This window comes from Podarcis muralis, chromosome 5 (genome assembly GCF_964188315.1).
Source record: "Podarcis muralis chromosome 5, rPodMur119.hap1.1, whole genome shotgun sequence".
NCBI classification, from domain to species: domain Eukaryota; kingdom Metazoa; phylum Chordata; class Lepidosauria; order Squamata; family Lacertidae; genus Podarcis; species Podarcis muralis.
In genome coordinates, this window is record NC_135659.1 from 86,539,956 (window position 1) to 86,684,134 (window position 144,179).

Here is a 144,179-nt window from a genome sequence, read left to right on the forward strand (position 1 = left end):
CAGCCTTTACCAAAGGTGTCATGGGCTTTGAAGATGCTTGAACTCAGGACACAAGGGAGAAATGTGCTAAGAGGAAGGCACACTTGACAAACCCTCACCATGATCAACTCCCACCCGGAAACCTATGTCTGCAGTCTGCACTGTGGAAGGATGTGTGGATCCAGAATTGGCCTCCACAGTCACCTACGGACTCCCTGAAGTGTGCATGCACACGAAAGCTTATACCAAGAACAAACTTAGTTGGTTTCTAAGGTGCTACTGGACAACACACACACACACACACACACACACACACACACACATCGACTGTGTCAGACCAACATGGCTATCTAAAAAAAAAGCAAAGGTAAAGGACCCCTGACACTTAAGTCCAGTTGCAAATGACTCTGGGGTTGCGGCGATCATCTTACTTTACTGGCCAAGGGAGCCAACGTTTGTCAGCAGACAGTTTTTCCGTGTCATGTGGACAGCATGACAATAATAATAATAATAATAATAATAATAATAATAATAATAATAATAATAATTTATTATTTATACCCCGCCCATCTGGCTGGGCCTCCCCAGCCACTCTGGACGGCTTCCATAGAAACCAAAAATACAGACTAAGTCAGTTCTGGCGAAACCAGAGCAGCACATGGAAATGCCGTTTACCTTCCTGCCAGAGCGGTATCTACCTGTACTTTGACATGCTTTCAAATTGCTAGGTTGGCAGGAGCTGGGACTGAGCAATGGGAGCTCACCCCGTCGTGGGGATTCGAATTGCCAACCTTCCAATTGGCAAGCCCTAGGCTCAGTGGCTAAGACCACAGCACCACCCATGTTAAAACCGTGTTCATGGAAGCTACTCGGCTACGAGCGATCGCCAAAGAAGAAGAAAGAAGTTACTGAAAAGTTGTCATCAGAGAAGCAATAAAACACAGACAAATGTTTTGTTGAAAGCGTCCTCCTTTATTGTTGTGGTTACTTCAACCACTGAATTTGTTAGCCTTTCCAAGAACACCTATGCTTGTGTATCAGTGGAGAACCTCAGGCTCAGAACCCTTTCAGCGCTCTCTCTCTCTCTCTCTCTCTCTCTCTCTCTCTCTCCAGTCCTTGGCATTCCCCAAAGGTCACACCTCTTTCCTCTAGGCCACACACCACACCAACTCTGTATCCTCTTCAAGTGGATGAGAGGAAGTCAAAAGAGGACAAGGAGACTGCAGAGAAGCTGGGTGAATGCTTTCCATGTGTCTTCGCAGCAGAAGATGAAGGGTAGATCCCTGTGCCTGAACTAACTTTTCCAGGAAAGGAGCCTGAGGAACTCAAGCAAATAGCAGTGATGAGAGACAAAGTTCTAGGCCTAAACAGACAAGATTAAAAACTGACAAATTGCCTGGTCCAGGTGGCATCCACCCAAGAGTTCTCAAAGAAATGGGAAAATGCTGATCTTCTCTAACTTATCCCTCAGATCAGTCTCAACAACTGAGAAGTGGAAAGCAACTGATGTAACACCATTTTAAAAGTGGGGGATCCAGGGGGAGGGATCCTAGAAATTACACACCAGAATTTCAGGCTGCTTAGCTTAATGTGTATCGCAAGAAAACGGGGGGTTGGAGGAGTGGCTGGAGAGACATGCATATGTGGAAAGCTCTGACTTTTGCATGGCTGTGTAGCCTGATGTCTAAAAGGAAAGCGTTAGAGGTCCCAACCACTTTTCTATCTGGCCCTGCCCACTACTATCATGTGACCCCACCCCCAAGGTTTCCCCCATGACAAAATGTAGCCCTGGGCTGAAAAAAGGTTCCTCTCACCCTTGCGCTAGAGGAAAATAAATATTTCCTAAATAATGCAAATACATATTGTCAGGGTACACAGATCTGTGTTTTGCAGCTCATCCATTCTGATCTGTCCTTTCACCTCACTTCATTGCTAAGTTATCCTGACGGTTATCAAGAATTCAAGAAAAGACATTTCTCATCACAGTTCTCTCCTGTATAAGGTCCTGAGAGTATTACTGTGGGATGTACAACAACATCTGACATTTGTCGCTGTCATTGTCACTGTGTCTGCAGGCCAGGAAAAAAATGTCACCTGTTAAGATTGTGTGTGTCATGATGCTCTGAAAGGCACCAGAGCAAGACTGGGGGGAAAGCCGATAATTGTATGCCAAAGATACGTAAATCTTTTGTCTCCAGGTTTGCAGATTTTTAGAAAATATATAGTATTTCTCTGTTTAAGCTAAATATTTAATTTTACAGGTTAGGTTTTCTTTGGTCTGTTTCGTTTTCATTTTCGTTGTAGTGTATGTGATTTATTTATTTATTTGGAATAAAATATTTTTATTCTAAACAAGGAAATTCAAATATATTTATTAAGCGCCAGGTTCACACATAATGCTAAACCCTGGTTAATGTAAGGCAAGGTTTCTAAACCAACAACAAAGCATGGCTTATAGGGGTAGTTTTTTTGTAGTTAACAAACCATGGTTAAGCAGCTGAGCTGGGTCAGGACCATCAAATCAACCGTAGTTTAATAAACCACAGCTTACTCAGCCATGGCTTAGCATTATGTGCAAACCTGCCAGTGTACATAGCTTGCTTTTCAGTCAAAACATTTGACATGGGATATGAACTGAAGATTTAAAATGCAGGTAAAATAATATCTCAATAAAATTAGCACACACCACATGGGCCTGCCTTTAAAGATGGTTTGAAGCTTCAACTGCTCCAAAATGAAGTCTGAAGTGTGCAGGGAATCTCCACCTCACACAGTTTCACTCCAGCTCATGGAAAAAGATGGAAACAATAGTGAGGAGTGCAAAGCTGGCACACTCATCCCCATAATACCATTTAATGTCTTGAGTTCAAACATGATGACAATACCAGAATAATATGGGTCCTACTTTAGAGTCCTCGAGTAGAATGACTGTTAAAGGATAGTCTTTTAATGGAAGGTGCCTTCTGTCTGAAGAGTTCTTTGGTCCAAGCCCAGTTTAAAGAACCCTAAGAAGGGAGAACGGGACATGGGTGGTGCTGTGGGTTAAACCACAGAGCCTAGGACTTGCCGATCAGAAGGTTGGTGGTTTGAGTCCCTGCGACAGGGTGAGCTCCCGTTGCTCAGTCCCAGCTCCTGCCAACCTAGCAGTTCAAAAGCACATCAAAGTGCAAGTAGATAAATAGGTACCGCTCCGGCGGGAAGGAAAACGGCATTTCTATGCGCTGCTCTGGTTCGCTGGAAGCAGCTTCGTCATGCTGGCCACATGACCCGGAAGCTGTACGCCGGCTCCCTCGGCCAGGAAAGTGAGATGAGCGCCACAACCCCAGAGTCTGCCACGACTAGACCTAATGGTCAGGGGTCCCTTTACCTTTTACCTTAAGAAGGGAGAACAGGTAAGAACTTGAAATGGTCCATCAACATTTAGCACCTGAGCTCATTTGGACACAGACTTCTCTGCTATGGTGAGATGCATTTCCATTTAAATTATAATAACTATTTCTACATTTGCCTCTATTGCTGTTTTTTGCATCTGTCTGTCTCTTGAGAGACAATGGAGTGAAGTCAAACCGCTGCATTAGTAGCACCAAAGGGACTTGCCCAGAGCGCAAGCCTGGGCAGTGTGTATGGAGGTCCTGGGCTGCCCAGGCAACAAGGCCCCCTTTCTCAGGCTCACTGATGTGGCCCAAAGGAAAGTAGAGCAATACAGTGGTGCCTCGCAAGACGAAAAGAATCCATTCCACGATTCTCTTCGTCTAGCGGTTTTTTCGTCTTGCGAAGCAACCCCATTGGCGGCCAAGCGGATTAGCGCTATTAGCGATTTAGCGCTATTAGCGGCTTAGCGGGCTTAGCGGCTAAGGTGTTAAAAGCCTATTAACGGCTTAGCGGCTTTGAAAAAGGGGGGGAAGCGGGGGGGGGAATGGCAAGCCCATAGGGAAATTCGTCTTGCGAAGCGCCTCCGCGACGGAAAACCCTTTCGTCTTGCGGGTTTTTCGTCTTGCGAGGCATTCGTCTTGCGGGGCACCACTGTATGTTTGGCACCAGCTTGGCTGCAGAAGTTGCTGGAAGGAGGAATACAAGATGCCATCTAACCGTCTTAGGGGCTCCACTCTGGATTTGTGTAGGGTTTACTCCTTAGCCTTTTCTTCTCCTGAAGATATCCCACAAAGCAGCAGATGTTTAGGGTTACCTTCCCAGGTCGACAAGCCCCACCTGCCCCTCACTTCCCTCTACAACCTGGGCAAAAACTGCCTTCTTGACTATTGGTCTCACCCACTCGATCCGCTGGAGCCTGTCTTGAGAGCCAACGTGGTGTAGTGGTTAAGAGCGGTAGACTCATAATCTGGGGAACCGGGTTCGCGTCTCCGTTCCTCCACATGCAGCAGCTGGGTGACCTTGGGCTAATCACACTTCTCTGATGTCTCTCAGCTTCACTCACCTCACAGAGTGTTTGTTGTGGGGGAGGAAGGGAAAGGAGAATGTTAGCCACTTTGAGACTCCTTAAAGGGAGTGAAAGGCTGGATATCAAATCCAAACTACTCTTCTTCTTCTTCTTTTTTGCACACAGCACTAGTCCCACACTCACCAAGGGTCTGAGACCCATCGGCTACCCTCACCTGGTTTAGTCAGCCAATCAACACCATTTCCCGGGGTGTGGCTGTTGTCGCATGATGATAGTTTCTAGGAGCCACAGGTGAGACCTGGGTGCAGGGTGGGGAACAAAGGTGGACAAGGAGCATGACGTGTCCCCCACCAGAGGTACTACCCTCCACTAATACCCCATACACACCCGTTCTTCCTGGAAGGTAAGGGGAAACCAAAAGACTCTTGCAGAGGTCAGAATGTGCTTCTGTTTTGCTGCCTGTAGGCAAGCTACTGTTATCTCCACTGCTCACCCCTGCTGCTGTTTGGCTAGCATCTCTCTCTCTTAGGAGACAATGGAGGAATGCACCTTTGGGTTGAGGTTGCAGTGGCTGTAGAGACCAGCGCGGGAGAGACTGCTTTTGTTGCATCTGGGGCAGATGAAGGTGTCTAGTTGTCTTGCTGCAGGTGCACCATGGCGTTTCTTCTCTCTGCGCTCCTCCCAGCGCTCATTTCTCCTCTGGTCTATGGATGCGTGACCTGACTGCCTGTCTCCAGGCACTGCAGTCATCTGCAAGGGATTCCCAGGTGGCAGGGCTGATGTTGCCAGCCTCCATGTCATGTTTGCAGACATCTTTGTAATGCAGAGTTGGTCTGTCAATAGGCCTGGTGCCAGAAGCCAGCTCCCCATAGAGCACAGTCTTTGAGGATCCTGCTATCTTCCATTCTGTGGACAATATGGTAATAAATAATTTTGGCCTACCAGTTTGGGGCAATGCAAGGTTTGCCACGATAAACCTGAGAAATACTGCATAGATCCCAAGTGTATAGTATATATGACAACAATGTGCAAAAGTTACTCTAAGAAGCTGTAGCACTTCAGAGCCATGAGAAATCCTACCAAATCCTGTGGGTTAACTAATTTGCATTCACTGACATGAAATTATAATTAACTCAGGTAACACACACACACACACACACACACACACACACACCAACTCAAACCCTAAAACAAACAAAAAGAAAACATGGGGATAAGTAGTGCTTAGACTGCTTGGCTTAATAATGTAGATTGCCCTGTCTAATAATGGTTGCATTTACATAAGCCCCAAGGAGGCTTTGAAGTGAATGGAGGGGAGGGGATGAGCTGACACTTTTGCTGAGATCACTATTGTTTGACTGGAGACAGTTTTCTGCAAGACTGGTTTAACAAGGTAACAGTCCATTGACTCCCAGAGATGCCAGCCTCCAACAAAAGAAGGGGAAGGGAGCTTTGCTCTGAGAGCCGAAATTCCAGCCCCACCTCCCCGTTTCTAGATGGGGATGCCTTGCGCCCACACTTCTGGGTCTAGAGCTGCATTCAGAACCAAATAGTTTTGTCTACGCAAGAGGAAAACCCCTTTAAAAACCACAAGAAATTGAGAATTGCAGAAGCAGATCCTGCTAATATCTGCACTCCTATTTTAAATGTTTGCCTTTTACTTGCAGTTTTGTCCAAAATATATATGTATATATCCACCCAATGAGAACTGTTGGTAAGACTATGCTTGTATATTTAAGTATTTTTATACCATCTGGTTTTGACACATAAAGCCTTAATGCTTCAGGATGACAATAGCTCAAGGACCCTTTCTCTCCATATGAACCTACCTGGACCCTGAGATCAGTTCCTGTGCCTCCTCTATAAGGGTGGCAACATAAGAACAGGCCATTTCAACACATGGTGTATGTGGGTACTTATGACTGGTTATTTTTTTGTCAAAGTGTATGTGATTTCAACTAAAATGAAAAAGACTTAAAATCCAGAATGCATTTGTTTTTGTTTTTTAACATATTTTTTATTAAAGATTTCTTGGTTTACAAAAGTATGTGCAATGTCTCTTTTTTCAAGTTACATTTTCTACAGATCAGTTTCATTTGTTATGGGACATTAGTGTTACATTAGGAAGAAAAGGAGGAAAGAGGTGGAGGGGGGCATGGTGAATGGGGGTGGGGTCAGGTTGCAATGCTTCTATTCTTCTTAATATATCTGTGGGGTTTTGTGTCAGGGATTATTTATGCTATTCACTTGTGTTCCTTTGGTGGTGAGAGAGGTTGGGGTTGGCCTAGGGTGTGGTTGTTTGTTTGGGATTGGCTGTTGTGGACTTTGTTTTCATGTGTGAGTGGGGTGGGTGGGTGTTTTTGAATCAGGTTAGCCATATTGATTCATATGCTGTTGGTGGATTCTTGTCGTTGTCTTGTTGAGCTGTGTATAGCCCTGTGTCAGTTTCAGTTTATTGGTTAGTTTTTCTAATAAAGCTGTTTCCCATACTGTTTGGTACCATTGATCCATCCTTACTCCTGGCAGGTCTCTCCAGTGTCTGGCTATGATCCAGAGTGCATTTGTATAATATCTGGAGTCCTCCTGTTCAATCAGGCACAAATAAGTGCAATTCTAGTGCGTTTTCTAGAGCTAAAACATATCATGAGCGAATGCATTCTTGTGCAAATGGTATCACGGGTGGCGCTGTGGGTAAAAGCCTCAGCGCCTAGGGCTTGCCGATCGAAAGGTCGGCGGTTCAAATCCCCGCGGAGTGCGCTCCCGTTGCTCGGTCCCAGCGCCTGCCAACCTAGCAGTTCGAAAGCACCCCCAGGTGCAAATAGATAAATAGGGACCGCTCCGGCGGGAAGGTAAACGGCGTTCCGTGTGCTGCACTGGCTCGCCAGATGCAGCTTTGTCACGCTGGCCACGTGACCCGGAAGTGTCTGTCGACAGCGCTGGCCCCTGGCCTCTTAAGTGAGATGGGCGCACAACCCCAGAGTCTGTCAAGACTGGCCCGTACGGGCAGGGGTACCTTTACCTTTTTTAAATTTACACTTGAAAGCCAAGATTTGAATTTTAAAATATATCATCAATAGAAACACACCTCTTTTCAATGGCCATGATATAGAATTGCACATTTGCAGTAAAAATTATTTGATAGCTTTATCTAAATAGAAGTCGGCTTCCCAACCAACACTTCCTTTAATGTTGGACTCCTCCTAAATTTATGCTGTGCTGTTCTCCACCTTCACCCTGTGATGAGGAACTACTTTTTCTTGCATATAGCAGGATCAGGCCAATGACCTACCTAGTCCAGAATCCTGTTCTCACAGTGGCCAACCGAATGCTGGAAGGGAACCCACAAACAGGAACCCAAGCACAAGAGCTCTCTCCCCTCCTGAGGTTTCCAGCAGCTGGTATTCTGAAGCATTGCAGACTCTGATGCCTGGGGAACAGAAAGCCCCATATTTTAAAAATAAGCTATACCTACTTCTACACATCCATTAAAGGTGCAGGGTCTCTGTTCTCTTTCGCACCTGCTCCCACTTCAACAAGAAGAGTGGAGAACTCTTTTAATGGAACATCAAGAGCTCACTCTAACTTCATCACATCTGAGGTTAGTAGGTTGGACTCAACTCTGGAAAGACCACCTCACAAAATTGAGGATAAATAAATTGGAATAATTTCTACCTTTTCCACACTGGGCAGCTAGCTAGATGTTAAGCCACCGGATCCCATTATAACTTCTTGTTTTGCTACACCACTGTGAGGAGCTGCTCCCTCATGAAACACCAAAACAGAGACTATCTCTTTGCCTTTGGGAAGCGTAGGAAGAATACACTATGCACTAACAACCTCTAACATTTTGCAGTGACCCTGGAGGTTGGGGCATCGGCCTCAGTCTAGAGAATGTCAGATATGTTGACTTTAGCCCCATATTGCCCTACACTCACTTAACCTCCAAGTAAGCCCCACTGAACACAATGGGACTTCCAAGTACTGTACATACATATAGCATATGCACTTTTAAATATGACTAATGTGCTTCGGATTGGGGCAACAGACTTAGGACTCATTCTTTTCATTGTGGATCCATGATGATTTTTGTTCATGATGCTATTGTGGGGTCACATGCAATGCCGCTTTCAAGACCACTTGCCCCCGCAAATTTTTTTAGGGAAGTCACGCTGCTTCCTTTCTCATCGGTGTTCCGTAACTTCCAGCTGAAATCCTGTAACTTTTGATAGCATAAACATTCTGATTTATTTTTTACCTGCTTCTGTTCCAGACGGCATTACACGGTTGCAAAGCGAAGCATTGCAGATCAAAATACAGTTGAATAAATCCATCACTACTGCACTATCATTGTGCAAAGATCATGTGGCAGAATACAACTGCACCTGTGAACACCTGCCTGAAAGCAGCCTCTGTATGCAGGCCTAAATGGCCAGGTGTATGCCCCATGTTCCTCAGTTTGATGAAGTGTCTATTACAGGCATCCCCAAACTCCAGCTGTTTTGGGACTACAACTCCCATCATCCCTAGCTAACAGGACCAGTGGTCAGGGATGATGGGAGTTGTAGTCCCAAAACAGCTGGAGGGCCGAGTTTGGAGATGCCTGGTCTATTATCTTCTGATGGAGGACTCTAGAAGAGGTGGGTTTAGGGGAGCAGAACCACCCTTGGTGTATTGGGCATGGAAAAGGGACGTGGGTGGCACTGTGATCTAAACCACTGAGCCTCTTGGGCTTGCTGATTGGAAGGTCGGCGGTTCAAATCCCCGTGACGCTGGTGTGAGCTCCTGTTCCTCTGTTTCAGCTCCTGCCAACCTAGCAGTTCTAAAGCACATCAGTGCAAGTAGATAAATAGGTACCGCTGCAGCATTTCCGTGCGCTCTGGTTTCCGTCACGGTGTCGGTTGCTCCAGAAGCAGTTTGGTCATGCTGGCCACATGACTCGGAAAGCTGTCTGTGGACAATCGCTGGTTCCCTCGGCCTGAAAGCGAGATGAGTGCCGCATCCCCATAGTCGCCTTTCACAGGACTTAACCGTCCAGGGGTCCTTTAGCTTTTACCTTTACTGGGCATGGAGCCTCAGGGGCACCACAATGATGATGCAGAATGGAAGGCGAGAGATGTGGGGACACTGAACTTTGGTGTCACACAGGGTACCTCTGAAATTTGAGATCCCACTGTCTGCCACTGACTCTAGTTTATGAGAGCTTATGCTGTAAGCTCATGTTGATTTGAGTTCCCCACCCCCCAACATGTAAATAGACTAACTAAGATGGCTCAGTTACAAAATGGGGCAGGGTCTCTTGTCATGCAAACCACACCTGCTGAATTTAAAGATGCATAAAGCTTGTTGTCTTTGGCATCTGGGCTGGCTGGAGAGGGGGAAAAACAGCCACTCCAAAATTCTTCAGTTTTTTGTTTTTGTTTTTAAAAAAGACCTCAGAGGGGGGTGGGAATCGAAATTGAGTAAAAAAATATAAAATGTGGGTACCTTATGAGGAACCTTCAGGAACTCTCACAGATAAATGAGACTGAAAAACAATTGTGTTTGCATTTAGCAAAAACCAACCGCAGAAAACTTGCCTTGTGGATTCATAATTCCCCTCAGGGATTCAAAGGAGTAGGAGACTGACTTGTCTATGGGCGGGGGGGGGGGGCAGGACTTACAGACCACAAGAGGAGGAGAGAGGAATGGGAGCCACTGGGGCCTGTTTCTTGACTCACCTCCTGTATTCCTAAAACGTAGCCCTGAAACAGATTTGATAGAATTGGTAGAGTCATGTGTTTGTTTGCAAACACAATTATGTTACCACCTGTCAGGAAAAATGTAGTGAGAAGCAGGCTTGGAGGGGTTCCCCCCCCCCCTTTCTCTCTTCTTAAATAGCTAGCACTTGATATTTTATGATGCTGACAGCACATCACTGGTACCTTATTAGTGTGATTATATATGACAGTGAGAATTAAGTCTACCATTTTGATTGATGTAAATTTTGCCAGCAGTGCAAAAAATCCCATCCTCCCACTCCCCCTTCGTGCTATTTTTGATCCTCCTGCCATCATCTTTGGTGCCTGGGAGATGGCAGGGAAGACGGGGAGAGTTCCCAGGGTTGGCCTCAGTGGGAGGTCCAGGGTGGCTGCTTTTTAAGAAGCTCCCCTTCTCCTCTTTGTCTGCCACATAAGAATATAGCACATTTTTCTAGTGGTTCAAACCACTAGAGAACAGTACACCAAGAACAGTGCTTTAGCTCTGAGCCACAGCCTTTCCCTCAAGCTGGGGTCTCTCTGTAGCTCAGTGTTGGGTGGTGGTGGTAGGTGCTGTCTGCCAGGACTGGTAGGGTAGAAGTCTGGGAGCTCATCAGTAGGTGGCGCCAGAGCCAATGAGAGGCGCAGCCAACGAGTTGAACCCCCCCATCCTCCTCCCTGCTGAGAGGCAACACTGACTCTAAAGAGGAGAGTTGATGAATAGTGCCACCCCCTGGACTGGTTGTCAGTAAAAAGCCAGGCAGGGTAGGCTGGATAGGGCAGGCTGAGGTCAATGGGGCAGTGCCTCATCTGCCTAAATGGACCAGCCTATGCTGATGTGAGACAGCCACAGCTGGAAGTCAACATGGCGGACAAAAAAAACCCCCAGTCCACCAAAAAGCTTGCTTGCTTATTTCCTTTATCTTCCAACATTCTTCCAACAAGGTCAAGGTGGCTTACGTGGTTTCTCTCCTCGTCATTTTATCCTCACAACAACCCTGTAAAGTAAGCCAAATGGAGAGGCTGAGGTTGGCCCAAGGTCATCTAGTGAACTCCACGGCTGAGTGGAGTTTGGGACCCTGTTCTTCTAGATCCTAATCAGGGTTTCCCAAACTGAGCCCAGCTGTTTTTGGACTCCCATCATCCCTAGCTAACAGGACCAGTAGTGGTCAAGGATGATGGGATTTGTAGTGCAAAAACAGCTGGAGCCCCAAGTTTGGGAAACACTCCAACCACGATACCGAGTTTCCTAGAATGTTCTTTTCAGTCTTGGGTATTTAGAGCCATCGAAGGTAGTGGAACTAATGCTGCAATCCTAACCCCACTTGCCTGGGAGTAAACTCCACTCAATTAAATAAGGCTCACTCTGCAGTAGACATGGTTAGCATTGTACAGATAAGTCAAGCTGAAATCCACATATTTTGGTTCAACAAATGGAGAATGGATTTGTTTGCATAGGCCTGAGTGTTATGATCTATGCTTAATCTGCCCTGGGGGGTCCTTTCTGAGTATTCTAAGTTTCTGGAGGCCAGGACTTCATTCCTGCTCATTCACCAATTAATGGTAACAGAGCTATGGGGGTACTTATTTAAGAATCATCAGTCTGAAAGGAACTTTGAGGATCCTCTCTTCCCGTCTCATCCCCTGGGGCACAATCCACCTCACCTCAATGGATATTTGGCCAGACATTACAACTTCTTCCATAGTCTGACAGTTCTTTGATTTTTCGGCTGTGATGAAAGCGGATGGGCATCCCTATAAATGACTGGGCAGAGAAATGTGTGAAACTGTGCTAAGATTTGTGATGAATTCACACCTGTTCAAAGATAGTGGGGTTTTTAAATAGAATCACTTCACTGTTTTTGGTCCTTGTGGAGAAGAATCCTTATTTGGCAGTGGGACTTAGTCTCCATAGAGACTTGGGTTTATTTCTGCATCTGTGTGGTATTATTCAGATTGTCAAGATGGCCAATTGGTTTGGGGTTGGGGGCTAGGGAACTGGGCCACTGTGTATTTAGAACCTACATGAATATAAATTTAACCTTTGTACACTGAACTACCTTTTTTCCAACAAGCCTTTAAACTAGAGTTCTTTCTCAGTCTGAGCTCTGCTGATTCAGGTACTCAAAACAAAACCCCTAGGACATAATTCTTCAATTCTGAGCATATCATCTTTTGCATAAATCTTTTGGATAAATCTCTGAATTCTAGTGAAAGTTAAAGTAGATCCCACCAGCCTGGAATCTGTCCACTCCTGTATATTCCGTAAAGCACACACAAGTAGCAATTCCGAAATTGTGATCTGTGCATCGCCAGTGGTCCACAATGTTCTTTCAGATGTTTTTGTAGGACCACAACTGTGGGACAGGTGCATTAGCTGGGATTAGCTCCAGACTGCAGTGGTGAGAGCTTATCTACTCAACACAAAAGGTGACAAAGATTTCAGTGGTAAGGTGCACACCTGGGAATAGCCACACTTCCCATTTCCCTCCAATCCACTTGGGCAGTACAGCTGCATCAGAGTGCAGAAGCAGCCAATACATTGCAGCAAGAATGTGAAGAACAGGGAAACCGACATTGTGGTTTGAACTTCAGCAGTAGAAAGGATAAATAACTAATTGGAGTGATTTGTGCCTCTGAAAGGGGAAAAGTAAAATAAATACATTTTAAGCTCTTGGATTTATCTATACTTGATCATTTTTTGTTATGTCAATATGTCAGTATTTTCTTATAAAGTTTGATTTTATTGATATTTCCTTACGATTGTTTTATATTATTTCTTGCAATTGCCTTAGAGGTTTTTCTGATTAAGTGGTGTATAAATCTTGTTAAATAAAACAAGGCACCATTCAACCACAGTGGCGCACTCCGAAGTCCTACTGATGTCACTGTGAGAACTAAGTCTGTACATGAGTTGCATTGAAACCCACACCTCAGTTAAACTTGGATATTAAGGTAAAGGTACCCCTGCCCATACGGGCCAGTCTTGACAGACTCTAGGGTTGTGCGCCCATCTCACTCAAGAGGACGGGGGCCAGCGCTGTCCGGAGACACTTCCGGGTCACGTGGCCAGCGTGACATCGCTGCTCTGGCGAGCCAGAGCCGCACACGGAAACGCTGTTTACCTTCCCGCTAGTAAGCGGTCCCTATTTATCTACTTGCACCCGGGAGTGCTTTCGAACTGCTAGGTTGGCAGGCGCTGGGACCGAACAACGGGAGCGCACCCCGCCGCGGGGATTCGAACCGCCGACCTTTCGATCGGCAAGCCCTAGGCCCTGAGGCTTTTACCCACAGCGCCACCCGCGTCCCTAAACTTGGATATTACCAGGCTTCAAAAGCGCTCATTTTTTGGCAAATTATTCCCCTTGTTTTAAATAAATAAATAAATTGAAAGCTGAACTAATTTCTGTAAGTTTGTCCTGCAAACTGCTACTCATTTCCCCACTTTACTTGCAGTGGGGCATTCCCCCAGGTAAGCAGGTACAGAATTTCAGCCTTATTTATTTGAGAATATACAGTATTTCTAAGCCTGCCTTTCCTGAAATGTAGTCCAAGGTGCCTAACAATAATGGAAAATTAAAACACATTGTGTAATATAATTTGAAAAAAGGGGGGAAAACAACACCAACAACTTTCCGCTTGAAATTATGTGTTGTGTATATGCGAATGGTGATTGTCAGAGAGAGGGGATCTGGTTTGAATTGGGCTCCTCTCCTCCCCCACCCCCGCGTCCTTTTTTGGCTAGAGACATACCCTGATGAAAACTGAAGTACTGTAAACAAAATGAAGTATTTACATTGTATTTGAACATAAGCTTCCCCCCCTTTTTTTTAAAAAAAAAAAAGATTCATGACAAAGCTGCAGCTTGGATGGAAATTGTTTAGTTACATCATGGCAGATTTAAAACGTTCGGACTGTGAGGCAGGGAGTGTCTGAATTTAGAAAAAGATCTCTCCCCCCCTCCCCTTTTCTTCTTTTATTTTTAGAAAAGGGAAAATGCTGTTGCATTAGCTAAGGACATAAACTTTCTAGAACCCAGAGGAGGGGATGTGAAACTACGGAGCCGGATTCAAGCAAGATTAAGCAAGGATATGAATGGCATTTGGAGGGGGGGAAATTCCTGTATTTTGCCTGGGTCGTACACTTTAATTTCTGCAATCAGGAAATGACAGGAATAACAGATCGGATTCTCCTTTCCTTGGGATAAAACTCTACTCGCTGGAGCAAGCTGAGAGACGGACTGGAGGGTAGGGCATGCATAGGATCGGCCTTTAAAGCCACAATCCTAGCTAGGCATTGAGGAGGGAGCCCGTCTTGAAGAACTCAAATATGCTTACTAGGCTCAGCGTTGCAGAAATCAAGAACACATTTCAGCATCCATTCCCTCCCCCCTGATCCCTCAGACAGGGAAATTACCTACTTCTGTCCTATCACGTTTCAGAAAATTAAACATCTAAACAAAGTAATAATTAATAACCGTGGGTTTATATTGCTTTGAGGGCGATGATAAGTAAACGACGTGGCGCAAGGCGATATCGAGAGGCGGGAGCATCCAAATCCGGCACAAGAAAGATTTAAATCAAACTCGACACAGTTTTCAAGGTGCTAGTCCGTATGTTTATGTAAGGTTTTCTAATGCTGCGCGTGCTTCGCCTCTTATCTTTTCACAACACCCAGGTAAAGTAGGTCAGGGTTATTCCTCTCACACTGCAAACTGGTAAGGGAAGAGCCAGTTCTCCTTTGCATGTTTTCTGAGAAGGCAAACCTAGAGAGTAGCAGGAAGCAACAACCCCATTAAACAAAACAAGTTTCTAGCTTCTGTATCTAGTTTCTGCCTGGTTATCTACTTCTCTGACGTCCTCCAAACTAGACTGCAGATTCAGTTATCTCTGCCCGATCGCAGAGATGAGAAAGCAAGATTTCTTTCTTTCTTTCTTTTTTCTTTCTTCCCAAATGCCATTCATTTCAAAGGGGCTTGGAGTTGCTTAACTTTGACTGGATCATGCCTCATAGTTTCACACACACACACACACGCACACACCCCTTCTAAAAAGTTTGGCTCCTCTGTTAATGAAATAATACTGTAAGAAAGCTGTTTCTAAACCCACAGAACTCACACAAGTCCAAACGGTTTAAATTTGCTTTGCGACTGCACCAGGCGATTTTCATGCGAGCTGTTGAGGTGGGGCGGGGGCTGAGAGCTAGCGTCCCGATGGCAGAAGGTGCTACTGAACCTGGACACTGCTAATCCGGAGTATAGCCTCTATGCACATATATCTGGGAATAAGTCCCACTGAGCTCAATGAATGAACGTTGCTTCTGCACAGACCTGCCTAGGGCTCTGCTCTCAGACTCGCCCACCCCAATCCTACGCATGTTTACTCAGAAATAAATCCCCTTGTGTTCAATGGGCGTTAAATGGGTGCAGGATCAATGCACCTGCCATATATCCTCCCAGCTAAAGAAAAGGCCCACACATTTAATAATAATAATAATAATAATAATAATAATAATAATAATAATAATGGTAACAATAACAATTGTTACCACGAAATTAAAAGACGCCTGCTTCTTGGGAGAAGGGCAATGACAGGCCTAGACAGCATCTTGAGAAGTAGAGACGTCACCTTGCCAACAAAGGTCCGTATAGTTAAAGCCATGGTTTTCCCAGTAGTGATGTATGGAAGTGAGAGCTGGACCATAAAGAAGGCTGATCGCTGAAGAATTAATGCTTTTGATTGAATTATGGTGCTGGAGAACTCTTGAGAGTCCCATGGACTGCAAGAAGATCAAACGCATCCATTCTTAAGGAAATCAGCCCTGAGTGCTCACTGGAAGGACAGATCCTGAAGCTGAGGCTCCAGTACTTTGGCCACCTCATGAGAAGAAAAGACTCCCTGGAGAAGACACTGATGTGCTGGGAAATATGGAGGGCACAAGGAGAAGGGGGCGACAGAGGACGAGATGGTTGGATAGTGTTTTCGAGGTTACCAGCATGAGTTTGACCAAACTGCGGGAGGTAGTGGAGTGTTTTCGAGGTTACCAGCATGAGTTTGACCAAACTGCGGGAGGTAGTGGAGGACAGAAGTGCCTGGTGTGCTCTGGTCCATGGGGTCACGAAGAGTCGGACACGACTAAACGACTAAACAACAACAAACAATAACAATAATAAAAACCCTGGGGAATGACTTGGTTTGCAATGCCGTTGAAAGAGGGCTTTAGACAGACTGAAGGCTGCAGAAGATAGAACTCCTTTTCCTCTGCAGTTGCTAAAAGCACAGGCGCCCCCTCCTCACTTGCCCCCCAACTACTATCTTCAACTCCTTCCTTAAAACCCAGCTTTTCCACGAAACCTTTGACACAGGCTCCTAGTTTCTAAGCTCTAGCTCAGCCTAGGTGCAGGTGAAGCAACTTGTCATCGCTTACCTCTTTATAGTGAATCAGGGAAGGGGACTGCAACTGCAGTAGCAAGCGCATGAAGTGATAAAAAGGCTTTCAAGTTTTCTGGTGTTTATGCCAGATTAGCATAGAGCACAGAAATAACATTGACTTACTGTGCAACCCTAACTGTAGCTGTTCAGAAGTAAGCCTTATTGGGCTCAGTGGGGGCTTACTCCCAAGTAAGGCTTAGGACTGCAGCCTTACAGTGTTGCACTGTCAAGTGTCTTCAGGATAATTGAGATGACGTACTTGTGTTGCTAGAAGACTGCAAAAAATTAGTGCTAAGTGCTAAATATCAACATAAGTATAATCATTGCTGGGGAGAGGGGTGTAAATGAGAAGACGAATCTGGGTATATGCTAAAGCAAGTTATGTCCATATAACCATGCCTGTCTGATCGTATTTCAAGGAGGCTGGGCTTGTTTCTAGCCACAGCCATCCCTGAATGATTATGTGGAGGTAAACACCAAATTTAGCACCCGAAGTTAGACTCCAGTTCAGGCTTTTTAAAGAATAATCCTATGGAAGTAGGCCCCACTGTGCTCAGAGTGAATAGCTGGGGCCCTGAATGGGTTTTCATCAAGGTGAGTCCCACTGAACTCTATTGGACTTGGTCATTTATTCAATTGAAAACTCTTAATATTATTATTTATATTGATATAGCCTAGGGTTTCCCAAACTTGGGTCTCCAGCGGTTTTTGGACTACAACTCCCATCACCCAAGACCATTGGTCCTGTCAGCAAGGGATGATGGGAGTTGTAGTCCAAAAACCGCTGGAGACCCAAGTTTGGGAGGCCCTGAATAGACCCACTCATTTGTAAAGATCTGTAAAGATGGCGAAATAAGAGGATACTGCATTGGGCTTGACCTGGAGAAGTATAAAACTATTTAGCCCCATTGGTATCAGGGGTTAGCAAACATATATATTCTTTCCTAGGTGCAAGACTATTCTCACTATTCCCTAAATCCAATAACTTCATTTTGGGTGGCCATGAGTTGGTTATGATTGCACTGTGCCTGGTCCCACTGAACTGAATGGGGCTTACTTCAGAGTAGACATACACGGGATAATTCAGGGAAGCTTGAAGCAACCATGCAGAGGATCCGGCACACCTCTTTCCCGCTGCAATGGACTTTAAAGCGCGTACACTGGGCTGGGTCGTGTCCCAAGTTAGCTGGTGTTTTAAGTTCTCTTCAAGTTCTCACTAAGCTTTAATAAACTAACTAATCAATGAGACTTAGGGTTGGTTCTTAGTCTATAAAGGATAGACCAGCCTCCAGATCTAAAATCAACATCAACAGTCAAGGCTACGTTACAGAGTTTTAATGAAAAATACTGGCTAGAATGTGGAAGCGCTGCGTTTTCTCCATTGATGTCCACCTCCTTCCTTTAGCTGCTCTTTGTTTTAAAAGGACCTTCTTTAAGGTCATCCAAGACCACCTAAGTAAGTAGCCACGCGGCAAACAACTGGAACAATTGCAAGGGGTCATTGCAATTAAAAGCAAAAGTGCAACGACAGGCAGAAATCCAACAGGTGAAGCCCAGGGCTAGGGCAAGTTTTACCTGCCGAACTTCTGTCGGCTATGCTGCCTGCAACACCCAGCGGGTTAAAGTGAAGGAGAAGAAGGGGAGAAAGACGCTTCTAACTGAACATTCTGTTCAAATATGGTGAAAACGTCGCAGGTCACAAATTGATCTGGGCTGGAGACGCAACGGGTGGCAGAAATTTAGCAGGTGGGCTTACCCCACCACTTTGCCGCATGTCCGAGCCCTACCTCCAGAACTTCTGCCTGTTAGACATCAGCCCGGATTACACAGGAGCCAACTCCTAGGGGCCGAGGTCCCAATAAAACACTTGAGCCCCCCCCCCCCAAAGTTGAGGCGAATTCCCATTCAAATAGTGTGTGCGCCGAATTATGTAGGGTGGGGCTTACCTGTCCCCCATGTTTTATTCAAGTTGGCACCCCTGGCTAAACTTGACAACACTGCGGATGCCTTATTATTTTCTTCTTGCCCCCCCCCCACCTGCGTTTTTAAATTCAAAGAGGGGAGACAGGGCAGCCCAGGTAGATATCCATCAACTCGCCACGAGGCTGCCAGATGATTACCCAGGAGTTGAAACCAGAAGGAATCAGAGCTAGCAGGAAAAACGAGGAATGCTCCTGCTTAAAGGGAGGGGGGGCGAGAGAGGGATTGAGAGCGCAAGAGAGAGAGAGAGAGAGAGAGAGAGTAGACGAGCAGGTATCTGCGCAGGCGCCTAGTTCAGCCTCGCCGTGCGCCCAGGTGAAGCGCTTTGGCTGGGACTCCAGTTGAAGAGGCAGCTGCGTGGGGTTTCAGTCCCCCCGCCCCCTCCTGCCGTCGGTTCCTGCTCAAAGCCCCACCGGGTGGCTCATGTCTCTGCTAGGGAGGATCGACTGGCAAGTAAGTCGCCTTCTTTGCTTTTTTTCCTCCCCCCAGGATCTTTGCAAGTTATGGAGGCGGTGCGGGGTTTGGCTGGTGGCTCAGAATGTAGGAGTCGGTCGGGGATGATCAATGGTCTTGTTCGGTTCCTGGAGCTCTGAGCCTTTCACAGGTTAGAAGTTCCTCGGAGGCTCCACAGAAGAGCTCGGGCTGTGTAGGGGAAGGGAAAGGGGTTTGAGGAATTTCTTTCCCAAGGCGGAGAACCTCGTGGCTTTCCGAGGAACTTCTCGCGCACGTGGGAGAAAGTTTGGTCCATTTCGCTTTGAACAGCCTGGTGTTTAACAATGCGCCCACATATATATTCTTAGCATCGCACCCCATTGAGAAAAAGCAGGGAGAGGACTAGCTTTCACGGAAAGCTGCAATCCTTGCACACCATTACCCGGGAGCAAGTCCTATGGTACTCAGGCATCGCCCGATCCGGTACGCGCGCGACTCGGAGTGTTGTTTTAACTGACTCGGAATAAACGCGCATAAAAAAGCCGTCGCTTGAGTTCATCGGGACTTACTCCCAAGTAAGCCTGCCCAGGGTTGCAGCCTTAAGCCCCTTTGCATTCCTGCCTGCAAGCCCCCTTCTTTAAGGGCAGGGGGCGCCACGTTCTCTGCGGTGCCCCCAACGCGCTTAGCTACGCTGCAGAATGACAGCTCAGATCGGCCCGAAGCCAAAAGTCTCCGGTTCCAGAGAATTGTGGATGGGCCGGAGCGGCTGAGCTATTTTAAGAGTAACACGTTGATTGTGACACAAGCTTTACTGGTCCATAATACATTTGTTAGTTTTTAAAGGTGCCACAAGACTTTTTCTTCTGGTTTGGCTGCAAGAAACTGCAAGGCCGCAGCCCTAAACCTCAGTTACTTGGGAGTAAGCCCCGTTGAATTCAATAGGGCTTACTTCAGAGTAGACACGGCTAGGATTGCCCTGTAACAAGGCCACCCCGCTAGAGCTGGGGAGGAATGCGTGTACACATACTTTATCTTGGACAAGCGCAACTTCTGAAAAGACTTGTAGACCACTTCATTTGACTGGTCCAGGAAAGCTTATGCTATAAAGTGGCTAGTCTTTCAGGTGACCCCAAGACTCTTCTTAAGAAACCACCGAAGTTAAAAACCATGCCCGTCTCGGAAAGCCTCTGCAGAGACAGCAAAAGGAAGGTTTGTCTGGAATTGGGAAGGTTTTTCTGGAATTCGATGTATCATTCGATTTCCAGTGTCTGAACCCATTCGATCTTTTCCCAGAAGGAAATCCGTTCCTCCAGTCTAGCTATTTCGAGGCTTGTTCTACGAAATGATTTCAGTGCTTCCTGCGATCGATAGAGAATTAACATTCGGAGCGAGTAGGGAGGGGGTGCGCCACTCCCCCCTCCCCCAGCCCTCGGCCCTGCTCCTGCGTTTTTCGCGCCAGCCTGAAGCCCCGTATTTCAGTGTCTGAAATTTGTCCTGAGGCAGGTGGGGAGAAGCGACTCCTGTTGCAATGCTGGGCACTAGAGCAATTCCTCTGGTGTAACTTGAGTGTAAGTCTAACCATGCCTACTCGGAAGTAAGCCCCACTGACGTCAATGGGGCTTACTCCCAGGTAGGTGGGGGTTAGGGTTGTAGCCTTAATTCTGAATGAATACGGGGGCGAGAAGGCTGTATGTATTACGAGCTCTGCACATCAGGAGCCGGGCTCGTTCAGAAACCCTAAAGATGGGCATTTAGTGATAACTGGAGCAAGGAGACTAGGTAAGCTTTTGAACCAAACAAATATCTTCGTCAGGGAGGTAACCATTAAGAGATTCCTTTGCCCGCAGTATTTTTGGTTGGGAATCCCCACTTCTTTCTATAGGGCAGGAAAATAGCAGTGGCGTTTGGAACGCCTCTTTTAAGCACATGGTCAGTCACCTGTTGCAACTGAGTAGCATCTCCCTTGAATTAGGAGCCTCCCAGTTACTATTGACATTAATTCACACACACACCCAAAATATCGGTTTCACCCTCAAATCCATCGTGGGTTTTCAAAAAGCGCCTGTCCTCCTTCCGCCCAAGAATTATCCTCTAATTTATCAACACGTCCATGTTGAATCCTTTAGTTCAATAGGCATAACATTTCCAAGCATATCACTTAGAAAGGGGAGAACATTAACCCATTCCTCCCTGTACTTGAGAATTATTCCCCATGAGCGTCTCTATCTGGCCAACTCATTGTGCGACTGTATGCAATTAAGCCTACAACCCCAGGCTTGCTTACCATTGCAGCCAGATCCATTGACCTCAATGGGGATTACTTATGAGTAGACATGTATAGAGATATGCATTGCACATGGGCCTACATTTGCATGTCAAAAGCACAAATCCCTTAGTGTAAAAAGATACATCTTCATATTAATTATACTTCAGCATAATTACAGCAACATTATTATTATTTTTAAAAAAATCACTGTGACAGATGCTTTTAAAATATGCTAGAATTTTTGCACTGTCAGAGGCTTTTAACTGGTGTAAATATGTTCCATGGGACTTCAGTGTGCTTAAAATTGCAGGCTTTATCTTGAATACGTATCCAACATCCACTTTGTTTCTAAGAATCTCTCTGCCCCCCATCCATTATTTGCATAGTGCTTTAGTTTCTTTGTGTATCATAATTAATGGGATTAGCTGCGACGGAGCTATAAATATATTGAGGATGCCCCGGTCCCATAGCAAGCAGATGATGTCTCTGATTCAGGCAACTCCTATATGTATTTACCAACTCTTTAGAGCTGAAACGTTAACGTTTAACTCTTGAATTTGGGAATGAATGGGAGAAAGAACGCCAGCATTAATTCAATCACTCGTCGCTGATACATTTAGAACAAGTTGGATAATTTAATTTGGGGTGATGGTGGGGTTTTGCTGGAAAAGAGCCAAGCGAGCAGTGAAAGGAAAGAGGTGCTTTGGGTGGGGTCGAGATCTTCAAACCTACCGGAGAAGGTATAGAAAAGGCAGCCGGTGGTCCAAAGTTTTAAAAACAGTGGGAGTTGTTGTGTAAACGTAAAACTGGTTCTCAATTCTTTTCCGCGGATATTCCGTCTCTCTCCCTCTCCCCCCACCCTCTCCAGTGTGTAGGCAGGGTCTGCAAATTCAGGTGGTTGAGTTTTGCGGGACATGTTTTAAATTCTGACCAAAAGATCCCATTTCCTTAGGTTCTCATCTTGAAAAGTTTACTTGATTTATTTTTAAAAATGAACTTGCTTTTGCCTGTACCACACCCATATGAAGGTTCTATTGAAAGAAGTGTGGATTATTTCTGAATGGATGTACTTAAGAGCAGCCCTAAGATTACTTACCTGGTAAGAAGACCCTCTGAATTCAATGGGACTTTCTTCCAAGAAGAGAAGCGTAGGCTTGCACTCCTAAAATGGAATTACATGCACACTGATTTGGGAGAAATTGGGCACAGTGGAGTTTACTTCTGAATGTAGGATTGAGATGATTTATAATTTGATTTACAATTAATAATGATAGTTGAATTTCCTGAAGCCACTTTATAACTTCACAGGTAGATCTAGAGGCATTTGTTTTAACACATTTCTGCTTCACCTTCATGTCAATTTAAAAACAGCATATCGGACTCTGAGCCTAACTGCATTTACAAGGAAGCAAGCCCCATTGATTTTAATTTGAAACGAATTAGCTACTGAATGGTATCTTTGCTTTTTCTACAAATGCATCCTGTCTCTTCTGGCAAAAACAGACAATAGTCACCGTTCTATTCACACGCAAGCCCACAAAAGTTTGCGCCTTAATATAATTTACTTTCAATGGCTATCTTACTGCTTAGTAAGCATACAGAGATTCCCAGTCTTCTTTGGCGATTTCATTTGAAACGAGTGGGACTCAATTCAAGTTGGGAGTTTTCAAAAGGTGAGGCATTCTCCTTCAACCTTTCAAAGGAAACCAGCAGCACAATCCTAAGCACCACTGTTCAGAAGTAAGTCCTATTGACTTCAGTGGGACTTGACCGGCAGGTAAGTGGGGTTAGGATTGCAGCCTGGCTGCAGTCCTATGAACACTTGTCTGGGGATAAACCTCATGGAGCTCAGTGGGGCCAGACATGCATAGGATAGCACTGCAAGAATGCCTCCTGCGCATGCTTACTCTGAAGTAAATGCCACTTTGTGCACTGGGACTTACTCCCTAGTAAACGTGCTTGGGAGCTGCAACATAATTCTGGTTTTTGTTTTAAAATAGGGTCGAACTATAACCCCGCTCAGTTTTGAAACGTCAGCAAGGATTGATACTCGATCAAAGGTGCTCTGAACTTTGAAGCACCCCTTAAAAAGAAGGGCCAACTGGCACCCCTAATTTGGTTCTACTTAAATGGCAACCTTTAGGAGTCCCCCCTTCTCACACTTAGACTGTTTTGCAGGAGATCAAAATAAATGTATCTTAAGGGGATGGTGGTGATGATGGCGTGTCACTTCTGAGGGGGTTTTAAGACTACCTGTGTCTTTCTTGCTGAGATGCCTAGCCTTAATGACGCCAACTGCCTGAGAGACGTAGGAGCAGAGTGAGCTTCACCTTTTTACGGTTAAACGAGGATTATTTTGCCCTTGCTGGGCCCCTGTCACTGCTAGGATTCAGCACCTGCCTGCCAGATTGACAGATAAGAGGGCTGGGGAGAATCATGCTGTGATTAGCTCTTCTCTCCGCCTCCCCCCCCCTCCACCCCGACCTCCTTTTCCTTACCTGGTCAGGGACATCGCTCTGGGAATCTTCACCTGGTCAGTTTCAAAGCTGGAAGGGCAGGGGGAGCTATGAGCCAGATCGCAGGCTCACTTGGAACAGCGTGCCTTTCGACTGGACCACTTCCGCGTACCGTTTGAGGGATTCCCAAGAGGGTGGGAGAAGAATAAGGCACAGCTGAACAATATAAATCGATCAGTTTATTCTAAAGGGGAAGTTTTCAATAAAAGGTCCAAGGAGTGTTATTTAGTGTGGCACCTTAAGCACTCCCCCCCCCCCGGCCAGGTCAGAGAAATCCAGGACGATTCCAGTACATGGCTCTTAAATACTTGGAAAGAGCTTTTTAAATTCCCTCTCTCCACGCTAAGTCCACAAAGCTGAAGGAGTGTGTGTGTGGAATGAATGAGGATAACTGCTTAGGTCAGAATGCTGCAATCCTATGCATGTCTGCCAGGTCTGCTCAGAATTAAATCTTACTGAATTCAGTCGCCTTACCCGCAGGTAACGGGGGCGAGTGGGTTACCCGCCTCCCTTTCCAGTCAATAAGGCTGAGTTGTAGAAACAGGAGTGCGACTGAACAGAGGAGAAAACTGATCGCCTTTTTAAAACGCCACCATCCCTTGTTTTAAAAAAGTGTGTTTCATCCTCCAGACGCCAAGTTAAACACTTTAAATACTTATAAAAAAAAAATAATCCGAAAGGATGTGCGATCGTTATGCACACTTCCTTGTGAGCAAGCCCCGTTGGACTAAAGTGGGGCCCATTTCTGAGCAAACATGCGCTGTAAATCGCTTAGATGCCCCATTAACTTCGTGGACCACGCCATAAAAAGCTTATAAAATCCCAGAGAGGGAAATCCAAATCGGAGGTCAATGCTTGAGTTTCCGGTGTATGGAACTTGATTGAAATGGAGTTAAGTGTAAATGTAGCTGGATCGTAGCTATTTCAGCTGGTGCCTAAGTGAGTTCCCTGATTTCTGTAGCATTTGACTTCCAAGGAAGCACGTTATGGTTAGAATTGCATGAGGGGCACAGTCCTGACCAGTTGACAACCTGTTCATACCTTGTTTGGAACGAAAGTGGATGAATGGAGAAAGGAAGCTAACACGTGCCCCCTGAACACATTTTATGGAAACCTCCATTGAGATAAAGGAGGTTTTCCTTCAGCGCAATGGAGACTGGGATCAGCCTATTATTTGAGAGAAAGCCCATGAATATTAACTTCATATTCTGTAAAACACCGGGAACGTCAGTCAGTGCAGAAAAGGTGGCGTACGATTTTATTTGTAGTTTTAAAAGTAACGAAGCAGTTAAAAACAGCCGTCTAGTGGCGCCTTTAAAAAGTTGCATACGTATTGTGGCATAAGCTTTCGTGGATTTAGATTTGTGTTTCCAGTATCTTTGCAGTGTAGTTTGCCTTTCGCTATATGGCTCGGCTGCCATCCTAACTCCGTTTGCCTGAGAGAAATCCCCATTTACACCTGAGCAGACATGGCTAGGACTGCGCTGCAGACCCGCGCGCTTCCAGACTCTAGTGAGGAATACAAATTCAGGAAAATAAATAACACCTTTGATGGAAAGCTTATTTGTCTCTAAAAAGGCGCGCTCAACCCTTTTGCTTTAGCAAATCCCTTAAAAAGAAAGATGTGCATGCAGAACGAGAGAGGTGTTTTAGGGTTTGTTAAGGGAGGCTAAGATCCAAGAGGATTGTATACTCAGCCATAATAAATGTGTTCGGATATAGATGCCACAGGATCCTGTTTTTATACTCTACTGCAGAGATCGCAAGTAACTTTCAAAGTTCTGCTTAGGGAGTCTATTCCATTCATGTCATCGCTCTTAAGAGTGTGATTGGATTTTATCTGCGCAGATTGTAGGCACAATGGTGAGTCTGGCATTATCGGAAGTTACTGCGAGCCATTTATGCAATTTTTGGTTTAAAAAAACTGTTAATCTTGTCAGTATCTTTCCCTTTTTGTAACTGTCCCCATCTCAGGAATTCCGCGGTGCGTTAGCGGAAGGGCGTTAAGCACAAAGGATCCTTTTGTTCGTTCGCAAGCTTAAATTGTTAATATTTATTATTATGCTAAGTCGAGGTTTCTCCATCTAATCAACCCACGCTGCAAACACAGGAGGCTGCCGTTAAGGCCACTTGCCGGAGATTAGTTCTACCGTAGGGCGAGCTTTCTGCATCCGCCCAGGCTTGCACAAAAATCAGTTGGGGGAAGAAAACCCCGCGCTTCGAGTCAACGAAAAACAAAAGGGAGTGTGGTGGCACCTTGAAGGACTAGCAGATCTGTTGTGGAAGTGGGCTCTAGCTAGAGGAAGCGTGCGCGGTGCGCCACAAGGTACTGTTCTGCGTTTGCTACAGCAGGGCTGCCGAATACAATTTTTGCAAACCGGTTTACCACCATTGCTAGGATTCTATTTCTTTACAAACAAAGGCCTTCCCCGGGATTTTGTGCGCCTTACTCTTGTGTAAACGTGCATAAGATTTGCAGCCTTCTGAGCCAGAAACGCTGCCCTTTTCTTTCCTAGTCAATGAGTTTAGGATCAAGGCAATAGTCCCGTTTGATGTCCGCGGGCTGATAACCCAGACCGTGGGCATATTTGTAAGAAAGACCCAGGAATCGTGAACAGTTGCTCCTGTCTCAATTGGGCCAGGTCCCAAATAATGATAGTCGTTTCTTGCCCAGGGAGGAAAAAAAAAAAATCTCATGTCATAATAAATCTGTCTTTAACGTACCGCAAAAATCCCTTGTTGTGTTTGTGGCAACAGCCTAAGGCTGCAAGCCTTTGAGTATTTATCTAGGCGCGAGCCCCGCTGAACAGTGCCACTTACTTCCGAGTAGGCACTCATGGGATTATATTGTAACAAGCGCGCACGATCCTAGGGGCCCAGCAAAATTGGTTACGGCGACCTAGCTTTGCATAGGATCAGGCTGCAATACGGCTCTTAACTTCGGCGGTAAAATGTGAGTCACTCGCAAACTATAAAAAGTAAAGGCAGCCGTCTCTGGGTGGCGGTGGTGGTTGAAATTCAAAAGGGGGTAATGCCTTTTATCAAACCAACCAAAATATCGTCAAGTGGCGATCCAAGCTTTCCTGGTTCCCCAGGGACACCTTATCAGACGTAAGATGTTCTTGAGCAAAACAGCGGCAGCTAAATTGTGGTGAGAAGCTGGCCTGGTGGAAGGGTATTGCCCTAGTTTATAGGTTTCGAGATTGAAACACGAAGCGCATCAAAACTAGACTTAAAAGTAGCGCGCTGTGCGCAAGGCCTTTTAAAAAAGGAGCGGATGGCTTCGCAGGAGCAGGCGAACGACCCACATCAATTCCCTTTGTGGTTTCTCATCTAGCCGTGTATTCTGGGAACTATTAACACCTATGTTAGCTTCTCTTCTGTGACCCAGAGCAAACTCCCCCTTCTCCCCTGGGGAGGCGGGGGCTATTGCTGGCTCGGTTTTCTTGTTCTCCGCTCGCTTGCTCCCTCTCTCCTTTTAATGCTTCCCAGCTTCCAACTCTTTCCATCCGGTGGTTGGCTTGCTGTGCTGCCAGCATCCTCTTCTGGCCAAAGAAGGGTTAACTTTTTTTCTTGGCCTTTTTTTTTTTTTTTTTTTTTTAAAAACCCATATTTTGGAGACCCTTCCGCGTCTCGGCTCCAGCTCCAAACGTGCATGGCAGCTTGCAGCGCTCCCCGTCGCTTGCGTGCGCGCGCCCTGGGTAGACATTTGGCCCTTTCCCCGCCCCGTTGCTAGCCATGCGTGTGCGCCTTTGGGCAGCCTGGCGCTTTCCCAGGCGCGCGTGTGTGCGCCTTGGAGACGCTCCAAAGGCGAGAGCGCAAGGGGGGCGCGGCTTGCGGCTCCTTCGCCATTGGCTAGCTTGGCGCCGCCTGTCAGGGGAAGCCCCCGCGTCCCGGGCCGTCCCTGGGGAGGAGCTATGCTAATGAGATTGCCATTAAGGGGAGCCGGGTAAAAGAGGCTCAGTCACTTACTTCCCGGGAAGTGAAGTTCTCTCCCCTACTCTGCCTATATGCCTGCCCATTAAAACAGCCCTTTGAAGGTGGCGGGGAAGAGCTGCTCTTCCCCCCCGCAGTTGCTGGATTAACGACTTTTGGGCTGGGACGCCCTTTTGTTTTATTTTTTGCCCTCTCTGGTTTATATTTTAATTTTTGGGGGATACTGGACGCCATGTTGTGGAAACTAGCAGACAATGTCAAGTACGAAGAGGACTGTGAGGTGAGAGCTTAGGGCTGTGCATGGGGCTAGTCCTCAGTGGTTTGGCTGGGGTTTTCTTTTCTTGGACGGGAAACAAAAGGGGCAGGCGGTAGGCGCATCCGCCGGTGGAATGGGGGTACTAGGATTGGGGCCTTTAAAGATGTGAGGATGGAAACAAGGGATTTAGAGAGAGTTTATTTCGAACAGAAAGAGGTCGCTTAGGCACTCTGGCCAGGCAGCAAATAATTAAATCGGTGGGGCTTGATTTCCTCATAAAGGAAAATAAGGCGCTAGTCCTATTGAGGCACAAGTTGTAGAATTAATTGATCGAACTACAGTTTAATGTCTTGGATGCCTTTATTGCATTCTGACTTTAAATTCAAAGAAAACCCTCTTGTGCGGGGCAGGGGGTGCAACAAAACATTATAGAATGGGTCGCTCTAAAACTTAAAATTGGTGCTTGGATCCAGTTAAGGTGAGATGCAAGTTTGCATGGAGTGAGTCAGCTTCGCTGCGGGAGCCGACTGAAGTGTTTGTGCCCTAATGAACCCCAAGCATTTTTACGTGGAAGTAATTTGCGCAATAGGATGGCAGTTTTTGGCTGCTTTCTGCTCTCTGGACCGTTTCGAACTCGCAAGTTAATGGTCCCGGACCTTGAATTGTGTGTTAAAATAGCAAGAACCTCCGAACAATCATTTCTCTCTCTTTTGTATATGCATATAAGAAAAAAGATGTTGCAACCAAGGTCATCAAAGCTGGCGAAGAGCGGAGAAGCTGCCTGGGGGGGGGGGAGGACGTGATTGGCACCTCCCCTCTCCGCTTTGGAGGATGTGTGTACTGTCCTAGTCGTAGTCTTTCTCGGTAGTAACTTTCAATAGGATTATGCCTAGGATCTTCCTAAAAATCACCCAATATTTTTTCGTTTGTGTGTTTTTTTAAAACCCCAATTCCCGCTTACTCTAGAGTAGTCCTACTGAAGCTAGCGAGATTTCCCCGAGAGAAACGGTTCCTTCAAGTACAGTAGCTGGAGAACTCGAGTGAGTCCCTGAGGGACATTTTTCTTGTGCGTTGCACCCCCAGCAATAAAAACGCACAGTATGGTCGAGGTCCAGAGCGTGGAAAGCCGCGTTTGCGCAGCGTCTGGAATTCGTTCCAAGAGCGCGGAAAGTGGAGACGGTATCCTAAGCGGCTGCGGTTCGGTGAGCCCTTAAAGCCTGGCAGTCGCGCTGCGCTCAGGCTGAAATGGCATTTTAGATAATTCTAAAACTGAGTAGTGGGCGACCCCCCTTCCAAAACCTTCATTTTCCGACGATGGTGGTCCTATCCTCTATGTGAGTCCCCTGGAAGTCGTGGGGCTTTCTTCTGAGTAGACACCTCTGTGTGTACCCCTGTTTGAGCAGAAAGAAGTACCTGGTTTCCCCAAAACTTCAGGACAGGGTAGATCTGCCCTCCCAGAAAACACTGAGCAGTGATTTCCCCCTTTTGTGCTCCGACGGCGCGGCGTTCAGGAAGGAGCGGAAACGCTTAATCCCCTCCAAGCTGCTCCTGCTCGCCGTTTTGTTTTTTTTCCTCCCCGAGGTGAAAATCAGCGCAAACTTCCGCACGCTTTTTCGGCCGAGGTGCGTGCGTGCGCGCCCCGTCGGAAGTCCGCCCACGGTCGGGGGAGGGGGGGCGAAGGAGGGAAGAGCGAGCGAGCGAGCGCCGGAGATCTTCCCTCGGCGAGGCAAGCGCTCCAGCCTGTCGGACGGGTTCTGCCCAGCGCGGAAGGGAGGCCGCTCGCTCCTTCTTTTGCCATGCGGGGAGGCAGCGAGGTAGGCAGGAGGAGAGAGACAGAGGCCCCGGGAGGGGATGGCAGGAAGTCGGCGGTCTTGGCATCGAAGTGGTGCCCGTGCCCTCTGGGAAAAGCTGCTTGGCCCGGTTCCTTTTCCTCCGGGGGCGGCGCAGAGAGAGAGAAAAAGAGATGGATGCCCAGGCAGCCGAGTTATACTTCGAGGACGGCTGCCCGGAGGGTTTGTTGGGAACTCTGGCAGGGCTCCTTCCCCTTTAAATCTGTGCGCGGCGGGCAGAAGTTCAACTGGAGAAGCTTTGCACATTGCGCTTATCCACCCTGCAAAAAGAACCCTTAAAAATGTGAAGGGCTGGTGCCTAAAGTCACTTTTCGGTGGTTAAATTACTCCGCCCCACTTTCTAGCCAAGGGCCTTGTCCCAATTGCAAGGGGGATGCGTAAGGGGGTTGGACTAGATGACCCTTGCGGGTCCTTCCAACTCTGCAACTCTATGGCTGGAAACTGGTGTGTTCTGATCCTCTCAAAGCTTTGTGAGGAGCTCGGGTTGCAGTTAATCCGGATTAATTAATCCAGAATAAGGAGAGAGCCTTTTCTTTTTTAAAAAGCCCTTTCGGGATTGCCCCCTCTTACTTTCCACGTAGGGCTGCGATAGATTAGGAGAGACTAGTCTCCTTCCCCCACCCGCTTTTCATGTAGACATTTCGTGTAAACCCATTTAGGATCGGAGCGCGAACTGTATTGCACTGGGAATTCAGGCCTTCGCTCCCAGCGATGATGCAGAAGGTTACAGGGAAAAGTGCGATCCACAAGGCGCTCATGTAGGTGGAATTTGTTTGGGTGTTTTAAGGGACTCCCAGTAGCCTGCTCCTCTTTAACACGTTTGCTGGGAAAACGTCTGCCCCACAGCAATCGACGAGGCTGCTTGGCTTTCCCCAGCAAAGTGTGCACAGAACCTTTGCAGCAAGAGCCCAAACAGCTTTACTCGGGAGTAAGTCCCGTGTGCAGCGAGGCCTGCTGATCGGTGCACAGTGGGAGGGTGGATTTGGAATCAAGGAGGCCACGGTTTTGAGATTAAGCTGGGGGAGTTTAAAGGCCACGTTAGGACTTTTTATCCCCAGGCCAGATACTGCTAAATCCGCATCCCAATCCGAAATGGGCTTTTCTCGGGGAGGCGGAGAATCATCCCGTGGGCTTCCACAGTTGCGGGAGGGAGATCCCAGGGATTTGAACTGGTCCCCTGACCTTCCCGTGGAACTGCGCCTCTTTTAAAATGCACTTTCCGCTTCGGAGCGAGTCCCAGATAGGGACAAGGGGCAGTGCGAGCCTCTGGCATGCTTGCTTGGAAGTAAATCCCTCTCGCCCTACTCTGCGTGCAGTGGTAAAGAGTGCAAAGGAGCGCAGCCGGAGTTGCAATCCTATACACACTGAACCTGGGGCTCAGTCCCGTGGATTTAAGCGGGATTGACTTCTGAGTGGACATGGCCAGGATTTGCCCTACTATTGGTACAGTATAAGAAAATGGCAGGGTCGCCTGGATAGATATCTGGAAGATGAGGTGTGCAACTTTCTCTTCCTCTTCAGATGAGGTCTGCTTTCGCTTCCTTCCTGAAGGCTTCGGTGAAACCCAGCATCTAAAAGTCACCCCAAGTGCGCTTTGGCTTAACAATATCTATGAAATCCTGAGCGCGCGTTCTAGATAGCAAGTCCTTGCCAAGCGTTGCTTTTCGCGTCTGTTATGGGTGCCTGCGATAGGTGAGAGAGGAAAAAGCAAAGATAACTCTGAGCGGGTACAGATTATTTCTCGGCAGTCTGACCTATTCATTTCCCTGGGATCAGGTTTTGTTGAACGCCCAGAGAAATGTGCATAGGGACATGAAAATAATAAAAACAAAACAAATATAAAATAAACGATGGCACCGTCAGGTTATCCTTCAATCTCTCCTCCCCCCCCCCCCCAGTCATTCTATTTCTGATGCCTTTGAAGGTGGCAGCGTCTCCCTCCTTCCTCTGGTCCATTGGTCACACCGCAGCGTCTCTGGCTCCTTTCAGAAGCCGCTGCCGCCCCCGCTTCCCTTCCCGCAGGGTCCCGGTCGGGATCTCCATTCTCTTCTGATTAACCCGCCCCTGTTAGTTTAACGAGCGTGGAGGGAGAAGCGGCTTTTAAAAACCCCAGGCTTATCAGTGTGGTTTAGACATGCTTTAAATTGCTTGGTGTTTTTGTTGAAAAGTTTTAATTTCATTCATTTATTGATTAATGCTGCGTTGAGGTCGAGAATTATTATTTTTTTTTTTGCTAAATGATTCAGGGGTTTCAAGATTACATGTTTGCTTTTTAAAGAAATCAGTACTGGAAAGGTAGCTGTTTTGTTTTCGGCAGATTTTAATACTCTGCTCTCTCCCTCCTTAACAGGCGCCCTGGGCAGTGAGTTATATTAACTTTTCAATGGCCACGGGAGGGGGGTATTTTTTAAATTAACTCTGTGATGGGCATAGGAGTGTTGTAAGACATTTCCCAAGACGGTGGATTTGTACTTTAAGACAACGTGAAGGCAAGCATTTGTTTATTTTTAAGGAGGGGAACACTAATACAGTCAACATAAAACTTGTAAATCACCAAATTTCAATTCTGGGCTTTTTAGGTAGTAAGGAGAGTACATCTTTCTTTATAACAAACGGGGGAAATTTCCTTCTTTCCACAGTATTGAACAAAATGATTACCCCCCACCCAATCTAAGCAAATTAAATAAAAAGCAAACTCAAAATTTACAGTACTAAACAAATTTTCTCTGGAAGTAAGATCCATTGACATAAATGGGTTTTTCGTTCAAGGACATGCACTTTGATGTAAGTATATGCAAAAAGCCTCCCAGCTCTATGGCAGGAAGCCCAAAGTGCAGTCCTGTGTACACTTTGGGAGTCCATGTGCTCTGTGGCACTTACTTCTGAGTAAACAAGTTGGAGCGGACGTCAAGGATTTCAGGGTGACTTGCCTTTACTCTTCAACCTCCCCTTCTTTCCCCTATCTCTCCATCGATTTGAAACTGAACTTAAATTAAATTAGTGTGTTGACTTAAAAAGTATTTGTATTTATGAATGAGGCAGGAGATTCCTAAAAACCAAACTGTTCCCAAACGCATTTGCTGAAAATAAGATCATTTGAACTTTCGGTGGGTGAGTGAGGCTGCAGTCCTCAGATAAAATTTAATTTGGTCCATCAGGTGCTAGTATATACCCCCCCCACCTCATTCAGGGTTAGGCTGCAGTCTTTAAAAAAAGGGGGGGGGGCAGAGAGGATATTTTAGACTCATCCGGAGAGTTTCATTGTAACTTCGTTACTTCAAATGGGTCATTTGGAGGACTATGACTAAAAATCTTTGTGTGCCAAGTAAATAATAATAAATTGAAGCCTGCAAGGCTTTTGAAGCACAACCCTATGCATGTCTACTCAGGAGTAAGATCCATTGATGCCAGGTAAGTGTAACATTGCAGCCTAACTTGCAATGCTACCTTGCTCTGAAAGACAGAATGTAACACTAAGACTTGTCGATTTACAGTGGACCTTGCTTCCTGAATGTGCTGTTGGCTCCTTGAATGGGGCTACCAGTGACCTCTCCCTCTCCAAATATCCTCCTTTCAGGCTGGTACCTCTTTTATAGAAATCAACTTCCTCCTCTTTGCTCCCCCCACCCAGTCCAGACCCTATGATGCCTTGGACTGACACATCATCTTTCTTTCTACAGGACCGTCACGACAGCAGCAGCAATGGGAACCCCAGACTGCCCCACCTCTCGGCCGTCAGCCAGCACTTGTACAGTCCTGCACCCCCCCTTTCCCACTCGGGGGCCTCCGATTTCCAGCCCCCTTACTTCCCACCCCCGTACCAGCCTCTGCCTTACTCCCAGTCCAGTGATCCTTACTCTCACCTGGGCGATCCTTTCTCCATCAACCCGCTCCACCAGCCGCCGCCGCCTCCCCCCAGCCAGCAGCAAACCAGTTGGCCCAGCCGCCAGACCAGCCAAGACCACTCCAGTTTGTCCCACCACGCTCGGTCTGGTTTGGTGCCCCATCTCCCGGCTCTGGAAAGCGGCTCTGCTGGGGTGAGAAGGGAAACCTACAGGCGATCTGAGCTGCTCCTGCCTCACGGCCACGGCCTCGATGCTTCCAGCTTGGCAGAGAACCTAGGACTCCATGAAATGGCCCACCAGATGGAAGAGGTGCAGGTAAAGATTGGCGAAAGTGATAAATGGTGTCCCTGCAGTCCTGGATGCCCTGTAGCCTAGAAGAAAAGCTTTGGTTGCCTCACCAAAGGGAGTCTTCTTTAAAGGAAGGGACTGTAGCTGAGTAGTCGAGCATCCACAGGTTCAGTCCCCAGGACCACCAAATTAGGGTTGGGAGAAAATATTGTCAGAAACCCCAGAGAGTTGCTACCCATCATTGTAGACAATATACTGAGCTAGATGGACCAATGTCCTGACTCTGTTGAGGCAGCTTCCTAAGTTCCATGAGGCCCAACAGAAAAGCAAACACCTGGAATGTGAGCATCAGTCAAACGTGGCAAACTTAAGGGCTGATCCTTCTTTATGCTTTTCATTTATACCTGACTTTCCTTGAAAGAGCTCAAGGCAGCATACATGCCCCTCCCTCAGTTTGACCTCACAACAACCCTGTGGGGGTAGGTTAGGCTGAGAGATAGTGACTGGCCCAACATCACTCCATGAGAATTGTAGCTGAACAGGGATCTGAACCTTTCCAGGTCAGGGTTGGGGGAACCTGTGGCCCTCCAGATTTTGCTGAGCTCCTAACTTCCCTGACCATTGACCATGCTGGCTGGAGTCCAGTCATCTCTGGAGGGTCACCACACCACAATGAGGCAAATGGCAGTCTTGCATGGAAGAGCCATGGAGGAGAATCATGTGCCCTGTCTCTTGTTCCATAAATGGTCGGCATACATAGAGTGCTTCAGTGATGAGGATGTACTTGTTGGTTTTAGTTTTAGTCCCCTAATTGAGGAATTGAGAACTTGTTCATTGACTTGAACTCCCACCAGCCCCTGCCAATATGGCCTGTGGTCAGGGTTGATGGGAGTTGTAGTCCAACAGCGTCTAGAGGACCACAGCCACTCCTGACCCTAGTTCAAAGCACTTCACATCTATTTCAATAATTTGCCTTTTGAGTTAGGTCAGAATTATCTCTGCATTGCTGAGGAGTGGCTGGCTTAGTGAGTTCACTGTGAGGAGAGATTTGGAGAGTCCCTCCTTCATTCTCTTACAGAACAGCCCTATGCCTGCCTGCTCGGAAGTAAGATCCATTGGGTTCAATGGGACTTCCTCCCAGCTAAGCACACACAGGACTGCATCCTTGGTCGTTATACAAAACCGTTGCAAGGGAACCCACTTCTGCATTATTGACCAGGTGTTCCTAAAGCTCAGAGAGAGGGGTCACTGCAGTGTCTTACAGATTAAAACCAGTCACTTAAAAGTTCCATTCCTTGAACTGTGTTCCAAAATCTGCAGAATATCACCACTATGAATAGACCATACAGAACAGGCTCTTTGGGGGGTGGGAAACACTGTAGACTGGAGCCCACCATTTTGCTCAGCAAGAAGCTAGGCCCGTTTACTAATTTGTAGAATAAACCCTAGACAGATCCACTCCATGCATTTAAAGGACATTCAATGCACATTTTAAGCCCATGTCTTCCCCTGAAGAGTCCTGGGAGCTGTGGTTTGTTGAGGGTGCTAGGAATGTGTAGTGGTGTGAGGGGCAAACTACACTTCCCAAGATTCTTTGGGGGAAGTCATGTGTTTTAAATGTATGTCAGGTGTCCTTTAATAATTTAACGGTATGGCGTGGCTCGCCTTCCTCTTTGTCCAACATCTTTTTCCTCCGGACTGAAGAGAAGGTAATCGGTCCACAAAACTTTATAATGGTCCCCATTTCGGAAGCCAAATTAGGGCAGCAGAACTGCAGTTTCATGTCTTGTGCACACTGCAATCCTTAAAAGCCTTGGGTGAAATTTATCTCTTACTAGTCGTGCTGAAGTCCTGGTGAAATCGGTGTGCAGTTAAGTGCATGGAGCAACAGTCCTAAATGTGCGCAGATACCCTCTGAGAAATAAGATAACTTAATGGGACTGAATTCTGAGTTAGCATCAAAAATGGGCTGCACACACTAACTTGCATGAAAATAAAGCGCCACTGATTTCAGTAGGGCTGGCGCTTCTGTATGCATTCTTAAGAGAAGACTGTATACCTGATTGTTGGTGTCTGGTCACTACGTGGGCATCCTATTGGAATAAAAGGCTCTTGCAATTAATATGTTTAAGGTTTAGCCTTAAAGTTAATCCGTAGGTTCATAGCCATTTGGAGGAAAATAGCATTGTGTATGTGCATTTCGTGTAGTTGGGGGGGGGAGAGAGAAGGTGGGGTGTATTTTCTTTATTCCACAATTGTGTTCTAAAAATTTCACATTCTCTCTCCAGCATGTGGAAGATCAGCATTTATTAATGCATGACCAGACAGTCATTAGAAAAGGTCAGTAAATCTGCATTCTCCTGTTGGTTTTTCCTCTTGTCTTCTTTTTAAAAAGATAAGAATTTCTAACTGATAAAGGCTAGTTTCATAGCGGTAGATTGTTTTGGAAAAAAGATTTTTCTTTCGTGTGGCTTTTTTTCTTTTTTAAAAAATGAAGTTTCTGTAAACGAAAAATAGAGCTCCCCTACTCCTTTCCAGTTCTCTGCATGAGCTAGCATGTGTGCCGGAGGCTGTATTCCATATACTCCAACCCATTTACTCCAAAGTAAGTAGGTTGTGGGTTTGACTGGAGTGTGCATTTGTTTACATACAGATGCTTTTAAAGGCTGTTAAAAAAAATCCAGGATGTGGAATTTGGGACTAATAAAATGGGTTATTAAATTTTCTTGTGGAAACTTTAAAAACTAGTCTGAGCTGTAATTTCCCCAGGAACAGCAAATAACTGTACTTGCTATACCAGGAAAAAATATATCCTGATGCAACATTCACATGGGTGAACTGTTGCTTTTTAAGCCTCAATATTCTATTGTATGGGAAACCGATTGCTTCCCTTCTTGAGATTATTACCAAGTTATGGTTTTGCACAGTGCAGATTACAGTATGATTATGTCAAGATTATGTTAAGGCAAAAATCTAAGGCTATTGCAGATACTTTTGAATATTTGGTTCCTTTTTCATATGGTCTTTGGAAGTGAAGCAGGAATGTTTGGCAAGGCAGGTGAATTAATGAAGAATTGTCAAAAGCTGATTCAGTGGTGGGAAGAAATGTTCTATTGATCTAATCCGGGGAAGAGTAGATGTGGATTCCAAGTATTACAATACAGGCTGGAGAAAAGGCTAAGAGCTTTTGCTTGTTGTCAAATTAACCAGGGAATGCCACTGTTTTGAAGCAAAGGTCTTTATTCTTTCCTGCATCTAGGAGTTTGCCCATGTTGCTTTCCTTTCCTTATTAGAAAGGGAAGACTTGTCACTACTTACATTAATGACCTGGGTGGAGGGGAGATCACTGTTGAAAGATACAGGCAAATACACAGATAGGTACAGGCAGGAATGGAGGGAGAAAAGCGAAATTGCCTTCAGGCTTTCTAAGCAGGGAGGAATGGGTTAACCTTGCTGCCCTATTGCTTCTAAATGCATGGGCTTTAGGATTTATCCACAGTGAAAAGTTTTCATTGGTGGCATTTTTTTTGGGGGGGGGGACTGATGTGGGGGATACCAAGGTAGATGAACTCCTTGAATCTTGTTCTCTGTCCCTTCCTGCCCCCCTACTTTGTTTAAAAATAATAATCAAAGGAGAGTTTTTCCTGAAAAACCTCAGGGTGACTTAGAAAGGAAAAATGTGACTGAGAAAAAGCAGAAATGTTTTTTTGCTGCAAACGGTGCCGATCTGAGAATTAGCTCACGGCAGAAGTATTTTTTATTTTTTGCTGTCAGTTTCATGGCGCTTGAGAATCTTCCTCTTTTGATAAATAAAAGTATTGGGCCTGATTGTTAAACCATTTCCTGGTCCGTACATTAAAGGGGGGGGAGGGACATCAGCCTTTGATTTGGCAAAACATGACTGTTTCTCAGGCACACGTAAGATAAGTTCTACAGACTTGCTTCATTTTCTACAATTCCTGCAATGCAACCGTGCATTTATGGCGGCTGCTTGCAAATCCCACCTCCCCATGCAAAAAAAGCAGGGAATGCATGACTAAAAAAGAGGATATAGATTTGCATGAAATATGCAAATGTAGATATGAAAAATTATTACTGTAAGTTAAATAAATGCAATGATCTCATGTTAGTGGGAAATACGGTGACCTTTATGCTTGCTCAGTCTGCTATCCAGGTGAGGGGCAGATTCAAGGTTGATGTTCTCCCACCTTACGGTTCTTTGTTGTTAAAGACGGAACAGCTGTTCAGACAGAGGATTTCTCGCTGTCAAGTAGGGCTATGCAGCCACTCAATGCCATTTCAGGTTTCAGAAAAAGGAGACTTCCTTTAGTTAAATGAAGCTTGCATTTTATAGCAACAATAAAACCGAGCATTTCTGCCAGAGAAAAATAGGCTGCATTGCTGCAAACTGGAAAAGCAGTTAAGCATGCATATGTATGTATTACTCTTTTATCATTAAATAATATTAGTAGGAGTGCATCAAATGTGGATGGTCTTCTACATTTTTTCACTTTCTTTCTGTATAGTTTGCAGTTAAAAGTTTCATGAGAACCCCATTGGGAAATGCATCTTAATGGGTTAACAAAATACAGTGGATTTATGACGTCTAATAGATCTATTAAATGTTAAGTGATTTAGACTTCCCTAAAGGAAAACCCAAAAGTGGGGAAGAAAACACACCATCCTCTTTCCCCCCCTGTATATCTTGGTTCCCCTAGGTCCTATTTCATTAACGAAAAACAATGCATTAGGTCTCCCTTGCCAGAAGGATGGACTTATCGGCGTCGTGATCAACCCCAACGAAGTATTCTGCTCTGTTCCTGGGCGGCTTTCTCTTCTCAGCTCGACGTCTAAATACAAAGTGACAGTAGCAGAGGTTCAGAGAAGGCTCTCTCCTCCAGAATGTCTCAACGCTTCGTTGCTGGGAGGGGTTCTTCGAAGGTAGGAGGCTGTGATTTCCACCCCCCTCTTCTCTCCCCCCCCCCCGCCCCGTCAAAACTATTCCAGTGACTAGAGCTTCTCATACCATCTCTTAAGCCAAACGGCATGTAAATACCATTTTTGTGTCTCAACAATTTTGCGCAGGGAGAGAGAGTGAAACCCAAACGCTGCATCCTAATGCGGTTTATTTCCAAGCTCTGTGTTCACGCTCTTCTTTCTCTTTAGCACCCCTTGCATTTCCAGAAATGAAAAGTGCTATAACAAGTCTAGAAACAAGTTCTCTTTTTCCTGTTAATATGACACGTTGCTTCTCAGTCTACAAAAAGAGAATCTTGCACCCATTATTTTCAGGTTTTCTTACTCACTCGGCTGCCTGTGTATCACAGTGTTTAAATGGCGTTCACATAAATTAATAATCGGCCGATTCCTCTCCCACCTTTCAACCCAAGGGTACAATTTTCCAGTTTGCTGTTAAGGATGCCAACTGGCCAAACTTCTCACACACATAGATACATGCCCACACCCATGTGTCTTTAATAGCAAGTCAGAGGTGCAACACCCGGCGGGTGAAGCTTTCGGAAGCAAAGTGAGCCATGCTCCCTGCTAATGTCTGTGCACAGAGCTGCTGTTAAAGGCACAGCTGCAGAGACAGATCAATAAGTTGGCAACCCCAGGGGGAACTTTGTTGGAAAGATGTCCAGGGCTCCTGCTCTGCGGAACAAGCAAGGGGGTCTCCAATGCAGTTGGGGTTGGCTTACTGCAGGCATAGGCAAACTCTGCCCTCCAGATGTTTTGAGACTACAATTCCCATCATCCCTGGCCATCCCTGGGATAATGGGAGTTGTAGTCCCAAAACATCTGGAGGGCAGAGTTTGCCTATGCCTGGCTAACTGCATTTTGAACTAACACATATTGTTATCTAAAGACTGGACCCTCCCTCGCCCAAGATCATGAAGTCTAGGGCTAAAAACGACCTCTAACTGCACCCATGGAGAATTCTAACTTGGATAGAGAGAGGAGAGATCTTCTGAGCAAGGTTCTTGGATAGGTTAAAGCACACACACAGAGTGTTTTAAGAGCATCTGTTGTGGTTACTTTCTAAGAAGAACCAGAGCTATTGGCGTCCTTGAGGAATAATCAAAAGCATGTGGTTTGAAACACCAAAGGGGTGTGCTGGTGAATCCAGCTCAGACCCACCCTCCCCAATATTCCTCCTTCTCAAATGGTACTCCTGATTTCGAAGGCCTGGGCTGGGATTGCAATCTTGGTTAATATATCTATGCTTGTGCCGCAACAAATGCTCAACTTGATGCTCCATGCTTGTAAAATGTTCAATTTTCATTACGCCTGCCATAAGCGTAATGATCTTTGATAGTGTGAATGCAAAGGCAAAGCGTATTCTCTCTCCCCCCCACACACCGCTTCCTTTCTTTTTGATCTCGCTTTCTGATGTTTATGTGATGGAGCATTAAAAAGTAGGTCAAAGCTTGTTTTTCCATTCTGACCCCCCCGCCCTCGATTCCTCTCCCCCCCCCACCCCCGCGCAACACAAAAGAACTGCACTGAATGTCAGTAATTTGGCATTTCTCAATTGCTTTGAAATGTGGCCTCTTTCGGGGGTGTGCAGCTAAGTAAAACACTGTCCACCTCTTTCCCCCCGCTATTTGCAGAGCCAAATCTAAAAATGGTGGCCGATCTCTAAGGGAGAAGCTGGACAAAATTGGCCTCAACCTTCCAGCTGGCAGAAGGAAAGCTGCAAATGTGACTTTGTTGACATCGTTGGTGGAAGGTCAGTCTTAATTCTTTATTTTTTAAAAAGAGCCTTTCTGGGTAAAGGACAAACGAGGTGACTTGGATGAGCATGTCCTCTAAAGCAGTGTTGTTCCATTTTCAGACTTTAGCCCAAATATGCATATGCTTCAGCCTTTGCCAACATGGTTCTCTCCAGTTGTTTCTGGACTGCAGTCCCTGGCTGGGGCTGATAGGAGTTGTGGTCCAAAATGATTTGGAGGACGAAGGGCAGACCCACACCATGCATTTAAAGCACATCCAGCACACCTTTAAAAACTCCTGACTTCCCCCAAAGAATCCTGGGAAGGGTGAATTTCCCCATTTGCAGAGCCAAAATCCCCGGGAAAGGGACCCTGACCATTAGGTCCAGTCGTGGCCAACTCTGGGGTTGCGGCGCTCATCTCGCTTTATCGGCCGAGGGAGCCGGTGTACAGATTCCGGGTCATGTGGCCAGCATGACTAAGCCGCTTCTGGCGAACCAGAGCAGCGCACGGAAACGCCGTTTACCTTCCCGCCGGAGCAGTACCTATTTATCTACTTGCACTTTGACATGCTTTCGAACTCCTAGGTTGGCAGGAGCAGGGACCGAGCAACGGGAGCTCACCCTGTCGTGGAGATTCGAACCGCTGACCTTCTGATCAGCAAGTCCTAGGCTCTGTGGTTTAACCCACAGTGCCACCCGCGTTCCTAAAACTCTTAACTAATTACAGTTCCCAGGAGTGTGCTCCATAAGTATGCGCTGGATGTACTTTAGATATATGGTTTGGATCTGGTTCTACCCTAAGAGTGTTTAACTTGAATTATTTGTTTTTTGCTTACCACTACCGCATGGTGTGTCAGTGTTGCTGTTGAGACTTGCGCCCCCCCCCCCATCCCCGTTGAAGCCCAGTGCTCCAAAATCATTAGGAGGGAGAAAGAGAGAGAGATATAAATGTGGGGGTGCAGTTTCACAAGCATTAAATTGGGGGTGGGGCCATTGATGTAATGCTGGATGTAGGCTGTGTGTGTTCATCTGAGCCTGCGCAGACTCTAAACTGGAAACAGAGCTGCTGTAACTCCATCCTTGTGACTCATCTGTGTGTGAACAAGCAGCTGATCTGTGCTTGAGTAATCGACAATCCCAAGTTTTTATTCATAGAAATTTTTATGACAGCAGTTCTCAAAAGATCTGGATAGCCAGTGTGTGCATAGTCTCCTTCGTTCCTGTCTCTTCTCCCCCACCCCCAGATTATGTCTCGATCCATACTTTTACCGTTGGCCAAATAAATTTATTTCCTGGATGGGAAGGCAGAGTGTGCTCCATCGTTGCTGCGGATGTGGTGTAAGCAGGAGAGCAAATTGGGTAGCCTCTCCAGTGGAATCCTAGGAACCTCTCATCATTTAACTAATTCATTTCCAGAGGCACATTAGTGTGTGTCTCGCCCCACTGCATAACTTCTGATTAAGGAGTTTGATACAAAGCTTTAAGGGGACCAGATCTAGTTGAAATTAATCCATAAATTAAGAAAGTGTCTAAAAAGAGTTTTAAGAATCCGGAATGAGAATGTTCGTTCTGATAGCTAGCTTAGGAATGTGCCCGAGACAGCAGTGGTTCAGTGGTGGAGAGTTCCCAGTAGAATCCAGTGTTTTGAAAGAGCAATAGCTCACCCATAATAAAAGCTCCATCAGCCTCCAATAACCTTCAGATCAGAGAGAACTGTTTCCAAAAGGATTATTATTATTTTTTTACTTGGCGGTGGAGTTTAAGGCGAGAGTGTAGCAGACAGAAAGCACATGCAGTGGTTTACTAACTGAGAGCAATGCTTTATTAAAGCCATGGTTTCTTTGGGATAAAGAATCTTTGGGATTGCAGCCATGGGTTCTTTTTAGGTTTTCTACAAAGAGAATGTGTGTTTAAAGCAAAAGATTTAATGAAGGAGGAAGGGAGAACTTGTTGGTACTACAATTCCCACCATCCATGACTGCTAGCCATTCTGTTTCGGGCTGGTTTGAGTCTCAACAACATCTGCAGGGCCACAGATTCCAAATTTTGGATTAGATGGATTTGCAGTTCCATGTCTTTAAGCACATGGTGTACACCCATTTGAAATAATTAACTGAAATAACTCGGGGGGGGGGGCTGAGCTAGTTCACATGTGCATGGATGTTTAACTCTGATGAATGGAAAATGAATGTATGAACGGTGTCCATTGAAAACAAGCATGTCTGAGATGATGCACCACCTGTCTGTAGCAGCTAATCTATGATGGTTCACTCAACACTTGCAAGAGATCACTTGGTGCACATTCATCACTTTTATTGCAACATAGGCGAACCATCCTGTATTTTCTGACCAAATGTGTTCCATCACCGGAATGCCGGGTCGATTGAATTCAAATGGGTGAAATATGCTTTGCATCCCACATCTTTTGTTTAACTGGATTGTCCGGGTGGAATCCGGATCCATTAAAATGAATAGTTGCTTTGCTAGTTGTTTTGATGGGAGTTGTCCTCAAGTTTTGGATGAGTGTCCTTTTGGTTCAAGCTGCACCAACCGTATGGGAGGGGATGCGCCAAACTTGTAAGCCAACCGTGGTAGCTTCTGTCGCTGTGCGGCTTTACAAATATCTAAGCACCCCGGAATTTTGTGTTCATCCAAGCTACTTAATTGTGAAGTAATATTTTGCAATCTCTTTTGACATCTTCCAAAAACAGTCTGGGAACAGAGGCCAATTACAGGATGAGAAGGTAGAATTTGGCTAATTATTGGGGTGGGGGTGGGGCGGGGACGTAGGATGATGCAAGAAACTCTGCCTCAATCCTAAACAAAATCCCTAGAGCTCCAGTCCGAAGAGGATGTTTCTGTATAGACAAATGTCCAAAAAGAGTTTCTTGCTGAAACTTGTTTTTCAAGAGAGCTTTGTTTGATCAATAGAGTAGCTCAATAAGTCTCCATCCTTTTTGGAGTCTGGACCCACCATTAGCCTAACATGTATGCCGTGGGAAAACCAGGCCATCTTTTTTTATTCCCCAGAAGAGCATGGCAGCCGTTTGGGGCACCTTGGTCTCTTGCACGATTTCAGGAAAAGATCCCCCCCCCAAAAAAGTGGTTTTTTGGGGGGAGGGGTCCATGATCTTGCAAGGCGCTATGTGTTTTTGGCGCTGTACCCAAAGAAAATGCTTTTTCCTAGCCTGTGATATCGCGTGTTTCACATGACTTGTGCAAGATTTTGGGGATGGTCCCGGATTTGGGCCACGTTGTGTTGGAGGGTATGGTATGTGAGGACTCACACCGCCGTAAAGGTAAAGGTAAAGGTACCCCTGCCCGTACGGGCCAGTCTTGACAGACTCTGGGGTTGTGCGCCCATCTCACTCAAGAGGCCGAGGGCCAGCGCTGTCCGGAGACACTTCCGGGTCACGTGGCCAGCGTGACAAAGCTGCATCTGGCGAGCCAGTGCAGCACACGGAACGCCGTTTACCTTCCCGCCAGTAAGCGGTCCCTATTTATCTACTTGCACCCGGGGGTGCTTTCGAACTGCTAGGTTGGCAGGCGCTGGGACCGAGCAACGGGAGCGCACCCCGCCGCGGGGATTCGAACCGCCGACCTTGCGATCGGTAAGCCCTAGGCGCTGAGGCTTTTACCCACAGCGCCACCCGCATCCCATCACACCGCCTTAGTTCCACATATTTATAGGGTGACAATGCTACTGCTGAAACCCTCATTAGGTCAGCCCACAACCCAGTTAGCATAGCTTTTGTCAACCTGGTTCATTCCAGATGTTTGGGACAGAAGCTCCCATCAGGGATCAGAGACTGGGTGAAACTGATGGGAACTGTAGTCCAAATGGTAGATTGCTTCAAGATGGTGTGGACCTTCTCTTCTTCCCAGCTGAAAATCACTTTCTCTTCTGCATCGTGTGTTTTTGTGTGTGGAGGGGAATAAGTTGGTGCGCTCACAAAGAGGCAGGCCCTGTCCACTCTTGGGCCTGGCTGTGCCAGCCTGCAGCTCCCGATGTATTACTCATTTCACCCCAGAGATTCTAGTCCTTGATGGTGAAAAAGTTTTCCCACCCCTAGACTAGCTGATCCACACCCTAGAACAAACCAAAAGGCTAGCTAGAACAAGGGGGTGAGGTTTGTGGGTGAGGTTTGTGAGGCCTTGGCCTAATTTTCCTTGGGCAGCAAGGAGAAATGGAGGACACCGCACCCATATTGTGGACTCTGGTCACTGGTTGGTCCCCTGTCTGCACGCAGCCCCTGACAGGCCACCCTCAAGGGTTATCCTGTGACAGAATTCTGCCAGTCACTGGTTTAGACTAAGAACAAATAAACCCCTATTGGAGCCTTTGGATATCAAGGCAGAATTGCTGAGGTTTCTTCTAGACAGATTTTGAAGTGGCACTTAACGTAAATTATGAGCCTGCTGGAAAATTAACTTGGACTTTATGGTCTTAATAATAATAATAATAATAATTTTTATTTATTTATATCCCACCCTCCCCAGCCGAAGCCGGGCTCAGGGCGGCTAACAACAATCAAAAGTAGGGCATATCATGAAAACAGTGTATTATGGAAAATTTGTGCTGCAAACTGCTTTTGTTTTTTTGGAGGGGAGGTATTAAACCAATATTAGATATTAACTTAATATCTAATGTAACTCACCCTGGGACCTTGGGGTGAAGGGTGAGTAATTAATAAAATGAATAAGAAGAGAATGATAATCACAGCTTTATTTTTGTGGTTCTTTTCTCATCTTTTCCAGGCGAAGCTGTACATCTTGCCCGGGATTTTGGCTACGTCTGTGAAACTGAGTTTCCTTCCAAAGCTGTGGCTGAATACTTAACTCGGCCGCATCTGGGGCGTAATGAGATGGCTAACAGGAAGAACATGCTGCTGGCTGCAAAGTAGGTATTCTCTTTTTGAACATGAGCATCCTGGTTGACCAATTTGTATTTTAGCATTTGTATCGTAACCCTTAGTTCTACGTAAAGGAAGGCTGTGATCTGCATGTTAAAAGATTTAGGGCAGGCATAGGCAAAAATCTGGCCCTCAAGATGTTTGGGACTACAATTCCCGTCATCCCTAGCTAATAGGACCAGTGGTCAGGGATGATGGGAATTGTAGTCCCAAACATCTGGAGGGCTGGAGTTTGCCTATGCCTGATTTAGGGGATGGTGGCAGTTGTTGAGGCTTGCTTTAAGGCAAGGCTTCCTGATTGCTGGATGGGTCATGCTGGCTGGAGCTGATGGGAGCTGAACAATTACCTGAAAGTTTCCTTGTCCACAGCCTATAGGCTCCTACAAGGGCTGGTTCCAAGTTCAAGGGCCCTCTGCCTAGTGTCCTCAGATGGGTCCCCTCCCACATCAGTGCATTTTTTTAAAATTAAAGCAAGCTTAGGTTCCTGAAGATGTTGAATATATATGTTTGCCTGATACTGTCTTAAGCAATGCTACAGAATATCGGGGTGATTTTCATAGTAATAGAGCAAATTGTCGGAATTCTTACGCTTTTTGACATGCAAAGTTTCTTGGGGGTGGGGGCTGTTCACTTCCTGGCAGCTCCAGGGAGGGTAGAAAAAGACTCATTGCAAAATGCTTTCATTTGATCTCCGTTGACCCTCTGTGGTGCTCCAGATGTTCTTGGACTCCAGCTCCCATCAGTCTCGGCCAGCATGGCCAGTGGCTACTGATGATGGGAGTTGTAGTCAAACAGCAGGTTCCTCATCCCTGTTAGTAGGCAATTTTATTCATAGAGACTGAGCTCTGACTCCATATCAGCCTGTTTCCTGTGCTCCTTCCGAAGTTCAGCAAAGTTGGGTTCAAACTCACCAAAGTGAATGCTTTAGTTCAAATTAGAGTGGTGGAGTTAATTGCATGCTTCATCTCTCCTCCCTCCCCAACTGAAAGTCATGCACAGAATCCAAAGGTGCTTCTGTGTTTGGTTTTTGCTGATCACCCACCCTCTCTAGTCCAAAAACAAGCTGCTCCTCAAGGCTTGGGAAGACCTTTTCAGGACAGCATGGGCTGTGGCTTGGTCAGTGGTGGTAGGAGGGCTTCGGTGGAGAATGATGGAAAATTGGTGGGACCTGCCTTGCGCAAATGGGTGTGTTTCGCATCCATGCAAAAACACCATTCAGCTCAAGACAATAGTTCTTTAAAAGACTTCCATTTTGGGGGTGACACTCGCAGATTGAAGGGTACTAAAAGAAAATGTTTGAGGTGAATTTCGTCTGATGTCTAAATCTACCAAATATTTTTATTTTGAGTATTCTTAAACCAATCTTTCACTTTTTGTTTTCCCCACATTTGTTTTGTCCTAAGTTTTTTTTTTGTGTGTGTGTTTTTAATGGAATAGTGGACTTCTCTAGGAGGCTGTAGCTATTTTGTGTTTAAAAAAATGTTGGATGGACCTCAGGATTGCATAGCTAGTTCCTGATACAATAGAGTTTTATGGTGATTTGTGCCAAAATCTGGTTTGGGTACCATGGTGTCTGCTTAGAGCATTTTGAGGTTTGGAGTGCAGCCCGATTTTTACTGAATCCAGTGGTGAAATTCTCTTTGAATGGAGAAAGGATTTTAAGAAGAAATCTGAAGGCTCCAGAATGCACCACACGTAGGCTATTGTTTCAGGATGACAGCTTTCCAAAGTAGAGCATTACGTATGTTTCTGCATTTGGGGCTGGATGAAAACGCTTTTTATTTTTAAATGGTGCTTAAAATGTCAATAGGAGGAAATAAGGACCTTTTAGTTTTAATATGTCTTGGCGAATGCAAGATCAAAAGGCACCACGTGCCTTTTGGAGCACAGATTCATCGAATCCTAGTAATACAGTGATCCCTGTGGGGGTTTTAAGATGTGAAACATCCAAAAGCATTTTAGGTGCATCCAGCAACACATTCTACTTACAGCCTGCAAACTTGGTGAATGGTTTGGAATTTGTAGGTATTTAAACTTCAACCATATTTCTCCAGTGAGAGATAGCTAGCTAAATTCACTGTCTCTGTTCTGTTGCCTTCCATACCTTCTGCAAAGCCAAAGCCGTGGAAATTGTCATGCAACTGTACCTTAAAAGCAGTTTAAATAAAACAGGTCTAGGCAGAAGATCACATAGAAGGGAAGGTTTTCCTTCCAGTACTCAGGGCCTGGTACACTAGTACCACCCTCCAGAATTGAGCCTGGTGGCTATGTGGGTGCTTGTGCCAAGTTATAAGGATTGGCGTAATACAATCTTTTCTTGCTGCCCAAGTAATACCCTGGCAGCAGCATTCTGCACTAGGCACCCTGTGGACTGTATTCAAGGGCAGCCACACACAGTGCATTGCAGTAGCCCAGCTAAGAGGTTGGTTCACTGATGCCTGACTGTCCCAGCCCAGGAAGTGTTTGTCACGGAACATAGCAGCTTCTTATCTACCAAGTCAGACCATTAGTTTATTGTTGTTTGGGAGAACAGTTTTCCCCAGACCTTTCTGGAGAAGCCGAGGGTTTTACCTTTTTAAATGCACTCTGCCCCTGAGCTGAGGCCCTTTCCTAAGCCACCTGTGCTTTCAGAGAAATTTTAAAATTTTAATTTATTAAGTTTGTATACTACCCTTCATCTGCAGGGCAGTTCACAGGTAGCTTAGGAGTTTACTCCTCTAATCCAAGCAGCTGCTCCTTTGGGGAGTGTTGCCTTATCCAGGACAAGGCATCTCACTAATTTCTGTACCCATGAGCCACTTACCCACAGCAGCTCCATCTAATCATGATTCAGCTTCAGTTTGTTGGCTTGCATCCAGCCCATCACTGCCTACAGGCACTGGTCCAGGACTTGCACATCTTCTTCTGATTCAGATGGCATGGAGCGATAGAGTTGGGTGTCACCTGTAGGCCATTGCACTCCAAATCCCCAGAGGCCATCTCCTAGTGATTCCATATGCATGCTGACTAACATGGGAAACAAGACGGATCCCTGTGGATCTCAAACCCCTTGCCCAAGAAAGGGTGTGTGTGTGTGTGTGAAGGCAGCAGTTGCATAGAAACTTGGTGTCTTGTTGAGGAAGATAGTCCTTCAGTACGATGGGCACCTTCTTCCTAAATGAGGCATTAACTACTCTCTGGACCAGTCAGACCGTCCCTGCCACATCGTTAAAGCCATGGTGGGCACAAGGGTCGAGAGAGCACACCCACATCCCTGGGCCTCAATAACTGAAGCTCATATTGCAAACTCTGGGCAGATGGTGCTCTAAAGGCCCTCACAGGACCCGCATCAACTGTGGGGTCAGATTTGCAGCGGGGATGAGCGACTCAAAGGCCCCCAAGGGCCTTGATGAAACTTTCACGGTGCACTTAAGAGTGTTTTAGCCATAAACAGTCTCAAATTGATAACACGGTGCAAAATAAGCATTTTTTAAAAACACACAAAGTAGTCTTATAGGAGGCAAAGAGGTTTGCCCTCCCTCTTAAAATTCTGAGAGCCAGTGTAAGAAATCGTAACCTTCTCTAGGAATAATAAAATGAATACTGGCTTCCCCACTGCCCTCTTGAGGTGGTCTTGAAGGTGCCAATGGCAAGTGTATTGGTGATGTCAGAAACACCTGTTCCCTAGGCCCCTCCTCCAAAAGGCTCCGCCCACACTTGCACTCTACTGGGGTTGTTTGCTTCCTTCCTTGGTGGTGCTCTTACTGCGCCGAAGGGGTGGCTGGTGGGAAAAATCAGCCTCCCTTCGCTCCTGCCGTCTCTTTTACCACCTCCTTTGCCCGACCAGCTTCTGAGCTTTGCTACACGGAAGAACAGTCTGATTCGGTACAAGATAACTGCTTTTGTTTAGCCTACCTTGGAGGGTTCCTCTGAGGATAACAAACACACTGATCTGAGCTGTACAAACAGCTGACTTGTGTGACACAGGAAATGGCAGCTGTGTTCTTCATTTTTCAGTTAGCTCAGTGTTCCTCACTCGTGGGGGCGGGGGTCTCCAGCTGTTGTTGGACTACAACTCCCATCATCTCCAGCTAGCAGAGATGATGGGAATTGTAGTCCACCAACAGCTTTGAGACCCAAGTTTGAGAAACAGAAAGGTAGCTTAAAATATATTTCTGTGTTTTAGTATACATGGGGAAGTGATTAGGCACACCCACCTACACACCTGCCCACTGTAATATCACTCTCTTTCTGATTCGGCAAGCCTTTTTAACTGTGGCGGCCGATGGTTTTGTTGAAAGTTAATTCCATGTGTTGTCTCTTGCAGGCAGATCTGCAAAGAATTCACTGAACTCCTCACTCAGGACCGCACCCCTCTTGGCAATGCGAGGCCGAGCCCCATCTTAGACCCTGGCATCCAGGGCTGCTTGACTCACTTCAGCCTAATCACCCACGGCTTCGGGAGCGCTGCGATCTGTGCTGCCATGACGTCCGTCCAGAACTACCTGAACGAAGCGCTCAAAATAGCAGACAAAACGTACATGAACGCCGGTGACCAGAGCCCTGCGGAAACCAATAAAAGCATTGAGAAAATGGACAAGCACCGGAAGTGAGTGAGAAAGAGGAAGAAGCCAGACTTTTGTATACCGTTTCTCGCACACAGACTTTAAGATCGTCTTGCCTAGAGGGCATGTAGATAATCTTGTTACAACTTGCTTCGGGGCGTGTTTTTCGTTTTTTAAGCATCCTTTTCAGGCTCCTCCGTGAGATACATGTGTCTCTCTTTCTCTCCTTTCTTTAAAGCTGCTGTTATCCATTCATTGTGGGACCAGGGAACCGAAGATAAACATGAGTACAAGCTTTTAATTTCATTTTTTAAAAGAAAAAAAAAACTTTTAAACAGTACAAAGTGGTGCTATTTTTTTTTCTTGTATGGAAGTCTGTTTAGTGCTGTTTCTCAAAACTTTGAATAAGATGCTCTTTTTCATTGTGTACATCCTGATAGCAGCGTTCAGATGGAACACTAAACCGTGGTTTTTTAATGTTACCTGAAGCCCTGGAATTGAGAACCTCCCTCTTTGCAGTTGCAAGGATGAAATAGGAAGCGTTTGCTTCCTGCCTGACACCAAGTATAGTTTATCCGTATGTTAAAAAAGGACAAACCATCATTAGTGTAAATTAATCTGCCCCAGTTGATGCTCTCTAACTGTGGACTGCAGCTTCCATCAGCCCATGGTAAGGGATTATGGGAGTTGTAATCCAAAATGTCTGAAAGGCATCAAGATTGGGTGCAAGCTATGGTTTGATAATAACAATCCAGGACTATGAACCCCATGCCGACCCAGGTTGCTTCAATAAATCACATGTTTACACACAAATCATTGTTTATCATTCTGAGATGTCACAATAAACTAAGGTTAGTGTTAAACAGAAGGCAAATGCTTCCAGTTTCCTTCTCATGGCTGTGCCAGAGAATAAGAAGAGAAGAATGGGTTATAAGCAGGATTTCCCGGGTTCTGGAAATCTTTGGAAACCAGCAACAACATAGCTCAGTATTAACCCCAGGGGATCTGAAGCCTTGACAAGGCACCCAGGACTGTAGATGTAATGGGATTTTTTTATCCAAAGGGAAGTTGAACTTGGTATAAAGTGAAACAAATTGTCTGATGGTTATTTGAACACCTTGCATCACCTTGCAACCTCTTGGGGGCTTTTTGAGAGTGATTCAGACTTCTAGGCACAAATCCTGGAAGTTATTCTAATGCAGACTAAGCTTCTGCTGGACTCAAATGAACACAGAGCAGCAAGCACTAAAGTGGGGAAGCGGAACCTTCAGCTGCTCAGATCTTGCTGGACTACAGTTCCCATCATCCTCAGCTGGCATGGCTGGGGATGATGGGACTTGGAGTCCAACAGTGCCTGGGAGACCACAGGCTTCCCATCCCTGCAGTAAAGCATACTGTAGCAGTTCTTCTTACACAAGGAAAAACTAGTTCAAGCTAAAAAGAATGCAAAATAAACTTGCTTCTGTTTTTTAAATGCCAGGATACTGCAGCTTTATATATGTCATCAGGTCTTGTGTTTTTAAAATAGGAAAAAAACTTGAAAGAATAGGCACATTTTTTTTAATTTTTTTGCCTATATAGGCCAAAAAGTTATATATATATATGAATATATATAAATATATATAAATATATCCAGGGAGGTTTTTATGTGTATAAGGGAAAACAGTGTGTTGGAATGTATATATTTATTTATGTGTAATTTAATGGGTCTTGTAAATAATGGTGAACATTTTAATACTTTTTTTTATAAATGGGCTTCAAAATTTAAAATCCCCCCCTTTCCTCCCCAAAAAAGGTAATGGGTAAGCTCAAATACACTGCTACACAGGTCTGTTTATGCTGGGTATTTAAAAGTGACTTTTTACAAAAAAAATAAAAATGAAAATCCTGAATTCTTGCCACTGTAGAATTTTGTATCCGATCTGAGGTGTGTATTGACAAAGCAATAACTTTGTGTACTTGGTATCCATTCAAAAGGAGTGTGTGTGTGTGTGTGTGAGAGAGAGAGAGAGAGAGAGGGGGGGGGGAGGGAGGGAAGAAGAATGGAAGTCATAAAAAAAACTATATCCCACTTCACTTGTAAATGTCTTCCTGTTACCCAAAAGGCATTGTATAGGATAATCCATATAATAAAAATATTCTGGATAGAAAGTATTGAATGGTGTTTAACTGGAAGTGGGTTGGGGGGGGGGGAAGAGGAAGAGTTTTTTTGCGTCTTATGGGGGATGGGCAGCAGAATACTGAAAATGGACATTGTAATTGAATACACAGTTCTTTATAGTGCATCGAACTAATGGAACAGACATGTGAAGCTGAGTGCCAGCGCAGCTAATGGTTTCAATTATATCAGGAACCATCTCTCTATTGCCATGACTGCTCTCTTCCCCTACCTCCGTCCTCACGGATAACGATGTGCCAAGGCAAAGAAGGAGCCTGAAAGCTTCCTTTAAAAAATAATAAAATAAAATAAAATGCTCTGTCTAATCACTTAAGCATATAAATTCAGAGCTGGCCCAAGGCACTCTGCTGCTTGAGGCAGAGGAGAAGGTGGTACCTCCCTCCCATGGTCAGAAGGTGACTGAGGGCCAACTTCAACACTGGCTACAGGATAGCAAACCCCCCCTGCACCATATGAGGGGTGGGGCCTGCTGGCTAGTTTAGGGGGTACAGGGCATTCCTGGCTTCTGCCCTCCAACAAAGGGGGGCAGCCAGGGAGATGGTGCTGCTGCCACTCCTCAGCTTCTGCTGCCTGAAGCACTTGTCTCCCTCTGTCCAATGGTTGGGCTGGCCCTGTGTGCATTGAATCTGAGGGTTCCAAAGGCGCAGGCCTATGGTGCATGTTTTGTTTCTATGCCCATCCCAGCAATTTCTAATGTGGCAATTCCTGAAATGGGAGAGCGTAACCACAGTTCCATGCATTGAAAGCCTCAAGGTTGGATTACAGCAATGCGCTTGTGGGGTCAAACTACCACCAACTGATCTATAAGGCCCTGCACTGCTTGGGATCTGGTTACCTGACAGACTGCCTTATTTCTTACATCCCCAGTAAGGCACTGGGTCTCGTTTAAGTTTCCCACTCTACAGCAACTCAAGAGCAGGGGCTTCACAGTGGCTGCCCCTGCTCCATGGAATAATATTTCTGATGAGATATGTCAGATGCCCACGATCCATACTTTATAGGTCTCTGCCATGGGCACCCACTTCGTCTTTCCTTAAAAACCCATCTTTGGTTCTTTGCGCTCCTTTTAGCTGCTTCTATTATATTTTGTACATCACCTTGGGACCCTGGAAGGATTGGTCCAAGGGCAAAGGGAGCCACTTCTATCAGCTGTTTGAAAAGCTCAGCAACTTTCAAGGCGTCCTGGTTTTTACTTTTTGAAATAGGGCAACCCTAGACATGGGGAAGTGCTTGCATCAGTCCAGGTGAGAGGTGGGGTAGCTTTGGGTTGAGATGTTCGGATCAGTCTCTCTTTGTCTGCGTTGTATCTCGGTGATTAGAGAGGTGGGTTTTGGGAATGATGTGTCTGGGCCAAGGACGGGGAGAGGAGGGCTGCAATCGCAGTAAAGATGGGGAAGGGGAAGATACAGAGGTAGCTGAATGTCTGCAAGGGAGGAAAAAGGCCTAGTTACATCAATTCTGTTCCCGCAGCAAACCAAGCACCAGATTGCCTTCAGTTCCTCTGGAGGATTAACTGTCCCTCCTCTCCCCCTCCCCCTTCTAGCTAGCTGTTAACCTGGCAAAAAGTCATTTCCTTGGCACTGAAAGTGCTCAGATCATTGAATTGTTCCTGCTGCGAGGACGCATCGAGGACGCATCAGGAAGTGTCTTCTGTTTTCTGTCGCAACTCTCTCTGAGTTACTGCTCTGGCCTGACCAGCTTCCATTAAGGAGGCACAGCAGGAACACTATCTCTCACAAAAATACAGAGATCTGGCTCCTGCTAGGTGGATACGTCTTCCTGTCACACATCCTACTGGGGGGGGGGGGGGAGGGCTGAGGAGAAAGAGTTTGGAGTACAGAGGTTTGGTTCTGTCTAGTTTTCAGTGCTGGTTCCGCAGATCAGGCCAAAAGGAAGCTTTTCACTTCCCCTTAAAATGGAACCCAAATTGTAATTTTCCAAAGCCTTGTGAGTTGGTTCAACTCTTTTAGCACCTGATGAGTGCAGTGCAAATTGGTGACCTGATTTGTGGGGGATTGCAGGAGGAGCCTTCTAACGCAACTGGGTTGTTTGCTTGACGTGTCGTAGCTGAAACCAAACCAGTTTGCCCTCCTGGATCCAAGGTGCTGATTTTAAGCTCGTAAAAATCTTCAGCCTGCGCTACCTCCTCTCCCCATATCCTGGTGCCATCTTTATGGAGGGTGTGCTCTGGGCAGCGTACCTTTGTGGCAAGGAAGGTCTGCAAGAGAGCACTCACAAGGTAGCCTGACTCCACCTGCTCTCCGGGTCCGACTTCCTCTCTTTCCAAATGGGTCCATGGCTCAGTGGTAGAGCTTAGTGCCTTGCATGCAGAGGGTTCCAGGTTCCATTTTTAGCAACCGCAGTCAGATGACTGCAAGCCATGCCTCCTCTAGAATTCAATCTTGCAAATTGTTTTTAAACTGAAGGATGAAACTGATACTAAAAAGATGTGTGTTCTGAAAGCTTCACACCATGCAAGATCATTAGAGGGAAAATTGCACTCCAGGTACACTTTTCATTGCAGGATTTACACAGAAGTAGGCCTATGACAAGAAGTAGACCTATGGCCTATGATAAGGGATGTGGGTGGCACTGTGGTCTAAACCACTGAGCCTCTTGGGCTTGCCGATCAGAAGGTCAGCGGTTCAAATCCTCGCGATGGAGTGAGCGCCCGTTGCTCTGTTCCTCCTCCTGCCAACCTAGCAGTTCGAAAGCATGCCACAAAGTGCAAGTAGATAAACAGGTACCTCTCTGGTGGGAAGGTAAATAGCGTTTCTGTGTGCCGGTCTGGTTTTGGTGTTTCGTTGAGCCAGAAGCGGCTTAGTCATGCTGGCCACATGACCAGGAAAAACTGTCTGCGGACAAACATTGGCTCCCTCAGCCTGTAAAGTGAGATGAGCACCACAACCCAGAGTCGTCTGCGACTGGACTTAATTGCCAGGGGTCCTTTGCCTTGGTTTGGTTTTTTTTAGACCTATGACATAGTTCTCCTAGGTGAAGCTACCTTAAAGGCTAGTTATCTTCAACAGGCATTCTTCAGATGGCAGGTATAGTCACTGAGGATCTATTTTCCTTTCTCACACACAGGAGGCTAAAGGAATACCCCTTGCAAGGTGGTGACACCTGTGGCAAGTGCATAAATCATTAAACAGGTATATGTTCCCTGCACTCCCCCACCCCCAAAGGCTGAAAATTTAGGCTGCACTCCTGTACACACTCAATAGATTCTTTTTTTCTCTCTGAGCAAACATGTAAAGGATTGCATGGCCGATCAATTAAAACACATATGAACCGCCAAGAAGTTCCATTAGTTAATATTTTGTAGTAGGTCAGTGATGAAGGATGGAACAAGAAGGATGAGGTTCTAACTTCTTTTTGTAGATTTACATAAAAAGAAGACATCCAAATCTTGCTTGAGGAACAGGCATTCTCATTCAGAGTGAGAAATGCTGGCCATAAGGAAAACTGAGCATCATGAAAAGATTAAGAAGGAACTTCTGTCCCTCTTCAAATTGCTGTGTGCTGCTTTCTTTTGTGCAGAGAGAGAGAGAGAGAGAGAGAGAGAGAGAGAGAGAGAGAAAGAGAGAGGAGCAGACTTTGATCATACCGTAGTACAATATTTTAAATTAGCTGAACAGAAAAAGCTTGCTTTTTATTAGTGTATCAAGCTAGACACTGCGGTTGCCGTCTGGCAGAAGGAATAGGCTTGTTTCCATTTATTTCAGGATGTACCCAAGCCAAGCCAGTGGATAATCTAGTGGGACTTACTGGTGCATTGTATAGATGAGACACCCCCCCCCATCTTAATATGCATGACTGTGCTAATGATATAGATTATAGCACAACCATGTCTACTCTCATACTTAAGAGGCTTCATCTTTATTCTGTTTTTCTTAAAAGTAATAACAATAGAGGAAGAGGAAATACTCTGCTAATTAAAAAATAGAAATTTTATTTCTTACAGCACTGTTGTAAAGGGATTTTTCAAGCAGCCTCCCCCCCCCCCCCGCCTCCAGTTTTGCCTTACTCTCAGAGCAATTCTGTAATAATGGCTTGCCATGTAGAAAAATGAGTCAGGGAAGAACTAGGAAAATAAACAAATTCAAGTTCCCACTCTTTCTTTATGGTTGCCTTCAGATGTCACAGTAAACAATGGTTTATTGTGACAGGAACAAGTCTAGCTCAGACTCATTCACTGGTGCATGAGTCCTCTGGCACAGTCACAAGGAGAAGACTGGAAGCTTTCGTTTCCTTTTTTGATTAACAGCAATTTAGCATTATTTCCAAACTCTAAACTGTGGTTAGTCTTAACTATGATTTGTTGAAACAAGCCAAATTCCTATACCATGGTTTGAAGTCAGCTAATCTCAAGATAACCATAGTGAAGATTAATCATAGTTTGGTATGGGAGAAACAACAAGCCGTGCTTAATCGGAAATGGAAGATCAAGTGTCTCATCTCTTCCTTGCAGTTGTACCTGAGGAGGAGAAGGGCTGTTGGTGATGTCCAAACATGGCCACAGTTACCTAATTAAATAATGTTATTACTACCAGGAATAGTCCATGCAGGAGATAAGATATTAGTAACCGCCATGGCCCAGTTGCATGTAAAGCTAATCCAAACCATGGCTTTGTGTGAATGAGCAAGGATTTGGGTTTCTAGAGTGAAGATAATGGCTGTGGTACTCTTCCATGGGTCCTGCAGGACTAAGCCATGGTTTGGCTCAGTGTTACTGACAAGAAAATTAACTCCTTAGTTACAAACTTATTGTCCCTGCTGTTGCACTTTCAACAATTCTGCCATTCTGCTCATCCACCTTCTATTGTAGAGATGCAGTGGAATTACCCACGCTAAAAAGAGGCTGCATATTGTGTCTCTGCACGAGTTAATGGCCTGGGTTGAGATCCTTCCAGCTGGGAGGTACGCCCAGAAAGGTGTCTTCAGCAGCAACAGAGATGGTGAGTCATTGTTGCAATTACGCAGCCTAACAGTAAATCTTTTCAGGCATTAAGACTGAGGTGTGCCTTAATTTTAATTAAGGGGGGAGGAGGGTGTATTTCTGCTAAGAGGAGTTTGAGAAACATTACTTCAAAGAAATGGGGATGTAGTATATACAAATCAGCTTTTCAAGGTTTGTTAGGTTTGGGAAGAGTGAATCAAATGGTCACATTTGGCCATGTTTCAGTCACATAATTCTCAGCATGGGTTCACAAGGTGTAGACTTCCAGGTTTCTGGATGTGTCTGAATAGACCTCTCTTGGCGATCTTGGTATGAACTGTTTCCTTCCTTCCTTTAATCGCGTTCTGTTATAATGGTTGCCTTCCTCGCATTAGATCAACAGCATCTCATTCAAGTCTCCTTGCTACCACAAAAAAAAAAAAACCACACCAGTTGCACTGAAAATGCATTTGTTGAGATGCTGCCATCTCCCTTCCAAAGAACTCAGGCTGGTGTACATGAATACAGTTACATCCAAGCACAGAGAGGGAGAACACACTCACTAAACGCATGGTGAGAGAAAGTCCTACTGCACCTGATAATCCTGCCTGGACATTGCCACACCCCACCAGCAAGGCTCCCAAACCCCCCCATGCTAGCCACAAGGCCTGGAAGATATACCTGCACTTGAGCAGCTAAACATACATAGCTGCTTCTTTCATGGCTTCTGGCTAACGCAAAGAAGTCTGGCACAAATGGATTGCAGTGGTGCCAACCCTGTGGGGTACAGCAACATTAGGAGCAGGGTACAGTCCTCCTCCTCCATTGACTGTAACTCATGGTAGAGCATATGCTCTGTGCAAAGAAAGCCTCGGTGTCTCCCAGGTGGAGATAGGAAACTTTGGAGAGATGATGAGCTTGTGGCACAAGCTGGGCATCAGCCGGAGGACCTTTTACTGTGATGCTGTCTTGCGCATTTGAGCCTGGATAGCTCAGTTGGTTACAGCGTGGTGCTGTTAACGCCAAGGTTGCAGGTTCGATCCCTGTATGGGACAGTTGCATATTCCTGCATTTCAGGGGAGTGGACTTGATCCTCAGGATCCCTTCCAATTCTATAATTCCATCCACCTGTCCTACCAAGCCACACTGCTAGGGGGGCAATATAGTCAATGGCAAGAGGGGATTGGGCGAAGCATTATGCTATGGCTTTCCCCACCACTCCTGATCACAGCTTTAAGGCTGATTTTCATTTCTTTCTTTCTTTCTTTTTTTTAAAAAAGATTAACAGCATTTGTATTTCCAAAGCTAATTTGGTCCTGCATGAGCCACTTTTGATGACCAGTTTAATAGTCTCCCATTTTCTTCCCAGGAGCCAAAACTTGCTCATGTAATGAGATGACTTTATGGAACAATGCCATGCCATGACATCGTCCACAACCATCCCCCTTTTTTATGAGAGGGGAAAAAATAGATCCCTTAGCGCATTCTTTCCAAGCAAATATAGTATGAAGAAGCAGACCAACAGAACAGGTTTCAACAAGTGTCCTCAAGCAAAAAACCACACTAAGGAACAGGGGGGGGGGGACCTCTGTTTCCCCCCTTGAAATATTTTGATGCCATCCTTTGTTCACCCTAAAGTGGAATATATAGTGAGGACCACTTGTGTGGGTGGATAAAGGCTATTAGATGAATTCAAGGAGGATAAGTCTACCAGTGGCTACCAGCCACAGTCAGTGGCCATATGCCTCTGCATACAAGTTGCAGGAAACCACAGGAAGAAGAAGAAGAGTTTGGATTTGATATCCCGCTTTATCACTACCTGAAGGTGTCTCAAAGTGGCTAACATTCTCCTTTCCCTTCCTCCCCCACAACAAACACTCTGTGAGGTGAGTGGGGCTGAGAGACTTCCAAGAAGTGTGACTGGTCCAAGGTCACCCAGCATGTGGAGGAGCGGAGACACAAACCCAGTTCACCAGATTACAAGACTACCGCTCTTAACCACTACACCACACTGGGAGAGCTCAGGTTGTGCTCAGGTTCTGTTTGCAGGCTTCCCATGGGCACCTGATTGGCTGCTGTGAGAAAAGGATGCTGACCTGATTCAGCAGGGCATTTCTTATGGTCTAAAGCAGTGTTTCCCAAACTTGGGTCTCCAGCTGTTGTTGCACTATATCATCCCTAGCTAGCAGGACCAGTGGTCAGGGATGATGGGAGCTGTAGTCCAACAACAGTCAGAGACCCAATTTGGGAAACACTGCTCTAAAGCAACAATATGCTTTGTCTATCAATATGATTGTCAGCGAGGAGGATGACTTGGAGGTAACCACGGCACTCCCCAAACGGGGACTTCCCTTGCAGCATGAAGAGGTTGCAACAGAACCGTACACTGATTCAAGTTTCTGAAGCCGGAAAATGTTGCAATTCAAATATTAACAAATTCAAATATATTGATATCATGTTGATATTTGAATCTCTTGCTGCATATCTTTAGGCATACACAAAACCCCCACCTGCAGGCAAACAAAGGGAAAGAGAGAGAGAGAAATATGATGCTAGAACAGTTTATCAGAATTCAAAATCAACTTCCAAAGGTCGAACACCTATTTTGAGAGTCCTATTTGTGCATGTAACTCTTGGCGCTTAAGACATGGCCTATGGAAAGAATCTGGTTTCAAAACAATTTTGAAATCTGTGAACTTCTATAATTTTCATTTCCAAAATATGTTCAGATCCTATTTTTGAAATTGACCTTTGGTGTATATTCTTTCAAAAAGCTAATTTTAAAAGTCTCAGTGAATCTTGATGGCAAAAAAATTGTGTTTTTTTTTGGTATTCTGATTTATTTACAATAAAACAGTAATAATCAAACTACTTTCCCAGTTGCAGCTTTATTCTCCCCTCCCCCCGTGTAGACATGTGTATGTGTTTTACATAATGGAAACCTAAGTGAAGCAAAGGCTGTGAGATTTTTATCAAGTGACAGCAAATTCATTAGATCTGGCTTTCTACACTCACACACCCAGCTAGATTAAAAAAGAGAGAGAAACTCTCTTGCTTGACCTGTTACTAGGCTGCAGTTTATTAATTTCCTGGGAGAGGATATACTATGGGATCCAGATACATGATGATGAGATAATGAGCGTAAACCACATTTCTGACTGGAAGGGCTTGTTGACGCACCAGGAGCCCTTAACTCTTGCCAATCTCAGCGAGGCTTAGGTTTCGGGGTGATGCAGATAGAAACCATAAGAAGCACATCCCATAAAGAAGCTGGTTTTCCTTTACCATCAAGTAAAGCATTAGGAAACCATTCAGAATTTTTTACATCCCACAAAGATACATCTCCCCCCCCCCCCAAATATGGAGATTATTTATCTTTAAATATTTGTATGTCATTTTTTATCTAAGTAATTCCAGGGAGGTTCCCCCAAAAACCAAGTAAATACAATGGGTTGCATTCAATGAAGTTGCCCTGTGTCACAGGAGCAGTAGTAACACACTTAAAAGATGGAGTTAACTCATTATTAGCAAAAAATAATAATAATATCTTCACAGACTTGATTGAGTGTCATTCCTAATGAGAAGAGCAGCTCATTCCTGGTGGTTTTCCTCCATATAAATCAGTTGCCAAGACTGAAAGCCACCTTTTCAGGGCTTTCCCCAAGCAAGTGGAGACTGTGCTTGTGTGCAGCCAACTTCTCCTTCACCCTTTTCATCCCTCTTCTGGTTCTGGGAGACCAGCCTGACTCATCTCTGCCTCTTCATCCCACTTGCCAGCTTCAGTTTCTGCCTCTGATCCTTGACTGCTCTCTGCCACAGACTCTCCCAGCTCACGAAGCCCTGTTACCTATTCTGCTTCCAACACCTCCTCTTCCTAGTCTTCCCCCTCTGACCACTCAGCATCGTCCCACCACCACTCTGAGCTTTCTTCGCTTGGTTCCTCCCACCATTCCTCTGCGTCCAACCAGTTAATGACATCCTGTTAGCAAAGGACTTCCATCTGCATAACAAAACTTCCTCTCTCTCACCACACATTCGTCACGCATCCCACCCATATATTCCAGAGTGTTCCTCAATCCTCTGCAGCATATTGGAAGCAGGTGCCGGGCACTTGGGAAGAGGCAATTCCATTGTGCAGGTGGAAGTTCTTTCGCTAACAGGATGACTTTGTTGGATATAACCCAATAGGATGGATTAGATATTTAAACTATTATAAAATGCCACCCACCACAGCCACCAATTCCAGTTTGGGAATTAAAGGTAAAGGACCCCTGACTGTTAAGTCCAGTCGCGAACGACTCTGGGGTTGTGGCACTCATCTCGCTTAACTGGCCGAGGGAGCCGACGTTTGTCCGCAGACAGTTTTTCCAGGTCATGCGGCCAGCATGACTAAGCTGCTTCTGGCGAAACCAGAGCAGCACTCAGAAACGCTGTTTACCTTCCCACCTATTTATCTACTTGCACTTTTTGGGGCGTGCTTTTGAACTGCTAGGTTGGCAGGAGCCGGGACCGAGCAACAGGAGCTCACCCCGTCACAGGGATTCGAACCGCCAACCTTCTAATCGGCAAGCCCTAGGCTCAGTGGTTTAGACCACAGTGCCACCTGTTTGGGAATTAAGAGCTAGCAAAGGTAGACAGGTAAATCTGAAGCAGGGCTTGAAGGCTCTTAAAAGGTAAAAGGACCCCTGACCATTAGGTCCAGTCGCGGACGACTCTGGGGTTGCGGCGCTCATCTCACTTTATTGGCCGAGGGAGCTGGCGTACAGCTTCCGGGTCATGTGGCCAGCATGACTGAGGCACTTCTGGCTAACCAGAGCAGGGCATGGAAACACCACTTACCTTCCCGCTGGAGCGGTACCTATTTATCTACTTGCAATTTTTGTACTTTTGAACTGCTAGGTTGGCAGGAGCAGGGACCGAGCAACGGGAGCTCACCCCGTCGCGGGGATTCAAACCGCCAACCTTCTGATCGGCAAGCCCTAGGCTCTGTGGTTTAACCCACAGCGAAGGCTCTTGCTGACACATAAAACCTTATATAACCCCGGGCCTGGATATTTGAGATGTATATGGCTTTATGTGTCAGCGACATCACCTTATTTGGCTTAAAGATAGAACCGTGCAGCACCCCACACAGCTCAAGAAATATTGCTGCCTGAGGCAAAGGAAAAGATGGCGCCTTCTCCCAAAGCACATACAGAAGCCAATTTGTCTGGTAGTTGACTTTTACTCCAAGGGCAGTGTCTTCCACTGCTGAGGGCAACTGGCTAGCGTAGGGGTACAGGGCCAGCCACATGGCACTCATAGCGCTGGCCAATCCCCGCACCTCAGCACCTGCCGCCTGAGGCAACTGCCTCACTCTGCCTCATTGTGAGACCACCCCTGACCCCACAGCATAGTTGCCAGGGCACCAAGGGCCAGTCTCCCAATGCCCCTTTCTGGAACACAGGAGCTGCCAGTATCAAGTATCTACCCAAAGAGTGGATTCAGCTGTGATAATGAAAAGCACAGGAAGTTCAGAAAGAAGCTACGGAGTCACACACTCCTCCTGTCCTCTTGCTGATGAAAGCTGACAAAAATGAAAAAGTATGAAAAATATTGCTGCTGAGAATGAAAGACCTTTAGCATGGAGCGATCAAGAGACGGGACTCACCCTTTTCCATCTACTAAGCAAGCTTGTCATTGGACAGTTTTTTTACTCAATGGAATAATGTGAGACCAGCCAGTAAGGAGCCATGCACAGCAAGCAACGAAAGGGACATATTATTTATTAGTTAAAATTACTAGCTACCTGCCTTCTTGCATGCTCACAGCTGTACAGTGGATGCTTGGGTTGCGAACGTGATCCATGAGGGAGGCACGTTCGCAACCCACAGCGTTCGTAATCCGCAGCACCGTGTCTGCGCATGCGCGGGTTGCGATTTGGTGCTTCTGCACATGCGCAAAGTGCAATTTAGTGCTTCTGCGCATGTGCGAGCGCCAAAACCCGGAAGTAACCTGTTCCGGTACTTCCAGGATCGGCACAGTACGCAACCCGAAAACACACAACCTGAAGCATCTGTAACCCGAGGTATGACTGTATATTGCCGGGGAGATATCTATATCTATATCTATATCTATATCTATATCTATATCTATATCATCTATATCTATATCATCTATATCTATATCTATATCTAATCTATATCTTCCTTTAAACACACACACACACACACTTAAACCATAATAAAAATAGTTTTCGGGGTTAGCACAGTCTGCCTGTGCATTTTGTGCGTCCGCCTGCTGATTCAGAATGACTGGCGCTTGTGAAACCCAGCTTTCAGATGAAACTCTTGAGACCCAGTCTATGCATGCAGTTAAATCATGGTCCTGGGACTATGCCATCTCATGCTGTAGATGAGGAATGCATACTCTCCCCACCCCCCTCCTAAGTTAAAAAATTCCTTACTGGTAGAAATCTAACACCTCTGGGAGAAGTTGCTCCCTGACATACTAGCGTTTTGTAGGCAAAGAGGTTTCCCAACGCTTGAGAACATCCAAACATGCAGTGCTCTGTCCTTGGAAGTCTGAAATGATACAGTTACACCAAGATACAGATGCACCATGACATTTATCCGGATCCGTTGATCAGCTTTTGGATGCCTACACATTGTGACATGATGAGGACATCTTTAAATATCTCAAGGGCTGTTGCATGGAAGATGGCGCAAGCTTGTTTTCGCCTGCTCTGGAGGGTAGGACTCGAACCAACGGCTTCAAGTTACAAGAACAGAGATTCCGACTAAACATATGGAAAAACTTTCTGGCAGTAAGAGCTGTTTCACTCTCCTTCCTTGGAGGTTTTTAAGCAGAGGTTGGATGGCCATCTGTCATGGATGCTTTAGCCGAGTTTCCTGCAATTCGGGGGGTTGGTCTAGATGACCCTTGGGTGCCTTCCAACTCTACGATTCTATGATTCTATGAGTGCAAAGGCAGAAGTCAGCAGCTGCTAGACTGGGATCCAAAGGCAGAGTCTCATCTGCTTTATTGACCGCTGACCCAGCAATTACATAAAGTGCGTTTGGATTTTAGGGAAGTGTGCTAGCTCTGGCACAAGGGTGGGGAACATCCTTCAGCCTGAGGGCCAGATTCTTTTCTGGGCGTCCTTCCAGGGCCACACGCCATGGGGGGGGGGTGGAGTCAGAGGAAGAAGCGGGCAGAGGAATAAATGTAAATTCTACCGTTGTGCAGTAGGCTAGTTTCTTCAAACTGAAATGCCGCCTCTGTCCTCCACCCAGACATCAAGGGGACAACTTCCAGCCAGGCAAAAAAACATTAGCAGGAGAAATCAGGGCCATTGAGGGGGCGGGGACTAAAGAGAAGGGGTGTGGCCTGTGGAGAATTCCGAGGGCCAGAGAGAGAGAATGGAAGGCCCTCGGAATTCAGCTCTTTCTTGTACGCATGGATTGTGAGTGCCCCAGGAGAAAAGCACTTTCACCTACTTTTTTGTACTTGAGACAACACTTTTAAAAAAAGGTGTATCCATCTTGTTGTAATATATCTATATTTCTAAAGAATAAGATGGCTTGCAGCCATCTTTCCTCTGGTTTGATCTTCCGCTCTCTCTAGCTAAACAAGCTCTGGCCTGCTGACTACTTGGCTTGGAGACTTCCAAGGGAGATTCAGATACTGGTGGGAGCAGGGCTGCTAAGCCTTTCAGGTAAGAATCCCTCGCCACCTGCCATCTGCCCAAGTCAGCGAAAATGCTGCAAGCAGTACAGGGGTACGAACACAGCACTATCGGGGCAATGGATGGTTCCCCCAGGCACGTCGATCCCCAGGTCTCGACAACGTGCGGTCAGACCGAGATCCCACAACCCGACAGCATCATAAACCTTTGAAGGTGAGTAATGGTGCAAAGTTGTCTTCGGCATGCTGCGTAACCCTGTGTAGGAAATGATAAATGAGACGGCGAGGGGGAAAAAAGAGCAGTCTGATCTATGGGAATCTGCTGCGTTGACAGAAAGAAGGAGCCGGAGGGTTAAGAACCAGGAAAAAAACCCCAAAGGGAATGTGGAATTTGGTGCAAGACGCATTGCGTGGCCAGAAATGTGAAATGCCGTGTTGGGAATAAAGGAGGCATGCGAGACAAATAGGGATTTTGCCATTTTCATTAAGAGAAAAGAAAAGTACAATGAATATTCCAAAAAAGGATACCCGGCCCAGTAAATACCACAAAATGAACCTCAATGCACAATTCTTGGAAATCTCTTTCATATAAGAACTAATAGTGAGTACAGCCAGCCAATGTGAAGCCCTCCTGATGTTGCTGGACTCCAGTTCCCATCAGCCCCGGATAATCTGACCAACGGTCAGGGAAGAGGTAGTCTATCAAGATCTGGAAGGAGCTATATTGGCCACCAGTGGATTAGAGTGTTGGATTAGGTTTGGGGAGACTCCACTCAGCCAATGAAACTCATTGGGTGATCTTGGAGCAGAGTATCCCTCTGCCTGATCTACTTTGCAGGATTGTTGTGAGGATAAAGTTTGGGGATGAAAGGAAATCATATATGCCACCTTGAGTTCTTTGGAAGAAAGGCAGGCTATAAACCCAATTAAACCCCTCAACACAATTCCAACCCCCCACAATACTTTCTAACATATTTCCCCAAAGTCTTTTTATACAAAGTGGTGCTCACCATTCCATAGTCTGCCAGGCATTCTGCAACCAGTCTTCTACAGCAGGCAAAATGTTGACCTTTTCCTGCCATCCAAATATGGACTCGCGAAATTACTTACTGTATGTTGATGGTCTTTTTTTCATTTTTAACATGCTGCCCAAATAACCCTAGCAGAATATCTTCTGGTTTCATGGGTAGCAGATCTATAATTTCTTTAATCATCACAGTCAAGATTACTGTTTGTTCACAAGACCACCAAATATGTCTAAATCCTGCATTTGTTGTGGGCACAATTGTACATTTCATGTTTCAATCCTTTTTTTGGGTGGGAGGTGTGGCCAGCAAAGGGACGCTGAAGAACTACTGTGAAACAATATCTACAAAGAAAACCTGGTATGAAATGAAATGAAACATGTTTAGTTATATGAATCTTATATAAAGGTTGTGAACCATCTCTAAGGCAACATTAAACAATTGTGTTTTTTACCACTTACACCTTTCCCCCCTGTGGTGCCTCTATTGCTATCGTACTAGACATCCAAATTATAAAAATATGGCTTGTGATTCTTACCAGAAAGAGTTCCCATTCTTAAGGCCTTGCTTTCTTTTCATGCTTCTCAGAAGAACATTCTGATTTATTTGTAAACAAAATGGACAAGCTGTCTTGCAGATTGGTACAGCATGTCTAGAGTGATGTGGTTTAGATTTCTGGGCTGGCCTTGTGTTCATCAGAGAAGTCATGAAAAGAATGCGCCATGGTGTGGTCGGTGAGCAAAAACACGCACACCAACACACACACAGAAAACCACACGCACAGAGAAACAACAACAAAATTTTCCAGGATTCTCAGCTACAGAGGCTGGACGTCAGTGGGGGAATGAAAAAAATAATAATGGCATGTTTGTGGCCAGAGCCTTGCACAATCTCAGCACATGGGACCCAGCTTCAAAGGCACAAACAACCAATTTGAAAGAGGGAGACTAATTGGTCAAGCCAAGTGAAGCCTTTCGTATAACTTACCTATTTGACTTTCTTTCTTTCTTTCTTTCTTTCTTTCTTTCTTTCTTTCTTTCTTTCTTTCTTTCTTTCTTTCTCACACTAAGGGTACCTCCAGATGTCATTTTTATACACACATTCATGATTAGGGTTGCCTGGTCTGGAGCACCCCTGTGATTTCAGGGCCCAAACCTGAGTCCCAAGTGATGCAATGGAGAGAGCCCTGGAAATGGAAGTTAATTGGGAGAGGTGAGTGGAGGAGGCCAGCTCCCCTCAGAGTGTCTGTAGCCAGCTGCGGCTGGACTGAACCTTGCCAGCTACATGCACAGTCTTCTTAATATATACAGTGGTACCTCAGGTTACATACGCTTCAGGTTACATACGCTTAAAGTTACAGACTCCTCTAACCCAGAAATAGTACCTCGGGTTAAGAACTTTGCTTCAGGATGAGAACAGAAATCGTGCTCTGGCAGCAGCAGGAGGCCCCATTAGCTAAAGGAACAAATTAAGTACTTAACCCGAGGTACCACTGTATATGTTTAAAATTAAAAGGCACTCTCACCCACGAGAGCTGGAAGCCCTCCACCTGCCACCTGGAGTGGGCCAGGCATCACGACCTGTCCCAGATAAGGAAGAAGCACATATCTGAGAGTTAACTCTTTATTTGCAAAAGAGACACAGCAGCGTCCACGGTCTGAGCCCTACAGAGCAGTTGCAGCAGCAGTGGGGGCCTGTCCTTCTTCCAGCTTATGTACCCTCCTCTGATGGGTTGCATGCTTGCAACCGGAGACTTATCCCCCACGGAAGTTGTCGCTTCTCTTCCCTTTCCAAGCCCCTCCTGGTTCTAGGAGGTGGGGCAGGGGAAGGTGGGGAATCTACTGGCCTGCTCCTTGCCTAAACCATTCTTCTTCCTCCACTATGTCCTGTGCATCTTCTTCTGCTCTCCCTCCTCCCCTGGCTCCTGCCTTAGGTAAAGGTAAAGGGACCCCTGATCATTAGGTCCAGTCGTGACCGACTCTGGGGTTGCGGCGCTCATCTCACTTTATTGGCCAAGGGAGCCGGCGTACAGCTTCCGGGTCATGTGGCCAGCATGACTAAGACGCTTCTGGCAAACCAGAGCAGTGCACGGAAACGCCGTTTACCTTCCCACTGGAGCGGTACCTATTTATGTACTTGCACTTTGACATGCTTTCAAACTGCTATGTTGGCAGAAGCAGGGACTGAACAACGGGAGCTCACCCTGTCGCGGGGATTTGAACCACCGACCTTCTGATCGGCAAGTCCTAGGGTTTAACCCACAGCGCCACCCGCATCACTTGCACACCCATAAATCACTGGTTCCCTTGCCTGGGTCCCTCCCCTGGTCCCCTGCCTCCACCACATACTCTTTGAAGCTGTACTGGTCCTTGACATCAGGCAAACCTGGAGACTTTGGCTGAGACCTTGTAGGAGGTCTGGCAACCCACGATGATTTGAGCTCGTGTTGCAATCAGGGCAGTCATATGGGACCCCCCTGTCAATATACTGTTTGCGTCAGCAAAACGTTTGGTGGCCATGCTGTTTCGTTTCCACTCAGTGCATGTCCTGTACATTCTTGCGGAAGTTCTGTAACTTTTCATACCACAATTATTCTTGTCGTCACCCCCCCCCCCCCATTCTGCTCAGCTGCTCCCCCCTCACCCGCCACCTGCAACAACAATAATGTGGCACCACTGGGAAGGCATCATGGAAAAACTAATAAAGCAGACCAAATCCACAGTGGCGTTGTGGCTGGGTGTATACCAATATTGCAACCACCACTTCCTTCTTCATTCACCTGGGGTGTGTGCAGAGAAGAAAAGGCATGGAGAACATAATCAAGAGGAGGGTTTTCAGATCCATCTCAGGTAACCACAACCACCCTTGTGGATGGATAGTAGCTATAGTCAATCTGGATTGAAAGAAGCATGTTGAGGAGAAGCATGAACGATTCTAGATTGAGGAAAAATCACTTTTCGGTGCTACCAGTAGCTTCATGTATACGCAGCCAAAGACAGATTTCTCTGTGGCATCTCCAGTGACCTTTGCAAAGAGTCATGTGATATGCTTTACTGATGACATCAGGACACCTGTCCATACCGAGGCTATTGAAACAAGACTCTGCTCCTATATTTAAATGGCTAGGCACTCCTGGATTAGAATGAACCAACAAAAATAATTCTTAGAGTAAACATCAGACAGGTGAATAAATAAGAGAGATGGAGTAATGTAAAGTTGACCAAATCCAAAGTAAAGCTCAAAATAGATAGAGGGCAAATATTCCCTGCTTCACTTTACGGTGTTATGAGCACTGCTTTTCAGTTCAAGAACTGAAAAAGATTTACAAGTTCAGAATATGCACATGGTACAGTCCCAATGGGACATTTCTAAGAGGCAGGTTACACTTCAAAATAATCAGATGGGTCCTTGTGATTTTCAACTGTGGATATGCCATTACATGCTTTAATGCATCTGTCTTAATAAAAATAAAATGAAACAGAAACATCTCAACTTTTAGAAATTAAGTCATTAGGGAGAAAGACTTGAGCCTAAGGTAGGGTCTTTGTTTTAACATGGAGGAATAATTCCCCACTTTTAGTCTGAACTGAGACAGCTTGTTCTGAATGCGTATTTGTATTTATTTAATGGATTTTTAAACTGCCTTTCAAGAGAAATGATTCTCCCAGTGTGGTGGTTTACCTCTTAGAATGTTGAAGACTTTTATGTCACTGGGTTGTATCCAAATCTGCACATGCAGAATTCTATCCATGCAACACAACTTCCTGTTCCTTTCTTTTCCCCCGCGCACCCCTAAAATCCACTCTGGAGGGTCTTCCAACCCTCTGGCGAAAGTCATAAAATACAAATGGAAGTTTCCTGCAGTAGCATTGGAAGCCATTGATGAAGTCTTCACTTAAAATGAAATGGATCAGTGTGCTTTAGCTGAAGTATTTGTCTTCGCTTGACTTTCTCTTTTAACTTACATGTGTCGAATAATGAGGCGAGATACGAGCTTTGGAGCAAAGGTGAGTCACAACTTTTTATTTAATATTTCATGGGATCTGCAACTACCGCAGCATTTCCCAGCAAATGGAACACTACAATCTGTCTCTTCCACTAAAGGGTAATAATTAGTGGATGAGCCTGGCTCTGATTCAGAAGCAGTTAAATTGGCTGCCCTGTGTCATTTTTGCCACATAAGCCACGGTGTGTTAACATAAGAACACAAGAGGAGCTTGCTGGATCAGGCCAAAGATCTATCTAGTCCAGCATCCTGTTCTCACAGTGGTCAGCTAGGTGCCTTTGGGAAGCCCTGAGTGTAACAGTGCTCTCTGCACTTCTGATTCTCAGCAACTGTGATAGCCAATGTAGCCATCATGGCTGGTAGCATTAATAGATTTATTGTGCTTGAATTAGTATTACCATCTCTTTAAGTTCGTGGTTTTCAACTAGTGTGCTGTGACACCCTGGGATTTCTTGAATGATGGTCGGGGTGCCAAAGGCAACACTGGCCTCTGCCCCTCTTTCCTTCCCTCCCTTCTCTGATGCCCTCTTGCATCTCTGCCTCCCAAAGGCTTGCACAGCTGTTCGTTGCAGCAGCAGCCCTGACTACAAGCTCCCCAAGTGAATAGTGTCTCTGGGACTAGGGCTGTCTTAAGCATATGCTGCGCCGGAGTGCAAAAATCCACCCAACACCCCCCTCCCAGGTCGCCCAGTCCCAAGCATGCAGGAGGGCAGAGCTGGCTGGTCGCCTCAGCGTCTTGCTGGCTCAGTTGCCCCCGAACTGCAGCAGAAGAGCCTGCCGTGGCACTCCAACCAATGGGCGGGCTCTTCCCCAGACTCAACTCTCAGGTGCCTGGCACCCCTGAGAGCCCAGTGCCCGGGTGCCCCTCAGGGTAAGATGGCCCTGTCTGGGACTGGCCAGGGGGTGCTTCCCAGGCCTTAGTGGGGCAGTGTGAGGAGGCACCTCTCTTGGGGGCTGTGGGCAGCTGAGAGACAGGGGGCAGCTCAGAGACCAAGGGCAGCAGCTGTTGGCTGCCCAGTGGACTCCCAAGGAGAGAGCAGAGGAGAGGAGGCTGAGGGAACACTCCACAAGGGAGGGCGTTTGAAAAAGGGGTGAGATGCTGCCACCTCAGCAGGCAAAGGGTGACATAACTGGGCTCCTGAGCCCCACAGGGTGCGGCAGAAAGAATGTAGTTGGTCAAGGGACCCGTGGACCCAAAAAGGTTGAAAACCTCTGCAGTGATCCTTTAGAAACCCAAACACCATTTCAGCCTCAGCACCCATTTTGTGGCTAGTAGTCACTGTAACCTTCCTAACCATAAACGTGTCCAATCCTCTTTTGATGCCACGTTGGTGGTCATCGCTGTATCTTGTGGCAGTGACTTTCGCTATGCACTTTGTGGAGAACTACTTCTTTTTTTGGCTGTTCAGAACATTCACCTCCAACATTTAGATTCATTGGCTGACCCCACATTCTGGTATTGTGAGACAGTGAGAAAAATCTCTCCCTATGTACTTTATCATAAAACTTTTGCAAATCCCTCCTCAGTCCCCCTCAAGACTGGATGACCGCCATGCACTCTGTATGGGGCTTGCCTTGCACTTTCCAGCACTATTTATGCTAAAAAAAAATTGTTCAAAATATTTCTGGTGTTACTTGAGCACTTGTTTTTATCCATTTATTCTTCACTGCTAGACTTTTTATGCAGCACCAATTTCTTTGTGTTTATGGTTTACATTCAAATTTAGATTTATTTATTTATTTAAAAAACCATTGTTGTAAGTCAAGGGAGGGGAAACCTGTGGCCCTTCAGATATCAGTGGACTCAAACTCCCATTTGCACCAAACAGTCCATGGCTAATGGTCAGGGATGAAGGGAGTTGTAGCAACCTCTGGATGACCATAGGTAAAGGTAAAGGGACCCCTGACCATTAGGTCCAGTTGTGACCGACTCTGGGGTTGCAATGCTCATCTCGCTTTATTGGCCGAGGGAGCTGGCGTACAGCTTCTGGGTCATGTGGCCAGCATGACTAAACCGTTTCTGGCGAACCAGAGTAGCATACAGAAACGCCATTTACCTTCCCGCTGGAGCGGTACCTATTTATCTACTTGCACTTTGATGTGCTTTTGAACTGCTAGGTTGGCAGGAGCAGGGACCGGGCAACGGGAGCTCACCCTGTCGCGGGGATTTGAACCGCCGACCTTCTGATTGGCAAGTCCTAGACTCTGTGGTTTAACCCACAGTGCCACTCGTGTCCCATACCACGACTGAAAATCTATCATGAATAAGTTCCATGTAGCTGTTATATACAGTAATGGTATGTGCATTTGTTATATCCTTGTATGTTTCTTTGAAATTTGTGCAGCCAATATATTACTAAGTGTCTATGTTTATATGATTTAGAACTATGCACAGCTGATGATCATGGAACTTTGAAGTGTCAGGCATAGCCCTATTGGCTTTAGCCCAAACGTAGCAGAGTTTTCCTGCACAGCGAAGAAGCTAGTTGCGGCAGTAATGACTAGTCAGCTAGACTCAGAATAACTATTTACAGGATTTATTAAAAGGAAAAAAACAAACCAGCAGAGTTTCTGCATACAAATCAAAGCAAAATAAATCCTCTCTTTCTCTCTCTCAAAACCATACACAGCACTTCTACTCCTAACAACACCTCACATCAAACTGAGCTAGCAATCCCTAGATAACAGAGCAGAGTGCTGGTCGTTAACCAATCAGAGTAAGTAGTTTCTAGGTCAAGCAGACCTGGGCTTTCTGCGAAGAGTAAATTGATACTGCCTTGAGTTAATTGTGTGAAGCTAGAATCTGCAAGTTTCCCACGAGAACCAATTAACAGAAACTGAACACCCCCTCACAGATTCTGCTGAACAATTAACATCAAATACACCTATGTAGGAGATTATTTTTCCAGCAAACCTAAACCCTTGCACATTTGCTTGTTCTTTATCTTTGCCAATGGTTTAGTTAACACATCTGCTACATTTTCTTTACTTGATACATAAGTACAGGTGATTACATTGTCTTGTACACAGCAACGTACATTTTGGTATTTTACAGAGATATGTTTGGAACGCGATTTGAAACCCTCTGTTTTACTTAAGGTTATACAAGCTTGATTATCAATGTAAACTTGTACTGGTTCTCCACAATTTACATTTAAATCTGCTAACAAATGCTTGAAATAAATCACCTCGTTGCACAATTCACTCAATGCGGCGTACTCTGATTCCGTTGATGACACACTTACAACGTCTTGCTGGCGTGACCGCCAGCTGATTAAAGCTCCACCGACCATTATGACTAGTCCTGTGACAGATTTTCTATCCGGCAAATTTCCCCAGTCACTATCACAGTAGCAACTCAACATTTCATCCTCTGAAGAATTTAATTGTAACATATAGCCAATTGTCTGTTTGAGATACCTCAGAACTTGTTTTACCCCTTTCCAGACATTTAGTGTGGGTTTTGAGACCAATCTACTTAATATGCCTACTGCATAGCTAATATCAGGTCTGGACCACTGTGCTATATACAATAAACTTCCAATTACAGAGTGATATACATCAGGATGTTCAAATTCAGGACTCTCATCTATATGAAGTGTTTTTATGAAACCTGGATCCATAGGCACCACTGCCCCTTTGCAATCCTGCATCCTGTATGTAGTCAGTAGTTGTTTAACTTTGTTCTGCTGACTAATTAGGCAGCTGCCATCTTGGGCCCAGCACACTTCCAACCCTAGATATGTCCTAACCGGGCCTAAGTCTTTCACTTTGAACTTACTGGACAATTGCTTGGCAAACCTTTTAGTTTGTTTATCTGTTTTGCAGGCATACAAAACATCATCTACATAAATCAGACAAAACTCTTGATCACTGCCTGTACCACGTACATAAACACAATTGTCAGCTGTACTCTGCTTGAAACCAAATGACACTAAGGCCTCATGGAAACATTTGTTCCAAGATCTTGCAGCCTGTTTGAGACCATATAGAACTTTGTTTAATTTTAACACTCTCCTGTCACCAGAGGTTTAAGTTTGTACACCCACCTGCAGCCTACAATCTTTGCCCCCTCAGGCGCTGCTACTGGTGTAAAAACCTTGTGCTCATTCAGAGAGGACATCTCTTCCTCCATTGCCTGTTTCCAGAGCTCTGCCTCCTCTTTTGGTAACTTTAACACCTCCTGAAAACTCTTGGGCTCTGCAATTACACTAAACACATTTGCAGTATCTGGAGAAAAATGCACCGGAGGCACTCCTTTGTTTTGTCTTTTAGATCTTCTGGGAGAAAATTTTTTCTTCTGACCCACTTTCCTCCTCAGAACTACGACCTCTCTTTTGTTGCTTAGCAACTGGTCTTTGGCTAACTCCACTTTCTTGAGAGCTCTTATCTGAACTTTCCTCCCCCTCAGACTCTGATTCTCTATGTTTACCTTCAGAGTCATGAAGCTCCTGGGAAGGTTCAAACCAAACCTCAGTATTGGCATGTAGTCTCTCCCAGCCACTATGTTCACAAAAACTGGCATTCCTGGAGATCACAATGCCATTTGTCCCTTCAGCAAAGCAGAAACCTTTTCCCAGCTCCTGGTAACCCACAAACACTAACTGTTTGGTCTTAGGATCTCCCTTCTTCCTCATTTGTTTCGGAATTAATACCCAGGCTTTTGATCCAAACACATGCAAATGGTCAATTTTGGGTTTTTTCTGAAACAATTTAAAGTACGGGGTTGTACCTATTGTTTGATGAAAGAGCCTGTTTTGGAGATAACACGCGGTGAGCATGCTCTCCCCCCAATAAGACATGGGCAAATCAGCATCATCAAGCATGGCAAACATCATATCTTGTAAAGATCTGTTTTTCCGCTCTGCAACGCCATTCTCCTCTGGGGAAAAAACGTTCGTTTTTCTATGCCCAATGCCACGCTTTTGTAACCAACCTTTAAAGGCATTTGACATAAATTCGCCACCTCTGTCCGTCTGAATCCTTTTGAGTTTAATGGACAGAAATCTTTCCACAGATGCCACCCAGCCTTTAAACTTAGTGAACACGTCACCCTTATTCTTCATGGGGAAAACCCAGGAGTAACGCGTGGCGTCATCCACAATTGTTAGTGAAAAACGCGATCCACCCCTGCTTACAGCAAATGGACCAATTACGTCCATGTGAACCAGCTGTAGCGGTGCCTCACTAACTCTGTCACTTCTGGGGTAAGAGACTCTGTGTGTTTTGACCTTTTTACAAACATTACAATCAAGGTACTTGTTACAACTCTTTAAATTACCCCCATCAGCCAATTCAGACATTTTTAGTACACTTTTCCAGCAAGCATGCCCCATTTTCCTATGCAATAAGTGCACACAGTTGTCATGTATAGCTTTGTTATTCACTGCAGGCTGAGATTTACTGACTACTGCTGCAACTTGAGATCCTGCTTTAAGCCAAAACAAGCCTCCCTCTGACTTAGCAGTGCCTAAAATCTCACCAGCCTTCTTAATAATGCAACTGTCTCCTTCAAAATACACTTTAAACCCAGCTTTTAGCAAACAATCTACAGACATCAGATTGCTCCTTAATGACGGCACACAAAGTACATTTTGCAGGCATTCACGAAGACAAGGAACAAAAACTGCACCCCCCGAAATCACTTCGGAAGTACTTCCGTCTGCTAGAGCCACCTGGCTGCGCTGTGCTGAGTTCTTGGAAACCAACAATTCATCTGAATTCACAATGTGGCGAGATGCTCCCGAATCGACAACCCAGACCGCTTGTTTCTCATCAGCAATCTTGACCTCACCGGTCACCAGCTGAGCCGACTGTTTTCGTTTGAAGAATTTCTTTTTACACTGCTGCTGCTGCTGATCTCGTTTCTGCTCCTGCACCGGCAAACGCTGACTCCTCACCGGTACGCTGCTTTTGCTCCACCTCTGGCACGGCATGAGAACTCCTTTCAAACCGCCCACCTGTAGAAGCCTCTGCAGCCAACGACCTTTCTTGCCTCTTCTGCCATTCTTCAATCAAACGCCCAGTAACGTAACTGACTGATAAATCATGCTCCTGCATGCCTTCTAGAGACAAAACTAAATTATCCCAGCTTTCCGGGAGAGAACTCAAAATAATAGCCACCTTCTCCTGCTGGTCTAATGCACAGTCTCTTTCCTGTAGCGCAACAAACTTTAACTGTAAACTGTGTAGGTGTTCCTGCATTGTAACCCCAGGCTGTAACATTGCCTTGTACAATGCCTTGCGAATGAACAGCTTGGAAACCGCTGTCTCACGCACATGGAGTTCTTTAAGTGCTTGCCACACACCTCTAGCTGTCTTGATTCCCCTCACATACGGCAACTGGGAATCTTCCAGCCCCAAGACAATTGTGGCCCTTGCTCTTTGGTCTTTGTCGAGGTCTTCATCATCAGGCTTTGCAGGAAACTTACTCACCACTTGCCAGAGACGATCCCTCTGCAGCACTGCCTGCATGCGTTCCGACCACAGCAAGTAATTGGAGTCATTCAGATGCTCAAAAGCCATCTGAACTGGTTGTGAGGCCATCTTGAGAGCGATGTCCCTGGAACCCGGAACCAGCTACTCACAACCACCGAGAGAAAGAACAGGAACCACAGCACCCAGCACTCACACGCTGCAGCTGTTGTCCTTGTGTCCGCTGCGTCACCAGCTCACCACAGTCAGGAACCAGCCAGAGTCCATCTGCTGCACCAGCAGGAACAACAACTTCTGGAACTACTGGAACCAACGCCGTTGATGCTGACACCACCGCAACTCAGGCTGGCAGCACAATACCCATAACCTCATGGAACTTTGAAGTGTCAGGCATAGCCCTATTGGCTTTAGCCCAAACGTAGCAGAGTTTTCCTGCACAGCGAAGAAGCTAGTTGCGGCAGTAATGACTAGTCAGCTAGACTCAGAATAACTATTTACAGGATTTATTAAAAGGAAAAAAACAAACCAGCAGAGTTTCTGCATACAAATCAAAGCAAAATAAATCCTCTCTTTCTCTCTCTCAAAACCATACACAGCACTTCTACTCCTAACAACACCTCACATCAAACTGAGCTAGCAATCCCTAGATAACAGAGCAGAGTGCTGGTCGTTAACCAATCAGGGTAAGTAGTTTCTAGGTCAAGCAGACCTGGGCTTTCTGCCAAGAGTAAATTGATACTGCCTTGAGTTAATTGTGTGAAGCTAGAATCTGCAAGTTTCCCACGAGAACCAATTAACAGAAACTGAACAGATGAAGCCCCTTGGGGCAAAACAGGGGAATATCCAGGAACCCTTGTCTTGTCTGCCTGTGCTAGCATCTACCAGTGCCAGTTTCTTATGTCTACCAACTTATCATCATCATTAGACACTTAGAAGATTATTCCATGGTGCTCTCCGTTAGATAGAAATATATAAGAGAAGATGAAGAAATTTAAAATGAATGTACTACAGGACTGAAAAAATAGGAATTGCCTTTTGTACCTACTGGACTTGGTGGTTAACTGAATAAGCTACATTTTAAAATTTTAATATGTTATGTCACGATGTTGATTTTGACATCATGAGAAACTGGATTTAATTTTGAGAAGTAGTTTCTAGTAAATAACTTTACAATTGTTACTATATAGCCTATTACGTTTACGTGTTTTTTCAGTAGAATTTGCATAATATAGGCATTCTAGTGGCCTTGTTTGCAAGCTGACACCAAGAGAACTTTTGCTATTGGGCAGCATATAAATATTACTGATAAATAAATAAGAATGGCGTCTTCCTGAAAGACCCTGAAGAGCTGCTCCTGGTCAGATCATATTGGACCAGACAGACCAATAGACTGACTCAATAAAGGAAAGCTCCATCCGTCTGTAACTCAGTAACAGATGTATCATGTGGGACTTCTGCTCATCCCTATCAGCTATAAAAGGCATTCATTGGACTGCAGCCTGTAGGCTCATCCCTGGATTTGTGTGTGTGTGCTTTTCTAAGCTATGATGTTGGCAGTGCCAGATGCCAGATAGGCATGAAGGCTTCTGACTCAGCCTGGTGACTCTTAGATCTTCAGTACAGCCCTTTGTTGGGTCTCCAAAGCAGACAAAGGCTTCAATGCCCTTGTGGCGTCCTTGAAATTGCCAAAGTCAGTGGTCGCTTGTGACTTTTAAAGTCGTGACTCATTTTTCCAGACTTTAAAAAAAAAAAAAAAAAGTTAACAAGAGCGCAAGTTCATTGAAAAGGGTTTTTGGCTATAATAAAAGTTTAAGCGGTCTTTTACATTTTTTTGTATCAGTCTTTGTGGCCAGCTAACCCCACACCCTGGTTAAGCACTTCCTCAAGCCCTCTTTCATGTCCGAATTGTGTGCTGTCGTCACAGAGTCTCTACCCCACCGAAGAGTTCCCAGACTAATGATAGTGACAGATACATCCATTCCGTGTTTTATGCTGGACCTAGAGATAGAAGGTTAAACCACAGAGCCTAGGACTTGCCGATTAGAAGGTTGGTGGTTTGAATCCCCGCGACTGGGTGAGCTCCCATTGCTTGGTCCCTGCTCCTGCCAACCTAGTAGTTTGAAAGCACGTTGAAGTGCAAGTAGATAAATAGGTACCGCTCCGGTGGGAAGGTAAACGGCGTTTCTGTGAGCTGCTCTGGTTCGCCAGAAGCGGCTTAGTCATGCTGGCCACATGACCTGGAAGCTGTACGCCGGCTCCCTCGGCCAATAAAGCGAGATGAGCGCCGCAACCCCAGAGTCGGTCACGACTGGTCCTAATGGTCAGGGGTCCCTTTACCTTTACCTTTACCCTTAGAGATAGAAAACACTCAGGAGAGGCAGCTGGCATGTTGAGTTTGGTTCCTTGTCTTGGCCTGTTACAAGCCTGTTCACTTGTGCCCTTTAGTGCAATGGGAATTTCAGTGTTGCTTGTTGGTGAAATGCTTGAAACTTATGTACACACATATACACACAAAAATGGAAAATCCTTAATAGCTATACAGTGGTACCTCAGGTTACATACGCTTCAGGTTACAGACTCCGCTAACCCAGAAATAGTGCTTCAGGTTAAGAATGTTGCTTCAGGATGAGAACAGAAATCGTGCTCCGGTGGCGCAGCTGCAGCGGGAGGCCCCATTAGCTAAAGTGGTGCTTCAGGTTAAGAACAATTTCAGGTTAAGAACAGACCTCCGGAATGAATTAAGTACTTAACCTGAGGTACCACTGTAAATATAACTTCTTTAATCGGGAGCAGTATGGTGCTGGAAAAAAAATATATGGCTAGCTTTATCCCGTCTTGCTAGCAAGAGGCATCTGGTTAACAACTGATGAAGAAGCAGAAGGCTCTACATTTGGCCTGATCCAAATAGTCTATTGCAACGATTCAAAAATATTCTGTTTTCCCACCAAATGTTGGAGAACGTGAAGGGGGTCTGGTTCATAGATCTAACCGCCCCACCCCCCAATAACAATCTGATCCTTACCTTTTCTACATGGCCTATTTAGGCTTCAAAGAGATTTTGTTAGTTCCCCAGAGCCTTCTTTAAATCCTTAGTTATAATGATTGGATTCTGAAGGGTGCTGTTCCAGAGAAATGCTGCCCCATAATAGCTTCGTTGCTGTGGAAAATCCGATGTTATTTGGCCATTCGCTTGGAGATCTCTAAGCAATCAAGACATTTGCCTCAAGGCTGTGAATACAAAGCTACAGGCAAAACCCTCTGGACATAATGATTGGGCATTTATGCAGAACTAAAAACTGGAACAGCTGAGCTGTAGATCTATGAATAGCAAGCATGCCTCCGAGCACAAAAGAGAATGCTCTGAAATAAAAGGGTTTATAATGGTTCTGACATCTTGTACATCAAGATCATGCGAGACAGTTCTTGCAACTTTCTCTTTCCTTTTTTTGTTTGTTTGTTCAAGCCATGTTTGTGGAGGTTCCTGCAATTAAAGGCTGCCAAGGAAGGAAGGAACCCTTGAGCACTGCACACACACACACACACACACACACACACAGCCAAATGATGCTTCTGGTGAAATCTCGATGCATCATTTTGAATCAAAACAGCTAGGAAGGGAATTTATTGTTTCTCCTCTTTTTCCTGCAACACAGTCCCCCCAAAACTGCCCCACTCCTCTCTTTCCTTTTCTTAAGGGGTTGTTTGATGAGTTTGAAAAGACTTGATACTAATGTTAACTGAGATGTCTTCTTCTGATGGGGGGTGGGGGGAGCACACAGAATTGGCTGTAAGCAGGACAGCCAACGGGCCCAGACTTACAAAATTCAGAATGACTCAGATCAATAGGCAACTGGGCACAGAGAGTTGAGAAATATAGAATGACGGGAAGTGTGTGTGTGTGTGTGAGAGAGAGACCAATATTGTTGTTCTATTAAAGTGCTGGAAATTATTTGGAGGTGAAAAATATTGGTTGCATTCTTACATCATGGTTATTGTGCACGAGCAGCCGTGCTAGTGCCCTTGGCACAATTGCTCTGGCATGTGCAAGCAGGAGGGAAAAACCCCAGGAAGATGTCATTAACCTTGGCTTCCTTTTCCACTGGAACCCAGGGCTGTGAATTGCTGCTCCCTAAGAAGTCAAGATCTGTAAGGCAACTGTTTTCCATGGTTTAAGGCTGGCTAGCAGCCCTGACTTATGAGGGAGTAACAAACCACAATCCTGGGTTTGCATGTAGTGGGAAGCTAAGCTTCTGGCTTCTGGTTTGCTTCTCCCTCTTACGCCAGGGGAGGAGCACAGCTGTGTTTTTGTCTTCTGGAAATACAGTCTTTGTTGTCATGTGCAAATGTAATCATTGTGTTCTCTGGCATCAGCTTTCTATCTGGGGTGGGGATAAGGTAAAGGGACCCCTGACCATTAGGTCCAGTCGTGACCGACTCTGGGGTTGCGGCGCTCATCTCACTTTATTGGCCGAGGGAGCTGGCGTACAGCTTCCGGGTCATGTGGCCAGCATGACTAAGCTGCTTCTGGTGAATCAGAGCAGCGCACGGAAACGCTGTTTACCTTCCCGCCAGAGCGGTACCTATTTACGGTATCTACTTGCACTTTGACATGCTTTCGAACTGCTAGGCTGGCAGGAGCTGGGACTGAACAAGGGGAGCTCACCCTGTCGCGGGGATTCGAACCGCTGACCTTCTGATCGGCAAGTCCTAGGCTCTGTGGTTTAGACCACAGTGCCACCCGGAATAGGGATACGCTATAGACTGGGCCACCATTTTTCACGCAGAAGACCCCATGTTTGATCCCTGGCATCTCCAGGTAGGGTTGAGTAAGATTCTCTGCCTGAAACCTTTGGAGAGTATCTGCCAGTCATTGTAGCAACATTACACTGGATGGACTCAATAGAGACTTTTCAAAGAATAGAACTGCGTTGCTCCCCAGCGGCATTCACCATTGGCCTCTCCTTCTGTGAATGCCAGCAAGCGTTGACTTCTTGCTTTATGTGCACCTGATCCTAATAAATATCTACACAATCCTCCAAGCACATTGAAACAGCAGCCCTAAGGTTCTTGCAAACATATCCCCGAGGAAAATGCTTCCCTTCTCATTGCCGTTTGCCAATCAATCCAGTCCTGTGAAAAGGATCAAAATTCACCGAGATTTACTTGCTAATCCCACTTATCCTCTGAGATTCCATTGATATCCAATTAAATGTCACCCACTCTCACTCATTATTGTGGATGCAGATTTGGAGAGAGGTTGCTCTTAAGTGCTCCGCTCAGCTCTTTTCTTCACGAGTGGTTAAATATCAGCTCTTCAGCCGCCTCCCCCCCCCCGCCCCCGCCCCCAATTCACCCCTCTTTGTGAACCAGGCGGCATTGGCAAGCCAGGTACCAGGATGATCTCTTTCCTCATAAACACACACACACCATCTTATGAGCCCTGCAGTCCACAAGCTGCATAATAACCATGTAGCTTAAAATCCAATTGCCGGCTTATTTGCTTTGTGATTTGTGGCTGAAGCTGTTGCAAAATATAGTGTCTGCTGATTAAAGGAATTATATGAGAGCGAGAGAGAGAGAGCAAGAGAGAAAGGGAGAGAGAGAGAATGAATAATGTTTACACAAATTGTGGCTGTCGGAATCTTAATCCAAACGAAAAAATATAATAAAGCCTGTTATTATGCGTCTGCCTACCAATTAGGAGGCAAAACCAATATTTGTGAAACAAAAGCCAAACATGGAGTGTATTTTGCTGCTCCTTGGTTTGACTGCAGGGCTCTGCACCAATACATAGGTTCCAAAGAACTCTACTTTAGCCTTTGTGGGGCGGACAAGTCTTTGCTTGTGCCTCTGTGGCCAAAATTGCATTGCAATTTCAGGCTTCCCAATTATCCTGTATAATGCATTCTAGTTTAACTTGCAATGCACTAGGGGAAATTTGCACTGAGGAATAAAATGTCAGGCATTTTATTCATTCATTTAAAAATAAGCACATGGCACCCAGTCATATTAAACATCAAGACGGTGCACAACAATCTTCACAAATGCAATAAAATGGATTTTATTGTATTACTGCAGATTGGATTACTGCAAGGCATTCTAGGTGGGGCTTCCCTTCCTCTTGATGCAGAAGATGCAGCTTGCGCAGAATGCTGCAACACAATTGCTGAGAGGAGCAGGACCCTGTCAGCATATAACACCTGGTTGCTGATTTGTTAGAAGGCCAATTTCAATGTGTTGACTATATGAATATATAAAGCCATTAACATCTTGGGACCATTTCACCTGTGAAATCAACTTACCACCTTTACGCCCACTCAGCTGCCTCAGTCAATGTTACAGGTACCTCATAACATGCAAACTTAGGCAGATTTCATTAGTCCATCAAGGAATCAATGAAAGTTCATATAATTTAATCAACAATAGAAAATATATGAATGGCCTTATTGAACAAACAGCACAAACAGGAAAAAAAAAACCAAGTCAAAAAGGCCAACATGGTTAACTCAGTTTCTCTCCTCTCTGCTCCTTTTCAGATCGTTCTGCAGGATCAAGGTAGAATTGTCCAACTAGATCAGGTTTTCCCAAACTTGGGTCTGCAACTTCTTTTTGGATTACAACTTCCACCATCCCTAGCTAGCCAGACCAGTGGTCAAGAATGATGGGAATAGTAGTCCAATATAAATATAAAGAATGTGCAGAGGACTGAGGCTTCGCTGTTGTGAAAGAGAGACACTTCTGTTGTAGTGGTTTCCTCAGTTAGGAAGGAGAGGCTACAGATCCACATATGAGCCTGCATATCTTTTTAACAACAACAACAACAACAACAACAACAACAACAACAATAATAACAACAATAATTTATTATTTATACCCTGCCCATCTGGCTGGGTTTCCCCAGCCACTCTGGGCGGCTTCCAACAAAATATTAAAGTACAATGGTCTGTCAAACATTAAAAGCTTCCCTAAACAGGGCTGCCTTTAGACTCTTCTAAAAGTCTGGTAGTTGTTTTTCTCTTTGACATCTGATGGAAGGGCCTTCCACAGGGCGGGTGCCACTACCGAGAAGGCCCTCTGCCTGGTTCCCTGTAACTTGGCTTCTTGCAGTGAGGGAGCCGCCAGAAGGCCCTAGGAGCTGGACCTCAGTGTCCATCAGATATACTGAAATATAAAGCAGATCCTAGTTGTTTTAATGGTGTATTTGTAAATTGCCTTGAGATGCATGTAGAATAGGGCTCCTCAAGAATGAACAGGGTTTTTTAAAGGAAGATGTTCCTGTCAAAAATCAAATCATCCTTCTTCTTTGTCTGCCTTGTTCCATAAAAGTGATCTGGGACCCCACTGCCAGTCTCAGAGTTCTAAGAGGCCAGTTTGCTTGTGATGCTGTTGTGGCATGTACACTTATAAAACTCCTTGCACGAAATCCAGCTTCCACTTCAGTTTCATCTTTTCCAAACACTAATTTTGTTCTTTTACAATGTTCCTTGTACACCAAGTAACTCAAAGGTTTATAAAGATGACTCATGAGCCCGAGAAGACGGGATCCAGCAAAACACAGACGAGGGGACTGTATTCTTGTTTAGCACAGCAAGATAAGATAACTTCCAGGGAGGCTTGCGGGAAAGTCTGTTTCGCCTTAAAGAATGACCCCTTGTTCTAGGTTAGAACATCACATCTCCACAGAAAGAAGAAGAGAGGGAATGCTTTATCGTAGGTAACCAAATCTCGGCTTATAACAATGCAGGAATGGTGACACCCCCAGGGGCATAGGAAGGGGTGCTGCCTGCCCTGGGTGTCTTCCCTGAGGAGGTGACAAAATGGCACACTGCGGGGGGTGGCACTTACCATGGGGCCTGGCCTGCACTCTCCTGGGAGTGACACGGTGGCTTGGGGCCCTGTGCTGTCCAAAATGGCAGCATGAGACTTGTGTCCGCCAGGCAGACTCTGTGGGCAGCTCGCCGTGGCACCCCCCCCCGCCTCTGGGCGGATTGGTGTGGTGCCCCTGTGGGCACCCCCCGGTATCCTCGGACAGCTGTCAGGGCCCACTGCAGATGTCTGTCCTAGACTATATTCTTCTGGCTGGAGAAGCTCTGTCAGGCCACCCTTTTCACTTCCCAGAATGGCTTTAAACGATGCTTTGTTGGAGGGAGGCATTGTGGGGATATCAAATGGTGACTTCACTCAATCACCTGGTGCTGCTCAGGTCACGACATGTAAATCCACCAGGGTCCATTGATGGGGAAAGGGCTCGCCAGAGGCCACATTTCCCAGGGAACCCTCAGTTCTGGAGCTGGTTCTGAAACACTACAATAATAACAGGAGTGGAGAACCTCAGCCTCAGGGGCCAAATGTGGCCCTCCAGGCCGTTCTGCCTGGCCCTCAGAATTCTCCCCAGGCCCTTTGTTTCATTGACCCTGGTTTGCACCCTGGGCTTTTCCCTCTGGCTAGATTGTGTCCTTTGACCTCGATAATTCACCTTGTGTGATGGGATGGGGAACAGAGAGGGGTGTGTGGCTGTAGGAACCAGCCTGTTGTACAAAGGCAAAATTTACATTTCTTGCTCCACCCACTTTGGCCTCTGGCCCCACCCACCACAGGCATGTGGCCCTCGGAAGATTGCCCAGAAGTGAATGCCGCCCCCCCCCCCCCCCCGAGCTGGAAACGACACCCTTCCTAGATAATAAACAAAAGCAAGTTCTCTACACAGTTCATGGCCAGGGTCCTTTGCAGAGTACAATGCTCCTTCCACACATACATTCTGCTCATCAAAATAATGGGGATTTTGCCTAAAGCTATATAATTCTTCTTCTTTTTAAAAAAGTTCTCTTGGTCATGTTTCTATGTGACCAAGAAGTGGGTGGAGTTATGCAAATACAGGGCAGGACTGTGGAGACCACATGCTGCCCAGGGACGCCCCTTCTCTTGCCTCCTTCCTTGCAAGTTGCCAGGGAAGCAGCTTACAGTTTTGTTTCTTCCTCCTCAATTGGGCTGGGTCTGGACTCACTGGGTTTGCAGTAAGTAGGTTTTGCAGGCTCCAACTTGGTTGCGGAGGTATGAGCAAGAGAAAAAGGGAAAGGGTTGGGAGTGGTTAGAAAAAAAGTGGAGCAAGGGTGGCTCTCTGGTGTCTGCCCCACCCCTTCTTATTAACTCTTCCTGTGCAATCTCTGGAGCAAAGAGAAAAAAAGGGCAGGTATGGGTCTGGATGGGGATGGAAGAAGCTTTCATGTGGAAAAGTTTGCCTCAACCCAGTGCCTTCCAGGTGCTGCTGCTGCTCTCTTCATCCTTGACCTTGAACCCTGGCAGCTGGGGCTGATGGGAATTATAGTCCAGAAGCAGAGGGTACTAGGTTTTGGAAGGGAGACAGCTCTTATCTACAGCAATGACAAAGGACCAGCTTTAACAAGAAGAATGGGATAAATCTGGAACCCCAGGTTTTAAAGCTTGAGGCATTATAATTCAGTGTGCAATTTTATTTAAGGTCCTGGATTATAAATACTAAAAGCCTATCCTGGCATCTAACCAAATCCCAATGTATGGCAAACCCAGATTTGCTGCTGTGTGAACTGTCTAATGTAGTGATGTATGGAAGTGAGAGCTGGACCATAAAGTAGGCTGATCGCCGAAGAATTGATGCTTTTGAATTATGTTGCTGGAGGAGACTCTTGAGAGTCCCATGGACTGCAAGAAGATCAAACGCATCCATTCTTAAGGAAATTAGCCCTGAGTGCTCACTGGAAGGACAGATCGTGAAGTTGAGGCCCCAATACTTTGGCCACCTCATGAGAAGAGAAGACTCCCTGGAAAAGACCCTGATGTTGGGAAAGATGGAGGGCACAAGGAAAAGGGGATGACAGAGGACGAGATAGTTGGACAGTGTTCTCGAAGCTACAAACATGAGTCTGACCAAATTGCGGGAGGCAGTGGAAGACAGGAGTGCCTGGCGTGCTCTGGTCCATGGGGTCACAAAGAGTCGGACACCACTAAATGGCTAAACAACAAGAACTGTCTAAGCAATTCTTTAAACCTAGGCTTCCACCATCCAAAGGGAACACTATAGTTCAGGTGGTGCTGGACTCTCATCATTCCTGATCATGGGCCTTGCTGGCTGGAGCTAACGAGAGATTGACTCCTGTGAAGTCCAGAGGACCACAAGTCCTCCATACCTGCTATAACTCAAATGTACCTGTGATATATAGGATATAACCATGAACTCAAGTTCATGCTGCCACCGACCTATTAAAAACACCTGGGGAGGCATCCTAATGATCAGCAGCCAAAAAGATCATGTGTGAAGCATCCATCATTAGGAGCCCTTAGGCCAGTCTTCCCCAAGCTGGTGCCCTCCAGATGTTTTGCACAACAACTGCCCTCAGCCCCATCCACCCAATTGGGCAGGGCTGCCTTAGGCTGACCACTCTCGCTCAGTCTTGCTTATCTCATAAGGTTATTCTGAGGTTAAAATGTCATCCTCAACTCCTTGAAGGCAGGGTAGGGTAACAAATAACCCGTAACTCGACCAAGATGGCTCAACACGGGATATCATGGAGATTCTACAGGTAGCAATTAAACCAGGAATGAATGAACTGATTAAAAATCGCAGGATTTGCTTTAATTTGTACTTGTCCCGGAATGCCAATACCTGGAATGTGCCAGACTTTAGCAATTTATAATTGCAGTGCTAATATATATATACAGTTCATATACATACACATACATGTATTTCTGGGGGGAAAGAAAGAGAGGCAGAGTGAAAACCTTTTGCAATATAAGAAACAGGCCCAAACCTGTGGGACGGAGTAGTAGAAACTGGGATGATTAAGGTCTCTTAATTGATTACAAACAAACAGGTGTGACTAAAGTCAGGACAGGAAGGCTGAGATTATTGTTTTTTTAAAAAAATGGATAATTATGCAAGGTTGCCACAGCCAGCGCTCGGTTGAGTAACCAACCCGCTTCACCTGCAAAGCAGATTGTTGCTTAAACCTGCCTCAAAATATTGACATTTCCAAGGCGAAAAGCACAAAGCGATTACTTGGAGGTGCTTTGAAGTGTCCTCTCGCAAATCTCCAGATGCCAAGAGATTTGGTAACAGCAAGACATGGGGCTGCTTGTCAGTGAAGCGAGATTTGAAGAGTCAGGTCTATATTCTGTCAGCTTGTGAATTTCACCACGTCACTTTCCTGACTTGTTGGCTTGCAAATACTGTGTTTCAAGTGACAGAAAACTAGGGCTATGCTGAATATCTACTAATTTCAACATTCATGTCAACATTTGCAATTGCAGGTGGGTGGACATTTATCTCCCAGAAGATCATGAGAATGCCCAGCTTTTAAAAAGTTACGTTCAGCACCATTGCATGATATCTCAGTTGGGTAGAGCGTGGTGCTGGTAACGCCAAGGTTGCAGGTTCGATGCCAGGAAGGGACAACTTTATATTCCTGCACTGCAAGGGGTTTGGACTAGATGATCCTCAGGGTTCCTTCTTGGGGGTCATCGTCTCTTGCGCCATCCTAACCCCAACTGTGCTGCTTCTTCTTCCATCCTGAACTAGTTACATGAGTGATACAACCCAATCTGAATGATGTAATGAGCGGGATAGCATCACCATGACCTGACCATGTAAACCGAGCTTGTCAGATTGTCCTTATCTTTCAAGGGCAAATGAGGACAACTGAAATCGAGGGCAAGGGATGTCAGTGTAGAGGAATTAGAAGCCACTTTCCCAAGATGTCGGGGTGGGGGGAAGCCTTGCTGAATCAGGCAAAAGGCCAATCTAGTCCAGCAAAATCATTCACTACAATGGCCAACCAGATGCTTATTAGAAGTCCTGAGTGCAATGGGCATTCTGAGGCATTTTGCTAATAGTCATTGATACCTTCATCCTTCAGAAATTTGTTCAGGTCTGGAAATAAAGAAAGAAAGAAAATGTTTAAAAACAGCTGATTCAGTTAACAACAATCCTATTGTCTTGGTAGGCTTAAAGCCAGGATACTAAGCATTCAAACTTGAGCCTGTACTCAGGAACTCAGAGTTGCTATCTTTGTGTGTGTCTGTGTGAGGTTAATCACTCCAGTAATGTTGCCATGTATCCTCTTTTTCCAGGACACATCCTCTTTTTCAAGGGTAAAATTTCTGTCCAGGTGGATTTTTTAAAATTTGCCAAAATGTCTCTAGCTATATTTTCTGGATGAGATATAAACATAACTGGTGGTTGAAGACTTGCTTTCCTGTTCTCTTTTCCTGCTCCCCCACCCCGTAATATATCACAGTTTCTATAGCCTACATATAATATGGGTATTCATCATAGTGTCTTCTTTTTTGCTCTTCAAAATATGGCAACCCTAATATTGACTGTTTAGCGGAACATAACCTATGCAGGGACGTGGGTGGCACTGTGGGTTAAACCACAGAGCCTAGGACTTGCCGATCAGAAGGTTGGTGGTTCGAATTCCCGCGACGGGGTAAGCTCCCGTTGCTCGGTCCCTGCTCCTGCCAACCTAGCAGTTCGAAAGCACATCAAAGTGCAAGTAGATAAATAGGTACCGCTCTGGCGGGAAGGTAAACGGCGTTTCCGTGTGTTTCTGTAATGGTCAGGGGTCCCTTTACCTTTACCTTTTAACCTTTCCTACAGCTACATCCCTGCAAGGACAGCATCCTGAAGTGGTTTTTTTTGGGGGGGGGGTGAAGTGAATGCAGAATTTTGAAATATGAGTTTCTTAGCTGAGCAGATTTACTTGGGGTTTTTCTGCATTGTAGCAGAAGAGCACGAAGGGGAAGATCTAATCCACATGCCTTCAAAGCTTAGGGAAGGGTGGGAATCCCAAACATCTGCTGAGGAAGGTATTTTGTTTTTTTGGAGGGGGATTTGCTTGCTGAAAGATGCCTGCTTTCCAATGTGATTATTTGTTAAAGTGTGTGTGATTTGTAATAAGGCAGAGAACTAAAATTAGTTCCTGTCCTCCAGGCCTTATGCAAGACCTAGGAGTAATCTTGCAGTGTGAACTAGCTCAGAGCATCATGTTTTGTTTTGCCTTTACCTGTTCCCCAAGTTTCAAAAATCTGTGGGAGAAGTTTGGCTCCATCTGATTGGCCGTGGTCCCTCCAGTCATAATTTCTACTGATGCTCAAGCTTCAGCTCAACCTTATGTGGGAAAATTGTCAGTCCTCGTCTCCATCAATGCCCAGAGGTGTGTAATGTATATTCCATTTTACTTTTTCATCCTCCCATGCTATGCTTGGTATCTGATGCAGCAGCTCGTGGAAACTTGAAAATGAAAGAAGCGGTTAAAATATCAATCACATAAAAACTATTAAATGAAAATTAAAACACAGTGAAACATGACCATATTTCTTCGTACTAAATACGGCATAATCCTGAAAATGTGACAATTTTTTCCTCCAGTTTCTGCATTCAAATTTCCATTGCAGATTTTGGTTCACGTTTCGAATACCTTCTGAACTTTGCATTTAAAGGTCCATTTAAATATGATTTTGCATGTGCCTGCTCATTTGAAAAAAAAGCAGATTCAAGTGGAAGATAGAACATTGCTAATTGGTGTAGGATAGGACAATGTAGACAACTGACCTGACTTGGTATAAGGCGGCTTCCTCTGTTCCTAACTGGGCTTGGCAGGGATCGAACCAGGGACCTTCTAGCAAAGCAAATATTCTACCTTTGTGCTGTGGATCAAGGGAATCGAGCAAATCTCCCACGAGGAAAGGTCTCAGCATTGGGGAATTTTCAGTTTAGAGAAAAGGCAAGTAATAGGTGATGTGGTAGACATTTATAAAAGCCATACATGGCATGGAGGAGGTGGATACGGAAAACACCAGGACTCTTAACACTAGATATTCAGTGAAGCTGAATGTTAGAAGATTCAGGACAGTACTTATTAATTAGTACTTCAGGAAGTACTTATTCACGCAGCATGTTGTTAAACTATGACACTCGCTTCCCCAGGAGGCAGTGATGGGGCACCAACCGATGGTTTTAAAAGAGGATTGGACTAATGTTTAAAATGACATTTGTTAACAAACCAGAATTGTTTCTGTTAGGGATTGTAGGACAATACAGTCATACCTCGGGTTGAAGTAGCTTCAAGTTAAGTATTTTCGGGTTGCGCTCCGTGGCAACCCGGAAGTAACAGAGCGTGTTACTTCTGGGTTTCGCTGCTTGCGCATGCGCAGACACTCAAAATGACGTCACGCGCATGCGCAGAAGCGGCGAAACGTGACCCGTGCACGCACAGATGTGCAGTCGTGTCTTACAATTACTTCAGGATGTGAACGGGGCTCCAGAACGGATCCCGTTCATATCCAGAGGTACCACTGTACCTGCCAAGGAAAATAAAGAATTTATTTACCTTTATGTATGCAACAACAGCGGCAAGAGTCTTGATAGCACAAGGATGGAAGAACGAGGAAACCCCGACAAAAGAACAGTGGCAAGAGAAATTGATGAACTATGCAGAGCTGGCAAAATCAACATATAAACTGCGAGATAAGGACAACTGTGACTTCAAAGAAGAATGGGAACTTTTTACAAATTACTTAAAAAGACAACAAAATGAACTGGACTCCTTGGCAGGTTTTGAATAAACATACACAAATTTATTGATTGTTAACATAGCAACTACACAATGGTTATTATTCAAAACTGTTTTATGCTATATGTCCAGGGGGTGGGGGGTGGTTTGACAACTGGAAAATGAAGAACTCTTCTTTATTAATACTGTTCGGTGGTTTGTGATTCTTAAATGTCCGGCACTAGGCCTTAATATGCAATCCTGGGCTAATTCAGGCAGTTTTACAAATGTGTAATTTTTATTTGTTCATGATCAGGAAAAACAGATACTTTTTACAAGGACCTGAACTCAGCAGTTACATATGTTTTGATCTGAAGGGAGAGATTTCTTTTATTAGTTTCATTCCTCTAAGAGACGTTAACTGGGCTGTAGCATATTTAAAAAACCGAAGAGCGTTACATGGTATCTAAAGGTTGCCAAGTGTACAAAATCAAAGGTTGTTTCTAAAATAAGAACGTGCCTAGACCAAAGTCTTAATCTCTAAATCTCTCAAACTTTTTGGCTAAGCAGCTGAAATGTTCTTTTTAAAACTGAAACAAGTACAGATACAAAAACATTCTGGTCTGCCGCAGCTCCACGTTTTCCTAATAGGGATTTGTATTTAATTGATGATCCCATTGTCTAAAAAACCCTGAAAGAGACTAGACACTCTAGAGCAAAACCCTTCAGGCTCCTTCAGGCATCTACTCTGTTGGTTTCTTCCATTAGAACCCAGCAGTAACCAGTGGGGCAGTGGGGCAGAATTGTGGCAATGCCCTCTCGAAGCTGGCATCAGTACAGCATACTTGGATAGCATGCTAGACTGGGGCAGGCAGTGATGGGGTCAGGGCTTTATGGTTGCACCTGTGGGAGCTCCGGATTGGCCCCACTAGAGCTTCCTCACATTCCCACTGTCACTGTTCTACCCATCGGAGCCCTATGCAGATAAGCTGCAGTGATGCTGGCACTAAAACGGTGGCTCTCTGGTTCTGCTGCACCACAACAGCCTCAATTGCCAGAACCCCAAGAGCCAGGTGGGTGCAAAAGGTGTTAGAAGGGCAAGGGTGCCTCTGAGCGAGGGATTGGCAAGTCTGCCAAGTTCAGGCCCTCTCTGCTTCTCATTTTCCCACTCTCAGGTTCAGTTCCCAACATTTCCACTTCAGTTTGTGAATTTCCTTAAAGCCCACATGAAAATTCATTAGAATTTTAGTGTGAATTTCTTGTAATATCCTATACCCTTTAAAAATGTGGCTCTTTTTTGGTGTGTGTGTGTGTGTGTGTGTGTGTGTGTGTGTGTGTGTGTGTTATTGGGTTGTTGTTTTTATTCTCATTATATAGCCTTAAACAGCCTCGATCCTGTATACCTGAAGGAGCGTCTCCACCCCCATTGTTCAGCCCGGACTCTGAAATCCAGCACCAAGGGCCTTCTGGCGGTTCCCTCATTGCGAGAAGTGAGGTTACAGAAAACCAGACAGAGGGCCTTCTCAGTAGTCGTGCCCGCTCTATGGAACACCCTCCCTTCAGATGTGAAGGAAATAAGCAGCTATCCTATCTTTAAAAGACATCTGAAGGCAGCCCTGTTCAGGGAAGTTTTAAATATTTAATGCTGTACTGTTTTTAACACTTGATTGGGAGCTGCCCAGAGTGGCTGGGGAAACTCAGCCAGATGGGTGGGGTATAAATAATAAATTATTATTATTATTATTATTATTATTATTATTATTATTATTATTATTAGTGATCTATGATCTTTTCTGTGAACCACCCTGTGAGACCTCCGGGTATAGGGCAGTATATAAACTCAATGAACAACAACAACAACATGCACATTTTTTTCTAGGCAATTTTGCCTAACATACCTGCCTTTGCCATGTTTTTAAGCGTGCTTCACCCTAATATATATTTACTGAACTGAATTTCTCTCCTCTCCTCCTCCCCTACTCTCAGCACAGACTGCGCCCAGGAATTTGTTTTCACATTCACAGTCCTTTCACACAAATGTCCACTCCTGGGTTGCTTTCTTCATTTCAGTAGCCGAAGTCAAGTGGCAAAAGTCATTTTTTGCCCTTGCTATTGTTAAGCAATGGAGAGTCAGAAAAGCCCTGCCAATCAACTGCCAGTCGCCCAGAGATCTTCAAAGACTCTGGTCTTCCTTCTGCCTGCTCTAGAGTAGTCTGTTTGCAGAGACAGACACACAGAAAGAGAGGGAGAGAAGCTGGGATTCACAATCTGCTTGAGGCGCGTAGAAGCCAGGTTTCTGAGCCAAGGCCTGCTGACTCCAAGCTGTGATGGCAATGCGCTGAGGTGCTTCTATGCATCCTGTCACTATTGTTTCTGGCTGCATATGGAAGCCAAAGTTCTGCACGGGGCAGCAACATCACAGCTCAGCATGTGAACCATTAATTTTAGGGGAAAGGGTGGCACTGTGTTCTAAAGCACTGAACCTCTTGCGCTTGCCAATCAGAAGGTTGGCGGTTTGAATCCCCACGACAGGGTGAGCTCCCGTTACTCAGTCCCAGCTCCTGCCAACCTAGCAGTTCAAAAGCACACCCCAAAAAAGTGCAAGTAGATAAATAGGTACCGCTCTGGCGGGAGGGTAAACGGCGTTTCCATGTGCTGGTCTGGTTTTGCCAGAAACGGGTTAGTCATGCTGGCCACATGACCTGGAAAAACTGTCTGCGGACAATCGTCAGCTCCCTTGGCCAGTAAAGCGAGATGTGCGCCACAACCCCAGAGTTGTCTGTGACTGGACTTAACTGTCAGGGGTCCTTTACCTTTTAGGCGATGCTCAGCCTCCAACATACCTTAGTCTAAGAAAAGTAATATCCATCAAAGTGACGGGGAATGTTTAGTATTTGGTAATCCTTTATACAGGGGAAAGGGTGGCACTGTGGTCTAAACCACTGAGCCTCTTGGGCTTGCCAATCAGAAGGTTGGCGGTTCGAATCCCCATGACGGGGTGAGCTCCCATTGTTCTGTCCCAGCTCCTGCCAACCTAGCAGTTTGAAAGCATGCCAGTGCAAGTAGATAAATAGGTACTGCTGAGGCAGGAAGGTAAATAGTGTTTCCGTGCGCTGCTCTGGTTTCGGCCAGAAGCGGCTTTATCATGCTGGCCACATGACCTGGAAAAACTGTCTGCGGACAAACGCCAGGTCTCTCGGCCTGTAAAACGAAATGAGCGCTGCAACCCCAGAGTAATCTGCGACTGGACTTAACTGTCAGGGGTCCTTTACCTTTACCTTTACCTTTTTAAGACACGGAAGGAGAAGAGAAGGATACAAAATCTGATAATCCAAGGCGAGGGTGGGGGGCAAGCAAAGGTATAGGACTGTCCTACAATAGCTAGTCTTGTATTCAAGGAATTGATAGTAACACACTATGTTGCTAGCTGAGCTTCATGAACCAGAATGGATGGAGGCAATTCATAGCTCCTGGTACAGGGAGGGATGGCCTGGGCAAGTCAGCTGTGTGTGCGTGATTCCGTGGGAATGTTGTTGTCTGTTGCTGTAAGCATCTCTGAGACTACAGATTGCAAATGGGACATCATCCTCTGGGTAGCAGCTTTAGCAATTACCGCATCCATGCAGTACGTGACAGATGTTAGTGGTTCCAAGGAAAACTGTCCTAAATTTAAATCTCATGCCCTCTGTACTGAACATTATTCAGTGATGCATTGGTCGATCTCATTACTAGGATCCTGCCTGGGAACAGCAAAGTCACTGCTTGGTTAATCTGTATTCCATACTTTCTCTGAGAAGCGGAAGGCACCCTACGTGGGTTTTCCCTGTTTTGTCACCACAACAATCCTGCAAGGTGGTTTGGGATGAGAAATCCTGATTGACTCCAGGAACTCCAGACTGCCAATCCTAGAACTATAGGTCTGTCCAATTGAAGTGGATTAAAATGCACTGTTGTCCCGGTGCAAGAAATCTGCTTTAAAAAATAAATAAAATGCACACGTTTGAAGTTTGGAAAGTGATGAGGAAATGCATTGAAAAGTCTTTGATGAACACATAATTAAGGCATGGAATCTCCCACAAGCAAATAAAGATGAATGCTCATTGTCATGTAACTGTCCCATAAACAAATCAGAACAAATGCTCCGTTAAGCCTGGACAGAGGCCCGCATCTGCACTATACAATTAAAGCAGTATCATTCCACTTTAAACAGTCACAGCTCCCCCCCCCCCAAAAAAAAAATCACAGGTACTGTAGTATGTTAAGGATGCTGAGAGTTGTTAGGAGACCCCAATTCCCCCTCACAGAGATATAATTCTCAGAGTTACTGAACAATAAATCCCTCTTCCCAGGAGAATGCTAACCTTGCACTTCACAGAGAAGAAGCACTTAAACTTCGGTAGGACCCTTGCAGATGCCCATTTTTTTTTCATGCATTCAAGATACTTTGTGTTCTTGGTGATATCAGGGCAATAATACACTGTCAATACTGCTTGTGCCTGCAAAGGTTGTGGCGTGGACATATTTCTTTGTTACCATTCAGTGCTTGTTCTGTAACAGGGGTCAGCAAACTTTTTCAGCAGGGGGCTAGTCCACTGTCCCTCAGACCTTGTGGGGGGCTGGACTATATGTTGCCATTATTATGACCCACATTTTTGGAAAAAAACCTTATTGGGACCAACCCCAACGTTGCCCAAATGTGATTTTTTTTGGGGGGGGGGAGAGGGTGTTCCCTCATACACTCACGCTGTTTCCTTTGCGTTTTGTGTGTTGACAGTTATTATTTCTCTCGTAAGGCGGGGTGGGGGGCTGAGGTAAGCGTGCCATTCCTGTCAGTCCTGGAGAGCGTGTGTGCATCTGTGGGTGAAAGGAAAAGCCATTGGCCACACTAAGTCAGGCCGGCGCCGCTCAAGCAAAAACGTTCTTTTCCCTGCATGAGGGAAGACGAGGCGGCGGCTGTTTACCTTTCCATGGCTCACACCGTGTAGCTAATGAGGGGACCCCCCAGCAGAGCGCAGAACTCTGGCGGGGAGCACCACCACCACAGATACCGGCTGCCGCAACTGCCCTTCCTGAGCTCCATGGTGGAAATCTGAACTGTGGCTACTTTTCCCTCTTCCCCACCCCCCACCCCGGAAGAAAAGATTTCTGCGTGTGCGCAGCTGCCCACCTCACTTTTGACCCCCAAGCCTGGCTGAGTCACAAAAACCATTGTGTGCACACGCTATGCCAGCTGCCTGGATTCCCGGACCATGCGCGGGCCGGATCTAGAAGGCAATTGGGCCTGATCCGACCCGTGGATCTTAGTTTACCAACCCATGTTCTGTAACTTCCTGCTGGACTCCTGTAACTTTTATTACAAAAAATGTTCCAGTGGTGCATGTCCTGCTTTTGTTGCACTATAGTGCAAGAGTGCCCCTCCAGATGGCAATAATGCTATAACTTGGAGGAAGCATCACAAAACAACTCATAAAGTGGCAAGGTGGTCCAGTATGAATCCACTATCTTTGCGTTAATGACTTGTTGCATAACACAGCTGCAAACATCATCAGCGTGGAGGAGCCTCTCAAATGCTGGATTACCATGTTCTTGCAATTGCTTGTTTAGCTAACAGGAAGAACAAATGGAGTCTGAAACAAAATGCTGCAGTGTATTCCCCCCTCAAACAGGGTTTTAGCAAGTCAGTCTACCATGTCTTCCTCAAGGATACCATAACTGGAAAGGGACTCAGGCCAATTCATCCTTCCTCTTTCTCCCTAGTTTTTCATTTCCCCTTTCCAAGAGATAATCAATAATCTTCATTTGACAGTGTGTGTGCTTTGCTCCCTCTGTTGTTGTTTTTTTGTGTGTGTTTTTCTTTATTTTCTTTTTTTTAAAAAAAATCTATAATTTTCTATATATGGAGACTTATCCCAGCAGGCCAATACCTGCCCCTACTTCTCAGTAGCCCAGTTTTTTCTCCAGTTTTGTCAGCACTTAACCACCTAGATTCGTCATTGAGGGAAAGACGATGTTGTTAATTTTTGGTGACTGATTATTTTATTTGACAAGTTTTATATACTGCTTAATCAACAAAAACTTCATATTGGCTTACATAAAACAAGATAAATTAGTCATTAAAAATGCTGGTAAAATTAAGTGCTAAAAACAAGTTGACAATTGACTATGGAACAAATGTTGTTTCTCATGTTCCCCACATGAATGTACGTAATAAAACTCTCTGGGAAGCCTCTGGATCTGTCCTTTTCTATTGGAATAAAACTCCACAAGATTTGCAAGGCTCTTATTTTTAACTATACTAAAATATACTAAAATTAGCACGGAGCTAAAATTTCTCCGAATATAATTTTCTGACCAGTTTTTGAATACTTTCATTTTTGAGCTGCTCTTAAACTTTTGGAAAATTTCAAACCTTCCCTGGAAGATGACCTCCCTACCCATGAATTTTGGATTCAACTATGGATCCACTACTAATATGTTTTAATATTATTTTAATATTGTTGGAGCAATCTGGGCTCCTATGACCTCCAGTCTTCCTCTCTTATAGTCAGTGGCTTCCTTCATCCACCAATATAAACTAACAATCGAGTTTTCATTCATCTTTAAGTGAGCCAAATTTCTCAGCAGAGAATTATTCTGAGAATTTCACTGTATTCTCCACCCTGAGAAAATCTTTAGCAAAATGCCCTCTCCAATTTGCATGTATAGTACTGAGAATCTGCTTTCGCTCACCTAAAATTAAATTTGATATATGAAATTTCTTCCAAACATATTCAATGACTTCCACTGAGGTTTTTTGCTGTTTTCTGCCCATCTAATAAGATCCCGTGCCTGTTTCAGGTTATGTCCTTTTATTTAGGTCAGCAGGGAAAAAATTGGATAATCAGAGAATTCATTGGAATAACCAGAATATAATTTTGAGAATTTTTGACTTGTAAACTCAGTACACTCAATGTCCTCCTCACAATCTGAACTGAACAGAATATTGTTCTGGCACAGATGTCTGCTCTTCTGACAGAGCCTGAGCTGTCAATCATCCTGAACAAACCTGCCCTGATTTTATGTGACTGAGAACTGAGTAGCTTGGAAAGGATTAACTGGGTGACATCTGTTTGGGTAGCAGACATACAGACTAGGGGCGGCGGGGGAGGGTGCTGTTTCTGCTCCTCTCCTCATTGTGAGAAACAATTTACAATTATAGGAGATTATTCTACCTTTTAAAAAAACACCTCCCCCCCCATCCTAACTTTTAACACACCATTAATTTATCTGGAGTGTCAAATCCCAAGTTAAAGCTCACAATACATCATAAATACAGCAATGAGACTGTTCAGCTGGTGAGCCTGGCTTTTGTGCTGATGGTTTGCTGTGTGAATTGAAACCTCCATTTCTCAGCGTTCAGTTTTTCCACATTTAAAATATTTTTATGCCACTTTTCCAGGTTGCTGCCCTGGGATAAAATGCCATTATCATAGGGGCTGCAACCTTTAATGCAAATGGAGAGGATCGATAAATTGCTTTGGGGTGTTTTGTAAAAAGAGATGAACCTGTATAATAAATTGCATTGGAGCAATCATTGATATCAGCTGTAGAAAATTTCAAGGAAAAAGGCTGCTTGGGGCAACGTTTCACTGAAGTTCACCCAAATAAGCTTGCTTACTAGGGAGAAACCCCCCACTGAATGCAGTGATGCTTAGAATAAAGATGAGTATAGTTGAGTAAAAAGAAAATTATTTGTTAATGTAGGCGCTTATGAAAAATGCAGATAGCACACACCACTTTAGAAGTGGACATTCTTGAGCATGTCCAGAGGTGACTGAGAGCCATGATGGTGATGGCTTTGGAAACCAAGACCAATTAGGAATGGTTCAAAGAGCTGGCTGACCATCACAAGGCTTCTCCTTCTGTCTTGCCAAATTCTCCTTTCCTGCCATTTCCATCCATCAGTTCTATTCTTTCCCTCTGGAGAAAGAGATAATAAGTCATGCTCTGTACGATAGCCAGTGCTTTTTTCATTTATTATTCTTCAGGGGTTGGGTGGTCATCTCTCATGGATGCTTCAGTTGCAGATCCTGCATTGAAGAAGATCCTGCATTGCAGATCCTGCATTGATGACTCTTAAGGTCACTCTCAACTCTGATTTATATGTACAGAGGCAAATTTAGAAATAATTATTGTAAGCAGTGCTTTTTTTCTGGGAGTATTCAAGGGTACACAGTAAGGTAAAGGTAAAAGGACCCCTGACCATTAGGTCCAGTCGTGGCCGACTCTGGGGTTGCGGCGCTCATCTCGCTTTATTGGCCAAGGGAGCTGGTGTACAGCTTCCGGGTCATGTGGCCAGCATGACTAAGCCGCTTCTGGCGAACCAGAGCAGCGCACGGAAACGCCGTTTACCTTCCCACCGGAGCGGTACCTATTTATCTACTTGCACTTTGACGTGCTTTCGAACTGCTAGGTTGCCAGGAGCTGGGACCGAGCAACGGGAGCTCACCCCGTTGCAGGGATTCGAACCGCCAACCTTCTGATCGGCAAGCCCTAGGCTCTGTGGTTTAACCCACAGCGCCACCCGCATCCCTAAGGCTTCACAGTACCGGTCCCCAAATGTTAAAAGTGTAGCACTTACCGTAACGACTTCATGGTGAGTACTGGCACCATATTTTCTACAAAAAAAGAGGAATGACTGTAAGTTAAATAGGGATATACCACATCTCACCCTCACGGGGAAAGCCATGACCAGATTATAATGAGGTGAGCAGATTAAGTTGATGGATTATGCCAAATTGGCAAACATGACTGGAAGAATCAGGAATCATGAAGACCAGAATTTTAATAAGGAATGGGGGAAATTTATAATTCATCTTAAAAACCATTGTAAACAGTTAAAACTGTTAGTAGGACTGGAATAACACTTGTAGTTTGATGGTGAATTTTGGACACAATGGAGATGTAAAAGAATTGGGTTTTCATAAAGGATGCAGGAGGAAATGATTAAGAAAAGGACCCACAAAGGGAAGGAGGGAAGTCCAGGAGATTCTTTGGAATCTTGTTTTTATGTTGTATATTGGATATGTGATTGTAAAACTTTGATCTGAAAACCACACACACACACACACACACACAATAATGAGACAATTATGAGCAGTTGGTGAGGCAGGATAGGTGGACCTGTGTTGCTTATCTGGCTACCCAACACTAGGGGCGCTGCAGGTTCCCCAAGGGGAAAGTGGGCAGGGAGCTCGACATGGTGTGGATGTAGTGGGGGAAAGCATCAGATGGGCTCTACCACTGTGCCTGCTCCACACCAACGTCCCCACGGCCTTGCCCCTCTCCATCTTGGTATCTGGCAGTGACCCTGGCATTGGGAAGCCATCTGAGCTGTGCAGCCCTGCTTCACCTGTGTGCTACTGCCTTTGGGCCTGCTCACAGCCTGCTCTCCATGTGTTGTTGACTGTGGATGGTCAACTTCAAGGTCCCTGCTCTCCCTTTCACTTGGCCCTTTATCCTGAAATCGAGCGTGGACTGGGCATTCCTTCAAGCAGAGGGCTGAGATCCAGTGTGGTATGAGAGCCAGTGTGGTGTAGTGGTTAAGAGCGGTAGACTCGTAATCTGGGGAACCGGGTTCGCGTCTCCGCTCCTCCACATGCAGCTGCTGGGTGACCTTGGGCCAGTCACACTTCTCTGAAGTCTCTCAGCCCCACTCACCTCACAGAGTGTTTGTTGTGGGGGAGGAAGGGAAAGGAGAATGTGAGCCGCTTTGAGACTCCTTCGGGTAGGTGATAAAGCGGGATATTAAATCCAAACTCTTCTTCTGAGTCTTCTGCTGAGTGCAGGACACACAGACACCCTGTTTCCCAGTCACATTTAACAGCGTGCCCCAGATACGATCATTCGAAGGAATAGAATGTATTTACCAAGGCAAAGCAGTCGGTGTGGCAACAATAAATGTCTCTTAAGCAAACACTGCAAAATAAGCTTTGTGGGCAGCCCGGCTTTCTGTTTGGTCAAGTTGGAACACAGAAAACCGCAGCTGCACCTCCAGCCTGCGACGGCATTTTCAGTCACGAATGACTCTGATGGGAAGCTCTCCAGTAAAAATATTCCCCTCACCCTTTCACTGGTCAACAATGGTGTGAGCGCTTTCTCTTCAGCTAACGAAACTGCACATGGGGTTGTGCACAGTTTTGGGAGCACAGCTGAAAGGTTGCCACAACCAAAGGGTGCATCGTTTACATCTAGAAAACTGGAGGATCCTCTCAGGGATGGAAGAATCTGTCAATTTTGGTTCTGTCAATTTCACATTTTTTAAATCTAAAGTTCAGTCCTCCATAGTTCCACATGAGTTTGTAATTTTTTTATTTTTTATAAAAAGTCCTCGTCGACATTTGGGCGCAAATTTATCCCAATATGCACATTGTTTTATGCAATTTTGCCCAATATAATGCATTTTGTATGCTTAAAAAACCCCTAGCATTTGCATTTTAATACACATTTCCCCACTAGTATATGCATGGTTGTACATATTGCTTAGCTGGAGAACTGCCTTGCAAAAATTCAAAGAAGTGAGAATTTCAAAGGATGGCTGAGTTTCAGCTCAGACATTGTTTCAGAAAGTGCGATTTAGGTAGGTCCTCCTTTAATTGTGAACCAAATCAAACTTCTCACCTCCACCTGAAGAATCCTTCAGGGAGGAAAGTGTAGTAAACTTCATCCCCTGGCTCACTTACAGAGGTAGGAAACATGATAGTTTAATAAATATTTTACCCAAAGATGGGATTCCCCTCTTCCCAAAATGAAAAGAGAAGAGAGAGCCTTAATTTGATATCATCTAAAAGAGGTGGGTTCTGGAATCTGGGTGAAGACCAGAGGGAGTCATGGTTGAGCAGTCAAGCAATTATGATAAAAAGTTATTGCGCAAACCCTTAAAAATGGGGCCACCCACAGAGTGAGGGGTGGAGATAACTGTTGATTTCACTTTCTTTCAGTTTCCCATTCCCCTCCTTCCCAGTCTTAAGTTCTGTTCTTGACTTGCTTTCATTACTGCATGATTTATTTATTTATTTAAAGTTTTCATGAAACTCATCCCAACATTTGAGTGCAAATATACAGTACAAATTTTGCAAGCAGCTCCCCAATACAATTCATTTCTATGTTGTTTTCATGAATATTTTAATGTACACTTTACCCTAACACACATCTATATTAGGATATATTGTTGTTGTTGTTGTTTAGTCGTTTAGTCGTGTCCGACTCTTCGTGACCCCATGGACCAGAGCACGCCTGGCACTCCTGTCTTCCACTGCCTCCCGCAGTTTGGTCAAACTCATGTTAGTAGCTTTGAGAACACTGTCCAACCATCTTGTCCATTAGCATTGCGGCAGCTAGACTGGTGATTGGGAGTGGCAGCTGAGACCATAAAACACCTGTCCTGAAAAACCTCCATTGGCTCCCAGTACGTTTCCGGGCACAATTCAAAGTGTTGACACTGACCTTTAAAGCCCTAAATGGCCTCGGCCCAGTATACCTGAAGGAGCGTCTCCACTCCCATCATTCTGCCCGGACACTGAGGTCCAGCTCCGAGGGCCTTCTGGCAGTTCCCTGACACCAAGAAGTGAGGTTACAGGGAACCAGTTAGAGGGCCTTCTCAGTAGTGGCTCCCGCCCTGTGGAACGCCTTCCCACCAGATGTCAAGGAAATAAACAACTATCTGACTTTTAGAAGACATCTGAATGCAGCCCTCTTTAGGGAAGTTTTTTATGTTTGATGTTTTATTGTGTTTTTAATATTCTGTTGGGAGCCGCCCAGGGTGGCTGCAGAAACCCAGCCAGATGGATGGGGTATAAATAATAAATCATTATTATTATTATTATTATTATTATTATTATTATTATTATTAATGCTGCAGGTGTCATCCAAGTGACATAAGGATACGGCCCAGTTTTGGGGGGTCACATCTTAAGCCCACTAGTCGAAGACAAAGGTTCTGTAGCACATGCCTTTAGTATAACGCATGATTTAATTTATTGGTTCATCCAGACCAGACTCTTCTGCATAGCATTGCAAGCATATTTTGGCTCATGAGCAATTTTTACAATGAGAATTCACCCCTTGACACTCATGAGAGGGAAGGGACGGCTTGGTCTTGTATCGCTGATGCAACACACGCCGACGTCTTGCATAGCCAAGTGCGGCTGCCTATAAAGGAAAGCCAGTGACCTCTGACTTTTTGTGCTTCTGCATCAGACTGTCATAAACAAGAATCATTGAAAGAGACGCTGTCATCTTAAATTTGGTCCCTTGTTTGAATCTTTTGTTTAAAAAAAATAAAAATAAAACAAAACACACTCACAATTCTTTAACAAGCTTAAGACCAATAATAAGAGTGCTTTCATAATTATTCTTTCAGAATGGAAAAACAGACAGCAGTTGAAACCTCGATGTAACCTCCCCAGCAGTATCTGATTAATGCCTCCATTAATGTCGTTCCCTTTAATACCAAACACAAGTGGCCTGTGCTGATTGTTTAGGAAGCAAAACAGGGACACCCACAAACGAAACATAGGTTTCACCAATCCCAGGGGAACCATGGAGGTTCACATAAGGACATGACCTTCAAATCTACGCCCCCAAAAGGCAGACAACCCACCCCCACCCCAGTTGATAAATGTGCTTGCATGTCACAGCTTTGCGTTGCTTGAGAATTGCAACCATCCTCTCTGTTCTGTGCTGGGAGTTCATGTGCACATGTCAATTTTTCCTTCTCCAGAAGCCAACTCACTTCTAGCTTGCAAAGGCACAAGGAGTCATGATCCCCACTGACTGGAGAGTGAAAGGCAAAGCTCAGCATGGCTGATCAGTGAGGTCTGGGCATGCTTACTCAGTGTCAGAAGGAAGAGCAGTGCTTGGAAAGAGAGAATGCAACACCCAGAGGTTGCAGGAGACCCCCTAATTACTGGCCAATAGCTGCCTTCCTGTCTTTGCACTACAAAGCAGAAACACACAACACATGCACATTTTCTTGCAAGTCCCACTCATATTCAAAACCAAGAAATAATCCACACAAGCCTCCGTACTGTCAGCATTTTGTGGGAGATATTCAAGAGCACACTGGGAAATGTAGTTTTGCATCATTCAAGTGGATTAAAGTGCCATGTCGCCAGCACAACAGATCCACTTTAAAAAGAGAGAGAGAGACAGCAAAGGAACAGAGTTTTTGTAGTTAAGAAAGTGATGGAGAATGCATGGGAAAGGGTGGAATGAACAAATGATCCATGAGAAGATGCATTAACACCCTGCAAGTAAATCAGGACGAACGCAGAATGAATGTGCATTGTCATATAACTTCCCAGCAAACATATCAGAAGAAATGTTCAGTGAAGACAGGACATATAGTCTAACCTGTCTGTAAGCTTTGTGCAAGCAAATCAGGATATGTGCTCATTTGGAGGAGTCCTATAAATAAATGTAAAATTTATTTGCTTATGTGTTATGTACTGAGTTGAATAGGATCCAAAATGCAGCAGTCTGATTGGTCCTAGAACAATAGGATTCAGAATGCAGCAGTCTGATTGGTCCTAGAACAATAGGATCCAGAATGCAGCAGTCTGATTGGACCACAGGAGTCACCCAATCCAGCTCCAGGTGGAAGTGAATCCGCAACCTGATTGGCCTACAGGAGAATCCTGGAATTAGCCAATCACGTGGGGCCCATTGTGTAAATAATGTATATAAAGCTGAATAAGAGCATGAAATCCACTCTCGACTCCGAGTATATTTCATTATGTGTTTAAATTAGCTCTCTGCAGCCCCAGCCACCACTTTCCTATGCAAGTACAGTCATACTTCATGTTGCGTTTTGCTCTTGTTACGGACTTTCTGCTTACGAACGCAGCAACCCCGGAGGTGTTTACTTCCAAGTTTGCCGCCCGCGTATGCTCAGAAGTGATCTGCGCGCTTCGTGCATGCGCAGAAGCACTCGATCACACCGCGCACATGCACAGAAGAGGCGCTCTAAACAGATTAAGTCCGCAACTAGAAGTACCACTGTACCATATTTATACAAATCTGTGGCATGTGGTTCATCTACCACTACCACTAATTCTCTTCTTAAAGGGTGGGAGGAAGACCCTGTTCCACATTATTGCAAAGAAAAGGTCGTGACAATGAGCAAATGTGTGAAGAGAGGACATTTCTGCGTTCTTATCTGACAACAAACAAATCGGCATATTCACCTAGGCATTAACTCTTCATCTGCAGGAAGTTTTTTTACACAGGGTATCTGAATTCTGCCACCCCAGTTGTGCAAAGCCAGCTTTTGCCTTTTAACAGTACAGTGCCAGAGTTACAGCACTTGTATTCCAGATAAGAATTTTCACCTGCACATTTCTATTCTTGTTAGCAACGGTTTTTATTTTCTGTTGTTGTAAATGCCTTTTTAACACCCCCCCCCCCACATATTGGTCTGAAGGCATTTCCCAGCGGTCTATTCACTGTTCCAAAGAGGTTGATTAATCTGATTAACCCAACAAGACAGTTTAAGCCACTGCCAAAAACTGTCTGCCATTCAGCATTCGAAGCTGCCAGCTCTCCATTTTTCAGCTACAGAGATGGGACATCTCAGACTTATTATTATTTATTTTTATTTTTTTAAAAAAGCAACAACATAAAACATATATAGATTGACATTTTCTAACTCAGTAGAGGCAGGGTGCACTTGGTAGGAATGAGCCAGAATTAGCATAGTATTGGGGTTTTAACTGTGCATTGCATTAATTTATCACACAAATATTACTATCATATTACTGGCTGCAGGAAGCCATGCCATAGCCCTAGCAGAAACCTTGTAAATTGCATGATACTGATATATGTGGAGCACTGTGTCCTGCAAACTTGATGTGCAGGACCATAACTCAGTGGCAGAGGCCATGTCCTGCAGGCAGAAGACCCTCAGTGTCTCCAGCTAAAAGGACCAGGTGTTAGGTGATGTGAAATACCCTCTATCCAACACACTGAACCTGGGAATATAGGAAAATAGGAAGCTGCTCTGCACTGAGTCAGGCCATTGGTCTATCTAGCTCAGTGTTGTCCACATGGTCTTTCAGCGGCTCTCCAGGGATTCAGGCAGGTGACATTTCTGGCAACTACCTGGAGATGCTGAGGACCGAACCTGGGACCTTCTGCATGCAAAGCAAGTACTTTACCATTGAGCTACTGTCCTTGGAATGCTGCCGTCAGCTCCTGGCTAGATGAAGAGAACTGCTTCGTACATTCCTGTGATAGAGCCACCCTAGAGTCCAGTTCTCTGTAGCGTTGTAGCTTTCATCATACCTGGTAACCTACACTCTGCAGCCTTCCTCCTAGAAGAAGAAGAAGAAGAAGAAGAAGAAGAAGAAGAAGAAGAGGAGGAGTTTGGATTTGATATCCCGCTTTATCACTACCCAAAGGAGTCTCAAAATGGCTGACATTCTCCTTTCCCTTCCTTCCCCACAACAAACACTCTGTGAGGTGAGTGGGGCTGAGAGACTTCATAGAAGTGTGACTAGCCCAAGGTCACCCAGCAGCTGCATGTGGAGGAGCGGGGAATTGAACCCAGTTCACCAGATTACGAGTCTACCGCTCTTAACCACTACACCACACTGGCTCTCTTGAAAGCCCCTGTTGAGTTTTAGATGCCAGGTTTTAGACAATTTTACCTGGCCACACTTTGAGTGGTTGTTGATTACTGTTTGAACCCCTTCTGCCACCGCAGCTGTTGCCTTATTGACCTGCCGTTTTATGAATTTGGTATTGATTTTGATTGCATTTTGCATGGTGTTTATGTTGACATTGCTTCTTTTAGGTTGGAAACTGTATTTAAATAGAAAGACAGGATGCAAACATCTTAAATAAAACAAAAACAATCACGTTACATATGCTAAGAAGTCACACACAAAACAAAATGCACAGTGTATCAGGTCTTGATTTCTGGAACTGATCCTCTTCAGTTGGGAGAGTTCAGCCTGTGGCCATGATTCTATTTCAAAAGGATTTGACCAACAAAAGATTGAGAGCTTGTGGTTTCACCCACTTCCTGTTGTCCGGCAAGCTACACTAGCTGCAAATGTGTATTTGTTCGCCCTTGCCTGTAAAGCAGTAAAGGCAATTGATGGGTGCCTCCAGGAAGTCTCTCTAAGAAACAGAGGTGTGGCTTTGTTTTAAATTTAAACATTGCACCACCAGTGCCTGGCTGCCAGTATAATGGAAGAGTTTGCTGAAGAACAGAGAAAGAAAGAAAGAAAGAAAGAAAGAAAGAAAGAAAGAAAGAAAGAAAGAAAGAACAGTGTTATAATCACAATCAAATTTGCAACCAATTGTTTAATGGGGGCCATTCATAATGAGTCATGCAACCAATGGCATTCCCCTTTGAGTTTGATCTCTTCCAATATTCTGGAAGTGCAGGATAATTGGCCTGTAAAACATGACCCATCAGGTTTCAGAGCCCAGGCATGGAGGTCTCTTAGGCAGAAGATGACAAACCTATTGCATCTGGCATAACAGGAGTAGACAGACTGTTGTCTGATTTTTATTAAAAATAGCTGATCCCGGGGGAAACCCCTCAATTATCTAGACTGCAATTTATGCAACAGGGTCTTCCAAAGTGGGGCACCTGATTCCCTGAGGGGGGCAGAGCTTAATTTCTAAAAATGGGAGGTCCTGGCACTCAATCTGCATTCTGAAGTTCAAGTCAAAACCCAGATGCAGAGCACAGCAGGGGGGTGGAAGAGAGAGGTCTGGTTGAGGTTGTTCCATGGTGAGAGGAACATGAGACCATAAGGGAGTTGGGTATGTTTAGCCTGGAAAACAGAAGGCTAAGAAGGGATATGATAAAGGTAAAGGTAAAGGTACCCCTGCCCGTATGGGCTAGTCTTGCCAGACTCTAGGGTTGTGCGCCCATCTCACTCAAGAGGCCGGGGGCCAGCGCTGTCCGGAGACACTTCCGGGTCACGTGGCCAGCGTGACATCGCTGCTCTGGCGAGCCAGAGCCGCACATGGAAACGCCGTTTACCTTCCCGCTAGTAAGCGGTCCCTATTTATCTACTTGCACCCGGGGGTGCTTTCGAACTGCTAGATTGGCAGGCGCTGGGACCAAGCAACGGGAGCGCACCCCGCCGCGGGGATTCGAACCGCCGACCTTTCGATCGGCAAGCCCTAGGTGCTGAGGCTTTTACCCACAGCGCCACCCGCGTCCCTAAGTGATATGATAGCCATCCTCAAATATCTGATGAGATGTCACGTGGAATAATAATAGTTATTATTTATTAAATTTGTACACCGTCCTGAATCTGAAGTTGCAGGGTGCTTCACAACTTAAAAATGAAAATTGAGAAGACAAAATACATAATAAAAGCCAAAACCCAATGCATTTAAAAGAACATAAAATGTTAATTAGCCACAGGCCAAATTAAAGAGAAACATTTTCGCCTGGCACCTAAAGATATTTAATTCACGGTTCGGCTATTAGTTTCTAAGACTTAAATGATGATTTTGAGAACAACGAGAATTATTGCATGAAGACATAGCAAGCCATCTGTACTCTTAAAAATTTGCTCTGGGATTGCTCTCTTCGTTAAGATTTTATTTATTTATTTGGCTTAAAGTTGCCCCACAGTTATGCTTGAAGTTAAAGGGACTTCCATTTCTAAGCCATTTTATTTCCCCATCTAATCCTGTGGCGATCCTGTGGAAATTCCGATATGAAGAAAAACCTGTGGAAATTCCGATATGAAGAAAAACCGTTGGAAACTGGATTTAATTTTTAATTTTATTTATTTATTTAAAAAAATTCATATACCACGGTATCATAAAGATATATCGGAGCGGTTTACAACAATATAAAAACATAAAACAAAACCATAAAATCATAAAAAGTTAAAAGCAAAAATAAATTAAAGCCCAACATTAATAAACCATTGTGGGGGATAGACTCTTAATTGCCTGCATAGGCCTAGCAATCTGATTTAAATCTGAATCAAAGGTGGGCGGCATTTTGATCAGGATGTCCTGTAAACATGGTAGAAAACTCGCATGTGCTGATTCCACAATAAACTGCTGTATGGAACTGCCTATGGTGATCAAATCATAGTCCTCCTGTGTCTTCTCCTTGTTCCTTACATTTTTATTTTTATTTTTTAAAAAGATGGGATTAAAAACTGGCTTTTTGTTTGTTTATTTATTTACAAAAGAACAGAACAGTAGCAGAATCTCCCTAGCTGCAGATTTCTTTAGCACTCTTCTTCTATCTTTTCCATGCTCAGTTCCCCATTGAAATGAATTTCAAGGATGTAGCAGTGAGGCTGGGACATTTTAAAGTCCGGCTCTCTCAAGGGGAAAGCTCCGGCTGACGGAAGGTTCTGCTTGAGAAATGAGATTTACTTCTAAATGAACATATTTAAGAAACTTGGGACTTGTTTTGCCAACCATGGCTGAGTCATGCCCACCCACTTCTGCTTTGCTGTGGAGATGCAGCGTTGCAAAACTGGAACAACCATAGAGCACTTTGTTAGGTGTGGAACCAGAGTGGTAATTCTGCTTTTGGTTTATTATTAGTTTTATTTATCTACCAAATTTGCCTTTCCACATAGACTGAAATTCATGGAGCAGAATGGGACTACACCAGCTAGACCCTGTGGCTTCAGCATGACTTCTGGAAAGAGGTACAGTGGTACCTTGGGTTACAGACGCTTCAGGTTACAGACTCCACTAACTCAGAAATAGTACTTTGGGTTAAGAACTTTGCTTCAGGATAAGAACAGAAATCACGCAGCAGTGGTGCGGCAGCAGCGGGAGGCCCCATTAGCTAAAGTGGTGCTTCAGGTTAAGAACAGTTTCAGGTTAAGAATGGACCTCCAGAATGAATTCACTTCTTAACCCGAGGTACCACTGTACCTGTATACTACAGCTGTATGTATATAGATACTCCATTTGATGGAGAGCCATGACAGTGCATAATTTCTGTGGAACCTCAGGCTCAGGAGATTTATGTGGACCTTTCTTCACATTTGCACATATTTTCAATGAGAGACACAGACAGAGAGCGCAGCAGGAGGAGTGTGATGACAGCCATCTGTGGGTGAATCTACACACTGGGGGGGGGCAATGCTATAAATAAGTCAGAAATTAAATTGTTATAACAAAAGGGAAAAAATGCTTTGGGAAATCTCTTGGAAATTTTATTTTTGCTCTCCAGCACCATCCAGTGTTGCATGTTTATAACGCATTCAAAATGTAGTTTTTTTTGACTAATGTAGCTGAGTCCTACGTTTGCAGTGGAAATGATGCGGAAACTGAAAACGAAACTGACGGCGACCCACAATGAACACCTGATTTTTCTCCCTCCCCGTGAACCACTCTCTGTTGTCACTGACTTAAATCTCTCTCGTGGCTGAAAACGAAAAGCACCTGAGAATGTTTGCATATGCTCGGTTATGGAATACAAGGGACAAAGGAGCAGCTTGCCAAGGATGTGTGTGTGTGTGTGTGTGTGTGTGTGTGTGTGTGTGTGTGTCCATGCCTGTTACATTAAGTCCATTTCATGGGATGGGGGTGTCTCCTACTTGTTTTACAATGCTAAGAGCTCAAGCAGCTTGTGTTGTTGAAAGACAGAGGGTTTAAAGGAGGAGGCTGCGAGATGCTTGGAGTTGGGTTGCTGCCTATATTTGGACTGTATTTATTATTCCACTTCTATTAAGGTGCTTAACTTATTCATAGTTAGGTTTAGACACGAAACAATCAGCGAGGCAGCTGTGGCTACATGTCTGCTGGCTGTGAGTCACTGCTACAACTGTTTTATAGACTGTTTAGATTTACTAGCAGAACGTTGGGAGCACAACAGATCGGTGCACACTCCAGAGCGAAGTGTTTAATCTTTAATAATAGGAGTTTGTGTCTATTATTTGTTGGCTTTCTTAGCACAAGGGATTGGAGAAATATGATCTATGCTCAAGCAGGATAAAAGGGTTAGCGATCGGATGTTGCCAGGGGAAGATTAAAAGAAGGAGGCTTCTACCCAGAGGCCTGTACACCTAGTGATGCACACTTAGAGCCAGGGCTGGCTCCAAATTTAAGGGGGTCCCTCTTCCATTGTCCTGTATAAGGGAGTTTTTAATGTCTGATGTCTTAAAGAGACCCCTGACCATTAGGTCCAGTCGTGGCCAACTCTGGGGTTGCAGCGCTCATCTCGCTTTATTGGCCAAGGGAGCCGGCGTACAGCTTCTGGGTCATGTGGCCAGCATGACTAAGCTGCTTCTGGTGAACCAGAGCAGCGCATGGAAACACTGTTTACCTTCCATTCGGAGCGATACCTATTTATCTACTTGCACTTTGACGTGCTTTCGAACTGCTAGGTTGGCAGGAGCAGGGACCGAGCAATGGGAGCGCACCCTGTCGCGGGGATTCGAACCGCCGACCTTCTGATTGGCAGGTCCTAGGCTCTGTGGTTTAACCCACAGCGCCACCCACGTCCTGTCTGATGTCTTACTGTGTTTTAATTTGTTGGAAGCCGCCCAGAGTGGCCGGGATAACCTAGTGTGGTGTAGTGGTTAAGAGTGGTAGTCTCGTAATCTGGTGAACCGGGTTCGCTTCCCTGCTCCTCCACATGCAGCTGCTGGGTGACCTTGGGCTAGTCACACTCCTTTGATGTCTCTCAGCCTCATTCACCTCACAGAGTGTTTGTTGTGGGGGAAGAAGGGAAAGGAGAATCTTAGCAGCTTTGAGACTACTTCGGGTAGTGATAAAGCGGGATATCAAATCCAAACTCTTCCAAACTCTTCTAGTCAGGTGGGTGGCATTTACCTAATAAATTATTAGTATTAGTATCTATTCATAACCCCTGGTGGCCTTACCTGACAGCAGCATCTATTCTTAAGGGCAATTTAAATGGCACCTAGTGCCCACCTGGGATAAAAATGTAAAGAGAGGTCCAGGGGTGGGATAGAAGCATAAATGTCTATTTTGGTTCTCACATTTCCTCATTCTTCCAATCTTATATCCAGTTTGTCACATTTTGCAGCAAACTCTGATTTTTGATATATATATTTTTTAAAAATAACCTTGTGAAAAATTTTGTGCAAGTTTCAGATAAGTACAAATTCTGATGGTAGACACAGTTTCAGTTCTTTTTGGAAAGTCTGAATGTGATAAATTTGGGTTAAAAGGTGGACAGAGTCACACCTGCCGGGTCTCTTGCAGCTTCCAAAGGATCCTGGGTGCGAGAGTAGCTTTGCTCAGAAGAGGTAACTTGACATGCAGAAAAGACTCCTTGCACTGGTCTGCTCCTTAAATTCAGTGGGAAACTGAATTGAAGGTTGGATGGAAAGACAAGAAACTGAGAGAGACTAAAACTGACAGCTTTGTCCCTCTCTATGTGTAGGTCAAGGAGTACATGAAGGGCAGCTAAGAAAATGTAAGCAAGGCTGATGTACACGCCTCAGCAGGCTTTGTCCTCCTTGCTGTTGCCATGATGTAATGCTGTGCCTACAAAGCTGAACTGGGATATCCCTAGCTTAAGCCTTGCCTGGGCTACTCGCTTGGCAATTTTGGGCAAGCCACTGCCTTCCTGGCCTCTGCCCCACATCCACAGTATGGAGCGAATCATACTGCCGGTCAGGATTGTGGTGAACACCACTCAAAACTATCACCATATATTAAGAGTGAACTCATTCTCCAAGTGTGGGTCTTTAGGTTGTCAGAACGACACTGTTGCTGCAGAAGAAAGGGGTATCAGTAGGGTTGGGGAACCCCGGACTTTAGAAAACTGCAAGACATGGGTTTTTTTGGGGGGGTGGGGTGGGGAACAGGCTCCCGCTTGAAAGAAAACCACTCGCTGAGGACTGAACAAGCTCAGGGGCAGCGCAGAATTTAAGGTGGTATGGGCAGTCCCCCAGCACAGGGTGGTGAGCCGAGGGGATGCCTAGTAATAATTTATAGTATGATGAACTCGTGAGCAGGATTTGAGTTATGAGCAGCAGAAGTAATTAGACTGCAATACTGTTGCTATGATTTAATAGATAGGGTGCAGCAGAGGGGTAGAAACAACAACTCCATTGAAAAAGGGGTGGGAATTCAATAAACAGAAAGAGTGAGAGAGAGAAAAGACGAAATTGTGCTTTGATTGCATATGTTGAAAATGTTGAAACTCAGAATATAACTGTCTTATTACAAAAGAATTTCAGAAATAGAGTGGAAAGAGAAGTTGCTGAATTGCAACTTATTACCAAACTTAAAACCATGGAGAGACCTGGTCTGAATAGAGATATTGGATTCTTATCTCATTAATAATAATAATAATAATAATAATAATAATAATAATAATAATAAATTATATCCCTCCCTCCCCAGCCAAAGGTAAAGCTGATAAAGCTATTTTTAGCCATCTCACCCCTTGCTTTTTCCTGTAAGACCAATTGCAGTCATTAACAGTCGTCAACAGGTTTACCACACTTTTCAGCCAATCACCCATGCCCACCACCCTTCTGAGTGATACCCCTCCCCACCCTCTCACTATATATAAGGGTGTGTCTCAGTGTAGCTGAAGAAGTGTGCATGCACACGAAAGCTCATACCAATAACAAACTTACGGTAGTTGATCTCTAAGGTGCTACTGGAAGGAATTTTTTAAAATTTTGTTTCGAAAAAGAAGAATAAAACGTAATAATTTTTTCAAGGGGCATGCCAAATTTTGTCCTTGCTCAGAGCCCCATATCGGGGGGGGGGGGGACATAGAGGGAAGGATTGTGTGGAAGAGCAGAGAACCAAAAACCAGGAGGGGAGTGCAATGACGTACCCTGGTCCTAGAGCAAGGAGTGGCTGGAGGGATTCCTGAACAGGAGCCCCCCCACAGTCACACTACAACACCTTGTTGCAGGTTCAGCTTGCTGTTGCATGCTACTTGAGGGATGGTTCCGAGGTAAGAGTGAACACGCATCTCATTTCTGTCAAGGAAAGCAGGATTTTTCTAAAACCACCAATTTTACTATGACATATTTCAATGCTACGGCTGTGTTGGCTTTATTAGAAAACAGCCGTAGGCGGAAATGTGATGGGTTGTTGTGTCTGACTGCTGCAGTTTTGACTAGCAGATGCAAGCAGGTGATGATGAACTGCAGCAGCTTGACAATTTGTTTATTATTCTCCATAGCAGACAAGCTTGGCTTTTAAAAAAGATAGGTTGGCTAGAAAATCATATCCTGGAGCTGGGCAGGGGGCGGGGGAGGGGGAGTTGGAGTGGGTACGGGGGCAACAGGTGTGATGACGGGGAGGCTGGACTTCATCAGGATCTTACGAGACAAAAACGACGCTTGTTAGGTTGAAGACAGACGTAACATTTGTAGAGCACTGAGACTGCTTTGGCATTACTTAGACAGCAACTAATCCAAGCACATTATTCAGAATAAACCACCGAACAACAAAAAAGCACCTCTGTGTTTGTAGGAAACCTTGGCTGTGGGTGGCTCTCATTGGCTAGTACCTATGATGTTACCAACACAACTCCAATTTTTTTAGATCAGTTTTACAAAAAAAACAACAACCCCACAACTTTCCCAACAACCTCCTTTTTCCTGTTAAAGAATGAACGTATAAATAGATGGGTCTGCATAGATGGCAGTTTTCAAAAGGTGAACAGCCCAGCTGAAACAGGATGGGCGGGGTGAGCCTGATGCCTTACCTAGTGTTTGACTGGAATGTTCGTCTGTCAGGCTTTGTTATGAAATAGCTGAGCATGTTTACCCTAGAGAATGGGTGCTTAAGGGGAGACATGCTATCTGTCTTCAAAATATCTAAAGGGCTGTCAAGTAGAAGATGGAGCAGTCATTCCAATGGTAAGTGCTGTTCAGCGGCGAAACAGTGCGCCTCATGAGGTGGGAAGCTCTCCTTGGCTGGAGGTGCAGAGTCTGAACAGTAATCTGTCGGGGATGCTGTATCCTTCTGTATCTTAGATTCTGCACTGAACTGGGTGAACTCCAAAGTGCTTTCCATGTCTTTTAACTGTATGATTCTATGAGATTACAAAACCCAGAGGAAGCTGGTCTCACACTGTGGTTGATGAAACCACGGTGACTTCTTTTTCTTAACATTTCGCTTCGCATGTTTCATTCTTTACAGTGAACACGTCTGCAAAGAGAGTGGCCTATGAGTAGCCTGGCCTATGAACAATGACGCATGCACAAATTCTGCGCATGTAGGGTGTTGTTTGTGTCATAGCCTATTCTTGAATAAGTGTGGCCCCTGAATGCACAGACAAGCCCCACGCGTGTAGGACCTGTCTCTGCATCTGGTGCCCCTGCAGCCTCCAAATCTGTGTCCAGCTGGGACAGCTCAGTCAGTAGATGATGAGTCCCATATAACACCGGTCTTGAAAGACCTACATTGGCTCCCAGTACGTTTCCGAGCACAATTCAAAGTGTTGGTGCTGACCTTTAAAGCCCTAAACGGCCTCGGTCCACTATACCTGAAGGAGCGTCTCCACCCCCATCATTTTGCCCGGACACTGAGGTCCAGCGCCGAGGGCCTTCTGGCGGTTCCCTCATTGCGAGAAGCAAAGCTACAGGGAACCAGGCAGAGGGCCTTCTCGGTAGTGGCGCCCTCCCTGTGGAACACCCTCCTAGCAGATGTCAAGGCAATAAGCAACTACCTGACATTCAGAAGACATCTTAAGGCAGCCCTGTTCAGGGAAGTTTTTAACATGTGATATTTTACTGTATTTTTGGTTTTTATGGAAGCCGCCCAGAGTGGCTGGGGAGGCCCAGCCAGATGGGTGGGGTATAAATAATAAATTATTATTATTATTATTATTATTATTATTATTATTATTATTATTATTATCTCTTAATCTCAGGATCATGGGTTCAAGTCTCACGTTGGGCAAAAGCAGAGCTTTTTTTCTGGGGGTACGCATTTTGTGAATATTTGTACTTTTGTCCATTTACTGTATTTATTTTCCCCGATTCGAACTATAAAATGGTGCTTTTCTTGAGTCAAAATGAGAGTACCCCTAAACATGTTTTTTTTTAAGGAAAAAAGCACTGGGCAAAAGATTCCTGCATTGCAGAGGCTGGACTAGATAACACTTGTGGTCCCTTCCAGCTCTTACAATTCTATACCATGGACACCCAAGCACACTTCTACAGATCACTGCTACATACAGGGATCAGGACAGGTGGCGAACTTGGGATCTATGAACAGCCACAAACTTGCCCACTCTGCCTGCCTGTCAGCCAGCTATTCGGGGGCGGGGGGGGGGAGAGAGAGAAGAACCAGGTAGCAGGAGCTGTCCCATCCTCCTGCTCTGGGTCTGCTCCTGATCTGAACTGGGAGGCAGCAAGCTTCTAGGGAGGGCAAGATAGCCAGAACCACCACTGGCATCAGTGAGGGAGGAGGGCAAATCCATCAAGCCTCCTTCTGTGAGAAGTCTAACTGCCACCAAGGCAGCTGTCTAAGGGAAGGGTTGTGTGTCTTGTCCTCCTAGCCTGGGCATTGTCCCCTGCTCTGCTCCTGGATCACACATGGATGGGGGCCGGCTTTGTAGAAGGACGGCTCTTTATCAAGCGCAAGACAGGAAGAGATCCTTCTGACACCACTAAGGAGTTTCTCTAGACAACTTGAATCTGAATAGGTAGAACTATATAACTGTGTTTCAAAGAACTGTCGCTTGAAGAACTTGAGTTTGAGCTTGCTTTTTCCTCCTCCCTCCCAGTCCCTTTCCCCTCACATGTCGTGTCTTTTTAGAATGTGACCATCAGTGTCCAGTACTGTTTTTTATATGTATTATACACCACTCTGAGGGTCTTTTTGGCGAAAGGGCTTGGGTATAAATGCCTTTAATTAGTAATTATGAAGCCCTCTCCCACAGAAGGGGTGATTCACACAACTGTACTTTCTGTGGCCTTGAACAACTTTGGAATCCTTTGCTCTGCCAGCCTTAAGTGCAAATTTACGCCTGAGCAAGGAGGACGAATGGTTCAGTTCACACTGTCAGAAGCAGAAGTCATTTCTGAGTGACAGGCATGCAAGACGTGCATTTTGATTTCCGACGGGGGACGGGACGGACAAAAAACAAAAGTCAGGTCAAGCAGACCTCTCTTGCCAATCTCATGATTTTTTATATATAATCTCCTCCTGTTCCCCATTCCATAAACTAATGGGAATTTCTTAACAGAAAAAGACCATAGGCAGAGAACTATATGTGTATGGAATGCATTCCTCTGCTTCATTTTGACCCCCCAAAATAAATAAATCTGAAGATCAAGGCAGAAGTGGCTTGTCGGGTGTGTCAGAGCACCTTCACTAGTTGAGAGGTGCCTGCACTTCCTGGTGGGGCAATGCAGAGAAAAGCTTTCCCCCAACATCTCAAGATATGGGTCGGTTGATATAGGGCAAGGCAGTCCTTCAGCTATATGATAAATAAATGTTGGTAGGTTAGTGAGCCTCAGTCAAATCTAATATATATATATATATATATTTAAATCCGTATTCATTGACATAATATAGAAGCAGAAGAAGCTGCTTTCATCAAATGGGAAAAGGAATGGAAGAAGCAGAAGAAGCTGCTTTCATCAAATGGGAAAAGGAATGGAAGCATTGGGGAGACTTCCTGACTTCAGGCTAGGTAGATGTTCCTGAGCAGCTGTCCTTGAGAAGCATTGAAAAGCCCAATAGACACTGGAAATCAAGCAGGATGCTGGCTACGCAATGGCAGGCCGGCTAGATTTGACAACTAGCAACACTGTAGAAGCTTTGACAGAATAAGAACTTACATGGTGTGTCAATCATTCCCTGGGTGCCACTTCAGATTCATCTATTTGCAAGAGGGCATCTATCCCCAGTGGCACCCGAAATATAGCTATCAATGTCACCAAGTCAAGGGCAGCAAACATTGGATCTAGCAGCGGAGACGATGTTCTGGAGGCAATTTCAGACTTGCAACACGGAAGAAACATAGCTTTCGAGGTGTTGTTATCGTTTCCACAGGAGGAAGTTCTGTGTGGTGGATGCTAAGGGAAAGTGACTTTAGGCCACTCGCTGTTCTCTCAGCCTAAGCTTCCTCACAGGGCTTCCTTTCCCCCAAAATGGTGTACTGTACAAAGAACTTTAACATCACAAAAACATTGTAAGACAGATTCAAAGAAATTAAGAGGAATAAAACCATCCAACCAGGTCAAACACCACAATCTAAAATGCCTGGGCAAATAAAATGTTTTTAACCAACCCCAAAACGAAAACAGTTTCAATGTCAGGTGTACCTCTCTTAGGAGGGCACGTCACAATCAGGGTGCTACCACAGAGAAGGCCCTGTCTTCTGCACATAGATGATACTTATGCCAAAGATGGAACATGAAGAACAGCCTCCTCCAGCAATCTTAGCACACAGGCAAGTTGGTATGGGGAAAGGCATTCCTTTCAGCCCCAAGTTATTTAGGGCTTTAATCAATGATAATCAGCAGTACCTTGATTTGAACTCTCTCTCTCTCTCTCTCTCTCTCTCTCTCTCTCTCTCTCTCTCTCCAGTAACTGTACATTTGAAACCAAATGAAAGTGCCTGGCTTTGGGTGTCTGCACCACGTCTAGTTAATATGCCGAGGCAAACCTGACTCCAAAACATTCACTACAGCTCCCAGTACTGAGGATAAAATGAATGGCTGTGAGCGACGCAGAGATACTGTAAGCTCCTTGTAAACGTGATCCCCAGGGTAAAGATACTAAAACTTTAGTGCCGTACATAGAGCAACAATTCAAAAGACAGGAAATGGCTGGGTGGTTATTCAAGAGCTTTTAAAACTGATTTTGCAACTATTCATGAGCCAAGTAGGTGAAACTTGCAGGATGCTTCCCACGTAGTGTTTGATTCTTTTTTAAAAAAATGCATTGGCACAGCAGGCATAACCAACACACCAAGCAAACTCCAGAACAAGGTGCTAGCCAAATTAGAGTCTCTGATGCTGTGGAATTATCCAAACAGCCTTTCTGTGGTTCACCACTAAGTTCCCTGAGCACTTATAGTCTTAGTCGTTTGTTTGTTTTTAACCCCTTCTGGCTGTCAGCAAGACCCCCTAAGGGTAGTTACCAATTGTGATAAACGTCATGGGAATAAAATGCAGCACGTGTTATATGATGGAACTGTGAGTTTCATAGAATCATAGAGCTGGAAGGGATCCCAACAGTCATCTCATCCAACCCCCTGAAATGCAGGAATCTCAACTAAAGCATACATGACATGACAGACAACCATCCAACCTCTGCTTAAAAACCTCCAAGGAAGGAGAGCCCACCACTTCCCGAGGGAGTCTGTTCCACTGTCTAATAACTCTTACAGCCAGAAAGGTCTTCCTGATGTTTAGTCAGAATCTTCTTTCTTGTAACTTGAAGCCGTCAGTTCAAGTCCTACCCTCCAGAGCAGGAGAAAGCAAGTTTATTTGTTATATGGATAGAGTAAGGTTACCAGATTCTTTTCAACGAATCCAGGGACACTTTTTTTTAAAAAAAAAAGATTAAAAAAAGTTATTAAAAAAAGTTATTTAAAAATATATATTAAGAGGTAATATCTTCTCTTCTGTGGTCTCCTCTGTCATGTGGCCTTCCTCTGGGCCCCGACCTGCTCTCTTGGAGCGCTAGCGACCATGGAGTAGGCTTGGGTCAGACCTGGGCTCGGCCATGTGCCCTTGCCCTCCTGGTGCTCACCTACCTCTCCTCCTCCTCAACGGCGGCGGCATCAGTAGTGGCATGGCAAGGTCAGGGCTCCCCTCTTTTTTCTCCTTCCTCTTTCTCTCTCTTCCTTCTCCTTCTACTCTCCTCCTCCTCCTCCTTGCGTTGGCTCCGGGGTTTTCCTGGCCCCGGAGCACCGCTGGGCAGTTGGTCGGGTGCTCTCGCTCCTGGCTCGATTTGGGTTGCGGGGTGGGGATCAGCAGTTCGCCCAGTTGACAAGCCAGGCATCCCCAGTTCCCCCTCAGCAGTGGCGGTGGCAGCGGCAGTCTCAGCAGCCCGTAGCCAGATTGGTAGCGCAGTTGGCTCTGGCTGGCTTCAGGAGCTGCTTGCTGCTATGGCACCCACCATTTTGTCTCGCTGGAAGTCCCCATATGATGTGTCTTGTGCCGTTGAACAAATCATGCAACATTCATTCCCTACTAATAAATCGACAACACTTAAAATATAAATCCGGGGACATTAAATGAAATCTGGGGACATCCCGGGGACAGATTTTTTGGGGGAACAAATTTGTAAATCCGGGGACTGTTCCCGGGAAACGGGGACATCTGGTAACCATAGGATAGAGAGAACACTTTCCCATAAGATGCATTAAAAATCCTTTGATATCCTGGATGGAGTTCAAGACAGTGTACCAGCCCTTTTATCTTTACAACAGCCCTGAAAAGCAGGACTAACCCTGCATTAGTATAAAGCTGTAGAATTTAATAATCTGAAACGGAATCAGTGAGATAAGTCTGGCTGAATACAACCAGTTCTAGCAGCTGTGGCAAATGTTGAGCAGGGATCCATTCCTGGGATGTAATGGTCTCAACTCTGCTTGCCTTATATCAGTGCTTACATTGCAAAATGAACTTATCTTTTGGACACCTTAGCTGTTGTAATTTTTTTAGAGGATTGTGAGAAACCATAATATGTCTAAAATGAGGAGTAGCGAGGTGTGGGGCTTGCAGATCTCATAAGGGCTCCCTATTCCCCCTTGCCTTAGTTCAAGAACATCTTGCCTTGTGGCCGCAGGTTGCCTGCAAATTTATGCTTTGCTTCTGTGTCTTAGAAGCTCTACATTTGCTGCGCTTAACTGCTGGAGATGTCCCAAAGGGTGCACATGTGATTTAACTTCTGCTGCAGTTGCACTTGCGTCTGTAAAGCAGAGGTAAAGATAACTCTACTACACCCCTGAGGCAATGCATGGAGTGTATGTGGTCTTGACAGCTCTGGGTGGGAAAAAGGGCCTTGTGTGTGCACATGTCAAAGTGCAGAGAGTGGGGCTTCCAACATGAGCCCTTGCAACAACAAAAAGCTTGCTGGCAGAACGCGGGGAACGGAATGGAAAATCAAGAAAGCGCAAGGCCTCTCTGTGATTTGTTTTGGAGCGTTGCTGAAAAGGAGACTCTCTTGCTGCAGGCGATATCCAGTCACTTCTTGCAATCCTTCTTAAAATATGATATTATATATCTTATTTTACATGATGCAGCTGGGTTCGTGTGCATGGGTTTATTTTTGCTTTGAAGGTGTGAGCAATGCACGGATTGGGCTGCAATTCCTACATTGCATATTCCCATCATCTTTACAGACGATGATGTGTAATGGTGGTGATGATGATGATGATGATTAATAATAATAATAATAATAATAATAATAATAATAATAATTTGGTTGTGAGAGATCTACAGCACAATCCTTTTCAAGTAAGTTCATAGAATCAGGGAATCAAAGAATTGTTTCCAGACTCTTGATCATCCTGGTTGCCCTTTTTTGCACACATACCAGCTTGTCACTATCCTTAAACTGTGGTGCTGAGAACTGGACACAGTATTCCAGATGTGGTCTGACCAAGGTAGAATAGCATGGCACTATTACTTCCCTCGAGCTGGACCCTATACTTCTGTTGATGCAGCCTAGAAGAGCCTAGAAGAGCATTAGCCTTTTTTTTTGCTGCGGTTTCACACTGTTGACTCATGTAATAATAAAAGGGGAAGGGACAATGCTCAGCGGAAGAGCATCTGGCTTGAATGCAGGAAGTCCCAAGTTAAACATCCAATGTCTCCAGCCTGAAGTCTCCTGAGACCCTGGAGAATCATCTCCAGTCAGTGTAGCTCAGGGATGTTGAGAGAGGGCTTCTTCCCTTGGAGGTAATTGAAGACCCAGAGCCGTAGCCCAGTGTGAAGTGCAGCCAGGCTACGCTTCTTCTCAGGGAGTACATTTGGAGAGTGAAAGCTTTCGCAAGCTTTCAGGGTAAGGACTGCTATTGTAAATTGCACTCCCCGCCTCCCTACGCACAATTGTGCAAATTTTATCTCCATTGCAGACTTAATTGTCTTCCCACTCATTCTTCTTTTTTCCCCATGGTGCATTTTTTGGGGATGAACTTATCAGGTCACAGAAAAGCTCCCACAGGTTAGCATAATTTATAATTATATTTATTCTCAATGTGCTCCCGTCCCATGCTTTAGGCAAGCAGCGGGAGGAGGGGGATCTGTTCTAAAAAGACGAATAAGCAGATCCATAGTTCAACCACAGCAGCCTTATCCTAGGGTCACCTCTGGCTTTGTGTTGGAACTACAGTGGTACCTCGGGTTACATACGCTTCAGGTTACATACGCTTCAGGTTACAGACTCCGCTAACCCAGAAATAGTGCTTCAGGTTAAGAACTTTGCTTCAGGATGAGAACAGAAATCGTGCTCTGGCGGCGCAGCGGCAGCAGGAGGCCCCATTAGCTAAAGTGGTGCTTCAGGTTAAGAACAGTTTCAGGTTATGAATGGACCTCCGGAACGAATTAAGTACTTAACCCCTTGGTACCACTGTACTTCTTGCTTCTGCTATGCAACTGAATGGGGCTGACATCTGGGGGGAGTTGGGAACGTCGGAAATTGCCTTCTACTGAGTCAGATCACTGGGCCCATTGAAGTCAATACTGCCTGCACTGAGTTAGTAAAGGTAAAGGTAAAGGTACCCCTGCCTGTTCGGGCCAGTCTTGCCAGACTCTAGGGTTGTGCGCTCATCTCACTCTATAGGCCGGGAGCCAGCACTGTCCGCAGACACTTCCGGGTCACGTGGCCAGCGTGACAAGCTGCATCTGGCGAGCCAGCGCAGCACACGGAACGCCGTTTTACCTTCCCGCTGGTAAGCGGTCCCTATTTATCTACTTGCGCCTGGAGGTGCTTTCGAACTGCTAGGTTGGCAGGCACTGGGACTGAACGACGGGAGCGCACCCCGCCGCGGGGATTCGAACCGCCGACCATGCGATCGGCAAGTCCTAGGCGCTGAGGTTTTACCCATAGCGCCACCCGCAGCCCGCACTGAGTTAGTAGCGGCTCTCTAATCTTTCAGGCAGGGGATGCTCCCAGCCCTACCTGCAAATGCTGGGGATTGAACCTAGGACCTTCTGCATGCAGAACAGATGCTGTATCCTTGAGCCGCAGCTCTTCCCCATGACAAGAGTTAGGAACCCAGGAAGCTGCCTTCTAGTGAGTCAGATCATTGATCCATCAAACTCAATATTGTTCACCCTGACTGTCAGTGACTCTCCAGGGTTTTAGGCTGGAGGAATTCCCAACCCTGGAGAACCTGGGACCTTTTGTGTACAAAGCATTTGATCTGCCACGGAGCCTTGGGCGTTCCTTAGTTCCACAGCAAAGAAGGGGGCTCATTGTCCATCTCTAGACCCCACCCCCTTTGCCATGCTACTGGGGGCACCTGACTGCACCCTCTTGCGCCTTCTCTGAATCCAGCAGCATCAGTTTTTGGAGGACTCCGTTCATCCTCCGCACCCCACCCCTGATGTGCATGTGTGTGCCCCGGGTGCAAAAAACCCACGCTATGCCACTGGGAAGAAGCTCTATGGAACTTAATGGGACTCACTTCTGAGTAACTCACATAGCCTGGATAGCTCAGTTGGATAGATGGGAAATCTTGTGTGTTGTGTTTGACATGATTTTGCTCGGCTCATCTTCTCTTGACACGGTGTGTGTATTTCGGAGGAAGGGCCATAGCTCTGAGGCTTTGCATGTAGAAGTTTCAGTCCCTGGCATCTCCCAGTAGAGACAACCCTATCTGAAACCCTGGAGAGCTGCTGCCACTTAGTGTGGGCGTTCCTGCATTAGATGGACTTGATATGAGGCAGCTTCCTGGATAGCTCCGTTGGTTAGAGCATGGTGCTGAGAATGTCAAGCTTGCAGGTTTGATATGGGATAGCTGCATTGCAGGGAGTTGGAATACATCTACCATTCTATACCTTTCAACATTTCTCTGATGGAAAATAGGGATGTCCCAAGGAAAAGCAGAACATTCCAGGATCAAATCAGAAACTGTAAATCTGTAAATCCAGGACTTTCCTTGGAAAATAGGGACTCTTGGAGGGTTTGCTATTCTGTGATTCTATAATTGCACCGTGGATCTTCTGCATAACTCTCACATTTACCAGATGCACAAGAGCTGCCTTGACGCCCACTTAGCCTTATGTATTCTGCTCAGATTTTTCCTCCTAGGCCTTTTAATTTATTTTTTTTCAGTAGATCAGCTTCCAAATGTGCCAACACAGAGATGTGTTTATTTATACCCACAGAGGACAATTTTGTGGTTCTCTGAGTCTTTCTATGAATACCCAAACACAATAAATAGGAAGGAAAACAAAGTCAAAACTTCTGTTAATTATGTTGCACCTTAAAACGTATCTATGTGTGATGGCTAATTTGAAATAAAGTGGTCCGCGAGGCTTTTGAAGTCGGGGGGAAGTGGTTTGGAGACGTGTGGCTGGCACAAAATGTAAAAGGAAATCTCATATACAAAGAACAGGAGCAGAGCTCACATCTGCCAAGCCCAGAGGCCCCCTGGCAGCTTCCGTGGGCTAGGAACTCCTTTCCACCTCCCCTTGCAAAATGCCTGAGGGGCTTTAATAGCTGCTGAAATGTCATAAAACAAACCTGTTTGCAAAATGTCAGAAAAAATGCAGTATGTCCAGAAAAACTGGATCTGTTTGGTACAATTATTCAAAGCGACAACTTTGCTCAAACAAACCATCTCAGAACCACTGTCTAAGGAGTCTAGGGAGGGAGAAAGGGAGGGAGGGAGGGAGAAGGAAGATGTTTCTAAAGTATTTAGTAATAAGTAGGGCTTTTGAGCAATCGGTCTTTTTGGAGAAATCATATCCCAGAAGGAAGCTTGCCCTTAGATTTCTAAACTCACAGTCAGTGTAGGGTGCCCTCTATCTCCTCTTTTATTTATCTCAGTCCTGGAGGTTCTGTTGAACATGATCAGGGAGGACCGGTTGGTACAAGGAATAGAGGTCGGAGTGAAACAATATAAATTGAAAGCTTTTGCAGACGATTTAGTCTTAACACTACAGGAGCCAGTATCTAGTACAAAAAGAGTTTTAGAACTGATTCATGAATTTGGTCGGGTGGCGGGATTTAAGCTGAACAAGCAAAAGACCAAGGTTTTGGCCAAAAATTTGACACCTACAGAAACAGAGGGGTTCCAGAAAGAAACAGAATTAAATGTCGTTAAAAAAGTGAAATACCTAGGGGTTTATTTGACTGTGAAAAATTTGAATTTATTTAAAGACAATTATGAAAAATGTTGGTTGGAAATTAAGAAGGATTTGGAAATTTGGTCAAGATTGAAACTTTCCTTGTTGGGCAGAATTGCAGCTATAAAGATGAATGTATTGCCGAAAATGCTATTTTTGTTTCAGGCCCTACAGATCGTGGACAGAGTGGAATGTTTTGGAAAGTGGCAGAAGGATATATCTAAGTTTGTCTGGCAGGGCAAAAAGCCCCAAATAAAGTTTAAAATATTAACTGATTCGAAAGAAAGAGGGGGGTTTGCCCTGCCGGACCTGAGGTTGTATTATGAATCCGCAGCCTTCTGCTGGCTGAAGGATTGGTTTCTGTTGGAGAACACTGATGTCCTGGATCTGGAAGGGTTCGATAATGCTTTTGGCTGGCATGCATATTTGTGGTACGACAAGGTTAAAGCTCATAAACTATTTAAAAACCATATTGTCAGAAGAGCAATTTTTGCGGTCTGGTCGAAATATAAAGACTTACTGGAGGGCAAGACCCAGAGGTGGCTATCACCGGTGGAGGCCAAGGCCAGGAAAAGACCCAACATGGAGGCCTACTGGCCAAAATACTGGGAAATAATTGAAAAAATTGGAGACAATTGGAGGCTGCAGAGCCAAGACAAATTAAAAAATATGGTGCGGGATTGGTTACATTATGCTCAAATCCAAGAGGTTTTTAAAATGGATAAAAAAGTTGGTTTCCAGGTGGAAAAATCGAAATTAGAGACGGAATTGTTAGAACCAAAAACTAAGACACTTTCGAAAATGTATAACTTGCTGCTTAAATGGAATACACAGGACGAGACAGTTAAATCTGCCATGATAAAATGGGCACAGGATATTGGACACAACATTATGTTTGAAGACTGGGAAAGGTTATGGAACACCGGAATGAAGTTTACGGCATGTAATGCCTTGAAAGAAAACATTATGAAAATGACATACCGGTGGTACATGACCCCAGTCAAGTTAGCCAAGATATACACCTGTCTGATAATAAATGTTGGAAATGTAAGGAGGCAGAAGGGACATTCTTCCATCTCTGGTGGACCTGCCCAAAAGTGAAGGCCTACTGGGAAATGATTTACAACGAGTTAAAAAAGGTATTTAGGTATACCTTTCCCAAGAAACCAGAGGCCTTCCTATTGGGCATGGTGGACCAGAAGGTGTTAAAGAAGGATAGAACTTTGTTTATGTATGCTACCACAGCAGCAAGAATCCTTATTGCAAAGCATTGGAAGACTCAAGATTTACCCACGCTGGAGGAGTGGGAGATGCAGTTGATGGACTACATGGAACTGGCTGAAATGACTGGCAGAATCCGAGATTTGGGGGAGGAAACAATGGAAGAGGACTGGAAAAAATTTAAGGACTATCTGCAAAAACATTATAAGTTGTACGAATGTTAAGAAATACGCACGATTAGGAAATTTTTGCTTTTAGCAACTTGATTAGGTAAACTGAAAATTAAGACAAGAAAAAAGAGGTGGTAAATATGAAACAATTTTATTATGTTAACTTTAAATGTACAAAGTTGGGATATAATATTGTGAAATTAGAAACATAATAACTGAAAGATACAGTAAGTTAAGAAACAAGGTAACAAATTGCTGAAACTTTTATTGCAAAGAACGCAGAGTCGTGAGGATGTGGGGAAGTCCATTTGGAATATTGGAGAAACTGTTGAAAGTTGGATTGTAATAATCTTTTTATCATTTTTCTTTGTTTTTGTTTCTAGTATTTTCTTGCTTCGATTTTGTGTCTATGACCCTAAGAAAAGAAACTCAATAAAAAATATTTAAAAATAAAAATAAAAAATAAACTCACAGTCAGTGTAATCGAATAGGTAGCTGAGATTCCTGCAATGTGGGTGATTGGACCATCCCTTCCAATGCTATGATTCTATCGATTATGGGGGCGAGCTCCCCTAGTTGGGCTTGGAAGTGGGCTCAGGCCACAGGCACACCATACATTTAAACATCCATCCATAATTTTATTTGTATGTCGCCGTTCCATAGTTCAAACCATGGATCAAAGGATCAAAGGGGAAGGGAGGAAAGAGCTAAAATCCTCTTTGGTGCTCAGTTGAAAATATTTTAATCAGGGTAACATTGTGCAAGTTATGTAGGTGGCCATAATTTATTTCTGAAAATATAATAGGCCTTGTGTGTTCTCTCTCTGTGTGTGCACCTGTCTGTATGTGCAAGCGTGCGTGTGCGAGGAGGACGCCCAGTTATGACAAGACCTGGCTTTTCAACTCTTCCACTCGCCCCCATCCAACTTCCCTGTAGAGTGATGGCATTTTACAGCTTGAACTTCAAAGGTTAGTCATGCAACGGCACGCAGACCGATACATGCATATATGGCTCATTTATGTGTGGGATGCATGTACTTGCCTGGATAAATCTGGAATCTGTCCAGGGAAAGGGGGGCGGGGAAAAAAATAAAACCATACACAAAAACTCAAGTTGCATGTGCAATTGGAGCAAATTTGCATTTCTGCCTAGGCCAATATGGTTGACTTTAAAAGCAAAAAACCAAGCCTACTGAGCTTGCAAATGTTCCCCTATGCCAGGGGTCAGCAAACTTTTTCAGCAGGGGGCCGGTCCACTGTCCCTCAGACCTTGTGGGGAGCTGGACTATACAGTGGTACCTCGGGTTAAGTACTTAATTCGTTCCGGAGGTCCGTACTTAACCTGAAACTGTTCTTAACCTGAAGCATCACTTTAGCTAATGGGGCCTCCTGCTGCCGCCGTGCCGCCGGAGCATGATTTCTGTTCTTATCCTGAAGCAAAGTTCTTAACCTGAAGCACTATTTCTGGGTTAACGGAGTCTGTTACCTGAAGCGTATGTAACCTGAAGCGTATGTAACCCGAGGTACCACTGTATTTTGAAAAGAAAAGAAAAATGAATGAATTCCTATGCCCCACAAATAACCTAGAGATGCATTTTAAATAAAAGGACACATTCTACTCATGTAAAAACACGCTGATTCCCGGACCGTCCACGGGCCGGATTTAGAAGGGGATTGGGCCGGATCTGGCCCACGGGCCTTAGTTTGCCTACCCATGCCCCATGCAAAGGTTTGCTGTCCTCTAAGCAGGTAATTCTTCAAATGGCCACAGCTTCTTCACAGTCCGTAAACCTAAATCCAGTGGATTTAGGGAGAGTGAACACAGGCTGCCTGGTTATTTCAGAAAAGATCGTGTGCCCGAGTGAGTATCCTCTCTCCAACAACAACAGTAAAAACCAACAACACACCTTTCACTCTGCTTCCTAGGAAGGTCAACTGCCTCTGGCTTTTTGGCACTCCTTCACACCAGTTTGACAGCAAGAAAACCTGTATCCTCATACAGATTAAAATCAGTTGCCCCAAGGATACCAGGTCCAATCTCTTTTCTTTAATAAGGTAGCATTGTAAGAGACAAGTTGTAATCACTTATGTCACTATAGCTGAGCCAGAATTGCCTTTAGATAAGATACTAGCTAGCTTTATCAGAACCTCTCTAGCCATAGCCATCTATGGTTGGCACTGAAATGCCCCTTCCAGGGTAGGCTGAGTGTCAAATGAATTGTAAGGGAACCACAATTGATCTGTTTATCTAAAAAGCTGCACAGGGGTCTTCCTTCTATTGTAAAAGGAGAGCAGCTATATAAAAGTAAGGTTAATGGCAGGGTACCAATGTGATGTCAGGGATATAGGGTCAGACATGGGGAATCCCTGATCCCTTGAAGCTGAATAAATGACTTATTATAAAATTTTAATTAGTGATCGAATCAAAGTGACTAAAGTGTGCAGCTGGATGGAGGAGAAATTTGATTTTGATTTTGCTGTATTTTTTTTAAAAAAACTACCTAATCCACACTTTTCAGACTAATAAATGACCCTAAACACAATTACTCTTCAAAAGTCCGCACTTCCCCAAAGGTGTACAAAATGCATGTATTAGGGGAAAGTGTTCTTAGCAACACATGTGGTAGTGTTAGTTAGTACAAAAAACACATTCTATTAGAGGATAATGCATGCAAGAATGTGTGCATTAGGAGAAATCCACCCTAAAATGTCAACAAATCTTTGAGTATTTTTTTCCTTCCAAAATCTCAAATTGCTACAGAAATTCTAGGATCTGAATTTAACATGGGGGTGGGGGAGAGAGGGAGAAATGAGAAAGCCCCCAAAATGGGCAGATCTGCACATCGCTTGCTTCAACACAGGTGTGCAATGTAGAAATCATCTGGTGAACCTCTGACGGCACGGTGCAGAATATGAGCCCTGTTCAGATGCCCTTCCTCATGTTCATCTAATTTACAGAGGTTGTAGAGAGAGAGGCAGTGTGGTGTAGTGGTTAAGAGCGGTAGACTCGTGATCTGGTGAACCGGGTTCGCTTCCCCGCTCCTCCACATGCAGCTGCTGGGTGACCTTGGGCTAGTCACACTTCTCTGAAGTCTCTCAGCCCCACTCACCTCACAGAGTGTTTGTTGTGGGGGAGGAAGGGAAAGGAGAATGTTAGCTGCTTTGAGACTCCTTAGGGTAGTAATAAAGTGGGATATCAAATCCAAACTCTTCTAGAGGAACTGCACCTCTTTGCCCTGCTCCCAGAAGACACACTGTGCCTGCCCCACCGTGACACCTGCGACTTGGGCACCAACACGTGAGTGGCTTCTTGCGTGTAGGCGCTTCATGGCATTGGGACCTCTGCGTTCAGCTTGGCAGTTTCCAAATCCTGCAGCCTTGTCCTACCACGGCTGGTTCCTTGCCCACACTCTGAAATCCTCCCAGCTTGCTGACTTTTGTGTTTATTGTTGTTGAAAGCAAATCCAGGTGACATCCCTTTTGGGAAGTCGCCGTTCATGATGTTTCGGAAATGAGCTCCTGGTGCCTCGTTAATTGCGGCAAGGGTTATGTGCATCGGAGCCGCAGCAGGATGAAGGGGGCATCAATAGGACCAGAGCAGCTGTTCACTAGCGTCTTAATTGCCATCTGAACCTCTTGATTGGAATGGAATAGAACCCCATGCTGGGCTAGAACTTAGCAGCTTCCCTGATGAATAATTTTCGAGGTGCTATCCTAATCATTTTCTTTAAAGGGAATTTCTCTGTGTGCGCGCATAGGTGGTGAATATTGTGACTGCCGTTCTCACTCAGTATTAGCCAGGTCTTACCGATGTAGAACAACACATATCCTTACTTTGATTCTTAGGGCACAATCTCTTAAAGAAAACCATCTATAGTACATACTTATACTTACTGGGCACTTACTGCATAAAATGTCTCAAGGCGACTTATCAAACCGTACTGAAAGATGAATACCAGTACAGACTATCATCATATGCATAGGACCCCAGTTAAGCGCCAAGTACCTGGGTGAACAGGAATGTCATTGCCTGGTGCCTAAAGGTTAAGGATGATTGCATCAGCCATTTATATTATATTTGCAGAAACAAAGAAAGTCAATAGACTTGATGGCAGGCTTTAAATAAACATTCACATTGTTAGTATTAGAAAATGTTTAGAAAATAGTGAAATATTATAGTGTATTTACTTTTATTTTTATGTTTTTAGGCTTGATGTTATGTTATTAATAACTTTTTTCTGTTAGGAGATAGCAAAGTGGGTGAAAAGAGAAACAAACCAGAAGCGGAAGTTGGGGGGAGCCCTGGAGGGGAGGGAGGGAGGAATATATAGTGAATGTTAAGAAATTGAGATGCATGTAATGAATGAAAAAGGAAAATGAATAAAAAATTTCAAAAAGAAAAAAGAATGATTGCATCAGGCACACCTCTCAGGCGAAATTATTCCACAGTTGGGGAGCCAACCCTGAAAAGGCCCATTTGTGTGTTGCCAGACTTTGCACTTCTCTCAGGGAAGGCCCACAAAGAAAGGCCTCAGATGACCAATGCAGGTTCTGTGTAATAAGCATCTCCTCTCTCCAATGAATTATGGGAATTGTAGTTTTGTAAAGGGAGGCTAGGGATCTCTTAGAATTCTCAGTATGCTCCTCAAACTGCAGTTCCCAGGTTTCTCTGGAGGAAACCTTGGCAGTTGATATATGCTAGAAGTGTGCTGTTTAGGTGTGTCCAATGCTATGGTCTGCATAGACATCTCATATCCCCTCTTCAATATGTAGCTTCTTTGTAATCTCCCCTGTTGTCTTTTGCTTCCCAGTAGAAATAAGCAAAAACTGGGAAGGGATAGGCAGTAGTGAGTGATTTATCCTCAGCATCACAGCCCTTACAAGAGAATGATGTTCAATTTAGAAAACAGCCCATGGTTTGTTTGTGCTAACCATGGTTTGCGGCCTAAGATTTGAGCTGTCAAATAGACAAGCAAGCCATAGTTCATTTTTCCTCTCCGCATTTGTTTTCTGTCAGCTGAGAACTCCCATCTTTAGGTACAGCACCAGGAACAAACCATCAGCCATCAAACCAAATCATAGTTAACACAAGCCATGGTTTCTTATTCTGGTTTGCTGCTGAAGGAGAAACTATGGCTTGTAAATTCAAATAGTTCACCAAGGCATAATGAATCATCTTTAACTATGTATGGTGAACCAGAGTGCTAGAACTGAAGGTTAAGATTCAAATTGTTATTTGGCTAGGAGCAGCTGTCAAAATGATGGATACAGGGGGGAAACTAAACTCATTTGTTTGTATTCTAGCAATAAGACATGGGCAGTTCTACTGTCACTGATGTCTTCTGATTTCCTTATCTAGGGAGGCTGATCTTTCCTAGCAAAGCCACTTTGTCTTTCCTTGTGCTGGCAAATTAATCCTTGACACACCTGGCTCCCTTTGATCTGGTTCTCCCATTTAGCTCAGGCTTAGAAAATGTAGCCGAACAGGATGTCAACTCCTTTAACCTCCTACTCAGAAGAGATGGCTCCCACGCACTGTTAACACCACGACTTGTATCAAATTCAGAGTCTGTGATCTCATGAGAATTGAGCAAGCTTGGAATTGGGCAGGACATTTTATAACTTTCATCCTTAGAAGATGTTAAGCAATTTGGAAAGCTCACTCTTTTTTCCATTTGGATTTTTTTTCGTGAATTTCGTTTAACCCATGACATGCAAGCATGCACACAAGGGATTTGCAAGAAAAGGTCGCAGTGCGGAGTGCTCCCATTTATTTCTAGCCAGCCTACTGTGCCCTTCCCAAGGACACTCCATTCTGTCCTGTCTCTAGCAGTCAGTCAGAATTATGTGCCAACTGTGAATGCTCCATTTAGGGTTTCTTCCCTCTAATCTCCCCTCTTCAAACCTTGAGTTTTCTCCAAGGCTGCTGATACCTTCTCCTTCTGCACAGATGGTGCCACTTAAGCTATAGAAGGATGTGGACAATTTCGTACACCGACCTATGCAAACCTTCTAGGTGTTGTTGGACTACAGTTCCCATCAGCCCCAGCTGGCACACTTGGGGTGGACTACATAGCTGTCAACTTTTCCCTTTTCTTGCGAGGAATCCTATTCGGAATAAGAGAATTTCCCTTTAAAAAAGGGAAACATTCACAGCTATGGTGGGCTGGTGAGGGGCCCTTTCAAGACTCTGAGGTCCTTGGCTAGTGCCTGATCTGGGTAACTGCTGGCCAACTGGTCAGACTATTTCTCTACCATCTAGCTCAGCATTGCATCTATTCTAACTGGTAGTTGCTGTCCAGGATCTTGGACACAGGTCCTTCCAATTGCCTGTCTCTGGGATCTTTTTAAGTGGAGATCCCAAGAACTACACCTGGGACCTTTAGCACACAAAGCATGTATCCTGCCACTGAGCTATGATTCCTCTCAGCAAGCTTGCAGGAGACACCGTTCCTCCCATATTAGTAGTACTCTATTTAATCGAGCACCAACGTTGCTGTAACAAAGCCCAGCTGTGACACCACCTGGGATGAATTATGGAGGGCAACCACAACCCTGGAAATATGCTGGGGGGAGCAGGTGGTGCAGACAATATGCTGAAAGACCAGCTGAAACAATGTGACTCCTTTTCTACATTAGAAATGAAGCCATCTCTCAGGTCATTAAAAAAACAAAATGTGAAGGTACAAAACCTTGCAAAAATTCATCATTCAACCTCTGCTTTCGTAACCAGACTTTGAGAGATATTTTGGATGCTTTGTGTGGTATGATCTCATTCATGTTCTCTCAGAAGTAAGTCCACTGAGTTCACTGGGGTTTAATCCTTGTGGGCATGAGACTGAAGCCTAAACATTGTAGAACCTTTAAAACTTCAAACAACCTCAAACTCAAACAAAGAAATGTCTCCTTTCCTATGTGACCTGAGGCCTGTTGCGGAGGCCTTATTTTCCATTTCCTCACTTTGGGGTGCCTAGAGGACAGGGAATACATCGAAGGCCTTCTCAGGTGGTGCATTCTCCCTTTTGAATGCCCTTCCCAAGAAATCCCATCTGGCCATGGTACAGTTAAGTCATTTGAGACCCTGGCTTTGATGGTCTCACCAGGTGGGCCTCATTAGATGATAATGTGCATTACTTCATCTACTAACAAAAAATGGCATGGTGGTTGTCCTGTACTTGATGATTCCCTTGTTCATTTTGTTGAGTAGGGCTGCTGCCCGAAAATTCAGTCCTGTTGGCACCAATGCCACCTGGCTGTCTCCTTTCAGAGTTTCAACAAGCTTGCAAAAGCCTTCCTTTGTGAGAAAAGGCATTGAGCCCACCCCCCACCCATTAGGATATTGCAGTTCCCCACATTTTAGTACCACGGCTGCAAACATTTTGCTTTTTATCAACTCAGGTTTCATATTCTGGGCCTCTCAGTTTTAAACTGATTTTTGGTGTGATTTTCAGTTTTTTAAAAAAAATTAATTCCTTATGCAGTTTTGTATTGTTTTATTGTTTTATATGCTACTGTTGTGTTTTTACTCATTTGCTTCTTGAGTTGCCCAGAGGATTTCTGTTATGGAATGACTATAGAGAGGTACTGAGTAATAAGAATCATTAACCATAATTTTATCCCCTGTACAAGGCTAAGTCAAGTGGGATATAAATGTCAGAAGGGGGGAAAAAGAACAAGACTTGCTGATGCAGAAGATCAGCGGCAAGTGTCAACTTGCCAAATCCACTCCTTTTCTCTGCCCCACCCCAAAATCCAGCATTATCCATCACTGAACACATTCCTAATCCAATTAGGAAAGTGCTAACCTTGAATTTGTGGCAAGCAACTTTAAGGTAGCATCCTGTGCACACCTAACCAGTGGGGCTTTGGATTAAGCATTAGTAGCTGCTATTTCTCCCGGCAGCTCTAAATCATTGCAACGTCAGGTAGGGTTGCCATATTTCAAAAAATAAAAACCAGGACACCCCAAAAGTTGTTGAACTTTTAAAAAGAAAACCTGAAAGTTGCAGAGCTTTTTCCTACAAAAACACCCCCAAAAAACCAAGATTGACTTGCCGAAGATCCAGGACAAATTGCCAGCTTTTGGAAGTTGCCCCCTGGGCGTCAATTCCACCTTTGAAATCCCAGTAATGTCCAGGAAAATCGGGACATATGATAACCCTAGCACCTAGCAGACTCTGTGGTGAGCGTGACTTTTGGCCCCCTGAACACACCCAATTAACCAAGCACCTTTTGTACAGAGAGCTTAGTTAATTGGGTGTGGTCATGACCAGACCGTGGGGCAAGGGGCAGGCATCAGACCGAAACATGACTCAACTCTCTCAGCTCTGATGTTGGAAGTTTGGATGAGGCTCAGCTTACAGGAGAGGGGTTTGCATGGGTTAAGATAGTTAGGGACCTCCAGATTCCCAGACTATCCCTGTAATTTAACCTCGTGAGCTGACTTCTCTATATCCTCGGTTTTTAGACCGATACTCTCCAGTTGCATTCTGTTATACAATGCCCTCCTCCTCACACTTCTCCCTTGGACTTCACGATGTGATGTCATCTTTAACTATCCTCTGAGAGAACAAAGGAGCAAGCATGGCTGCCTTGTTCTTCTCTAGACTAGTTAGTTAGACTAGAACCTGAAACTTTTCTATCCAAGTTATGTATTTCCTATAAATAACTTGATTATATTCTTACCTGCATGCATATCTCTCTAAGTGTGATTGCAGCAAATGAAGTCTACTCTCTAACCAAAATTCACTGTCTTAAACGCTGCTTACTCTGCATATCTAAAGGGTTTCTGATTTTATCTCGGAATGTCCTGCTTTTCCTTAAAAGGTAAAGGTACCCCTGCCCGTACGGGCCAGTCTTGACAGACTCTAGGGTTGTGCGCCCATCTCACTTAAGAGGCCGGGGGCCAGCGCTGTCCGAAGACACTTCCGGGTCACGTGGCCAGCGTGACGAAGCTGCTCTGGCGAGCTGGCACCAGTGCAGCACACGGAAACGCCGTTTACCTTCCCGCCAGTAAGCGATCCCTATTTATCTACTTGCACCCGGAGGTGCTTTCGAACTACTAGGTTGACAGGCGCTGGGACCGAGCAACGGGAGCGCACCCCGCCGCGGGGATTCGAACCGCCGACCTTTCGATCGGCAAGCCCTAGGCGCTGAGGCTTTTACTCACAGCGGATGTCCCAATTATCAGTGCCTTTTTTCTGGGGGGATGCAGGGGCACACATTCCCCTAAACATTTTGTGAATCTAAGTTTGGCCTCATTGAGGGGCAGTATTTCAATATGAGTAGGAAAATGAGTGTACCCCTAAACATTTTTTTAGGGAAAAAAAGCACTGCCTATTTTCATTGGAGAAATGTTGAGAGGCTATGGAGTTGTGCAATCCCCGAGCCAAGGAGATAAGTAACTATACAACCTTTAGAAGACATCTGGGAAGGCATAGGGAAGGTTTTTTGATGTTTAATGTTTTATTATGATTTTATATATGTTGGAAGCTGCCCAGAGTGGCTGGAGCAACCCAGTCAGACGGGTGGGGTATAAATAAAATTATTATTATTATTATTATTATTATTATTATTATTATTATTATTATTGAATAGGATGTCCTTACTTTCATCAGAGAAATGTTGGAGGGTATGTATTTGGGATTAGGGTACCTGTGTGCAGTGTCACACATTCACAAACACACTGGAGTGCTGGTATGGCTGGTGAGGAGCTTTAACCATCTGGTTCCTGGTAATGCATGCTAGTCAGTGGATGAAGGCTCTAGTCCAGACTCCTGGATTTTGCTTTCCCAGGCACTTTCCTCATGCTGTCAGTGGCGCAGGGCCCTTCTGTAGGTGTCTGTGCCTTGCACTTAATGCACTTCCTCCTTGGAAGGGAGCAGCAGGGCCAAGTCAACAGCCTTTTCCGTCTTTCACACACTATTAGCTGCCTAAAAGCTTAAATCAAACAGGGATGGAACCTGTAAAGTTGTTGAATGCTCTTTGTGAGACTAACCACATGTTTAGCCTCAGGACAAAGGAGTAGTTGATTATTATATATTTTGTTTCTCTCTCTCTCTCTCTCTCTCATCCAAAGCAACAGAAGCCTCCTTCTCCTGAAGGCAATTTCAAGCTGTTATCCAAGAATGAAAATTGATATTAGTTATAGCTGTACTCAGCCAATCTTAATTTTACTGACGCTCCAGGCTAGCAAATATGAAAATGTCAGTTTTCTGGATGATAAACTGGTTCAGTGCAAACAGTCCAGGAGGTTCTGATAAAACAGCAATTGCCAGCATTTGTTGTGACATAGCAAAGAACAATTATACAATGGTGGCATGTTAAAAAAAGGAAAAGGAAAGAAAGGTGGCAGTAGCTTTGTTTGGAAGCAAACCAATTTGCGCTAACTCCACGTGGCACAGTACACTCCTAGCACATGTCCAAACATAAAAGAGGAATTCTGCTGGTCTGGAGAACCGAGAAAATAAAGCCAATAAAGCGAGATGAGCGCCGCAACCCCAGAGTTGGTCACGACTGGACCTAATGTTCAGGGGTCCCCTTTACCCCCCTTTACCTTTATCTTGGCCATTCTGGGGGCACCCTTCTTTCACATTAATTTGAGAGAAAGTTATTTTTCCCCAAAGTGAACCTGGCATCCCTTGCATATAAAATAAATTTCAGTATTAGGTGAGGTACCCTAACAATCTTGATACATCTCCATGAGTCCGTTCCAGCAAGCATCTTCTAATCAACCCTCCCACTTTTTCTCCTTTGCCCCTTAATTTCCACATCAGTCTATCTGTCTGACGTCACTCGAGCTTTTATGAGCTCAGCTTTATGATGCTTTCTGTTTTATAAACATTTTCCCGAGTGACCTTTTGTACGGCGCCCTCTGTGATGATTTAGGGTAGAGGATGTTTTATAAATAAAATAATAAGCACCATAAAAGAAGGAGAAGAAAGAGATCTCAGTGTTTGCAAGACAAAATAATTTTACAGTGCCTGTTCCTTAACAGAAGCATCCTCTTGTGTCTCTGAATATACAGTAACCAGCCCATTTAAGCGTATAAAATGGAGACTTCCCTCCACCTTTCCCTTGCTTACTTAAAGGCTAGTTCTGTTGTCTTGGTATTATCTGCTGTACAAATATTGGCTTGTTCCTTAAAGCTACTTTCACGGAAAGTTTAGTGTAGTCTGAGAGTCAGAACATATCCTTTATAATGTGCTGGATAAGGTAAATGATACCAAATAAAATGGAGGATTAAGACATGCTACAGCTTGAGGGTACTCATATACATTAGACATATATATATGTGTGTGTGTGTGTGTGTGTGTGTGTATTTAAAGAACAGGATTTATTGTTGACTCACATTTTTCAATTGGGTGTGTTCAATCAGCATGGCGGGGATTTATGTATCACATCAATTGTTTTCCATCTTGTGCCAACTCCCCATAGCGTAGCTACATACCAGAAACCTCCATCATGAAATAGTCAACATATCTAAGTCAACCTCTTTTGTATGTGTGTTAAAAGCTTCCACTAAAGGACCTTCTCTCTCTCTCTCTCTCTCTCTCTCTCTCTCTCTCTCTCTCTCTCTCATTCCTCCTTTCTCTCCCTCTCTTTTGAGTTAATGTTAAAAAAGGGGCCTCTGTCTTGAATGGGTTTGCCATTCTCCCAGGGTGCATTTTCAGAAGTACTACAAGAATCTCTGACTCCATGCTGATGGGAGTCCAAATCTTTTGGAGAGCACCAGGTTGGTAAAGTTTGGTTGTTCAGCCCCTTTTAACTGGGCAAATTATGAATAGTCCAGCTGTTCTCAGCATCAGTCGGTGGTGGAGGTAGAAATATAAAGAGGACATCATGGGGCTTAGTTGCTAGAAACCAAGGATCATCACCAGTTCTCTAGACACAGTATTTTAATTATTTTAATTAGTAAATGATGGGATGAGAACGCAGGCTACTCGAGCCTAATGGTCATTACAGCCTCTTAATATACTTGCAGGGCAATTTCTGTTTCCAGAGTGGGGACGGCGTACAAAAACGACACAATAGCATTATACTTTTGCAAAACAGCCTGGTCTCATTTGTTCCATTATTTTACAACTGTGGTTTTGGGCTTTGCTGTCTTCAGAAATTCTTCATCTCCTGCCTCTCTTTCTCTCACGCACACGTATTTTGGAAACTGAAGGCAAACTAGCAAAGGTTTGTTTGCACATACAATTTTGTCTCCACACACACATCAAATTGGGTACTCATTACTGACAGTTCCTAAAATGTGAATGATTCATTAAAAACAACAACCGAACGAGGGATATCTAATTTAATAGTGGAATTGCCTCTCTTATGCAACATCTTCTTGCATCTTACAAAGAATATATAAGTTGGAAGGGACCATGAGGATCATCTAGTCCAACCCCCTGCAATGCAGGAATCTTTTGCCCAACGTGGGGCATTGGTGGAGATGCTGAGGACTGAAGCTGTGACTTTCTGTGGGCAAAGTCACCAGTAAGGCACCGATCAGTTGGCGGCATTTCCCCTAATGCCTTATTCCTCACCACATTCTTCATCAGAACTGTTGCACACTGAGAATCTGTGTCACTTTTATTTTATTTTATTTATTTTTAAAATTTCCTTTATTATGCAGAAATCTTAAAATACACACAATATAGACATTGCACTTCAGAAATTACAAATAATAAATACACAGGGGGAAAAAGAGAAATAGAAAAAGAAAAAGTGAAAGAAATAGAAAAAGAGGAGATTTTGTTTACAATAAAAAGGTAACCTTCTGACTATACCCTTTGTACTATTTTGAAATTAATTTTTTTACACAGTTTTCTAGAAATATTTTTCTCTTTTTTTATTCTAGTTTCCTCCGATATCACCTTATGTTACAAGACTCAGTATCTGCCACAAAGCTTTTGTTATCACAGTAACCTTTGAGACATTCTTTGATTACTATCCATTCTTTATTAACATCTTGTATCGAATTTCCTCTTACTAACCTGGTTATCCTTGCTAAATTTAGGTATTCTATCAGTTTGGTCTGCCATTCAATTTTTGAGGGGACGGTTTCACTTTTCCAATTTTTCGCAATTAGAATCCTGGGTGTAGTTGTGGTGTACATGAACAGTGATCTAACCTTCTTCTTGATTTCTGTTGTCATGATTCCTAATGGAAAAACCTCGGGTCTTTTAGTGAAAGGGAGCTTGAACATTTTTTTAAACACATTATAAATGATATCCCAAAATTCTTTAATCTTTTCACACTCCCACCACATATGCAATTATGTTCCAATCCCTTTTTTTGCATCTCCAGCACTGCTCTGATCTACTCTTGTACATTTTGGCTAACTTGGCTAGTGTTAAATGCCATCATTTTCATTACATTTTCTCTTAGGTTAGTTCATACCATAAATTTGATATCAACTCTCCACAATTTTCCCCACTGACTCATGTAGATATTATACTCCAGGTCCTGGGCCCAACGTATCATAGATCCTTTCACTTCCTCCTCCACCGCTTGAGAACCTGTGGTACTTTTAACATGTGTTGCCTTTCCTGCAAAATGAGCCTAGGGGAAATGCCGCCAACTAGGAGATGACCAACTTGGAATTCAAAGTCTACTTTGCTTTGTAATATTAGTGTTTCAAAACATCACCACCGTTCTTCCAGATATCGTGCAGCTTTACCGAATGCTAACCTCTTTCCTATTGAAGAACTGCTTTCCCCTGTTGGAAGTGGCTTACAGATTGGAGCACTTAAAATTATTCATACACAAAAGTAGAGGTTGTTTGCTCCGCTCCACATCTGTGGTTTAGGATCCCTGGGTGTGGCAGCTGATGAAAATTCATTCACTTCTATTTACATAAACCACACAGTGTTTGCCTAAGTGCCATGAAGCCTGAAGAGGCCAAGAATGATAAAGAATTTAAGTAGAATGATTCCCTTGTGTCATTAAGGGAAACAGACAGATGCTTTGACAGCATACCTTTTAAAAAGGCTTCATTAAAATCACTTTCCTAGCTCAGTCATGCTTCTGTCATCAAATTATTTTTATGTACTAGTTCCTGGGTATTTCTTGCCCACATGACTAGTGTTTGATTTGTAGGCAGGGCAGTATGTACGTACACAAAGAAAATAGTCAAAATTCTGCCGTGGAGCTCAGACAAATTTGTTCCCGCAAACTCTCCTTTATGAATTTGATGTTGAATAGACTCCAGATAGATTCACAAAATATTTGCTATCTAAGATTTGATATTTTTGCTAGGGTTGTCATGCAATGGTGTGTAGTATTTATTTATGACATGAAATGGTATCGGTGGATTTTTATCTGCAGGGAACACTGTGTCTCCCACAGAACCCTAGCATTTTGCAGAGGATTCTTGGAGATTTTCTAGGGTGCAGACTCAGTTCACACGAGGTGTTGTTTGCCCATTGCACATATTCTAGAAAATATCCAGTGTTCTTTCCAAAGGGAAAAGCTTTTGCAATGTACTAGGTGTGGTGGTGGTAGAAGCAGCAAAAGCTGAGTATGATTTCCAGAATTTACTGCCAGTTACAAAAAAAGACACTGCTCTGAACTTATACTTAATTGTTTAGAGCGAAAGAAAATGCACATGGAAATGAAGCACTAATGGGAGAAGCAAAGACCGGACAGGGCCAGTTGTTCTTTAGAAACTGCATTTTAGACATTGCAGGGGGGAAATGGGCTGAAAACACCCTATGCTGAGCTGGAAAACTCAACTACAAGTTTTAACAGGTTTGCTCAAGCTTGCATGAGTCCGGCATACTGGCATTCCTGGGTGCATCTGTATTAGAGTCATAGGGAGAAATGTTTCACGCTTCCAAACCTGGTGCAAAGATGTGTTGTGCCTTGCTTTGGTGATCCTGTTCCTTGGAAGTGAGCTATGCAAAGGGAAAGAGGTGCAGTACGGACAGGACAATGAAATGTGCTTTAAATGCATGGTGTGGATGTGACCGAAGTAACATTTGTGATGGATACACATCCAGTAACAATAGCAACTGCAAGGGGATCCAGCTATCTTGAGTCCCATCAAGCCACTTTACAACCCAGATCTGGAGAGAGAGAGGGAAAGAGAGAGAGACAGAGAGAGAGAGAGAGAGAGAGAGAGAGAGGAGAGAGAGAGATGGCCTCTATTAGCCCAGCAGATCTCCTTGATCTATGGACTGTTGTGCAAAACTGTAACCAGGAATCAAGGCAGAAGGAATGCTGAATTAATGCCAACAAGGAATTCTGCCCATAGACCCAGATGCCATTGTTGGCTTCACTGATGACGGAGGGTGGGGGGAAAGAAGCACAGACATTTGGCACTTGGCTGGTGCAGCTGCCTAGTTTATACCCTACAAATGACCATACAGATTGGCTACGATGTGAGAGCATTTTAAGGCAAGATGTGGAGAATGCTTGGCAATTCCAGAAAGAGCCTAGCAACATCCATCACACCTGAGGTAGGCTAGGGCTTTCTGACCCCTCCATAATCCTCATACCCTGTTTTGCTTGTATAAGGGTGCCTATCTTCATAATGTTCTGCATAATTCTAACTAGAGGGGATACTCAGACCTAGTTCACACAAACGACAAATGAAGAGCAGAAAAGAGCAAGCAAAACCACAAACACTGTACAGTGGTACCTCTTGTTACGTACTTAATTTGTTCCGGAGGTCTGTTCTTAACCTGAAACTGTTCTTAACCTGAAGCACCACTTTAGCTAATGGGGCCTCCTGCTGCTGCCGCGCCGCCGGAGCACAATTTCTGTTCTCATCTGAAGCAAAGTTCTTAACCCGAGGTACTATTTTTGGATTAGCGGAGTCTGTAACCTGAAGCGTATGTAACCTAAAGGGTATGTAACCCGATGTACCACTGTAACTGGAATGAATCCGTTGCAAAGTTTGGAGCATTATAGTTTAGGAAAGGGAGGGGTTAAAGGAAGCAAAATAAGGGGATATAAAATTATGCCCAGTGTGGAAGAAGTCAGGCCTAGCATAAGCGCTCAGCCAGGTCACACACTGGCTAAACACTGCTGTGTGAGAGATCAGCAGCCAAACCTAACAAATGCATATTCTTGTTAGTTAGCATGAGAAGGGGCCAACACCACAGAGCTGTATTGTTGGTAGGCAGATACTCAGCACAAAGAAGTACAATTGATAGAGAGTGCTCTGTGTGATGTCATTTACCCTTGTTTCCTGGAGAGGAAGGAACATATAGTACTTCCTGTTCCTCTCTCTCATCCCACTACTGAAATGGTCACCTGGGGTCCAACAGGGACAATCACAAGTTGTGTTGCTACTGTGTGGCTGAGAAAAAAAGAAAAATACATGGTGGCCACATTGGGGGGGGGGGGTTGGGGGGTTGGAGGCCCATCAGTGGTGTCATGCTGGTGCAGCCTGCTGCTGCCCAGGAGAAAATGGATAGAGAGAAGTTCTCTTAGGATACAATATTGCCCCTCCCTATAATATGGGTTCCTCCAACAAATCTGAATACAATCATACCTTGGTTGACAACGCCTTGTGAGTTGAACAGGAAGTGAGTGTTCCCATTTGTGAACGTTCTTTGGAACCTGAACCTCTGACATAGCTTCCGTGGCTTCCGATTGGCTGCAGGAGTTTCCTGCAGCCAATTGGAAGCTGTGCCTTGATTTTCAAATGTTTTGGAAGTCATACAGACTTCCGGAACAGATTCCGTTTGACTTCCAAGGTACAAATGTATTGCGAAATTTAAGGTGGAGAAAAGGAGGCACTTTTTCAAACAGTACATAATGCTTAAACTATGAAATTTGCTCCCTGAAGAGATGGTGATGGTCACCACTTTGGAGGGCTTAACAAGAAGATTAGGCATATAGATGGAGAGTAGCACTATCTACTCCCAGTCATGATGGCTCTGTACTTTCTCCAGTTTTGGAGGCTGCTGGGAATTACAAGTGAGAAGAGCATTGTTGTGCTCAGGCTTTAGCTATTGGTTTCCTTTAGGCATATGATTGGTCATTTTTCCTGCAGATCCTTTTTTTAAAAATGCAGTCAGGGGCCAGTTTGTAATATGGTAAGGGGATCCCATACTTAAATCCCATACAATATGCACAAGTTTTGGGGTGGATGTGCCTGAAGTGGCTCTCTAGCTCCCACCAGATGTGCATCAACTGACATAACACCAACACGAGCTTCGCCATCACATCCAATGCAGAAAGAAGTTTTGATTCAGATGCATCACGTTGGCAGATTTTCCCCACCCAAGGGAGTTTAAAGTAGATTGATAAAGAGGCATCACCTCCTATGCTGTTCATAGATATTGCTTTTGCCCCATTGTTAACTTTGCAGGTTTTCTGAACCAATTCAAAACCCTTTGAGACCTATTTACTTGATATGACTGTGGGATGAAAATGCATACCATAACTGGTAATTCCTCTTTCACAGAAGATATAACTAGGGTACCCTCAGCTGGGGGGGGGGGAGGAACCCAGCAGTGAAGAAACCCCAAATATCCAACTCTGTAGGAGCTAAAAGCCACCTCTGTCTCTTGCTTTCTTGAACTCAAGAAAGTCTACAATTACTTATTGTCTCTGTGGCTCTTATGCCTCATTCCAAAGTGCGATGCCTGCAAGACGCTTCCATGCCAGAGTCTTATTTCTTGCCTCTGCCATTTCCAGATGGAAGTTACACCTCTTACTCTCTGCGAAA

General features: G+C 44.9%; 1 protein-coding gene and 1 non-coding gene across 5 annotated transcripts; both read left to right on the plus strand.

The window, feature by feature from the left end:
- The first annotated feature begins 18,812 nt into the window (after window positions 1–18,812).
- On the plus strand, window positions 18,813–51,977 carry TFAP2C (transcription factor AP-2 gamma). Of its 4 annotated transcripts, none has more exons than XM_077929305.1 (8): window positions 18,813–18,977; window positions 33,461–33,940; window positions 36,202–36,253; window positions 38,632–38,854; window positions 40,525–40,643; window positions 45,387–45,528; window positions 49,848–50,129; window positions 50,324–51,977. In XM_077929305.1, exons 1-8 carry the CDS (start codon window positions 18,948–18,950, stop codon window positions 50,364–50,366), a joined length of 1,371 nt encoding a protein of 456 aa, XP_077785431.1. In that variant the 5' UTR covers window positions 18,813–18,947; the 3' UTR covers window positions 50,367–51,977. The 4 variants fall into 4 exon arrangements, with proteins under 4 accessions (XP_077785431.1, XP_028591099.1, XP_028591101.1 ...); XM_028735266.2 differs by lacking the exon at window positions 18,813–18,977 and adding an exon at window positions 27,684–27,954; XM_028735268.2 differs by lacking the exon at window positions 18,813–18,977 and adding an exon at window positions 27,685–27,954 and having other exon boundaries at window positions 38,665–38,854.
- Window positions 51,978–58,184: 6,207 nt separating this feature from the next.
- Window positions 58,185–58,258, plus strand: TRNAN-GUU (transfer RNA asparagine (anticodon GUU)). Its single transcript has one exon. It is a non-coding gene; the product is annotated as a tRNA-Asn (tRNA).
- The last annotated feature ends 85,921 nt before the right edge of the window (window positions 58,259–144,179 follow it).

Coding starts and splice junctions, on each gene's coding strand:
- TFAP2C (XM_028735266.2), top strand. CDS start 27,907: ATGTTGTGGAAACTAGCAGACAATGTCAAGTACGAAGAGGACTGTGAG. Junction 45,529..49,847: donor AACATGCTGCTGGCTGCAAA/GTAGGTATTCTC, acceptor TGTCTCTTGCAG/GCAGATCTGCAAAGAATTCA. Junction 50,130..50,323: donor AAAATGGACAAGCACCGGAA/GTGAGTGAGAAA, acceptor CTTTCTTTAAAG/CTGCTGTTATCCATTCATTG.